The 128,188-nt window shown below is 54.5% G+C and overlaps 3 protein-coding genes and 1 long non-coding RNA gene across 6 annotated transcripts; 2 read left to right on the forward strand and 2 right to left on the reverse strand.

The window, feature by feature from the left end:
* Nucleotides 1-6,177: 6,177 nt before the first annotated feature.
* CAMK2A (calcium/calmodulin dependent protein kinase II alpha) lies at nucleotides 6,178-71,091 on the forward strand. Of its 3 annotated transcripts, XM_025434232.3 has the most exons (19): nucleotides 6,178-6,418; nucleotides 22,597-22,691; nucleotides 29,573-29,632; nucleotides 36,324-36,378; nucleotides 37,224-37,289; nucleotides 37,410-37,482; nucleotides 40,353-40,455; nucleotides 41,781-41,864; nucleotides 41,995-42,089; nucleotides 43,351-43,473; nucleotides 43,856-43,939; nucleotides 45,418-45,460; nucleotides 47,886-47,926; nucleotides 52,617-52,649; nucleotides 53,646-53,694; nucleotides 60,214-60,289; nucleotides 62,714-62,808; nucleotides 67,346-67,574; nucleotides 67,885-71,091. In XM_025434232.3, the coding sequence occupies exons 1-19, from the start codon at nucleotides 6,357-6,359 to the stop codon at nucleotides 67,886-67,888; spliced, it is 1,470 nt and encodes a 489-aa protein (XP_025290017.1). In that variant the 5' UTR covers nucleotides 6,178-6,356; the 3' UTR covers nucleotides 67,889-71,091. The 3 variants fall into 3 exon arrangements, with proteins under 3 accessions (XP_025290017.1, XP_048965208.1, XP_025290018.1); XM_025434233.3 differs by lacking the exon at nucleotides 52,617-52,649 and having other exon boundaries at nucleotides 6,179-6,418; XM_049109251.1 differs by lacking the exons at nucleotides 52,617-52,649; nucleotides 67,885-71,091 and having other exon boundaries at nucleotides 67,346-67,578.
* Nucleotides 71,092-77,931: 6,840 nt separating this feature from the next.
* SLC6A7 (solute carrier family 6 member 7) lies at nucleotides 77,932-97,557 on the reverse strand. Its single transcript, XM_025434738.3, has 14 exons — nucleotides 97,397-97,557; nucleotides 91,573-91,756; nucleotides 89,776-89,907; nucleotides 89,355-89,589; nucleotides 88,764-88,902; nucleotides 87,149-87,283; nucleotides 85,990-86,093; nucleotides 85,735-85,859; nucleotides 84,938-85,050; nucleotides 84,575-84,706; nucleotides 84,007-84,106; nucleotides 83,711-83,811; nucleotides 83,003-83,170; nucleotides 77,932-79,626 (listed from the first exon to the last, which is right to left on the reverse strand). The coding sequence occupies exons 1-14, from the start codon at nucleotides 97,427-97,429 to the stop codon at nucleotides 79,417-79,419; spliced, it is 1,911 nt and encodes a 636-aa protein (XP_025290523.1). The 5' UTR covers nucleotides 97,430-97,557; the 3' UTR covers nucleotides 77,932-79,416.
* Nucleotides 95,190-100,062, forward strand: LOC118354607 (uncharacterized). The gene is made up of 3 exons (XR_004815470.2): nucleotides 95,190-95,454; nucleotides 96,375-96,504; nucleotides 99,352-100,062. It is a non-coding gene; the product is annotated as an uncharacterized LOC118354607 (long non-coding RNA).
* A 3,086-nt stretch (nucleotides 100,063-103,148) lies between these two features.
* On the reverse strand, nucleotides 103,149-120,903 carry CDX1 (caudal type homeobox 1). The gene is made up of 3 exons (XM_025434891.3): nucleotides 120,380-120,903; nucleotides 104,726-104,871; nucleotides 103,149-104,179 (listed from the first exon to the last, which is right to left on the reverse strand). Exons 1-3 carry the CDS (start codon nucleotides 120,822-120,824, stop codon nucleotides 103,973-103,975), a joined length of 798 nt encoding a protein of 265 aa, XP_025290676.1. The 5' UTR covers nucleotides 120,825-120,903; the 3' UTR covers nucleotides 103,149-103,972.
* Nucleotides 120,904-128,188: the final 7,285 nt, after the last annotated feature.

The raw sequence follows: 128,188 nt of genomic DNA on the forward strand, positions 1-128,188 counted from the left end.
GGTCATTCTGGGGACCCCTGCGTGTGTGTGTTGGGGGCCATGGGCTGAGGGGTGGGAGGAGGGGCGTGTGGGGGGGTGCTGTTCAGGGCCTGCTCGCTGCACAGCGCGCCTCCATGCACACGCTGCACCCTGCACATCTACCTTCAGGTTCCAGTCGGTGCAGCGTGTGTAGGCGAAAGCCCTGCTGTGAATTTTGAAAATAGTTATTTTTGTCACTGGCAAAGGAGGCCTGTTAGGACTCGTCAGCTTGTGGATGAGCAGGACGGGTGGGGTGGGGTAGGTGCGGTGCAGTGGAGGGGGTTTGGGTACGGGTTCCAGAGCTGCATGCCCTCTGCAGTGGTAGCTGAGCCCAGCAGCGAGAGTCTGGCCTGGGGTGGCAGGACGGAGGTGACTGTCCGTGTCCCGGGCCCTATCCTCTGCACCACCCCCAACCCCGACCACCCCTGGAGGATGTTGAGGCCTGGGCTGTGGGGGGCAGGGGCCAGGACTGGCTGAGGTCTCTGGATTCCAGCCACCCCCCGGCATTTCTGCCTGCTTAGGAGGGAAGTCCTGAAGAGGTCGTCCATGGGGATGGTGTCCCAGGCCCAGCATATTCCACAGATGGGTTGTTCATAGTCTGCCCATTACCCAGGATACTCCAGCTCTACTGAGTGCTTCTCCCGGCTGTATGGGCTGTGCCCTTCCAGAATGGCATGGTGCCAGGGCTCCCCTGCAATTCCGGGCTTGCAACAGTTGAGTGGAAGCCTCTCATGAGACTGGTGTGTTGGGCCTGCCTTATGTGGCCTGACTTCAAGCTCTAACCCTGCTTCTCTTCCTGGGCCCCTGCCCTTTAGGGCCATACGAGCAGGACCATAAAAGGCCCTTTCTGATGTTCCCTAGATGCCAAGGCCTACCCCCTATGGCTAACCTGGCTTCAAACATAGAGAGTCCAGCTCTAGGGCTAGGGGCTGTGCCTGGGAGGACGTGCGGTCTAATCTTAAAGCCAGCCTAGAGCTTGCCTGGCTCAGAGTCCTACCTAACCCAGGACCCAGCAGACAGCCCAGGAGCCCCACTGAAGCTTCAGCCTGCAACCTGGTCCATAGTCCAGCCATCCCCAAGCCTGCCTACCCAGGGTGCGGGCAGCTGGCCCAGGGCTGAAATTGGTGGAAGGTATTGGGGTAAGGAGCCACCAGGACTAGGGTGTTATGATGAGAGGCCCAGTGTGCTTGCTGTGGTTTCTGTTCTGTCCAGCAGACTGCGTGGGTCCTGTCCACCTCCTCCTGCCTCCTGTGGTCCGAGTTCCCCCCAGTCAGGGTACCTGGGTCTGGACTCTGTATAAGACCCCTGGCTGGCATTGCTGGGCAGATGCCTGTACCACTTGCGGTGGGGTGGGGTGGGGTGGGAGAGAGGTAGTCTAGAGGAAGCTCTGGCCCCTTGGGTCACAGATCAGATGGCGTGGAACCTAAAGATGCCAGACTGACCCTCAGTTTCCCACTTGGCTGGATCAGACGGCAGCAGATTGGTCAGGCAGTCAGGTTAGAGCCAGGGATGTCCCTATCCAAGCTGGGGAGGGATGATGAGTCCCCAGGGAACCAGGAGGGAGCCCCAGACCTGACTGGAGGGGCAGGGCTCTGAGCCCCATCCTGGGCCTCACAGTGTTACTTCCTCTCACTTGGTACCTCCTGGCTACCTTGGAACTTAGGCCTGCGGTGCCAGAAAGAGGGTGGGCAGAGCAAGGGAAGGGAAGGAGCACTGTTCTTGGAGTCCAGAATTCTGGATTATATCCTGACTCTGCCCCTAACTTCTGGTACCAAGGGAGGGCAGCTTCCTCTCTCTGGGCCTTGGTCTCCATCTGTCAGGGCCCTTCCAGCCCTTATGCAGGCCAAAGAACATAGGTCGGAGGTGCAGAAGTCACACAGACTGTACATGGCTAAGTCCCGTCACACCTCTGCAAAATAGGCAGCGGCTGAACCTATTGCACAGATATGTATTGTGAGGTATAAATTGTGCAGTATGCTGAGCACAGGGCCTGTCTCTAAGGCAGAAATAACTATTTTTCATATTTTTGGAGTCAGTGAAGGAACATCTTGTCCCCATATTTCTCAGGAGGAAGTGGAGGCCCCGGGGGGAAAAGACCTGCCATGAATACCCGTAGCCAACGGCTGGATTTGAACTTGGGTCCTCTGATGCAGGCTCTGCTGTGCTGTGACATTGGTCCAGCAGCCATGGCCCTCGGTCCCTTGACTCCCTGCTTGCCTCTGCTCTGCAAGCAGTGCCTCCTACGTGGTGCTGCTCCCTGACCCCTGACTTCCCTCCCAAGTATAAACCTGGCGTTACTTACTGCCATTAATTAACCAAATCACCCTCCACCTAGACCCTCTGCAGGAGCCCTTCTCTCTTGGCCCACTTTTTCACCGATTCTGTCCCCCACACTCACTGCCCTTAGTGGGACAGGCCTCGTGGGGACCCTTCAGATGGCACGTTTTCTGCGGCACTTGCCCAGGCCCTGCAGGACCCTGAGGCACCTGAGCATGCGCGTGTGGGTATGTGTGTGGGCTCTGGAAGGTTGGTTGTGAGTGGGCTGTCCCAATGCTACCAGGGCTGTGCTTCCCCCCAGTACCCCCACTGCCGCCATGGCCCAGGAACTTGGCCCAGGTCCCAGTCTTTTCCTTCCCACCCCATATACATGGGGTATAGCTTGTGTTCACGTGCCCTATCTTAGCATGTCAGGACTGTGCTCAGCGACCTCCAGCGCTCCCACCCCTGGCCACTAGCCTGGGGCTTTGCAGGCCAGCTCCTGAGTACCTCACGCCTGTTGCAGATGGGAGCACACGTGCTGGCTCGCATGCCTGCCATGGCCCTGGGGAGTGGGGCGTTTGGCAGGAACAGCCCCCATGCAATCATCGGCTCATTCTCTCCGCGTCCCAGGGGCAGGCCTGGCTCCTCACTGCCCGCCACCACCAGGCACAGCTGCCAGCCTTGTGGGCACAGGGGAGGCAGTCAATTAGCTGGTGTGCAGGGCTGCAGCCACATTCAGGATGGGGGTGCCTGTCCGAGGCAGTGCCCACACCCCTGAGTTAAGCTCTCCAAGGTTCCAAGGGGGTGAGAGTTGCCAAGGAGACCTTTTGGTCTTATCCTTCCTCCTCTCCAGTCATCTCTGCCACTAGGTCCTGCCTGTCCTGTCCCACAGCCCCCCAGTCCCCCTTCCTGTGCACAGGGTCTAGGCCAGGGAAGGAGAGAAGAGGCAGGAGGGAGGGAGGTAGAAATAAGAAAGGAGGTGAAAAGGAACAGGAAGGATAGGGAGGCTTGAGAAGAAAATGCTCAAGGGAAGGAGGAAAGTGGGAAAGAGTAGAAGGAGAGGAGAAAGGGGAGCTGAAAGAAGAGATAGAGGAAGGGTGACAGACAGAGGGACGGGGTGGGGAGGGATGGGGGGCAGGACAGAGCGGTCTGGAGCCTGGTTGGCCTTGCCCCCGGAAGCCTCATAAACCACCTCCATGGTCCCTGTCAGAGACAGGGAGAGAGTTGGCCATTAACCTTGGTCCCTCTCATCCGCCCCACCCTCTTCCTGTGACCTAAGGGCACGACCTCCTAACCTTCCACCAGGTGCTCTGCTGGCTTCTGAGAGTGCTTCCTTTCACAGTGGGGGTTGGGAATGGGGCCAGCTGGGAATGGGGTGGTCAGGCCAGCTCCCTGCTGAGCAGGACTATCACCTCCTCCGTTCAGAACTTCAGGTTCCCATTAATACAGCCTCAGGGTACATCTGCCATTTGTTTTATGTGTTAATTTCTAAAGCATCGTTAAGTGAGCTAGAGATCTTGTGAGCCTGTCTTTCTAGCCCCAGTCTTCTGTCCCATAGGCATTGCTGTGGACCAGGCTGGGGTCAGGTGATGCTCAAACCAGGAACTCCACTCCAGTGGGGACTTAGAGAATGGTACCACAAGTGCTAGGAACAAGGATGGTGGTGTGTGCCTCCAGGATTCAGAGGAGGCAGGGCTTAATCTCTTAATAGTAATAATTTCTTATCTCTGAGCATTTACAGTGTGTCAGCTGCTGTGATCATCTGCTCATCTCATTTCATCCTGCCCGGCCCTGGGGATAGGGAATATTATCAAGTCTATTTTGCAGATGAAGAAACTGAGGCACAGAGAAATTAGGCTACTCATCCAAAGTCCCACAGCCTATAGATGGTAGAGTCCTGCTCCAGTCTCCCGGACAATGACTGAGGTGGCCTCAGTGGTCTCAAAGGGCTGTTGCAACACCTTCACAAGTGGAAACCATCTCCGGAGAAGGGCTAGAGGGTCTAGGGGGGAGGTGGCTGAGCAGTCCTTCTTCCCCCCACTTCCCACATCTGCCTCTCACCTCTGGCAGGAAGGATTTCTGTGCCCTGCCCGCTCCCACCAGCTGTGCAGCCCCCGAGCAAAGGCCTCTCTTCTCTGCCTCTGAATTGCAACGTTGGCGGCAGGAGCGGGAAGCATATTGTGCGCAGAAACAAAACTGAGTGGTTTTTCCTTTTTCTGAAGGTGGTAATGGTGCAATTAGTGGCTAAGCCATTACCCCTCCTCCTTAGCTCGCCTCTCCTCCTTCCCCTCGGCCTCCCTCCTGTTTCTCTCCAGGGAAGAAGTGGCTGCATCTTGCCTCAGGAGAGGCATTCTATCATTCTCTCTTACCCTTGATGCCCAGGAAGAGGGGCAAAATTGTGGGAGAGAGTGCCCAGAGGCTTCTGGGGGCCCCTGGACCTAACATAGTGAGCCAGGTACCTGCTAGGGTTGGGGACTACCAACACGCAGACAACATGTCCAGGAAGGGAGGTGACCACGAAGGCAATCTGGAGGTTCAGAGGGGGTGCGTTAGCAACTCAGAGGGTTGGGATCCTGAATCCTTTTATCCCACCTGGGCTCACTGGCTGGCATCAGACCTCAGCCTGGTGAGCTGTTAAATTCTCAGTCCAAGCTAGAGTGATGGGGGTGGTCATGGTCCTACTTTAGACCTTCCATTTCCTCTTCCAGAAACTAAAAAGAGGCCTCATGTTTACATACTTCCCAAAGGCTTCCACAGCCCTTAGCCCACTCCTTCTTCACAGCCTTCCTCTGCAGTGGCAGCTTTGTTCTGTTTTTGCAGAAAGGGTGCTGGAGGCTCAGAGAGGGGCAGTGACTTTCCCAGGGTCACACAGCTCATAAACATCAGAGCTGGAGTTGAACTCAGATCCTTAAACTCCAGCCATTTTCTTTCCGAACCCCCGAGGGCTTGGGTGGGATCTTGGGGCCATGGATCTGGCTGCTGTCCTGAAGAGTGGAAGTTGGCAGGGAGAATGGGAATGAGGATTTCAGGACAGGCCCATGGCCACTCCCCTCCATGCCAGGCCATGCTTCCCTCCCCACTGCCGCCTCCGCCTCTTTCACCTTGACTTGAAGCACAAGCAGAAACTGGGACATGAGCCCCAGGAGGCCAGATCTCCATGGTCCCTCTGGGGGCACGGGATGGAGGAGAGAGGTGGGGGTGAGCGGGCAGGCAGGGCACTTCCCTCCAGAATCCTGATGTCCCCTCTGCACTTGTCGCTCAAGCTAGAGTGCCAGCATGATGGACAAGGTGGCAGAGAATGAGAGCGACATAAGGAAGACAGAGGCAGAGGCAAGAACAAAATATAGAGGGGAGCAGAGACAGTTACAGACTACAGTGATCCATTGGGAGAGAGATCCCAATGAATTAGTTATCGCTTCCTGTAAACCTTAGAACCCGGCTGTTGCCAGGGCAACGGGGCAATACCTGTCTCTCCAGAGGAGATGAAGTTGCCAGGGTAACTGCATCCTGTCTTTCCTGGGGACCATCCCAGAATGTGGCACCCACTGGCCGTTACCATGGTAACTGCCTTTTTGCCCCACTTAATCCCATCCTGTCTGCTACAAGGGACCCACAGTTGGAGGTGGGGGAGGTGGGAAGAGAGAAGATCACTTGTAGATTAAGTTTCTTCTTCTCCCCCTCCTCGAGCCCCTCCTGCAGTCCATCACCTCGGGGGTGCCGGGTCGCCCCGCCCTGGGCCCACATGGGCCTGCAGTATTGTGTGTGGTTAGGGCCAGGGCGTCCGGGAGCAGGTTTCGCAGTGGAAGGCAGGCAGGTGTTGGGGAGGCAGTTACCCCGGCAACGGGAACAGGGCGTTTCGGAGGTGGTTGCCATGGGGACCTGGATGCTGACGAAGGCTCGCGAGGCTGTGAGCAGCCACAGTGCCCTGCTCAGAAGCCCCGGGCTCGTCAGTCAAGCTGGTTCTCGGTTCGCACTCAGCAGCACAGGCAGGCGAGTGGCCCCCGGTTCCGGGAGCAGAGCAGCAGAGCCCCAGTCCTGGTCCTCTGGCCACACGCCTCGCCGGCCCGCCCAGCGCCAGGATGGCCACCATCACCTGCACCCGCTTCACAGAAGAGTATCAGCTCTTCGAGGAACTGGGAAAGTGAGTTGCACCTCAGAGAGTTCTGGAGGGTGCAGGGGGTCAGCGTCACGGGCAGGGGGTGTGCACCTGCGTGCTTCCTGTGCATACACAGGGAGAAGGCTGCATGCATTTGGGGACACTGTGCAGAGTGCCCAGAGCTGGGTGTCGGCATGTTTGCGGGTGCACAGATGTGCCAAGGCCGGCTGGGTGATTGTGCATGTAGGGGTGAAGGGTTGATGGTACCTGCCAGTGTGCACGCATGTATACAAACACATACACACACTCACATCCCTGAGAGCACATGTCTGGGCACACACAGATTTTCAGAAACTCAGGGTTAGAGAAGGATCTTCCCAGTCAGCTGAGTCCAGGGCCAGAACCCCCTGCTGACTTTCTCTTGAGGTGTCCATCTGGCCTTAACTTGGACACCTCTGGTGGGAGAGAGTTCACATCTCCCAGGTAGTTCCTCTTGACTTTAGGCACCCATGGTGTGGGTGCAGAGCAGCCAACTTCTCCTGAAAGCCCATCCCCTCCCTTCTTCCCTCCGTCCCTCCGTCCCTCCCTCCCTCCCTCCCTCCATCCCCCCTTCCCTTCTTCCCTCCCCCCAGCTTCTCTTGGAGAGGGCATCAGTACAGCAGCAGGGGTGAATAAGCGAGGGACTGATGGGGCTTCCTAGGTGTTGAGAGGCAAAGAGGGGCAATCAGGCAAGCTGGGGGGAGCACTGCTATTGCAGGGGCTCATGGTACCTGGCAAAGTTGTCCAACCCCAGAGCTCATGTTATGCCCCTGATGACTGGTGTGGAGAGAAAGGTGGGAGGATGGGGGGACAGAAGAGCCCCTTTGCATAGCCCAGTAGGTTGTGGAGCATCAGGAGAACACTCTGGATGCCCCCAGCTAGGTTTGTGGAGGCTCCAGAGATGGATCAGGGTAGGGGTACAGTTGTGAGGCAGATTTTGCCCCTTGGGCAAAGCGTTTCCAGTGCCCAGGGTGGTCCTTGCTCTAGCAGCAGGGGTGCAGGGGAGAGGGGCCCTGTTAGTAGCTGCCTGTGTGAGGTACGGATATGCACATGCAGGTGTGCATTTTGATGTGTGCTGTGTAGGGACTGACTCTAGGGTACACTTGCGTGCTATGAAAGAGTATGCAAGTTCACGTGTGTGCACCAGGAGGAGGTGCCGGTGTGTGCATCATGTTTAAAGCCTGCAAGTGTGAATATGTGCAAGTGACCCAAGGGGTACCATTGGCCGGATGGCATGGGAGTGAAGGTGTGAATATGCGTCACTGTGTGTACACATGTATGGCAGTTCAGAGCTGTGTGCATGTCAGCAGAAAAATGTGTGTGAGGTCTGGGTATGTGCAAATATGTCTGCGCAAGGATGCCGGAGTGGGACTTGGGCACGATGGTGTTCCTCTAGGGTCTGGCTATGTACATTTGTATGAGGAATGGGGGGGTGCATGCACACAGGAAGGTTTATGTGCATGCGTGTTAAGGCCTGGGCCAAAGGCTCTGGTAGGAGTGTGGGTGTTGAAGGCATGTGTGAGCTCATGCTGGTGTCTGCATATGTGTGGGAGGTGGGCCTGCGGCTGTGTACAGTAGACTGCCTGCACACACACACACACACACACAATCGCATAGCAGGCTACCCTGACACTCACAGGTACACACCAGGTCCCTTGTACAGACACACACTCATGTGCAGACATGTGGTCACTCTTGTCTTCAGACTTTCTGTGTCTCTGAGTGTGTTTTTGTGCTGGGGGCCAGGGTGGGCGGTAGCTGTCTGCTGGAGCGTGCAGGGCCCCTGCTCAGTGGGGTTCCAGTGCCCACTGGAATGCAAGGATTCCCTGGTTAGCTGGGAGCTGCCTTTCAGGGGATGACCAAGGCTCGGTGCTGGGAGGGCTGCGTCACAGAGTGCAGTGAAATGGAGTTGAGATGTGACTCAGGCACTTCAAGTGAAAATAAAAGTGATGTTTTGCCCCAAGAGGAGATGGATATCATGAAGACTGGGTCCTGTGGGGGCGACTTGGTGCAGAGAGCCTTCGCGAACCTTCTCAACCCCACTGCCTGCCAGGACCAGGGCAGGGAAAGAATTCCAGGGGACAGGGGGCCCTGGTGTGACCACGACAGGAAACCGAGGGTGGCAGGCTTGGCCGGTCCATGTCTGATCGATGTCAGACCTCTTCTTTCTAGAACCGTATGGGCTCCTAACCTTTTTTAGGTCGTGTACTCCTCCAGGAATCTGATGAAAGTCGAAGTCTACATCCTCCAGAGAAACTCACAAGCCTACGAAAATGTTGCAGGCAACGTCAGGAGCTTGCAGGACGTTAGGAAGGCAATGGATGGGCCTAGGGTTAAGGATGCTTGTTCTGGAAAGAAGGAGGCCTCATGCTTCTGATGCTGTTAAAAAACACTGACTGGTTAAAAAGGCCAGGGTACTTCGCTGAGCAGCGGGGCTGCTGCTCTGCATGGCAGCTTTAGGCCAGGCGCCCAGTGGAGCAAGTAGGGGCAGCACCCAGCACATGGCCCAGGCTCTGGAGCTCGCCACCCATATCTCTGTGACGCTGGCCAGATGATGGCATCCTTACCCCTGTGGTCTGGAGATAAAATGTGGGGATGAAATAACCTGGCACGCGTGAAGATATGGTGACAAGCCCGGCACACAGTGGGCCTTCAGCAGGAACTGCTGCTGGGATCATAGCTGTCAGAGGGCTAGGCAGGCTGAAGCCTGCAGCTGGGGCCTGCCACATGTTTACCTTTTGTCTGGAGTTGGCCTGGCTTGGGGGAGGAGCCCGACCCGTCTCCTCTTCTGCAGGGAGAAGCCAGGAAGATGCTAGCAGGGCCCAGCCTTCAACTGTGAACCCATAGTCCCTGCCGGCTGGGACACTGCAGTCACCACCCAGAAGCTGAGCCCCCATTCCAAGAGCCTACCTCCAGGGCCGGGCAGTCGGTCCTGCCAAGTTGACAGCGGAGCCTTCGGCCCTCCTTCTGCAGGGCCCTGGGCTGCTCAGCTGGAGAGCAGGGCGTGTGCCTGTCAAGGGCTTCCTGGCATCCTACTCAGTGAGGCCTGGCTTGTGACTGCAGGCCTCCTAGGAACCCAGGGTAGGGCTGGTTATGGATGTAAGAGCAGATGCACTTCTCTCACCTGCTGGGCAGCCAGCTTGGTGGGGTGCGGTCCAGAGTTCGGGCCCTGGACAGGGGCTTCTGGGGGCCCTTGATGCTAAGGGACAAAGGTCCCACTGCAGCATGTGATTCAGGTAAGCCAGGGTCTTGATTCCAGGTCTCCTAGAAGGTTGAAGTGGAACTCAGAGACTAGCTCACTCATTCCTTCCTGACCCCCACCTTCCCTTCTCCCAGGAGATGAGAGAAATAAAGAGCCAGACCTTAGGAGCACAGGAGCGTGTTCGGAGGCAGGCTGCAGTAATGGCAGCTTCGTGGTCAGAGTGGGTCTGGGCAGCTGCGCCAGAGCTCCTGGCACAACCCACCTTCTCCGAAGGCCAGGATGGGAGGGGGGAAGGGGTCAGGTTCCAGGAGGCAGAGAAGGAGGAGGCCTCCTCCAGCCTTTGACATTCTCTGGGCTTTACATCCCACTTCCAGGAGAGGTTAGGGAGGCAGAGAATTGCCCTGCAGCCTGTGTAATCACCGAGTTGTACAGAAAAAGCCTTGGAAGATTTTACTTGAGAGGGGGAGGGAGGGAGGGCGACGGGAGAGAGTGCAGCCCACTCTTTCTCTAGAAACTGGGATCTGAAATGGACTCAAGGGCAGTGTTGAGCTGGGGATGGGGGTTCCAGGGGCCAGCCCAGGGGGCCGAGGGATGGACAAGAGCTGGCTCCGGGGCCTCCTGCCCGCTCTTACCCCCAAGGTGTATATCAAGATCTGGGCCTGGGCTGGGGGACCTGGGGCCCAGAGGCTGCTCCCCACACTGAGGTCCCAGGGTCCCAGGTGCTTTGGTTTTCTCATGGGATACAAGCTCTAACATCTGTCAAATGTGTTCAGCAATCCCATCCTTCTCTGGCTGAGCTGTCAGGAGACTCAGTGGGGTAATGTTGGGGAGCAAGAACACCTGGGCACCCATGTACCACCCAACGACGAGGGTGTGCTTTCATTTTGCTTCTAGTAGACTCTCACATTCACAGAGCTTTGTGGCCATTGGGGCACCTCTCCATTCATTAGCTCTGAAGGGGGCAGAGAGCTTACTTGCCATCTGATAGAGGAGCAGGCTGAGGCTTGAGAAGGTGGAAGGGTCTGGGTGCAGGTGTCCAGCACCCTGTATATGCGGGAGATAGCTCCTGAGAGGGACCCCTCTTGCTGCTGTGTCTGAGGAACGCTACTAGGGAAGAGGGGTCCATGGCCTTGTGGATAAGAGGATGCTGAGCTGAGGCTTATTTTCTAATCATGACTCTGCCTCTAATTGACTGGGCCACCCTGTGAGGATCCCAACTTTACCACCTGTGAAATGGGGATGAGAATAACTCTGCAGATGCCAAAATGCCCCACTAGAGGTGCTACCCTTTAGACTCCCAGAACATCAGAACTGGAAGGACCAATACACTGTCTATTTATAACCTGGATGGTGAAACCAACACCCAGAGAAAAATAGCCCCAGGCCAGAGGGAGAGGTTGTTAAAGTCGAGGTAGGGGACCAGATCACATGCAGGGGCCAAAGGCCAAGGATGGGAAGTCGGGGCATTGGGGGGGGGTAGGTCTTCAAGGTGGGGTGGGGGTGGGGTGGCAGGAACAGGGAAGGGGACAGACTCTCCTTCCTCCCCCTCCAAGCCATCCAAGCGAGCGGCAGGCACGCACATGTTCTGGTGCATGCCGCAGCCCTCCACCCCCGCACAGCCACCCCCACACAGGCTGAGACACACTGACACTCTGCTGAGCATCCCTCCTGCCCGCCTGCCTCCCTGCACAAGCACACAGTGACACTGCTGCCAGCAGCCCTGCAGTCCGAGGACCTGGCCTTCTCAGGAGGCAAGGGCAGAGCCTTGGGATGCAATGCCCGCATCCTGTTACACACACACACACACACACACACACACACTGGCTCCCACACACAGGGCATCCAGCACAAGTCTACCCCCCAGTACAGGGAAAGCAAAATGATGCTGACTGGGCTTCTGCATGTTCCTCAGAGTGGGAACAGCACAGGACATGCTCCCCAACCCTGCCTTTCCCTCTTTCTGTGCGGGTCCCTGTGGCACAGTCCACCCTCTCCTGCATGCATGCTGCCCTTCTGAGCTCCTCTGACACCCCAGGCCAGGCTGGCACAGCCCCCAGAGCAAGCCCCCCACCCTGCTGAGGCCCAGCCCAGGCCCTCCAGGTCCTCGCAGGGTGTGACTGCCCCCAAGGCATCTGTGCCAGAAATGGTTGAAGGCCTCTGGGTCACGTAAAAGGAGAAACATGTCTGTGACTCTGGCATCTATGCAACAAGTATTTCCTGAGCCCACTCTCTGCTTCCAGCCCTGGGCCATGCCCAGGAGGTGCCACAGGCAAGATTTATGTAGTCTCTGCCCCTTGGGGCTCATAGCCTAGTGGGAAGCGGACATTAATTAAATCACTTCAGGCGTGGAGCCCATCATGGGGCTTGAACTCACAACCCTGAGATCAAGACCTGAGCTAAGGGGCATCTGGCTGGCTCAGTGGTTGAGCATCTGCCTTTGGTTCAGGTCGTGATCCCAGGATCCTGGGATCAGGTCCAGCATCAGGCTCCCCACGAGGAGTCTGCTTCTCTCTCTGCCTATGTCTCTGCCTCTCTCTGTGTGTCTCTCCTGAATAAATAAATAAAATATTAAAAAAAAAAAGACCTGAGCTGAGATCAGGAGCTGGACGCTTGGCCCACTGAGCCACCCAGGTGCCCCCAGAAGTATGTATGTATGTATTTATTTATTTATATTTTTAAAGATTTTATTTATTTATTCATGAGAGACAAACACAGAGAGAGGCAGACACAGGCAGAGGGAGAAGCAGGTCCCATGCAGGGAGCCCGACATGGGACTCAATCCTTGGTCTCCAGGAACAGGCCCTGGGCTGAAGGCAGGTGCTAAACCACTGAGCCACCCAGGCTGCCGGAAGTTATTATTTAAATGCTAGATAAGGACTATGAGCACAATCACGGAGCTATGAGATGCAGAGACCACAACTAGGTATCAGGGAAGGCTCTCCTGAGGAGGTGACACCGGGGAGCTGGAGGTTGAATCAGAATGAACGAGAAGGGAGAGGGTGGAAGAGTGTTCCTCGGAATGGGAACAGCAAAGGCAAAGGCTCTGAGGTGTGTAGTTTGATGGAGCACATCTGCCCTGGGGAAGCTGGGGGTCCTACTCTTTTTAGGCTTCTTCAGCCTGCCCCCAACTTTTGGATGCTTAGGGCCTAGAAGGAATTCTAAAAACTGTTTCTAGATCAACTCTAAGAGGGGGCCAGGCAGGGTGGTAAAGTTCTGGGAGCCAAGTCAAGTAAAGAAAACTGAGGAGCTGAGGACTCGAGTGGGAAGAAGGGACCCCGCGGAGTGGGGTGGAGGGTGTCCTCTTCCCTCCTCTCCGCAGGCATGTCCTGAGCAGAGCCAAAAGTGTATAGAGGACCACGGAGGCGGAGTTCAGCTCTGCACAGGCAGGACTTCCGAATTATCAGAAGGGCTCCCCTTCCACCGCCGCCCCCCTTCCCAGCTGGACAGGCCTCGGGAGGTAGGAAGCGCTCTGACAGCAGGCGTGCGCCCGCTCAAGTCCTCCCTCACCCCATCTTCCTCCTGCCCTCGCCGGTGCGATGCCGTAAGCGTGAAGTGGGAGATGGTTTAGGGGCCAGAATATCCTGTCTCACGGAGAACATTGGAGTGAAGGGTGCTCTTCTGTCTTACGGATGGAGAACTCAGGCCCAAGAGGGCCAGGGCCTGCCCGAAGTCACACAAGCCAATGACACGCAAGAATAGGGCACTCTAGCCGCTTTCCAGTCTGGTGCTTGGCCCTCTTATGCCCTTGGAGCTTCTCTCTCTGGGCCTCTGAAAGCCCTCAGGGCGTGCAGGTGCATGGAGCCCGGGAAGAAAGCAGACCCTCCGTGTCCCCCCTGCTCTGTCTCCTCCGGTCCTGTGTCCAAGGTCTTTGAAGGTTTTCCAATTTCCCTTTTTGTAACCCATTCAAGAAAACCTGTGCGCAGCCAAAACAAGAAATATGTTGGGACTTCTGTTGGTTCAATGTTCCCTGCAGCAAACAGAATCTTCCGGTTCCCAGGCCTTCTGTGTCCCCCACGAGACTTCTGCTGGGTTGGCATAGGGCAGGCCTGTGGGGTGGAGGACAGCTCAAAGACACTGAGTCCCCGCAGCATCTTCTCGAGCCTGGCAGTGGGTGGCTGCAGCCGGGGATGGGAGGAGGGAGATGTATGGTTACAGTAATAAGGCCCTAGAATTTTCTGGCTGTAAAACGTTGTAGTTTGTGGAGTTCTGGGCAGTAGTGCTGTGGTGAACTGGGAAGAAAAGAGAAAAAAACAAACCAATGGGGTCTCTAGCTCCCACAGTCTCTATGTCCTCTGATTTACTTGCCATTTGGGGACCTGCATAGCTATGTTTTGTTTGTTATTTTAAAAGGGCATTGCGGGCAGCCCGGGTGGCTCAGCGGTTTAGCGCCTGCCTTCGGCCCAGGTTGTGATCCTGGAGGCTCAGGATCGAGTCCCGTGTCAGGCTTCCTGCATGGGGCCTGCTTCTCTCTCTGCTTGTGTCTCTGCCTCTCTCTCTCTGTGTCTCTCATGAATAAATAAATAAAATTTAAAAAAAAATAAAAGGGCATTGCGGCTTGAAAAGAAATACATAAGAAGAAAGAGCGGGTTTAAAAATGAGCCACAGTTGATTTCGCAGATGGGCAAACTTAGGCCAACCAGGTGAAGGGATTTGCTCAAAGCCCTGGAAGGTGGATGCTGTGGAAACAGGATATCCCTTTTGTTTCTCAGCAAATCTGACTCCAGCTTTTTAACTATTCTGGAAATCTAGGAGCCCTCAGAGAATCTCATAGGACCCACAGGCACTTTCCCCCCGAAAAACGCATACTCAACGACAACCTACATAATGTGTATCTTATTTCCCACAGACCCCTCTGGCCCTAAAGCCTATCTGTGGATCCCAGGTGAGGGCCCCCTCTGATCTGAGAGTATGGGTACTGGAGAGAGCAATGGACAATGAGTTGGGAGTCCTGGGTTCAGGGTCTTGGCCTATTTCTTCATCTGTGAAATGGGGAAAGGGTGGACCTCAATGGGAAGATCTTACTGGGCATAGGAGCTCCTCATGCAGCCACACGTAGCCCACACCCTGGCCCCTCGGTGGAGCTGCTCTGGGGGCCAGCCCAGAGCATTCTGACTCCTTCTGCTCTGGCTTCCTTACCCCTAGGCCTTGCTCTCTGCTGAGTAATCAGATCAGCTAACCTGGGCTGTGACTTTCTGACCATCAAGAGGTTCAGGATGCTAATCCTCTCACAGATAACAGGTCTGCCTGCATTCACCAGGAACTTTCTAGAATCACCCCAGCTCATCTCAGAGAGGTAGAATGCTTAGGTATCTTAATCGAGAGTGGGGAGACTTTCCTGAGGAGACTGGACTTTGATTATGAGCTGCCTGCCATGTAGCATCCAGGCAAGATGGTGAGTGGCTAGAAACTCAAGACTGGGAAAAAAAATTGAAAAAGAAACTTAGGACTGGAATTCTGGAGAGAGAAAGGGCTGTAGAGAAGCAGATTTCAATCTTACGTGATGGTCCGTGGCTTTTACCATTTGCAGGGGCAGTGGGATCACAGAAACCTTTGTGAAGCTGATGGAAAATATGCATCCTCTGCCCAAAATAATGCACAGACATAGAATCATTTCATTTAAATTTTAGGTGTGTTCGTGACCACCCAGAGCCTCCCCGGGGATTCCCAGCTGACGCCCAGGTGGTGGGGATGGAGGGAAGTGGTAAGAGGGCAGTGGAGAGAGAACGGGGAGCAGTGATTGGCGGGAGAGGAGGTAGGGAAAGCAAGGCAGGGTGCCAGGGAGAGTGCAGCCACCTAGAAATGAAAGGGAGGACAGGCTTCAAAGTCTGAGGTCCGTGGGGCCGGTTGCTGCCTGGTGTGGGGCTGGCAAAGTGGATCAGGCCCGTTGGGGCTGCAGGGGTTGGGGGGGGGCATGGGGTGGGCAGGCCTGGCACAGCTTCTTCCAGGGAGCCCGGGGGTGGGCACCAGATTGTGGTGGGTTCATGGAGCGTGGGAGGTGGAAAGAGGAGGCAGCAGATATCGGACACTTCTTCTGGAAGTTTGGCAGCAAAGAGGGAGGAGGGAAGTGGACCAAGCTGCTGGGTTGAGAGAAAGGTTCTTGGTTTTTAATTTTAAAAACTGGGGGGAGCAGGATGTTTTTTTTTGTTTGTTCAGAATAAGGGAGACCTGTGTGTGTGTGAGGAAGCGGCCAGTGAAGAGAAGACCCTAATAATCGTCAGAACCCCGGACAATCAGATCCTTAAGGAGTCCAGAGTGGAGGGGGGTGGGCTTGGTGACTGTGCTGTCTCCAGAAGGCCCCCATAAACAGTCTTCCATCTGCTGAGACCCAGGGGTCTGCCCTGGGCTCTGGGCAGCTCAGAGTAAAGGTGAGGAGGTTTACTTTAGAGGAAATTGGCCAGAGGCAGTCTTGGGTAGCAGGAAACTCTTCCCATCCCTGTGCAGGAGACACTTCTCCCAAATGGCCCAGGAGGAAGTGTGGCTGCGGGTCCTCATCCCCATCTTTCAAATGAGGGGCCAGAGAATAAGCAAGCTGGTGGCCAAGCTGGGTGAGGACCCAGGTCTTCCAACTCCCCCATCGGATGCTCCAGTGCTCACCTGGCTTCCATGTCAGCATCTTGGGCTGTTTGGGCCAGAGAGAGTGGTGAGCCCCCTTGCGGGCTGACAGCCAGCAACTCCCAGGACACCGGGACTGCCAGGCAGCCAGAAAGCAATTTCCCAGTGTGAATCTGCTTTTCACGGCCCATTAGCACGTTCCCACATCCTCAGCCGTGCTGGACCCACCCTCCCCATGCCCTCTCCATCTGTCTGCTGGAGGGCAGGGTGGGGCCTCCGTGCCTGCAAGTGCCCACACATAGGGGAGCGGCCCCTTCCCCTCCTCACCGCGGCCCCCCCACCTCCTCCCCTGGCTTTCCTCTTCCCCGAGCTTGGCAAACAAGGTCCATTTTGTTTCTGATGATGCCAGCTGTTCTCATCACTTCGTAGATAATGATGCCTATAAAAGGCGTTGTTTCTTGAGCATTTACTAGACTCCGGGGACTGTGCTAAACCCATTGCATACCTTATTATATCTCATTGAATCCCTGAAACAACTGCACAGGGTGGGTACTATGCTGATTTACATTTTACAGGCTTATGAAGGTTAAGTAGCTTGCCAGTAAGTGGCTGCACCACGATCTGAACTCTGGGGGGGCCCTGTTCTTATCCTCACAGAGCTTCACTACCCAGTATGGTGGTTACCGGCCACATACGGCTGCTCAAATGAAATAAAGTCAAAAATTCAGTTCTTCAGTCCTACTAGCCATATTTCAATTGCTCCATAACTATATGAAGCTAGTGGCTGCCACACTGAGCAACACAGATTATTTCCACCATCACAGAATGTCCTGGTATAGAATATTACAGATGGAAAAGGGGTCTGTACTATTTAGCCTCATTCCCACCCGCATCCCCATGTTGTGGAGAAAGAAAGCAAGGCCCATGCGACATCCCAGCAAGGGCTGGGGGCTGAGATTTTGGTCCTCCAGTGTCTGTCTATCTCACACACACACCCTTCCCTACCCACACTCCGTGACCTGCTTGCTGACGTGGATAGATATTTCATACCCAGGGTGATGCACCTGTGCCTTGCCACACCCAGAGCCTCATGGAATCACATACGCAGGGCACTGACTGGGCCGCTCACGCACAGCCATGGGCAGACATGCCTTCCTGACCGCTTGGAACCCAGGAACACCTTCGTAGACCCTCCCAGAACCCATCCAGGGACACTCACACTGGGTTCCCACATGCAGACCTCATCCCTTTCTCTCAGGACCACTCCTTCTCCGCACCCCGTCAGTCCCTTCCACCCTGAGCTCCCTACGTTGCTCTCCTCTCCTCTCTGCCTTGTGCTGTCTCCAAACTCCTGCCTGGTCACCTGCAGGCCACCTGGTCATCTCAGGGCTGTGGGAAGGTTAGGCTGGATTTTTTTGTTGTTGGCCAAGGCTGCTAGGCTGTGGCCACTTGCTCATGCAGGATGGTAATACAGAAATAGGCCTTTTTAAAGCAAAAGCTACAAGAGAGAGGAGGTTAGTCTCATTTCTGCTGCAGATTCTCCTCTGCCCCTGGCCCCATCCCCCTGACCCCCAGCACTATGGCAGGCAGAGATGAACCTCCCCACTTGTGGATGGAGACCTGAGGCTGCGTAGGTAGAAAGAGGGGCTCCCCGACCTGGGTCTTTTGCTCACCCCATGTTCTATGTACCTGGCACTGTGGGCAGTGTTTCGCTTGTGTTACTTCCCTTGATCTCCCCAGCAAACCCAGGAGGAAGATGCTATTATTGCCCCCATTTTGCAGAAGGAAACAGAGGTGAAGTGTCAAGTTCAGTATCACAGTTGAGGATGTCACAATCAGACTACAGAGCTTTGTGAGCCCAGAAACCCCTGATCTTGAGGGTCACACTTTCCTGCCTTTGGTGAAGTCAGAAGAACAAGTGCAGGGGACCTGGATCCTCTTCACAGACCCACTAGGAGTATTCCTGTTTGCTTGAAGCCTCAGTTTCCCCATCTGTTAAATGGGGATCCTAGTTCCAGCTCTGCAGTGCTGCAGTGGTCGAGAAGGAGCTTCTCCTTCTCCTTAATGGTGCCCATTTAAAAGGAGGATACATTCTGGGTACCTGAGAGGCTGGTGCCCTCTGGATCAGTAGCTCTGAACTGGTTTTGATAAACTCCTCCCTCTGAGCAGCTGCTAAAAGCTATGCATCCTTGCCCCAGAAAAAAATGCACATACCTACTCTCAGAGGCACAGGATGTCCTTCAGTGGGTACATGGCCCCTGGAGCTTCCCTCCCCATGATAGAACCTAGTTAGAACCTCTAGTTAGGGGTGCCTGGGGGGCTCAGTCAGTGAAGCATCTTCCTTCAGCTCAGGTCATTATCTCAGGGTCCTGGGATCGAGTTCTGCATCAGGCTCCCCGTGGGAGCCTCTGGCTATGTCTCTGCCTCTCTGTCTCTCATGAATAAATAAATAAAATCTTTTTAAAAAGGGACTCCTAGTTAGAAGCTAAGATTTATACAAAAGCTTGGCATTGTGTTCCGAGAAGGAAGTTTAGCAAATGAGCCTTCTCTTGTTTTATAGATGTGGCTCTTAGGTCCTCAGCTCCTTGGGCAGAGCCCAGGTTCATGGGGCTGTCAGGCGTCCCTGCATAGAGTGTCGTGTGACAGCACCGTCAGTGCTGATGTCAGGGCATCTAGCAGGTCTTCCCCAGAGGGCGAGCGGGAAGGAAACAATCATCTGGACCGTGTGTTAAACAAAAATACAGATCACTTGTGCCCCTGCCCAGAGGTTCTGGTTTGGTTAAGTCTGGGTAGGGCCCTGGCATGTGTGTGTGTGTGTGTGTTTTTTTTTTTTTTTTTAATATCCCCACAGGGATTCCAAAGCAGCTGGTTTGATAACCATTGGTCTAAGATCTTTGCTTGGAATGGAATTATTTTACTTCATTATTTACTTTTTACTTAGAATTTGTTTCTTTAGTGGAAAAATTATATCCATTCCTCCTTCGCTGCCTTCCTCCCACCACCCCTACATCCCTCCATCCCACGTTAATTGAACTCCAGCTCTGGACCAAACATGGGCTAGCTGCTGGGGAGTGAGGCAAGACCCAGCCTCTGCTCTCAGGAGCTTACAGCGCCTCTCCTTCCAGGCTCCTGCTCTCACAGGAGCTCTCCAACCTTTCCCAGAAGGGGCCACTTCAAATGCTCTCTCCCCTGGGCCCTTTGGGAATCATGGCCTCCAGCTGGGCAGGGACCTGAAGGCCTTCGGGTCCATCCCCCTATCTGGGTGCGGTGGGCACCTTTGAGAGATGGGTTGTAGGGCAGCCTGGGTGGCTCAGTGGTTTAGCGCCGCCTTCAGCCCAGGGCCTGATCCTAGAGGCTCAGGATCGAATCCCACATCGGGCTCTCTGCATGGAGCCTGCCTCTCCCTCTGCCTGTGTCTCTGCCCATCTCTCTCTCTGTGTGTGTATCTCATGAATGAGTAGGTGAAATATTAAAAAAAAAAGAGAGAGAGAGAGAGAGAGAGAGAGAGAGAGACCGGTTATGCCCTACCTTCTTCAGATTCCTGTTCCTATTCCCAACACCCTGTTGTAAAATCCACTCCCCTGTGTCATTATGTTTCTCACTGTGAACTCAATCTGCTTCTTGCTTCTACAAGTAACATTCATGGAGGCCCTATTGGTTGGTAGCAGACATTGGGCACCGGGGCACAGGGCTGTGGAGAAGAAAGTCAAAGTCCTGGCCCCGCAGGAACTTACCGTCAGGTGGAGGGACAAACAGGACGAGAGATCCCAAAGGATCTTGGGCTAGGTGGGGAAGGGTGGAGATGGGGAAGGGTGGAGTGCTCTGGGAGCACTGGTGAGGGAGTCCTTAACAGGGAGGCTCCTCTGGGAGGGAGACTCAGGTCTTGCTGCTTTCCTGGGGCATGTGGGGTGGGGGAAGGACAGCAAGGGTGCACACCCCAGGGAATGTCCATTGCTGTGTGAGGCTATCCACTTGCCCAGGAATTCTAGTGCCAGTGGATAGTCTAATGCTTTCTAGTGCTTTCTGACATTTCCTGGTCTCATGCACCCACCTGGCTCTTTCTTCCTCATCCCTCTCCAGTTTTCCATCTGCTCCATTCATGATGCTCAGACACGAAATGAGGGACACCATGCCAGGGTGTGTGCAGAGAGGGCATCTGTGCCAGCCTTCAGGCTTCCTGGGCTTGCACCCACCCTCGTGCTCAGGATAGGGGATCAAAGTTTGGAGGATGTGATGAGGCATGGCCGTGTCAGGAACCCAGATGTGGCAGGCTCCCCTGGTGGGGGAGTGCAAATACTGAGTTCGGCCTGGCCCTGCCCGTGGCTAGCTATGTAAGCCGTCTACACTAAGCTACAGTGGAGCTCAGAGTCTTGAGCTCCACTCCTGACTTAAGGAATCAGAATCAGTGTTTTAATAAGACACCCTGGTGACTCATATACACATTAAAATTGAGGAAACCTGCCCACACACTTGCTTCTTGCCGTTAGTCTGCGGTTAGGGTGCTAATGGCAGTGACTACAGTCAGTGTCCAACTCTGTAGGGGCCTCCTCTGTGATATGAAGTAGTTGCACCAGATGACCTTTGAGGTAGGAGGTATGGCATAGTTCTGAGATGTGAGATCTCACCCTCACACTTGGTTTTCTGACGAGACACTATGGTCAAATTGTTTTGTTTTGTTTTGTTTTAGAATAAGATGCCAGTATTTAAAAATTGGGAAATTTCACATAAGTAGCCAGACTTCAGGCTTTATTGAAAAATTGAACAATCTGGGAAGCCTGGGTGGCTCAACTGGTTAAGTGGCTGCCTCTGGTTCAGATCGTGGTCTTCGGGTCCTGGGATCCAGCCCAACATTGAGCCCCACCTCAGGCCCCCTGCTCAGCAGGGAGTCTGCTTCTCCCTTTGCCTCTCACTCCACTCACTCATGCTCTCTCTCTCTCTCTCAAATAAATAAAATCTTTTAAAAAAAGAAAAATTGAATAATCTGGGAAGTGGGCCACATTCCACATGGCAATAATCAATGTACCCATGTAAGCACTGAAACTCACAGTCCTCGCCCCAAATTTTTTTCCAACCACCAATACTTTGAGTCCCAGGAGCCTCTTAAAACATGTGAAAAGATGCTCGGCCTCAGTAGGAGAATTACGATCAAGCATACACTGAGTCACCATTTCCCACCTGTCTCTCTAGCAAAGATAAGAAAGTTTGATAACACACCTTGGACAGGGGAGAGGTGGTCCCTTCACATATTAGGGAAAGTCAGTTGGTACAATCTCTAAGATGGATAATCTCCCAACATCTATCAAAATTACCAATAACACCTACCCTTTGACCTAATAATACAGTTCTTGAAGTTTATCCACAGACACATGCACGCATGGGCAACGTAATTCTAATGCACACATGTAAGATCAGTCATTGCAGTACTTTTTGTAATATGGACTGAACTAACCTAATTGCTCATCGATAGGGGACTGGTGAGGTAAATTATAGGACATCAAATAATGAGGAGCTTTTCATATTACAGTATGGAAGGAGTACCGGCAAAATATTTCCTGAAAAAAGGAGGGTGCAGAACAGCATGCAAAGTGCCATACCTGTTGTGTGGGGGAGAGTATTTGTGGAAAGATGCTCATGGACCTGATAATGCCGTCTGTCCCTGGGGACAGGACCTTGGAGACTAGGGTACAGGGGTGAGAGGGAGACTTCTTACTATCTACATTTTTGTATCTTTTGAACTCTGAACCATGTTGATGTGTTACCTACTCAAAGAATGGAAAACTAAAATCTTTCAGAGACCTGGATTCTGTGATTCTGACACTACGTAATTCTGATGTTTTATTTTTATTTTTTTTAATATTTATGTTTTATTTTATTTTTTAAAAAAGAATAGGCACCTTTTGTTCACTAGAAAGTTTGTGAGAAGTGCCCAGTGCCCTCATTGCCCTCTGTTCAGGAATAAACAGAGGGATAACACACACTCTTTTCTAGATTTCACCACATTTTGTGCAAGGCATGGCATAACTGACTTTGAAGAGTTTTTTTTTTCTCATAAAATGCGTTCTTTTGGCAATAAGAAACTTAAATGTAAGAATAAAGACTAACTGGTCAAAGCAGAACACTGTGTACAGTGGAATATAAGTGAAAATGGGTAGAAGATTCTGATGTTTTAGAACTTGGTGAGCCCAACTTATTACAACCCTGGGAGGCTCATCTCATGAGGCCAAGGCCCTCGTAATCTGCTAGCAGGGGTTTTCCTGGGTCTCCAGCCCTGCCCTGTCCCAGAGTCAGGCCACAGCAGCCCTTGGGAGCTTAAGCAGCCCTGCAGGAGGGTTCCCTAGCTAGCATGGTACAGATGCATGAACTTTGGCATGTCCTAGCAATGCTTCCCTTGGACGCTTCCTTACTTCCTTTGCCTTCTCTGTCCTCCTAGGGGAGCCTTCTCAGTGGTACGCAGGTGTGTGAAGGTGCTGGCTGGCCAGGAGTATGCTGCTAAGATCATCAACACCAAAAAGCTCTCAGCCAGAGGTAGGTGGCAGATCCATGCCGTGCCCACCCTCTGGGGCACTTCTTCCCTCTACGCCTTGGTTTAGAACGAACCGGGACCTGGGTTTGTCCCCAGGTGATGCTGCAGTGGAGAGATCATTCTTCCTGTGGGTATTATGAGAACAGATCCCTCCATTTTCCTTCCTTGGGGGATCTAGGCAGGAGGTCACAGCCTCTCAGGCCAGGCTCGCTCTCTCTCCCACTCAGGTGAAGGGTAAGGTGCCAGGTGGGACTCCTTTCCCTGCTCTTCTGCCACTTGCTTCCTTTCTCATCTCCATACCTGTGCACCCACCATTCCCTTACCTGGCTCTTTACAAGGCTGGCCCTTTCTCAACCTCCGGGTCTCAGCTCAATGTCACATTCTTTGAGAGATTTCCTTGATCCCTAAATCTGAGGGTGTCTCCCTCATTGTATATCTGTCATTACTGTTTACCTTATCTGTGGCTTTACCCCAACCTGGACTTATCCCACTTACTGGCTTGGTCCCGTATTTAACATGCATCTTGAAGATAAGCTCCAAGATGGTGAGGATAGGTCTCATTCCCTGTTATACCCAGTACCTAGGACAGCACCTAACACATCTCAGCACTCTATCACTGTCCAGTAACTCCAGGTACGTTCTGTTTCAGCCACCCCAGTCTGCTGTCTCATCCCTAAATATTCCCTAGAACAGTGGCTCCCAAACCCATCCGCACCCTGGAACCCCTGGAGAGCTTCAAGAACTCCTGATGCCTGGGCCCCACCCCTGGAAGTGGTGACTTAGTCAGTGTGGGGTGTGACCTGGGTTTGGGAAAAATCTCCAGGTAATTCCAGTTTGGAAGTTGTAATAAGACCAGCAGTGTCAGCATCATCAGGGGATTGTTATAAATGCAAATTCTTGTTGGCAGACTTAAGGAATCAGGATCTGCATTTTAATAAGATACCCTGGTGATCTGGGCGGTTATTGGAACTTGGAAAGCCTGCCCAGGAGCCTTCTTGCCCTTGGCATGTGGTTAGAGCAGTAATGATAGTAACCACGGTCAGTGAGTTGGGGAAGGTTATCTTCAAAAATCCAATCCCGGCTCTGAAGAGTGTCTAAGCTGCCTCGGGGACCCCCTGGGGTGGAGGAAATCCTGCCGGTTTAGGGTCAGCATGGGAGACGTCACATGCAGGGATGGCATAGTGTCCAGGTGTTTACCTGGCACAGGAGGCAGCTGTGTCTGAGCTGGGGCGCAGCAGGTATGGGGTTCACAGAGGCTGGTACAGGATGTTCACACGGTCCCCCGCAGGCCTCCCAGCAGGCCCCGTGTTGGACAGCGTTGCTGCCTTTCATCTCGCTGGCTCAGTGTTTCTGGGAGCCCAGCGCTTCCTCGTAGCTACTGAACTCCCCCATAAGCAGCCAGTGTCCTACAGGGAGAAGAGGCTAGGTGTGTGGAGGGTGGTTCTCTGGGGGCCTGGGGCCGCGATGGCACCCGTTCAGCATGAAAGCTGGTGCAGAAGGACGACACCTGTGGAAAAGTCTGGAGCCTGAGCCAGAAGCAGGCAGGGAGCCAGGGTGGGTAGGGAGGCCGCAGGAGCTCTGCCTTAGGTCCAGATGCTGGGATTTGCCCTGCTTACTGTGTGACGAGTGGCAGTCTGGAGCCTTCTCTGCTTTATGTCTCTAGCGATCAAAGGAGATGTCCCAACCGCTGTGATACAGATGGGGCAAGATGAGAGCCACAACTTGGGGTGACTGGTTGAGGTTGCTTCAAAATGAGGGAGGGTCAGGAGCCAAGGTCCTCCCTGGATGCTGGAGCTCTTGGGCCAGTTCTCTGAACTCTCAGAGCAAACCCACCCCCCACCTGCCTCATATTCTCTCTGTCTCTCTCTGTCTCTGTCTCTGTCTCTGTCTCTGTCTCTCTCTCTCTCTCTCTCTCTCACACACACACACACACACACACACACACACACTGATAGAAAGAGAGATGTATAAGGGGGACAATGGAAGGGGCATTGCCTCTTTTCTGGAAGGTGATTAAGCTTTCCTCGGGCAGTATAGACTGGGCCGTGCCAGGAGGAAATCACCAAGTCCTCTGTCTTCGGCAATTTGTAGAGGCTTTGACATCCTTCAAGAGAGGTGGCTCAGGCCTAGGTGAGTGTCAAGGGTGGGAGTGGGGAGGTTCTCAGGGGAACCTTCTCAAAGAAGTCTGCCAACTGCCAACGCTTTTCCCCTCAGCGGGAGAGGAGGAGCAGAGCTGCTTTTAGCAGGTTTCTTTGTTTGCCACTCATGGTGCCTGGGGTGGGGAGCACTTTGATGCTGAATATTTGGCAACATACCCTAAGCCTCTCCTGCTGGCACTCCCGGTGACTCTGGCGGCTCCCAGTGGGGGCCTGGCCCACCCAGGGTGTCAGTCCTCCCCTCACACCAGGGAGCTGTGGCTCCCCTCCCCAACCCGGGTCAGCCTCTTCTTTGGCTGAGTGGCTCCCCAACCCAAGAGATTTTTTGGCATGTATTTTAAAACTACTCTTTTTAAATAAAAGGCTCATAGTACACACAATTCCAAGAAGTCAAAGGCATGGGATGGAAAGTAAAAATTTTGCCTGTCTCAAGCCCTGCCAAATCCCCTCAAGGAGCCTTAAAAAAAAATGCAGCTGCCTTACTTCCACCCTGGAGGGTTGGAGTCAATAGGTGAGGCCAAGCTCCTGCATTTAAAAAATCCCATCAGCGGTTATGATAGCTAGTCCAAGCTCAGGGATAACTCCCTGCCAGGGGCTCTGTAGGCTTCCTAGCCAGATCCTCACCCAGCACACAAAGATCATTAACATTTTAGGGATGGCTGGGCACGTGGATGTGAATGGTGCAGCCAGGAGCAAGTCACAGGGGGTACAGAGGCCTCCATGGTACCCACCGTCCACCCGAGTGCTGAGGGGTCACTTCCTCAGCTCCCAGGCAACCAGTCCCAGGACGTGGGCTGAGAAGCGTCGCATGAGCTCCTTCAGGCTGCCCCTGAGCTTCAGGTCCATGCTGTGAAGGGGGCAGGGAGACAGATCCTTCCCATCTTCCTCATCTTACTCCCTACCCCTGCCTGGCACTCTTGGCCCTTGGGATTATTTCTCCAACCTCCCAGGATCAGGAGCCCTGTTGAGGCCTTCTAGAGGATGGGGACATTTCCTCTTCCAAGACTTGAAGGTTTGTTTCTTCCCCTGGTTACTCTGCCTCTGGCCAGAGCCCCACTGCCCATCTGCCCGCTGGAGGGCTCCCCATGCAACCTCCCCCTGCCCCTGCCCTGCAGGCAGAGCCTTCCAGGCTGTCCAATGGCACTTCCCTCATGCTCTACTCTGTCTTGCCCTGCCCTGTTGGCACTCTCTGGCCCTAGGAGCCTCACTCCGAACCTTACTTTCACTCGCCTTTGACTGCCAAGCTCTTGGGCCCGCCCCCAAGGAGGAGGGACAAGGTTCACATGGTACCATAGTGGACATCAGGGCAATCCTCCCAGGTACCTGGGCAGGAGGCATCCGTCAGGCCTTTCACCGTTGTGGGACTATATTGAGCTGAATTGATTGCTTCATCAATTAATTATGAGAATGGAAGGCAATATAGGATAGCATTTATGAACATGGGTTGAAATCCCAGCTCTGCCATTGCTTAGTGATGGAACTTTGGACAAGCTGCTTAGAGCCTCTGGGCCCTGGGGTATGGCAGTGACTGACAGACAAGGTCCTGCTCTCATTGCACCTGTTCTGTAGGGAGGAAGACTGTAAAGAACATTAAACGTATACATAAGCTGGGTAACTTTAGGTAGCAATGAGGTACCACACAGGGTAGTGGGGAAGTGATGGGGCCAGAGAGACACTTAGATAAGACAGCCAGGGGAGCTCTCTGAGGAGGTGATGTTGTGTTGGATCTGCCTGAGGAGAAGGAGGCAGCCATGAGAAGACCCAGGAGAAGAGCATTCTAGACAAAAGGCCCAGCAAGTGCAAAGGGCCTGAGGTGGAAAGGGACTTGGTGTGCCTATGGCCAGAAAGATGGCCACTGTGGCTGAATCTCCAAGGCCAAGATGAGGCAGGTCCAGCTGGTTCTGGCTGGCTGTGGTGAGGAGTTTGGATTTCAAGTACATTGGGGAGTTTGATGCTGAGGAGTGACAGTATCTAATTCACATTTTAATAAGATGTCTTTGGCTGCAGAAGACTATTGGCTGGAGTCAGGGGAGCATCTAGGAGTAGTTCCTCAGAGCTCTGAGTTTTTATTTTTTAGAGATTTATTTATTATTTGAGAGAGACAGCTGGGAAGGGAGAGGGAGAGAGAGAGAACCTCAAGCAGGCTCCGTGCTGAGTGCAGAGCAATGCGGGGCTTGATCTCACCATCAGCCAAAACAAAGAGTTGGACACTTAACTGACTGCACCACCCAGACGCCCCAGGGATCTGGGTTCTAATGTACCCTATTGAGTGACTTTGATAATGGGGCTGTTCCTTATCACTGGGCCTCAATTTCCTTACCTACATAACAGAGCAAGGCCTCAGAGGTCAAGAGAAACACAGTCCTTACTTTCTTTGAGGCATGTCAGAAAACAAAAACATTTCAGAGTTACAAAAACTGTTGGATAACATATATGTTTACATAAATTCAACAAATTAATGCTTTTAGCACTGGAAGTTGCAATGCAGTGTGATTGGACGATGCACAAGATGATTGCCAGGTTTATAAAAACAGCTCCTGGCGTTTCCAGCAGCGAGGGCTGGCCATCAGGCCCAAGTCTGAGGCTCTGTGATCAGCGTGTCCTTTCAATGCTGTCAGCTTAACTGGGCTCCTGGGTGACTTCACACGGCAGCGAAAACATCAGAATTCTGCATTTGGATCCCTCATCCCCTGCATGTACAACCTGGGCCAGAAGGCCCCCAACCCCCTCTGATAGGCCCCGCTTGACCGGCCTGGTTTCTGGTTCTGCTGGGGATGGTGGGGTGAGGGACAGGGTGTCGGGCCAGCGGGGAATCCAGCCATCCTCAGTCCACTGAGAGCCCTCGGCAGCCCTCCTGTGTGGGAACTGGCAACCTGCTATCCTGGAGGATGTGGAAGGAGGCTGGGAGGGAGGGGGGCCAGGGGCATGTCCCCCATATCCTCCCCTTCCCCAGCCTGTAGCCCACCTTCAGCTGGGGAGTTGAGCTTCTACTCTATGGAAAGAGGATTGAACTTAATTGCTCTGCTGACAAAAAAGCCACATTTCAAGATTGCTCTTGGCTTCTGCAGCCTGTGGAGAATGGCCAGTGATTGCTCTAATAGAGGGGCGGGGAAAGGAAAACTGGCTGCCTGGGGACGAGGCCTGGGGCTCTCTACGTCCTTATTGCCCTCCTTGGTGGCTGCCCACTCTGAAGGGGCTCTTTAGAGACGGGAGTTCTTGTCCTGGTTCTGCTTCTGAATGTCTATGTGAGTTCCCTCCTAGGGCCCCCGATTTTCCCATTCAGAAATTGGGGGCAGGTGGAGGTGGTGGCGATGAGTCAGGGCATGGAGGCACAGGAAAGCTCACCCCTGGAGTCTGACTGCCTGGGTACAAAGTGTGGCTCCTCTGATCACTGCAGGTGTGACTCAGAGCCAGGTACTTAGCTTCTCTGAACCTCTCTTTCCTCCTCTGTGAAGCCAGAATGTGATAGCACCTCCCTCAAAAGGGTCGTTGTGAGACCTTGAGATGGATATAAGGGTGCTCTGCACTGTGTCTGGCACATGGTAAATTTTCTATGGGCTCCCTTTGTATTGTTTTTGTTTTTTAAATTAGGGCATTAACTATGAAACTGTGAGAAAAGCACCAGAAGGGAAATTGAGAAGTGCATAAAATGGGGGCAGTGGTGCTCACAGCATAGGGTCGTTGGGAGGACCGAAGAGGGTCACGAGTAGGATTGCTCCCAGCAGCCTCAGAGTCGGAGACCATGGGGTCAGATCCTGAACAAGGCCTCTCTCTCCGGGGGCTTGGACAAAAGTCCTGGAAAGCAGGTGTGGGAGCTCTGGGTAAGCCCCGATGCGGCCACATACAGATTGTACCCTGCAGATTCTTTGGGGCTCTCAGTGTCCCTGGTCTGGAGTACTCTGTAAGGGAGGTGGCCTCTGTGAGTTAATACAATTCCTCTCCTGTAGAGAAAATATGCACTCCGCTAGAAAGGTTCATCATTCAATGATTTGTTCTTTAATTCAATTATTTCTTGAGTACCTACTATGTGTCAGGCATTTGGGAAGATGCCAGGGGTATAGAAGAGACCAAATTCTTGCCCCTAAGGGTAAAGATACCCATGAGACAAAGTAGCATGTGTTGTCCAGGGGCCCTGAGAGCACAGAGGAGGGGCCCTTACCACCCTGGCAGTTCGGACAGGCTGCCAGGAGAGGGTATATTAGAATAGGTAGGAGTGAGTGAGTGATGGCCAGTGAAGGACAGGTGGGAGGTTGAGAGGGAAAGTTCTAAGCCGAGAGAACCACATGGGTGAAGGCCCCCAAGCCCAAGCGAGAGGGCTGAGGGGGTGGGTCTGGAGAAGTGCCATTTAGCAGTTCAGTCTGGCTGGAGTGCCCTGTGAGGGAAAGGGCTGGAGGCGGGGGCCACAGGAATCTGCCCTGAGGGGGTGTTCCAGGCTCTGTGGATGGGGCTCAGGGAGGCACCTCACTTGAGAGCCCTGGAAACCAAGGCCTGGAGAGGGGAAGGGACTTCTGAGGCACTGCAACCCTGCTCCCCATTATTCGGGGCCTCTGCTGCATCCTATTGCCTTCCTGGAGAACCCAGGGGCCTGGCCAGAAAGGCGAGCTTACCCAGATGGGGTCCGGGGCTGCCCTGGGGTGTACAGATCATAAGGGACCATGAAGAGGCAGGGTCAGAGTGGGTAAAGTTTCCTCCCTCACCTGGGACTCACCTGGGCATCTGTATTTCAGACCATCAGAAGCTGGAGCGCGAAGCTCGCATCTGCCGCCTGCTGAAACACCCCAACATAGGTGAGCTGTGGGGGACGAGTGGGGGGTGTGGGTAGAGCCTGGCCCTGTGCCCTGCCTGAGCTGGTGGGCGTTTGGGGCTAGGAGGGCAGCTGCTCTCTTCTCTGGGGATGGTGGCAGGAGTGATGGGAAAGGGGGTGCCTTTAATGGTCTCCACATTTCTCAGAGACCAGCTTGGTGTGGGGGGGTGGTGAAGAAGGGGCCCTTCCTCCTAGCCCACGCTGCCAGCAGCCTCCTTCAGAAAAGCTGTTTCAGGAAAACTCTTGAAGCTCCGAGAGAGACGAAAATAGGCCAGGCTTGGCCTTGACCATAGTGGCCTACTCCCCAAACCTACCCCAAACCGAGTCAGCCTGGCACTGTGGCCTGCCCACCTACCTAGACCAGCGGCCTGCTTGCCCCCTGCCCCCAGTGGCAGGCTCCAAGGTGGCCCCTGCCCCAGGGGTAGAGTGAGCACAGCCCACAGGGGAGAGGCCGGGCCTTGACCATGCATCACTGCCTGCCTCCCTGCCTCTCCCATGCATGACTGGGGGGTCTGCATCCCTGCCCATCAAGGTTCTGCATTGAGGCAGAGTGGCTGGAGGGGGTGGGGTGGGGACGGGAGGAAGAATAGAGTCTAGATATAGCTCTGTCGGGGAATGGCTGTGTGACCTTGGGTAGGAGCCCTGCCCTCTCTGAGCCACTTTCCCCCATCTTCACGAGGAGATGCCTTCTGCATAATCTGGGGGATCTTGTTAAAAGGTAGATCTGGTTCAGTGGGTTTGGGTGGGGCCCAAGATTTCACACGTCTGACACGCTTCAAGGTGATGCTAGCGCTGCTAGTTCACAGACCATGTTTTGAGGAGCAAGGCCTAGGTGTTCTCTAAGGAATATTCCAACTCTGACAGCCACCACGCCTTTGCCCTTGGGAAGGAGGCATCTCTGTGCCCAGAGCCCCAAGGGTTAACTCTCCTGCTGGAGAGAAGCATCTCCATCTGCTATTTATACCCAAAAGGCACCTCCCCTTCCCTGTGCCCAGGGAGGGGAACAGAACTGTGCAAACAGCAGCCAGAGGCTCCAGGGCCAGAATCAGAGGAGGGGCAGCAAGGCGGCTGCTGGGGAGCAGCCCTGGCTGGACCCCGATCCCTGACCGGCTTTGCAGACTCACTGTTTGGCCCTGGGCAGCTCCTGTCCTGCTCGGGGCCTCCACCTGCCCAGCTGTGTGATGGAAGGCGTTGTGAGGGATCTCGACTACCAAGTTCCATGGTTCTTAGAAAGGCTGTCAGCCCCAGAGGAAGGAGGCGGGGAGGGTGTGTGTGTAAGTGTGTGTGTTGCTGCACATTGCAGCTGACTCAGGTCAATGCTGCCTCCTTCTCCCTCTCACCGCCCCACCCCCGCTATACATGGGGAGCGGTCCCTTATGGGCTCTGCGGTGACACACTGCGGCTCAAATCCTAGGTTTGTGGCCTAATTGCTGTGTGACCCCGGACATGTTGCTGAGTCACTCTGAAGCTCAGTTTTCTCATCTGGAGAATGGCAATGGTACTCGCCTCATAGGGTTGTGATTAGTTAGAGCACAGCACTGTGACAGTCCCGAGGTAAATGCTCTATCGTCATGAAGCTGTTCCTCTTTTTCCTTAGTCTACACCTTTCCACAAAACAACCTTACCTGAAAATGTAATCTTCATACGATTCTCATTCTTCTGAGTCACCAGTTTGGGGTGTGGTATTTAACATGGTGGTTGAGGGAATGGGTTTGCACCTGGGGCCCATGCCAGCTCTGCTGTTCACCAGGTGTTTGAGCGTGCACAGGCTCATGAGGGTAATCATGGTAGGCAGCCACCCTCTACAGCTGTTGGGCAGGTTAAATGAGAAATTGCAAGGAAAGCACTTAGCACAAGCCTGGCCCGTGGTAAAGTCTCAGGAATGGCAGCTACCCGCCTTACCGACGTCACCATCATTGAGGCCTTCACTCCTTCCTTCACCTATGGCAAGGGCATCTGGGGCCCCACCACATGCCGAGGTCTCTGCTGGGGGCTGAGGATGAGCAGGGGCGGGGTGGGGGTGGCTGTGGGGTGGCTGATGCACAGAGAAGTATAGAGCAGAGCTGAGCCCCAGACCAGGAAGATCTGGGGATGAACCCCAAAGCTATCACAGGGCTGAAAGGGCCCAGGAGGGTGCTGCTTCCCAAGGCTCTAAGCATCCCACTTCTAAGTAGATTATAATCTGCCCGAAGAAGGGCAAAGAGGTACAGCTGTGGACACAGAATCCAAGAGGCAAGTCTGTGCCAGGAGGAGCCAGACTGAGTCCTAGTCAGCCTGCTTGGTGACCCTAGCCAGGCTTCCTGGCCGCTGCCCAGCCCCAAGTGGACCAGGTCAGGGAGGCCCTGGCTCAGCACAGGAGGGTCCACCTGTACTGTGCACATGGGACAGGGGCAGTGTCCCACACTCCATACCATCACCACCTGCTGATAGGACCGATTCTGAAGACCACCCCAGGGAACAGGGGATAACCTGAGAGTTTAGCAGGTGATGTGGGGTGGGCACGTGAAGTGAGGCTGGTCGGTGATGAAGATGACAGTGTCGCCATTTGTCAAGTTCTTCCTGGTGCCAGGCACTGTGTTGAGGGCTTTACGAGCATCATCCATTAACCCTCCCCCCACCCCCACCCCCCACACACGAAGCAGGCCAGTGGTGTTACCACCCTAGGTAGGAAAGGAGGCTCAGAGAGGCTATCTAATTTGCCCAAAGTTACACAGCTTATAAGAGGCAGAGCTGGAGGTGAGTCCTGCAGGAGTGACTCCAGAGCCCAGGTTCCCAGCCACTCCATTTAGCTTCCCAAGTGGACATCAGGAATGTGCTGTCAGGAGGCAGTGGATACAATAACAAGCATTACCCTTCAATTTCCAAGAAAAAACTCATCACTGTTGGAAATATGAAAGGAATGTCAGAAATTCGTGAGCCCAGCTATACACATGAAAACTAGGTTACAGATTTGTTGGATCTATGGCAATATTTTTAAAAAGTCAAAAACGGGCAGCATAGCTCAATGACCACAGGCATGTCAATCTCTGCGAGGTGGTGAGACCCTTTCATACCCTGTGGTGGCTCTTGAATCTTTCTTTTCCTCTTCGGCTTTGGACTGAGTTCTTTCTCAGGGTAGCCTTCACTGATGGGAGGGGAGGTTTTATGTGTCTTGTCTCTTGGGTTCTGGGCTGTGATGGTGTCACCTCTCAGCGACTAAAGCTCACCCCAGTGCCCTTATGCAGGTGGGGCTGGAATCCAGCCTGTGTTCCCCTTGCTTGGATGCTTAGAGGGGCAGCCTTTTTTTTTTTTTTTTTTTTAAGATTTATGTATTTATTTGAGGGGAGGAAGGGCAGAGGGAGAGAGAGGAAATCCTGAAGCAGACTCCCCATTGTGTGTGGAGCCTGACACTGGGCTTGATCTCAGGACCCAGAGATCATGACCTGAGCTAAAATCAAGAGTCAGATGCTTAATTGACTGAGCCACCAGGCAGAGGGGCAGCCTTTTGAATCAGCATAAAAATACCATCTGAGTGAGAGCACCAAAGGACCCTCTCCCCAGTTTTGTCCATTTCCACGAACCCTGAGAACCTTCTCTAAAGGAGCTGAGGCTTCTGGCCAGAGGGTGGATCAAGGACCCTAGTCTTGTTGGAGCTCTTCTCAAATGGCTCTTGACCCGGTTCTAAAAGCCCATTCTGAGATGATTCTGGTCACAGCTTGGCTTCTTGGAGCTTCTCACACTCAGGAAAGAGATGTTAAAAACATACATGCCTGCCTACAACAGAGTAGACAGTAAGGAGTCCACTCCCCAAGGAAAGGGTCTTTTTTATTTTTTTATTTTTTTGAAGTTTGGGCAGTAGCCACAGAACTTTTTTTTTTTTTTTAAGATTTTATGTATTTATTCATGAGAGACATAGAGAGAGAGGTAGAGACATAGGCAGAGGGAGAAGCAGGCTCCCTGCGGGGAACCTGACGTGGGACTTGATCTCAGGACCCCGGGATCACAACCTGAGCCTAAGGCAGACAGTCAAGTACCGAGCTGCCCAGGTACCTCAAGGAAAGGGTCTTTTTAAAAACTTCATCTTGATAGACTAATAATGCAAGTTTATTGTAGATAAGTGAGAAGACAATTTTTTTTGAGAAGACAATTTTTAAAGTATCTTCTATAACCTTGCCGCTTAGAGCTAATATTGTATGATACATATTTCCATAGGATATATGATATCTGTGCTTTCTCAAGTGTTTCTATACATGTTGTCTCAGGTCAGGTTTTTTAGAAGCAGAGCCTAAGGCAGGGATTCAGGTGCTTTTGATCTAGTGAGGCTGTGCTTCCAGGGGAGACCTGCAAGGGATGGAGTAAAGCAGGATAGAAAAAGGGAAGGAATTGACCAAGGATGTGGCCTGAGGTCAAGTCTAACTTTGACCTGATTTCAGGTGTGTATACAGGGTGCAGTGGGGAAGCCTCTGGAACATATCCGGTTAAGGGGTTGTCCCTCCTTAAGGCAAGGAGATTGGCCCTTTGCACTGACCCTGCCTCCCCATGTCAGTCAGTCATTGGCCGAAGGCTGCAGATAACCTTGTACACTAGGTGGCTCCAGCCACAAGGGGCAATTCTCCAGCGAAGGGGGGTAATTGTGAGCGGTTAGCAGCCAGCTCTCCCAGCAGCTGCAGGATGGCTGTACCCTCTTACAGGAGGGAACCTGGCCAGGGTACCAATACAGGGTTGCCAGATTCGGCACACAGAATATACAGGATGCTCATTTCAAAACACACACATATACAGGTCAAAAACCAAGCCTACTTTTGCTCTGAAATGCATTAAAAAATTGAAATAGATTAATAGATAGAGGAAATGGTTACAAATGTAGTAAAACAAGTATAAGAGAAGATTAATGATAGAAGCTAAGTAGTGGGTACATGGGTGTTCACTTGAGTGGAAGCTTGAAATTTTTTATATTAAAGTGTTGATTAAAAAATTAAAGAAGATTATATATTATGTTCTCTTATGGAACCTGCTTTTTAGTTTTGCTTTACAATATATTTCAGAAAAACAAACAAACAAACAAACAAATAAACCCATACATATAATATATTTCAAATAGGGGCACCTGGCTGGCTCAGTTGGTAGAGCACGTGACTCTTGATCTCGGGGTCATAAGTTCCAGCCCCACATTGAGTGTAGAGCTTACTTAAGAATAAAATAAAATATATTTAAAACATCTTTTGGGGGCAGCCCTTAAATATATAAATCTTAAAGAAAATTGTGGGGCACCTGAGCATCTGCCTTTGGCTCAGGGCGTGATCCCAGGGCCCTGGAATTGAGTCCTGCGTCAGGTTCCCTGCAGGGAGCCTGTTTCTCCCTCTGCCTATGTCTCTGCTTCTCTCTCTGGGTCTCATGAATAAATAAATAAAATCTTTAAAATGTAAAAAATTTAAAAATTTGTCTTGCCATCCTTCTCCATCTCTGGCCACATTCTCTCCTCTCCGGTAGTAGATATCTACTCTGGCGTGTTTGATACCTGCTTGTCCAAACTTTATGTGCAGATAGGAGAGCCATGAGCCATTGAGGGCACTCAATACTGAGTCAGAAATGCATGCACATGGCAAGATTTCAGATGGCACCAGGGCTCACAGTGAAAACATAGTCTCACCAACCCCCCACCTCTACTCTCCCGATTCCCCTCCCCAAGGTACCTCAATGCCCACTTTTTTGTATCCTTCCAGAGAAGCTTATGACATAAACAAGCTTAAACACAACTTTTTTTTTTAAAGTACTACGCATGCTGTTTTGTACTTTGCTTTTTTTTTTTTTTTTTTTTTTTTTTTTTTTACCAAACAACATAATTCAGAGATGATTTTGAACCGGGAGATACGTAACTGCTGTGTTGTTTTAACAGCTGCATAATCTTCTGCTGTGCAACGTATCCTAATTCTCTGAGCACGCACCCCGCTCTGTGGACATTTTTAGGCTGTGGCTCAGGAAAGGATGTGAAGCAGTCCCAGGAGAAAATGCAGTTGGCTGGCAGGGTCCAGCCCCCCAGAATCAGCCCCCCGGCCTTGGGCCCTTCCTTCCAGAATCTCAGGGGGTAATTTTGGGAGCTCTGTTCTTGGTAAATGAGGTATGAAGAGGTGACAGCTTCTCAGCACGCCTAACTCAGGGACCGCTGTCCCCTCACCTCCACGGGCTAGCTTATCTCACACCTGGATGCACAGCAGGGTTCTTCCCTCAGGCCGGCACTGGGTGGACACCGACTGTGTGCCTCATGGAATTCTCACAATGAGTCTGCAGGTCCGGGAGTTTCATTCTCATTGTCCAGGGAAGAAATGAGAGGCTCAGAAAGGTACAGCAACTTGCCTGAAGTCACCCAGCTAGCAAGTGGCAGAGACCCCAGCCACAGGTTATTGCCATGATGCCAGCCTGCCCAGCAAGGAGGCTGAGGGTTGGAGGAAGGAAGAGGCCAGACTTTGACCAAAGCAGGGAGGGGTCTTTCATCTTAAAACCTGGGCCTCCTCTGATGATGCCCAAGGTCAGTGAGCCATCGTTCACCTGGCGTTTGTCAAAGTGCCTGTCCTCTAGCCTGTGCTCAGTGACTGGGAAATTGGAATGTTGGCCGTTGGAGGGGTGAGGTGAGAGGGCAGGAGCGGGCGGGAAGCCAGCTTCTGGAGGTTAACTGGCTGCCTGGGCCCCTCCCACAGTCCGGCTTCACGACAGCATCTCTGAGGAGGGACATCATTACCTGATCTTCGACCTGTGAGTTTGGGCCCACCCTGGGACGTATGAGGGCACTAGGGGCAGCCTGAGCAGGGATGACCTAGCTGGGTCCCTTGGCCTGATTCCCAAATGCCGCCCCCGGCTGGGCTGAATTCCCTCCTCTGAGACAGAAGGTTCCCGAATGTGGTAGGCCTGCCACCCAAACAGTGCAGGTGGGTCTCCCTGAAACGCCAACACACACTTGTTACTTCCTTGTCACATCATTTTGTTTCTATTTGTGGCCAGTGGTACTGGCTTTCCATGTCTAGTGGCAAGATACAGTTTCCTTTTGGAGTAAATTTAAAGTTTTGAAAGCCAGTCAACTGAATGAAAAACAATGAAATGATAGGTTCTTGGGTTGGCAGAGAAACTCAGTGAAGACACTGGTCCCATCTGCAAAAAAAAAAAAACAAAAAACAGTTAATAGTGGGGAAGGCTCTGCATGTGTGGGTATATGGGAAATCTCCATGCCTTCTGCTCAGTTTTGCTGTGTGCCTAAAGATACTCTAAAAAATAAATTTTATTAAACACAGCAACAAAAATCCCAGTGCCTGGGCTTCCAGGAGCCTAAGGAACCTAAGCGTCCCAGCCCCTGTCCTAACTCCAGCCTGGACCCAGTGGGAGAGCAGAGCAAGTGGTGGGAGGGAAGTCAGTGGAAGGGTCAGCTTGGAGTCAGGAAGAGGTTTGTAGCAGGAGGCCCCTGCCAGGGTCCCTGGGGTTCCTCCCTTTGGTCTGAGGTTCCGAGGTCCCTGGGTACCCCCACCCCTTAGCGTCCTGGAGACTCTTCCAGAAGAGGCAATACGTGGAGCCTCTGTGGGAAGGTGACTCTGTGCCTATCTCCCCAGGGTTACTGGTGGGGAGCTGTTTGAGGACATCGTGGCCCGGGAGTATTACAGTGAGGCTGATGCCAGGTGAGTGCCAGGTGCGGCCTGGCAATGGTGGCGGGGGGGCGGGGTGTCTCCCTTACTGGCTTCCCAGGTTCCCGGGATATGCCTGCCTTCACGCGGGGACCCTTCCCTCTCTGTCCCCAGCCACTGTATCCAGCAGATCCTGGAGGCCGTGTTGCACTGCCATCAGATGGGTGTGGTGCACCGGGACCTGAAGGTGAGTGACCCATCCTGGGGTGCGGCTCACCCAGGAGCCAGCCCCTCTGCCTCCTGCCCTGCCCTCCACCTGTGAAGCCAGGGGTCTTTAAGTCCCCTGAGTCGGGTGGGCAGGAAATATCTACCCCACTGTTTAGATGAGGGTGCAGGGAGGAGTATCTAGGCATGGGATCCAGTCTCCTGACTCCCAGGCCCATGTGCTTTGGCCAGACCAGGGAAGATGTAGTTCGGCTGCCAGGGCCAGCTACGGCAGGGTCCAGGGCCCAGCTAGGCCACTCTCTGGTGGCAGGGCCTCAGCATCCTTACAGTGGGGTTGCCATAGCAACGTCTGCTTGGGGTTGCCAGGATGTCAAAGGAGACAGCACAGCCTGGTGCACAGAGGCACTGTGATTCTTGTTTCTGGGTCTCTGGCAGGTGGGGGGAGAAGAAAAACAGGCCTTGGGGCCCTCAGGGTTCTTCTTCTTCCCACCCGAAGGAGAAGAAGGACAGGCCTAAGCAGATGTGTGACCGAGGGTTAGCCTTGCCTGGAGTCAGCACGGACTCCTAGCTCTTCTTGGCTGAGCCTCAAGGCATTGAGGCTGGTAGCTCACAAATTACCCCCAATTTTCAGAGCAGGAAACAGAGGCCTAAAGAGCCTAAGGGACTTGCCTAAGAATATGCAGTTCAATTGTGCCTAAGCTAGGAATGGAGCCCCGGCCTTCTGAGCCCAGATCCTGTTCCTTGGGTGGCCACACAGATCAAGCCTCCAGCCCAGAGCAGCCCCAGAGCCACTTGGGCAGCTTTGTTGGACCTCCTAAGTCTTCTGCAGGCTGTACCTCCATCCCCACCCTGGACGGGACCTCCAGGCCCTCCTCAGCCTGGACACCCTCTCTGGACACTCCCCCTGGGCATCCTTCAGAAGGTCCAGGTCTATCTCTGGGAAGCAGTGCTCTGCCCAGAACCCCTACCCACCTCTGACTGTCACAGGGGAGCTCCCTAGGGCTCAGTCTAGACCTGGAGGCAAGTGTGCCCTCCAAGAGGGTCCTGGCCAGATGGCAGGGCAGTTCTCCCAGAGGGCCTGTTCCCATTATAGCTACAGCCCCTGCACGGGAGGAGGAAGGAGGAGAGGCAGCACAAATTTAGGCCACTCTGGATAGATTAATTAGTGGCATATTCATCAAATCAGGACAGGGCGGCTACCAAGACCCAGCACACTTTGGGAACGCAGTCCCCAGAGGATAAAAGAGGCCTTCATGACAGGCAGATGGAGCTATATTTGTTTGGGTCCTGCCTAGCTTTGGGCAGTGAGAGGTCAGATGTGGGGCCCCCCTCAGAAGTCCCAGTGGGAAGGGGGGGTCAGAGGAAATCAGCTGTCTCCAGGGACTCAGAACCCATGCTCCCACCCCACCCCAAGCCGTGCTAATGCTCATGGAGCATGTGGTGTGGGCCACTGCCAAGTGCCCTACGTGGATTATCATGACTAATCCATGTGCCACCCCATGAGGTGGGCTTTATGCACTTTTCTGAGAGGAATCTAAAGCTCGGAGAAGTGAAATGGTTTTCCCAAGTTCCATAGCATGGAAGTGGCGGAGCCAGGTCATAGGCTAGGACTACCCAGCTGCAGAATTCACCTCGACTCCCCTCTGGCCTGTGCAGGGGGATTTCCTGTTCTCCACACCCAGCAGAAGACAGCTGTCTTCCAGTCCCCAGAGGCCAGGTGGCACATATGGGGCCCCCATCTCTCAGCCCGGAATGGTTAAGAACATGGCTCCAGAGCCAGACTTGGCCTTGATTCTGGCTCCGTGCCTTATCAGCTGTGTGATCTTGGTCAAGTCACTTAACTTTTGGGGGCCTTAGTTTCCTCATTTTTTTTTAAGATTTTATTTATTTATTCATGAGAGACACAGAGAGAGGGAGGCAGAGACATAGGCAAGAGGGAGAAGCAGGCTCCATGCAGGGAGCCCGACGTGGGACTCGATCCCGGGTCTCCAGGATCACACCCTGGGCTGAAGGCGGCGCTAAACCGCTGAGCCACCCAGGCTGCCCTAGTTTCCTCATCTTTAAACGTATGACAAATACTTATTAAGTGCCTGCTATGAGCTGCCCCCCGCCTTAGGTGCTGGTGATAGTGGCTGACAGACAGATAAGGAGCTCACTGTCTATAGAGGTGACAGTCAATAAACAAGCACATAGACACATGGGGAAAAACTTACAAATTGTGATATCTGTGACCATAACCACCAGTCACTAAGACAGAGGATACCTGGGGGCTCCTCCTTTAGTCATGGAAGGATTCTTTGAGGGGGTGACATGAAGGTAGGAGCAGATGAAGAGAATGGGCCAGCTTTGTGAAACTCAGAGAAGGAGCAGATCAAACAGGAGAAACAGGAAGTACAAAGGCCCTGAGATGGGAGCAAGCATGACAGTTTCAGGGAATGCAGGAGGCCACTGTGGAAAACGGGAATAATAATGCCTATCCCAGATGTTGTTGAGGTGATAAGTGAGGTGATATATGCAAACTACTCAACCTCGTGGCTGGCACACAGTAGCGGCACAATAAATGTCACTCCTTTTTCCTTATTGCGGTGTGGCTCCCCCCACCCCAGTTCCCTGCCGTTGCATCAGCCTCAGCCCCAAACCCTGAGTAGAGGCGAAGGAGGGGATGGGTGGTAGAGAAAGGGTTGTCCTGTTGCAGGTTGTCCTGCATGCCCTAGGGTGTTCCCCTCTCTGGGGGCCGAAGCTCAGGGTCCTGTGGCTGGGACAGGAGGTGGGGTCAGGGCCCACTGCTCCTCCTCCTGTAGGCTCAGGGCCCCAGAGGTGAGGCTCTGAATCTGCTCACTGTCCTCTGGCTCTTTCTTCCCTGATTTCCCTCTTTTCTCTGGTCCTGGGAAGCCGGAGAATCTATTGTTGGCCTCCAAACTCAAGGGCGCAGCGGTGAAGCTGGCGGACTTTGGCCTGGCCATAGAGGTAGAAGGGGAGCAGCAGGCATGGTTCGGTGAGTGGGGGCAGGGGACGGCAGGGGTGTCAGGGACCAGCCTTGTGTTGACGCTTTGAGCTCTAGGAGCCCCCCTGCCCCAGCAGGGACAGGCAGGAGATGACTGTTGCATGAGCCAGGGCTCAGGGAGCAGAGGTCTCACCGCACTTAGCCTCTGGTCGGTGGGTGTTGCCCATCCTATCTCCATGGGGGTCAGGGGCAGGGATGCGGTTACCATCAAAACAGTACACGGCTTCTCCGCATGCGCACACGCCACCAGTGTTGGCTGGGGGCTTCCATGGGTTCCCCTAACGGCCTGGGTGCCGTGCCAGAGCCAATGGTCTTGACTTTGCAAACAAGGAACACGAGGCTAAGAAACTTGGAAGAGTTCATGGGAAGTTAAAAGCGGCAGAGCCAGCCTTTAAGCTCAGAAGAGCCAGCGTACTCTGAGATTTTGACATAATTGAGTTCTTTTCAAAAAGGAAAACTTTTTGGGGGGTGCTACTGATCAGTGGTTTAGAGCCAGAGCTCTGGGTTCAAGTTCTGACTCTGCCACTCAGGAGGTGTGTGACTTGGGGGCGAGTCATTTCACCTTGCTGAGGCTTCGTGGCTCATCTGTAAAATGGGGGTGATAACCGTGGGTCCTCAGGGCTGTGTGAGGAGTAAATGAGACCAGGTGTGGAATGCTCAGTCCGATGCTGAGCACACACACAATAAAGAGTGCCTGTTCTTATGATTACTTGTTAAAGTACTTTGGGTGCCCGTTTATTTCAAGTGATCCTCGAAACACTGCTGGGAGGTAGTAAAAGGAGGAATCCTTAATCTCTCATTTGACAGATGAGGGAACTGAAGCCTTGAGGGAAAAGAGGCCTCCCCAGGGGACATAGGGCAAAACCAGAGTTAGGGGCAGGCCTCCTGCTAGCCCAGGCCCAGCTCCTAGAAGGGTAGGGCGCGGGCAAGGGTTCTGCTCAGTCTTTCCGGGCATGGCAAGGACATTTTGTCTAGAGTGGCACCAGCACTCGGTAGTGGCTGCGGGAGAGCTGCTAGAAGTGTATGATGCTGAGTCAGGACACCACGGGAAGAATTCTGGGATTAATCCATGACTTCTGCCATAGGCTCTGGAGTGGGGGTGGTGACAGGTGCACTGTGTATTTGTCCACCCTGGTCTAGAGGCTTTGCTGCCTTGCCAGGCCAGAGCTTCCTGCCTCTGACCCACTCTGGGGGGCGGGGAGTGTTTTCCCCATCTCCAGGGTAACCCCATCCCTCTTCCAGCAGGATCTTGCTCTAGGTTGCTTACATGCCAACCTCTGTGTGTGTGTCTGCCTGTCTGTGTGTCTGGGGAGCAGGGTTCGCAGGGACGCCGGGATACCTCTCCCCAGAAGTGCTGCGGAAGGACCCATATGGGAAACCCGTGGACCTGTGGGCCTGTGGTGAGTCCATCCCAAAGCCCTCTCACCACCCTGGGTGCTTGCCCCTCGGGTGCCCTCTCCTTTCCCATTCTTCCTCTCTTCGTCGCTCCTCCTCACAGAAGGGTGAGGCTTCTCCTGGTCCTTTCCCCAGGGGTCATCCTCTACATTCTGCTGGTTGGGTATCCCCCATTCTGGGATGAAGACCAGCACCGCCTGTACCAGCAGATCAAAGCTGGCGCCTATGATGTGAGTGTCCCTCCTCTCTCTGGCCTCCCTGTGGTCCCTTGTGTCCCTTCTGGTGAAAGCCAATACCAGGGAGGTCAGAGACCTAAGCTGTCTCCCTCCTGCCCTCCCAACCCACTTAGGCCCCCTGCCACCCTTTAGTTGTAGGGTGGGTGGAGTTTGAGGGGTGACGGCACACGACCCCACCTCATGGTTGGGCCTTGGTGTGATGGCATTTAGCCTGGGGCCCCAAAGGGCAGAAGCATCACCAAAGTGGGGTGAGTGGTAGAAGGTAGGCCCCAGAAACCAGACCCCCTCCCTCCTTCTCTCCCTCCCTCTCTCTCTCACACACACAAATAATAATGCACATACAAATAATAATAGCTAACACAGCACTCTTCTAAATGCTTTCTACATTATCAGCGCTAATCCTCATACCCAGCTATGACATAAATAAGATTATTATCCCCCATTTTACAGAAAGGGAAGCCGAGGCACAGACAGGTTAAATAACTGCCTGCACCGAATAGCTAAGAAATGGTAGAGCTGGGATTTGAACCCAGGCAGTTCGGCTCTAGTGTCTGTGTTTCTAATGACTGAGCTATGCTGATTTTCAATAAGGCTGATTCTATCAAGCCATGTGCTATGTGTTTTATATCATATTGAACCCTCATATCTTTAGGGACAGCTTGAGGGTCACATGTCTTGTCCAAAATCACACAGCCCAGGAGGCGGAGCCAGGACTTGGACCAAGCCTTATTTTGTTTTTAAGATTTTATTTATTTATTCATGAGACACACACACACACACACACACACACAGAGAGAGAGAGAGAGAGGCAGAGACCCAGGCAGAGGGAGAAGCAGGCTCCATGCAGGGAGCCGACGTGGGACTCGATCCCAGGTCTCTAGGATCATGCCCTGGGTCGAAGGCAACGCTAAACCACTGAGCCACCAGGCTGCTCATGGGACAAGCTTTCTGACTCTGAAGTCTGGCCTATAACCACTGGCCTACTGCTCCCCAGATAAGGCACAGCCTCAGGAAAACAGAGGAAGGCCTCCTTCCCCTCTGGCCGCTGCTCTGATTTGTCCTGGGGGCAAAGGACCCTGACCCTCCTCTGGTTCCAGAGGGGCCCCTGCATTAAGGATCCCAACTCCTCCTGGTTGTGGATGCCCAGTGGATGGGCAGTAGGACCCCTGCCTGCTCCCCTGCCAGTCAGGGGCTGGGGGATCGCAGGGGTGGCCTGGGGTAGGCTGGGCAAACCTGGCCCCTCTGCCCCTTCCAGTTCCCATCACCAGAATGGGACACCGTCACCCCGGAAGCCAAGGATCTGATCAATAAGATGCTGACCATCAACCCATCCAAACGCATCACGGCCGCTGAGGCCCTCAAGCACCCCTGGATCTCGGTGAGCCTTCCTCAGCAGGGCCCTACCAGGAGCGCCTCCAGATTCCAGGGTCCAGACCTCCATGGAATCCTGGCCTTGCCCCTGGCCCCTCAGGCCCAGCATAGGGTCAAGGTGGCTTAATCCAGAGATGCTACCTTGCTCTGGTTCTCAAGGGGAAGTGGGAGGACATTGGAGGCCTTCTGTGTTGGCATCCTGACTGGGGGTGCTCCTGGCATGGAATGTCTGGTGCCAGGGATGCCAAGCACCTGCCGTATTTACAATGTCCCCTAGAACAAAGATTTGTCCCCCCTAAGATGCCAACCACAGCTCCGTAAGACGCCCTGCCGAAGGGCCTTTGGGAGGGCCTGCCTCCCACTCACGCACCTCTCCCCACTTCCTCCAGCACCGGTCCACCGTGGCCTCCTGCATGCACAGACAGGAGACCGTGGACTGCCTGAAGAAGTTCAACGCCAGGAGAAAACTGAAGGTAACAGGTGCTCGCCCTCCGTGGCCCCCGGACATGGCGTAGCTTGGTTGGGTCTCCACAGAGGCCGAGAGACTCACTCACAAGTTCTCTCCTTCCCTGAGTCAACGAGCACTTACTGAGCACCGACTCTCTGGGCTGGGGAGTGAGCAGGTGGAAAGGACAGACAAGGAACCAGGACATTAAGGGGGCAGTGGTGAGTGCTGTGATGGGGCACGCCCTGAGGCTGGAGGTGACCACAGCAGGGCCGCGAGCCGGGTCTGGAAGGACCAGGGCAAGCATCCCAGGAAGCCTTGCTGGGCAAGGTGCACTTAGGCGGACGCCCAGAAGGATAAGCAGGCATTAGCCACGTAGAGTCAGAGTGGGCAGATGTTCCACAGAGAGAAAAGCTCATGCAGAAGTCTGGGAGCATGAGCTTGACCCCATAGGGGGCCTCTAAGTGTTTCAGTGTGGCTGGCGAGAGGTTCTAGGGGGTGAGATGGGACTGGGCAGGAGACTGGGAGGTGGGGGGTGGGTAAGAGGTCCTGCTGTCAAGCACTAGAGAGGACAAGCCAAGAGACAGGGACAGGGGTCACCACCCAGAGGAAGCCACAAGGGGACCCAGGTGGGCCAGGAGCTGCCTCTCAAGCAGACTGTATGTGCTCCCAGGGCTGTGGTACCCCCTGGCCTAGACCTCGCCAGGGACCCCATGAGCAGGTAGGAAGAGCAACTGAGGGGGTTCCAGCCTGCTGGAACAGAGAAGCTGTCAGAATGCTGAGTGACAGATCCTGAGGCCCCAGCTCATTGGGAACCTTCTCACCAACTGCTCCCAGGCCTGACATGGTGGCTCCGGAAGCGACATGGGCCAAGGGGGTGGTGGGCAGCATGATGCCAGGAGAACTAAGTCCCACTCCACCTCCCCACGGGGAATGGTCACAGAGCATATTTCAAAATGTCCTAAAATCATGGGCTGTCAGACTCAGAGACTCTCTAAATCAGACAGCACCAGGACCAGGAAGGCCATCCTTGGGCCCCTTGTTGAGACAAGAGGCTTTCTCATGTCAACCGTCCATGGCTGTGAGCCCAGGAGCCCTGGGGAAGATGAACTAGTGGTGAAGTAAGGTACTGAGTGCCTGGGTGGAGGGGGAAGAGGGTGGCCCCAGGAGGGCAGGGTCTATCGTCCTTGGCCTTTAGAAGTCCCCACCAACAGGTGTCTCCGAGCCCTTCTACTACCTCTGGCCAGGTCACTGGAACCTATTAATATCTGCTGCTAGGATGGCCCTGTCCCAGGAGCTGTGCCAGCTCAGGCCTGGCTCACCCCGATTTCCCCAGGGAGGCAGGGATGGTCTCTGGGCCTTGGGTTGAGGGCAACTGGATGAGCAGGGCAGAGGGCTTTGGCTTTGTGTCTCAATGCAGCACCTGCCTCCTTCCCCCCTCCCCATTTCTGTCTCTCCTCTTCCCTCCAACTTCCTGTCCCCCACCCTCCCTCCTTATCTTTGCAGGGAGCCATCCTCACCACTATGCTGGCTACCAGGAACTTCTCTGGTAGGTGGTGGGACCTCAGAGTCCCAAATATATCCTGCACAGTTCTGTTGGGAGCATCGCCCTGTCGGATATCTATGGGGCCTCAGGCCAGGAGCCTGGGAAGAGTGAGGGCTACAGAGGACTTTAAGACTGGGGGCTTGGGTCACCTGCACCCAGAGGCGGCGGGAGCTGAAAGGTCAGCAAGCCAAAGGCCCACGAGGAAGGGTTAGAGGTTGAGTCTGGCTCCCCAGCCTCCCACCAGTGCTGGGATTCTCAGGTTGGGCCAGCCCGAAGGGAAACCTCCCGAATATTGGGGTATAGGTCCAGGGAGGACTGAACCAGGGCCAGGGAGTAGCAATATTCCTGTTTGCTGCTGGTACTGAGCCCTGTACTCAGCAGTCTCCATGCTTTCACCCAGGTGGCCTTTGTGACAGGGCAGTGGGGGCCTGAGAGAGAGGCAGAGCCTGCTTTCAGTACAGCTTTGCACCACCCCAGAGCAAGTGCTCTTAACCAAGATGGGTCATCAGAGAGCCCGGGGTAGCAGCCTTTGGCCTTGGCCAGAGCCGACTGGTTAAGACAGGGAGTACCCAACGACCTGCAGCGTGTAGCCCCAAAGAGAAAAAGGAAGGGATTAGTGTCATGGCTTAGCAAGAAGCTCCCCTTGGCACATTGGAGAGCACCCAGGCCAGCCCCTGCCAGAGGCTTCTCTCTGGGGAGACCGGACAGCTGACAGGGCAGCTGAGCAGATATAGCAAAGCTCACCCGAGGGGCCCTCTGACTGGGGCTGCTGGGCCAGCCAGCTAGGGCTGCTGTGGACATGTGGCCGGTTCCACAGCAAGGGGTCGGTCTGGGAAGCTATGGCTCTGACTTTGCAGGGAGTCTACCTGCCAGATTAACCAGCTGGAAGAATGAGACCCAGAGGCATGAGAACTCTGCAGCTTCAGATTTGGGCTCGCCCCACCGCATTCTCCCCAGACAAGGATCCTACAGTTCCTTCAACTGAAACATGAGCCACCCAGACAGTCAGAATCTTTTTTTAACATCTGAAGTGCCCCTGGAAACTCAGAGCTCCCAAAATGGTGCCCGTGGGTCAGTTTCCATCTCTTGATGGGCTCATGGGGACCAGGGGTGTTTTTAAAACAGCGGCGCTTTTGACAAGAGTCCCCAGCAATTACAAATGAGGAGATTTCACAGAAAAACCCAGTTTTCTGTCTTTTCTTGAAATTCAGAACATGTGACCTCACAGAACCTGCAGTCCTGCAGTCGTGGGCTGGAGCTGAGAGGGCCCCCTTGAAGCTGAGGGGTGACCACTCCCCCTGTTCCACTGCACGCCCCAGCCCGGCCCACGAAGCTCACAGAGGATGGACAGCCATCCCTCTCGGCTTCGGGATCCAGAGGCACCCACCCCCGCATTTACTCTGCAAGAGGGAAACTTGCCTGGAAGGGTCACAGGTGGACTCGTGAGGGGGACTGGGAGGCTGGGCCAGCATGAGCCTGTCCCTCAGAGCCTCTGGGGCATCCAGGTCCCGTGCCTCCCCTCTTCCCAGGCTCACCATCCCCAGGCCACCGGGAGGAGGACTTACAGTGGCTACACATTTACTGAGCGTCTACTGCATACACGTCAAGTGCTGTGCTAAGCGCTTTAGAGATACCCTGTCTCCTTTAACGTAAGGCAATTGTTTGTGGTCTGAAGCAGCCAGAGGCCAGACGCGAGGCAGGGCTGGGCATCCATGCCAATTCCTGGCCGTGGGCGGCCCTCTCCAAGGGCTCTGGCCAGGAGGTAAGGAGGGAGAGAGGAATGACAGAGGCGGGGCCTCCCCAGGGCTGCTCTGCCTTTCCCAGCCACCACGGAGCTGCCAGCCCAGCCGTGGGGCTCTGAAGTCTGAGGGGAGGGAGGCCTCTGGAGGGGATGGGTGCTCTGGCAGGGTGGGCCCCTGAGCGGGGCATCTGCTTCTCCTCACCGGCAAAACAAGGCCCGCAGCTGTCCAGAGTGAGTAGGCAGGGCTGACACATGACCTCGGCAGCAGCGTGGGGCTAAAATTAGAGCGGGGCTGGGGCGGGGAGGGAGAAGCCAGCCCCGGGCCAGGCAGCCAGGCCTCCGGGTTGGCCGCCACCAGCCCGGGCGGTGACCGGGATCCAGAGGGAATCCCCAGGCTGAGACACTGACCCCACGGGGCTGGGACGCACCGGTCACCTCCCGCAACCCATGGGGCCCGAGGGGCACGCTGGGGCTTGCTGAGGAGCGGGGAGCCCAGGCCCACCTAGCGGGCACCCCCAGGCCTCGGCGCCAGGGAGGAAGGAGGAGCAGGAGCAGGAGCAGGAGCAGGAGGAGGAGGAGGAGGAGGCGGCCCGCGGCTCGCTGAGGCGCCCATGCTGCTGCTCCTCACCCTGTGGGCCTCGGTGCCCTGCCTGCTGTTGGTAACCCTCTACTTTTTCTCCTTCGCAGGAGGGAAGAGTGGAGGAAACAAAAAGAATGATGGTGTGAAGGTAAGCCCCCCGGGGGGCCTGGCAGGGCCGGCATCGGCATCGGCATCGGCATCGGCATCGCGTCGGGCGGCAGCGTTTCCGCCCACAGGGCCTGGCTTGCGGGGCTGGGGCGAGGCCCAGGCCTTGCCCACGGTGTTCCGGGCAGATGGGGCAGATGTCGTCCCTCGTGCGGCCCGGGCCGTCCCCAGGATTGGCGGGGGCAGGAGGGGGAGGGGGGCGTTAGAGCAGATGGGCGAGGCAGGTGGCCTGGGGATAGGGCGGGCGCCCAGGCAAGGGGCAGGTCTGAAGGAGATCTCTGGTTCTCCGGGATGGGAGGACCGGAAAGTGAGGGTACAATGAAGAGACAGAGCTGATCGTGACCCCTGACCCCGTGCGCACCCCAGTCCAACCCACAAAGCCCACGGAGGAAGGATAGCCACTCCTCTTGGCTTTGGGATTCAGAGACACCCACCCTCCCCTGTCGAGGCCTGCCGGTTCAGTGCCAAGAGTCCCCTCCTCCCCTGACCCAGGCCTGTCCTCCATCCCCACCTCTGATGCCCGAGCTACTTCTTTCCACACCCTGCTGACCCCTCCTTCCCACCTCTCTCTTCTCCTCCCTCTGCTCTCTGGGGCCTGCCCCCCCTCTCTGCACCTCCCTTCTCCCCTGCCACTGGCTTGCCTTGTGGGTTCTCCTCTCTTGAGACCCTGCCTTTTTCTGGGCTCAGAGCCCTGACTGGCCAGGGACTCAGGGCTGGGCTGTGCCCAGGATGCTGGAAGGTGTGGGATGCTGTCCAAACACAGCCACCCAGGTGGGCTGGTGGCTTCATGGCTTCATTGTAGTGCTATTTATGGTCTCAGGCCACTGGCTTTGGTTTAGGGGTTGCATGGAAGGGGGTCTGGGCTGGATGACTGGCTGAGGGCAGGATTTGGGCCTCCCCACTGCTTTGAGCCTTCCAGGGTCTTGAGTTTCCTCATAGGTACAATGGATGCGGTGGGAGGGGGGTAGACTTCATGATTTCTAAGATTTAAGCTTTAAAAACAGAAAAGAAAGAAAAGAAAAGAAAAGAAAAGAAAAGAAAAGAAAAGAAAAGAAAAAGAAAAAGGCAATAAAACTCTCTCTAATCCCTTTTCCTTCTCATCGTGGGTACTTGAAGAATACATAATTATTTGTTTATCAGCCAAAGTCAGTGGTTTTCAAACTGAACTTCTTGGAGTCTGAACGTTTTGGGGAGGCACCCTTGGCAGTGGATGGGGTAGAGTAGGATAGTAAGGAGGCCGAGCAGAGAAGGTTCTGGGCTTCGCTCGCCCACTACAGCCAGAGCAGCTCCGTGTTACAGACCTCGCAGTGGTTAAGGGAGCCAGGGCGGACTTAGCGGAGCTGGAAACCTCAGCCGGTTATTTGAATCCCTTGAGCCTGTGTTTCCTCATTCCATCGAATGGGGGTAAAAGGGATTCCCACCTCCCAGGGCTATTTGTGAGGATGAAGGAAGATAATAGGCTTTGAGGAGCTAGCAGGGGTACTGGCGTGGGATACATGCTCATGAGATGCTAGTCAGCATTGTCTTTTCTGTTTTCTAGATTGCACTTTCAAGTAAGATTCCTCTTGAAAACAAAGTTTGATCAAGGAAGTATTTGGCAACACAGATCTAAAGCCAACCCAGTTTATAAAGTTAACCCACGCTTATCCCAAATCCTATGATGGAGTCCAGAACTGAGCTCTGGTTTACTTGCTGTTTTGGATTACCCATGAGTCAAATTCTCTCCCCTGTCTAATTGGAAAGGGTATTGGGGGAATGTGCAATTTGAGGTTGGCCCAGTTTGGAGCAACTGGGGCCCCCTTGGCCATAGTGTATAGACACTGGGGGTGCTGGGTTCCCCAGGAAAAAAAAATATTGGGAGTATAGGACAGAGGCCACAGGTGCCAGTGGGCTGTGGCCCAGGTCAGTGGAGGAGGAGGGGGCAGAGGGTGGGCTACGCCATCTGCTTGGCTCTTAGGTGTGGCCCTGGCAAGGGCTGACATGCAGCCATTGGGTGTGAGGTCAGGGCCTCCCTCAGGCTGGGTCTTGGGGTGAAGCTCTCTTCTGGCTCCTCTCCAGGCAAGGCCAGGAGGCAGAGACGGCCTGAAGGCAAGGGCATCACCGAGCATGGTGGAACTCTGGCCAGTCATTGCAGGGCTTACCAGTGGGCACAACAGAAGAGAAAGCCACTCTTTCCTGCAGCAGCAGGACAGACCCCAAGTGACTTCTCAGGGTGGCGCAGGTGTGGATGAAGAATAGTCTCCCCAAAGGCTATTCCTGGCCAGACCGTCTCTTTGCCCTTTATGGGGGTGGAGAAGGAGGGAAGTCCAGCTGGAAGACGACAGTAACCAGGATTTGGGGAGCCCGGCCTGTAATATGTCCCTTTGGGCAGGGGGTTCCGTCGTGTATTTCACTATGAATGACGCTGGACCTCAAGCCAAGAAGCCGTGGGTTTGCAGGGTCCCATCTTCCCCTCCTTTGGAGACCTGGGTCATCGATTTTGTGCACCTGGGTCATCTGTACAAGGGGAGAATGGCAGGTGTTCGCTGGGGCCAGTAAGAGGCTCGCACCAGAGTGGGCCTTGGGGAGTCCCACCAGGCCCTCCGTTAGCCTATCCGTGTTCAGCCCCCATGGGGAAGTGCGTATTCTTACAGCTTGGTCCCTAGAGACACCACCAACCTCGTCGGAGGCTTAGCTGGAGGCCCAGTGATTGCTGGAGGGAAGATGGGCTGGTTGGAGAGCAGAGCTGCAGAGTACTGTACTTTATACTGTACTTTATGGGCTTTTCGAGGCTAATTTTGCCTCTATTTCTACCGGCTTCGCTGACCCTAGAACCATGCTTCTCCACATGGTTCTGAGAGATGTGACTCTACTTTTGGTGAAAGACCCCGGTCAGTATGGGGTTATGATTAGTATCGTCATCATCCGTGATCCAGGGAAATGGAGTCTTTCTGTTACTGAGGAGTGACGGCCCCCTCCCAGCCACCACTAAGCCCCTACTTCTCTGAGGAGCGGCCGACTGCTCCCACCCCTCAACCCCACTCACTGCCCCCTGTTGGTGTCCCATCCGTGCCATCGTGACCCCTCTCCCCCATGTCCCATCCTGTCACTGTATGTTCGAATCTGATGCAGTCTCTGCTCTGTGTTCCCTCCTCGTGTCCCGCCTGGAACCCTGGCCCCTGTGTTCCTCAGGTTTTTGCTGACGGCGAGCTGGGAGGGCCTATCCCCTCCCACATACGCTGTGCCCGGCCGGAAGTGAGGCCGACCTAGGGCTGCTGCAGGCTGCTGGCGGTGGGACTCACACTGTCTATCCAGATGTAGGGACCCGGAGCCTTGACTCCAGGCAACGCCCAGTGAGCCCCTTCTGCTATGTTTGTGGGAGGCTCCTGGCCCTCAGAGGCTCTGGATCTTAGAGTCAGAAGGCCCAGAATTAGACCTAAGGATCCTCGGAGAATAGCCAGGGCCTCCCCCGGGGCAAAGGCCCACCCTGAGGGCATCTCAGGTCCTTTCCCTGCTCCTCCCCCCACAGCACAGCAAAGAGAACAGCCTCCAGGCCTCTCAGAGGTGAGCGCGTCCGGGAAGGACGAGCCTGTGCAGAGCACTCAGGCCTGGAGCCTGGAGGCCTGGATGGAGGAGAAAGCCTGCCCTCGGGGGTTCCAGCCTCTGCTCCGCTACCGGCTAGCTGGGAGACCTCGGGCGGTCACTGCCTGGCTCTGGGCCCCAGCCTCCCATGCGTGCAAAGCAAGGGCCAGTCCTAGACCCGCAGCCTTCCCTGAGGGCTGGTCTTTACGACTCCCAGCTTAGAGTGAGAGAACGAGAAGACAGTCTGCATGTGTCCTCTCTCTTTCTCTCCTTCCCTTGGTTCCACAGCCAATAATACAAACGAAGCTGCAAATCCTCCAAAAGCTGGACTAGGAGGGATGGCAGGGCCCAGCTGTGCATCTGGCCATACCTCAGTTTCTCGATCAGTATAAAGGAGCTGAACGGGCCTGTCGCCGGGAAGCTGGGGCCGCAGGCAGGGTTTCGAAGGCCACTTAGAGGACTGGTTTCCACACCCAGGCCTGCTTTGAAGTTACCTGGGGATACTGTTTAAAATGCAGATGCCCAGGCCCCACCCCAGACCTAGCTATGGAACCCCTTGAGGGGGCCTTGTTATGTTTCTTTTCGACAAGTTTCCCAAGTGATTATGACAGTCAACCAAACCAGGAGAGGGGCTCTTTCAGTAGAGACACATGGGGAGGCTAGGAGGAGGCACTGGGCCTCATCTCAAGACCTGAGCAGCCTTTTGTCCTGTCAGAGCTTTGGCTTCCAGAGGCCTTAGGCAACTGGCATCCAAATCCTAGGATCTGTTTCCGCCATCAGGGCTTGGTGTAGAGGAGCCCTGGTCCAGGGGAGGCTCGGCCTGGAGCTGCTGGTCAGATGGTGAGCCCCAGGTGGCTGTGCATGAGGCCCCCCCACAAGAGCTTTGGGCTGAGAGAGGACCAGCCCTGCGAGGGCAGCTCTTGCTCACGGCCCTGACTTTTTGCCCCAGTGCCACGCTGGCAAGGGAGGGACTGTCGAGGATGACCCTGAGGCCCATCATCCTTCCAAACCTCCCCCTGTCGTCCGTTTCTCTGCTCCCTGCCGTTTCTCTGCTCCCTGCCGTTTTCACTCTGTGTCTTTTCCTGTCCCATCTCTTCTCCTTGTTTTTCCAGAAAAGAAAGTCCAGTTCCAGCGTTCAGTTAATGGTGAGTGTCCGCCGTCTCCCAAACGCCGGTAAAATGCTGGGCCTCGAACCCTCGCTCCTGCCTCCCTCCTGCAGGCTGCATTGGGAACCCGGGGCGGGGGAGAGGGTGCTCAGGGCATGCTTGGTACGTGTGCCTTGTGTGACAACATGTGTGTTGCGTGTGCGTGTTGTTTGCGTGTTTCTGTTGACACCTCCCACTCCATGGCCCAGACCAGCAGCCTGGCAGGTAGACCAGAGAACGCCCTCAGGTACGCAGGTTGATTCGAAGCCCATCCCACGTCCAGCCCTTGGCTTCTTGCTTCTCCCCGCCCTCTGCTCTGGAACTCATCTCAGGGCTTGATTTGTGCCAGTTGCGGCGAGTGGGGAGGGGGGGCTTGGTTTGGCCAAAGGAGTGGGCGCCAGAGAGGCCCATCTTGAGCTTCTCGACGCTACCCAGGGCCCGCCGGTGGCAGAGGAGGCACCAGCCCCTGCCTCTGTCTAGGGGTTCCGGCGGTGGCATGGTGGCCCACATCCCTCTTCTTCTGATCCCATGGCTGTCTCCCCCAGGTGTGTGGTTTTTCTCCCACTGAAAGGCCCAGCCTCTCTCACACTGGGTCTCCCCACCTCTCTCTCTTCCTCTCTGCCAGTGTGTGTATTCCTTCCCTGTCCTGTGGCCACCATATGCCTCTCTGCTCTTCCACACCCCCTCTTTGCTCCCTCAAGCAGACAGGGCCGGGGAGCCCTCCCAGCCCTTCCAGAAAGGCCAGGGTTCTCCTTGCATCCATCCCTTCATCCACGCCCCCTGCCACCAGCCACCTGCTTAGCTGGGCCCTTCCCCTCCTTAGGCTCGGAAGTCTGGCAGGGTTTTCAGTGCAGCATCTGGATGGCAGAGCCGGTGAGGCTTACAGAAACCGGGCCGCAGCATCAGGCAACTGGGGCAGGGGCAGCCCCCCCAACTGGCCGTGCCTCGTCCCGCTTGCCAGCTGGGCCTCACCGGCTCCTGTGTTCTCTTTGGCAGGAATCTTCAGAGAGTACCAACACCACCATTGAGGATGAAGACACCAAAGGTAGGGGGGGCCTTGCCTTCAGCGTCTGGGCCCCCCGGGCCTCCTGGCAGGCCCCCTTCACTGACAGCTCCAGCTTGAAAGGGCCCCAGTGCCAACCGTGTGTCCTGCTCCTCCGCAGAGACCCAGCTGTAGCCCCTTGCAGACTGGGCACACTGCAGGGCACTGGTTCCCCGCGTGAGGTACTCAGTCCACCAGTGGTGTGCACATGGACTTTTCTTATTGTGGGGTGATGTAGGTAGTTTAGTACACTTTTTTGGGGGAAAATGAACATATTCAAGTCACAGATGTGTCATAGGGGTATGTACATTTTCTTTTTGAATTTTCCAAAAAACGAGTTGATTTTAGGGGCACCTGGCTGTCTCAGTTGGTGGAGCATGAGACTCTTGATCTTGGGACTGTGAGTTCAAGCCCCAGGTTGGGCATAGAGCTTACTTTAAAAATTAATTAATTAATTAATTAATTAATTTAAAAAATGAGTTGATTCTAGAAACATGAAGTGATGATAGGAAAGGAAGAGAAAGCAAAAATTCAGAAAATCCAGTTGACTGGGGTACAAGGAGCATTGCCCAAGACCAACCCAGACATGCAGGGGTTACTGTGGCCAGTGGCTGACAGTCCCCAAAGGGTTTCTGATGGATGAGGGAGCAAAACCCCAGATAACTATGACCAGCTAAGAGCAGAACGAATGAGGACGGTGACAGGGAGAGTGCTGCCTTTTGCGGGACACCTGGTGTACGCTTTACATTTACCTGAGCTGGGAGGTAGGTTCTGTGATCAAGCCTGTTTTATAGCCTGGGAAACAGAGGTTGTATAAATAGGCCCAAGGTCCCCTACCTCACAGGGTGGAATCAGGATTTGAATCCTGGAGCAGTGTGGCTCCGGGGCCCACCTGGTAATGGTGGCTCAAAGGCTTCAGTGAGTGGCAAGCATGCTTGGAGTTGGAGGAGGAAGGGTGAGTGTCACCGTCTGCTCAGGGGACACCAAATCCTTGGGTGAGTTAGTGATGTCCTGCGGTTCTGCCCACACCCGCCGTCCTTGTCCCACGGGATAGGGACACTAGCCTGGGCGAGGCTGGGTGGGGGGTGTCTCACACTCAGCACATGTGGGAGACACCTGGGGAGTCTCTCCAACCTAGAAAGGCACCACTGACCTGGAGGGATTGCAGCTGTACCAGGGTAGACATTTCTCTGTTTAGATGTTGGCCCCTAAAAGAGTACAATGGAGGGGCAAAGAGCAATTTATTATTACGTAACAGCTATTTTTGCACACAGTTGCAGTTCCACCTTTAAAGGCAGTTTGACACACTGAATACCGTGACTACCTCCTGACTCTGCCCAGATGCCTTGGAAGTTCGGCCTCACCCTGTGTGTCCCTCTGTGGTCATTCTGAGCAGGGCGTGGGGGCGGTCACTCTAACACCACAGCCTGGTGTTAGATCAAATCGGTCTTGGACGATGGCACCAGAGACGACCTTTATTAATTTTTTAAAAAGATTTTATTTATTTATTCATGAGAGATGCAGAGAGAGAGGCAGAGACATAGGCTGAGGAAGAAGCAGGCTCCCTGCAGGGACCCTGATGCAGGACTTGATCCTGGACCCCAGGATCACACCCTGAGTAGAAGGGAGATGCTCAACCACTGAGCCACCCAAGTGTCCCTAGGGACAACCTTTAAAAACTGATTATCTTGAAGAAAAACTCCCTGTTGGGGTCAAGTGTGCATTCTAAGTCCCTCAGGTACAGTTTTCCAACCACATTCCCAGCCCTGGGCCTGTGGACTCTGATTCCATAGATTTGTGGTGGCTCAAGACACGGCATATCCAAGACTTTCCCCATATTTGACGCTCTCTGTCCTTGTGACAAGAGGCACTGGGAATTTGAAAAGACTCGTTGTGGCCTCATAATGCTGGTCTCAGAGCAGACAGGGATCATAGAGGTGATCTGGCTCTGTGCTTCTTCACTGCGGTCCCTTTGCTGGGTGACCTTAGACAACTTACTCTACCTCTCTGAGCCACAGTTTTCCTTTAGTAAAGAGATGACAACAGTATCAGTCTCAGAGGATTGCTGTGTGGATGAAATGAGAGGCTGCGTATAAAGTGGTCTCACAGTATTTGGCGCTGGTAATGGTTTAACACATTTTAATTTCTTTTTTTCAAACTGGAGCTTATAGCTGAATGACAGGAAGCCACATGAGATTTTTATGGAGCATCCATGTTACTCAAAGGTTATTTTAAGACAGATGGTTATATGTTAGAGAAATATTTGGAAAGGTATGCAAAATTTGTCTGTGTTGTAAATGTAAATGTGACCCATCGAAGACACTTTCCACCTGGAGTATTGACTCTGGGTGGCATCCCTGAGGCCCCACATTTGCTGTCACCATCCTCTGCTCTAGAGAGATCAGGATGGGGAAATTTGTGAAGTCCCTTTCCAGAAAGGGGAAATCAGGCCCAGGCGCATCCAGGTTAGTAATGGCAGAACCAGGATCCCCATTCCCTGCCTCAGTCTCCCACATGTAAAAGGCCATGTCTGATGGAAGGGGCTCCGCCAGGAGCTCATCCCTGTGTTTGGCAGGAGAGAGGAGCTCTGTGCCTCAGCTTCTTAGCTTCTTCAGGCCTCAAAGTAAGTTTCAAAAAAACCATTTTCTGGTGTTAATTTGTTAAGTCTGCTCACTAAGTGAGAATAGCAGCTGGTGGGGTGGATTCTGACCTAACATTCAAGTTAATTAGAAATGTCACCCTCTAGGGAACATTTGCCCCTGAGCACAGAGAGAGACATTAATATTTCAGAGCACCTCAGGCTTACTGCACAGGACTCTGGCCCTCTGAGCTGCGCAGGGCTCTGCTAGGCTTCCTTCCCACTTCCTGCCTCCTACTGGTCAGCTCCATAAAAAATTAATTTCCTCCCCAACCCAAAGAGCTGCCTCAGAATCTAGGCAGAGACATTCTGGGAAAATACCGGTCAGGAATGTCGATCCCATCTTAACCCTAGCATCATGCTGTGTGACCTTCAGACAGTACCTTAACCTCTCTGGGGCCTCCGCTTTCCCATCTGTCTGGGAGCACTCCTGGACTGAAAGGGTGAACACCTGGCAGATGAGAAATGCCAGAAGTGGCTACCGAGAAGTTGTTGAATGAATCTCTCACACAGCAACAGGACTGCTGAGGGCAAGGGAGGGACCCAAAACCAGAGTGATTTTCTCCAGATCTAAGGAGCACCAGATTCCCAGATCTTCTGTCCCAGAGATGAAGCTAATAGGGAGATTTCTGCCCATTAGATTTCCACTGCTGGCAGACTTGATGTCCTGAGTGGCTAGGCACAGCCAAGTGAGGCCTTGTTTCTGGATGCATTGATAGAGGCATAGTGTCCAGAATTGGGGAGGGAATAGAGTGCTCCTCCAGACCTGATATTCTGCAGTATTCAAGCCACATTGAGACATTTAAATAGCTTGAGGACCCTCAAAGAGTGGATGGCCAGCTTAAGTCAGATCCTGCAAACCCAATCCTGGAGGCTTTCAGCCCTAGAAAGAGAAACCTAGTAGAGGGGGAGGGCATAGGTTCTGGGGAAGCAGGTGCACACCTTGGGGCCCCAGAAGGCAGAACAGGGAAGAGAATTATAACAATGGGCTTTCAGAGGGGAGAGTCTGACTTAGAGGAAGAAGGAGGTGGGCAAAAAGGGAGAGAGATGCCAGACAGCATGTCAGGCTGCATATCAGGCTGCTGGGAAGCATCCCTGCCCTGGCTAGAGACCAGAGGCTGTCCTGAGAGAGAACTTCTAATTCAGAGATTTCCAGATGATAATGATCATGGCTCTTATTCACGGAGTGCCAGGCACAGCCCTAAATGCTTTATACGATGCATCATTATTGACATAAATGAGTTGATAGAAAGGGCTTGGAACAATAGACATTTCTTATGAGAACCATGTATGTGTTCGTTTTTTCTACTGATGCATCCTTAACAGTCCTCAGAACCACCCTGCGAAGTAAGTACTGTTAGAAGCTCCGTTATGCATAGAGGAAAACTGAGGCATGAGCAAGTACCTTGCCCAAGGTCACAGTTTTTTGGTAGCAGAGTCAGGATCCAAACTCAAGGAGTCCGGCTCCAGAATCCATGCTGCTTTCCTAGCCTCTGAGGCGTCAACGAGCTGCAGCCCGTAAGAGTTAGGGCATTAATTAAGCACAGGTGCATGGGATGTCAGGCTGGAAGGAATCTTGAAGTCTGTGCTGGGAAAGCAAGGAGGTGGCGCAGGTCCCATGACCTGCCAGGAGCATGTGGACCCGCTCTGGATCATCGCCTCGAGTCTGCGTGGGCGTGGAATGAGGCGTCTCCTGTCGGCCAACAGGCCAGGCTCTTGGGCTCCTAGGGACAGAGACCACCTGGCAACTGGGTAGATTCCAGCACACAGTGTGAAGACAGCAGCCCCAGGCCCTGGTTCAGTCCACCCAGTGATTCATTCATTCCTGCCTCCTCTGCCCCCGCCCCAGGCAAGGCCCGGGAGTTAGCCAGCCGAGCTCGTAGTCCAAGACAGGCTCATTCCCAGCCCCGGCAAATCTTAGCAAAGCCAGGAGATAAAGACTCAGCCCCTCACTGTGCTACAGACATTGAAGATGGTGACCTGTGTGTCTAAGGAGCGCCCACGTGTGCCAAGAGCCATGCTGGGCACAGGGCCCCTGCCCTGAGGAGTGTGTGATGGACTTTGGAGCCACAAACACTGGCTGGGGGGGTCAGATCACAACAGCAGACCAGTCAACCGCTCTCCCCTCCAGTTTGCTCATCTCTGACATGGAAGTGACAGCCACATGAAGTTGTGCCGTGAGGCTTCAAGATTCTGCAGGCCGAGCGCATGGCACAATGCCTGGTGTACTTGCTGGTTCAGTGATGAACACCTGTGGGGGCCAGGCCTGGTCCAGGTATCCAGTGGGACGAGGGCAGCCATGGCCCAGCTTCCATGGAGCATGTATCTGAGTTGGGAAACAGACAAGTGTATGGGCCTAACCTGTCAGGGAGCATGCGGGGTGTGGGGGGTCCTGTGGAAGGGCCCTGGGGTGGGAGCCAGACTCTGCACCAAGACGGTCTATGTCCTTGGGCAAGTCAACCCCTTGCTAGGCCTCCATTACCCCCATAGTTTGAAAAGGAGGCTAAGTCCCTGGTCCCCAAAGGTTCCTTCAGCCTGGATGGCACAGGATTTTGTGTGCATCTGGGCCTGTGGTGAGCTCCCTGGCATCAGGCAGGGTGGGGTGGTCCTGGGAGTGGTGAGGAAAGGGTCAAGCACAGGGCCTCAGCCAGGCGTGCTCCCTCCCTCCCTCCCAGACTGAGACATGGCAGCGTGCCCGTGGACCTCACCAGAGCTGCTCCGGAGGCCAGCCAGCTGCCTGGGTTTGAAGTGAAGCTTGGGGCTATGGTGGGGAGAGCCTGTTCCAGGGAACCACATGAGGCTTCTGGTGGGACAGTTCTGCTGGGAGCCAGGACACCCGGCTCCATCTCCTAGTGCATCAGATTGGAGGGGCACTGGCCCCGCGAACCTCCTGGGGTGTCTGTGAGGAGCAGGTGTAGCAACTTGTATAGGAGGAGGCAGGAAATGGCAGCACTTAAAATGTGTACCTACTAGGTGCCAGGCGCTGTGTGCACATTGCCTCATCCCACATTACCCCATTAGTGGGAGGGGGGGTGCCGTTGTCACCACCTGATGGTCCGGGAAACAGCCCTGAGGCCTTGTTGCACAGCTTGAGGGGACCTGTGCGGGGATAGACGTGAAGTCCGGTGCTCAAGTCTGGGTGTGGCACTGAAGGGATGAGAGGTGGTGCTGTTTCCACTTCACAGATGGGAAAACTGGGGTCAGAGCAACACACATTGAATACAAAAGCTGACGCCTAAACCTCTACCAGAAAGACCGGCTATTCGTCGTGTTTCAGGGGTGGATGGGGGAGGCCAGGTCTCAGCAACTGGGATTCGTTATGCCTAGAAAGTGCTGAACCGCTCAGTCAGTGCCCAAGTCCTACAGGCACCCAAATGGAGCAAAAAGCTTGCCCAGACCTAAGGGATGAGTCAGCCCTAAGACCTTCCTTAGGGGCCCCAGTGTGGGCCCAGAGGGAGCCCCTGCTTTGTGGCTGCTAGTGACAACCACCACTGTTGACCTGGTTTTGATTCGGGTGGCAAAGCAAAGGGACAGAGAAGCGTATTTTGGAGTCAGCCTGGCTTCAAATCAGGCCTAATGTCAGAACGTCGGCCATGCCTGCTTCACTGAGGCGAAAGCTGCCAATGGGGACGCTGGCTCTGCCCTTTGCAGCTGAGGGGGATTTCCCTGTCTTTTCCCACCTATGCTGGGCCTCAGTTTCTGCTTCTGTGAAATGGGAGCAATGCTACCTACCTCCCAAGGATGACGTGAGGCTGACTGAGACCGTCCCTACGAGGCCCTCAGGTCCCAGCTCAGGGTCCAGCACATGACAGGGACTCAGAAAATGGTAGCTGGTGCTTCGTTACTATTACTATCATTTCTCTGTGTCTCCTCCTGCCTTTCAGTGCGGAAACAGGAGATTATAAAAGTGACAGAGCAGCTGATTGAAGCCATAAGCAATGGAGATTTTGAGTCCTACACGTGAGTCGGCTGGGTCCATTCTGCATGTCCTGCCTGGATTGTTGTGCAGGGGGCACTGACGGCTAACTTTGGGGGTCCTCATCTCTGACCCTCATTCACTCCCTCTGCATGTGCAGTGAATCAGACTGAACTCATTATTTCTGTGTTGCATTCAGACTGTATGCTTTAATGAAGCTTTCTGTTCACAATACTTCTCTGTATCTCGGTCCTCCCTCTCCTCGTCCTCCTCCTCATGTCTTGTTCCCCAGGAGGAACTCCAACAAAACTCCTTTGCTTCCCTACCGCAGCATGGGCCTCCGCAGGAGATGAGCGGGGAAGGAGGGGAGGGAGGCGGGCCTCTCCTCAGACCTGCTGCATGGGCCTGCTCCTCACCTTGGACCTCCTCGGGCCTCTGACCTCAGGTGGGCAGGAGCAGGCAGGAATCCGTAGGGTGTGTCCTCCAGTGAGCAGGGGTGAGCCAAAGAACCTCAAAACAGAACCTTAAATCCTCTGGGGGAATAAGGGCGGGTGTCCAAAAATAACATGAAATGAAACATGGTATGAGATGTCCCCTGCCCACCGGGACCAGCCTTTCAAGGGGCGGCTGTGTGCAAAGGCTGGGCCGGAGCGCCCTCTAGTGACCACCCACACACTGCCTGGTCTGGCGCAGAAGCAGGTCCCAGAGAGCCGAGGATTCCGGAAGCCTTTGGTCTCCCAAAGGCTTTGCAGGCCAGGTGCATTTTAATTGTGGGAGGGTTTCAGCAGCAGCAGGTGGCAAAGCCCTAGCAATCCACTGCTTCTGTCAGAGGAACAAGGACTCTGGAAGGTACAGGTGTGAGACTGAGACCGCATGTACGCGTGTGTGCATGCACTTGTCCACACATGCACGTCTGTGACTGTGTGCATAAGAGGTGTGCACAGGTGTGTGTGCACGTGTGCACCTGGGTAAAGCAGAAGAGCACAGAAGCATGCCGTGAAACGGGTCTTGCAGCCAGCCCTCAAAAGAGCTAAATCAGTCGCGGAAAGAGCCAGAGAGTATCTCTGGAAGGATACAGCTGGGAGGGAGGGAAAGAGAGGTGGCCTCTGTGGACCCCCAAACCTCCCACCCCTCGCCGTGCCATTTCTGGGGCCCCCCCTCCCACCTCTGTGATGTCCCTTTCTCCGGCATGTGCAGCCTACCCTAGGTTCTGACCCCGTGCCATGACCTCTGGAGCCAAAGGTACCCTGAGTCTGGCCCTGTAAAACTTCACTCACGGGGCCTCAGTATCCCTAGAAGTTTAATGGATTTGGAGCAGGGGACCTCTGAGTCCCTTCAGAGTCAGGGGGCCCAGAGACCTCCTGGGGAGGGGCTTCTCCAGGGAAGGGCACCCAGTCTCCCGGACACCTGGAGCTCAGACCCCCAACCTTGAAGGATTCTGGAACTGAAGGGTCCTGAGCATCTCATATGGTCTGAGCAGAGCTCCCAGCCCCCAGCTAATCCATTCAGAGAGTCTGAGGTGCTGAGTTGTCTGGGGTCACGTGGACAGGACAGTCAGAGAAGAGCAGGGGTAGAGCGCCCTGCATTCACCACAATGTCCAGCTCAGACAACGCGGGGCCCCGATGCCTGTCCTCCCTCCTCCCCCCAGGGTGGGATCTTTGCTCGTCCCGAGGTCCTTCCTGTCCTCGACCTCATTGTCATTTTACCAGGGTCTGTGTTTTGCCACAGATCCCAGAGGCCTGGGGATGATGGAGGCAGATTTTCCTCCCTCGGCCTGGCTGCCAAGGTTTCCTAAGAGGCTGACACCTGGGAGGGAGCTCTGTGCTGGAAATATACGGCTTCCTCCCAAGCATGACTTCCTGGAAGGCTATTTTCCTCATGTGACAGAACAGGAAACTGAGGCTCCCATAGAAGGGGAAGCTTTAAAGAAGCAAAACGCACCCGTCCAGGGACGTGCCTGCTCTGAGAGCAGAAGTCACTTTCATGTGAAGGAAAGGTCCTCTCTACCCCCACTTGTCCCCCACCCCACCCCAGGAAAGCAAACTGGGAAAAGCCCCTCTGGCCCTTCTGTCCTGGGCCAGGAGATGCGGTTTGGAGCGGAGCATAGGGGCCGAGTTAGCCCAGCCAGTGCCTGAGGGCTACGCACGCACAAAGCTTCAGGACCCTCGTGGCACTCTTGCTGGGTGATGTGAAGCCACCTGCTGGGGGCCTCGTAGCCAGTGAGTGGCAGGACCAGGACTGGAAGCCAGGCTTCCTAGTTCTAAATGGGCACCCACAAGTGGGCGGTGGGTGCCTCAAGGTACAGTCTGGAAGCCCTTCTCCAACCCAGTGGCTCCACTGATTCTGTGAGGTGGGCACAATGCCTCCGATGTGGCAGGCCCACCCTCCTCCAGTCTAGGCCCCTGGAGTTAGAGGGTGGCCCCAAGAGGCCACCCCGACCCCTCTTTCTTCTGACTTCCTCCCCCAGGAAGATGTGTGACCCCGGGATGACAGCCTTCGAACCTGAGGCCCTGGGGAACCTGGTCGAGGGCCTGGACTTCCATCGATTCTATTTTGAAAACCGTGAGCAATCCCTTCTCTCTGGGGTGCCTGTTGTCTGCTCGCGTTCCATGTCCTGCCGGATGGCACAGCAGGGTGACGGGCAGGGCCCCCGGGGCAGCTCAGGAGCCAGCGAAGAGGAAGATCCCGTGTGGACAGGGGTTGGTACCATCTCGGTTCCCTCTCATAACCCGGGCCCGTCCGACTGCCAGCTGTCCCTCCTGGGGCTGAGGATGGGGACCTGGGACAAGCGTGACAAGCCCTCCCAGCCCTCTCCTGCCCCTGCCCCTGCCCCTGCCCCTGGGAGGGCGAGGGGAGGGCCTTTATTCCCCGTTTACAGATGAGAGAGCCTTCCTGCTGGGCATGCACCCCATCACAGCCATCTAGATGCCTGGGGCCACCCTGACTGTCCAACTGGTCACAAGCTGGCTGGTGGGCTGTTAGGCCTGTGGGTGGTCAGTCCTGGGAAGAGGAGGAGAGCCGAGCTCACACTGCTGTGCCCCTGCCTGTTTGTCTAGGTCTCTGTCCGCATGTCTGTCCTTCCTAGGCCTCTCCTCTGTGGGAGAGACCCCGGCAGCTTTGCAAGCAGGGGCTGTCAGGGGGCTGAGGCTGGGCCTGACCCAGAGCGCTTTCTGCCTGTGTCCACGTCTCACCTTGGCCAGGGGTCAGACAGGGACGAAGCAGAGCACGTGCAGGTTAGACTTATCAGCTCAGGACCGAGAGGAAGGCCCTGAGAGGTGGCATTCCCAGGGGTACCCCGAAGGGAAGGCATGTGCCGCTGAGCCGACACAAAGATGATCTCTGGCACATGTGGAAACGGCACTGGTTCGCACAGTGAGAAAGTTGGTCCCTTTCTAAATTCTCTTTCAATACGTCTGGCTTCGTCAGGAGCAGAGGCTCAGCTGGGCGTTCGTTAAACACCTCTTCCCACACTTCCTAATTTCTGTCTTCATCAAAGAGAGAGCAGTCTCAGGCTCAGATCCCTTGCAGGCAAGAGCATGGAGCTAGAATTACATAACTTTATTTCATTTATGCTGGACTCGTGATTAAATTTGTGTTCTGTGATACTGGCTGTTCATTCTTGATTGCACTAGACAGTTTTCTTTTAAAATCAATTTACATAAATTAATGAGGTGTATTGATTTAGGGAAATATCCTTTTAAACATTTTATTTATTTATTCATGAGAGACAGAGAGAGAGAGAGAGAGAGAGAGAGAGGCAGAGATACAGGCAGAGGGAGATGCAGGCTCCATGCAGGGAGCTTGACATGGGACTTGATCCCGGGTCTCCAGGATCAGGCCCTGGGCTGAAGGCGGCGCTAAACCACTGAGCCACCCGGGCTGCCCCAATTTAGGGAAATATTTTAATGAAGGAAGTGCAGGTAGATGGCAAAACCAAAAGTGGCATTTAAGTGACTGAAAAAGGATCTAGTTCAACTCTACCTCACCCAGAAGGGGAAACTGAGGCCCAGAGAGAGAAAGTGACTCATCCAAAGGAACCTGGAAAGTCAGTGGCAGAACCCAGTCCTGACTCACCCCTCCCCATCCCTGCCCTGGGCTGCCTCTTCTCACCTGCATGTTAGCAGCCGCCAGCTGGACACTTCTCTCCTACCTGCACCCAATCTGACTGTACCTTATAGACAACCAGAGCCCAAGAGCACCCCAAAAAAGCTCCGAAGAAGGAAGTTGCCTTTCCCCTTGATTAATCAAACTCTGATGCTCCAAGGCTAGCAATGGAGGTTAAATTCTCATGTAAAGAGAGGTGGCTGGACCCCAAGGGTTCTCGTGACCCTGGAGCTCCTTGACTGATCACCATGGCTGCCTCTATATGGGTCTGTCCCCTGCAGGTGCTGATTTCGCAGAGTGAGCTCCCCAGTCCCCACTGAGCTGGCTCTAAAGGCTCAGAGATGGCAACAGGAAAATAAACACAAAGAGAAGGCTGAACTAGCTCTTGGCCTGCGTCCAGGCAATGGTCCCCATCACAACACTGGCCCCCTGAACTCGAGGTTTGAATGCCAAAGGACCCACGAGTGTAAGACCCAGAGCAACTGCCTGCCCCGGGGCCAAGTCCCACCACCCTGCCTGTTTTTCCCTGCTGGAGGACTTGGCCCTGCCTCCCACGCTCCCCACAAGGGTGGCTGTTAGAAGGCTACAGTCTATTCAGAGACACACATTAGGATGGTCATTTCTTTATAAATGTCCCCCAGAACCCCAGCCCTTGCCAAGAACAGCAAGGCCCAGTGCCCTCAACAATGCTGAGCTTGTTTGTCTCTTCTGAGATTGTTCTAGATTGTCCTAATTTAGTCCCATCTGGACACTGACTTCTTTTAGGTTCTACTGCATTTCTTTCAGAAAAGTAGCCCAGCCTGGGACAAGTCAGATTGCTTCTCCGGACCTCAGTTTCCAGATGTGTTTAGTGGATGCATTGAACTGGATGGTCTTGAGTGCCTCCAGCCCTGGGTGCAGTCGAGGATGCTTACAGGGACCTCCTTGCATTTTGTAGGAGGGCCACTGGGTGACCTCTGAGGTCACTCCCAAGCCTATAATGCAAAAGCTCTACATTCTCTTCGAGAGAGCCCCAAATTGTAAGTCTGTTAGTCTACATTTGTAAGATTCAGTGATTTGGTGTTTGTAGCCAAAGCCTAGGTCAGGCGTGATTATAATATGAGGGATGCTTTCAGCAGTCCTGGGGAAAACAAAAAGACATTTTACATTTTCTAGGAAACCCATGTCTCACAAACCTGGCTGGGCATCAGCATTGGAGGGTGGGACAGGAGAAAGAGGCTTTTTAATAGTATAGATTTTTGAATTGTCACCTTTAAGAGCGGAGGTGGGAAGTGTATATTTTAAGTCAGTTCTCTGGGGGATGTGGATCTACATTTGAGCTACACTAGAAGAAGCCTTGAGGGTTCCTCTGAATCCCAGGACCCTGGTGACCCCTGTCCAGCCACTCCCTGGGTCATTGTCTTTCTGTGCTTTTGTTTTCCATCTTGCTAAAAAAATCGAGGGTTCCTAGAACCAAAATAATTAATAATAATTAATAATAATAATAATAATAGTGGTTCATATTTTTCATAGAGAAAGCTAGTTTCAGGTATTTTTCTCAGTTCTGTCATGATTACAAGAGCTATGCATTTCCACCTGACTCTGGCAAACTCCATGACCTCCGATTCCATCCTTAAAATTCCAAGATCCTAAGATTCTACAATTTTAATATCAGTCAGATTTCCATAATTCCATATGTCAGGAGTAGGGGCGATGCATCGGGGTCCCCAGGCCATATCTGGACTGCACCTATGGTTCATGCGGCCTGCATGTTGTTTTAAATTTGAATTAGACGCCAATAATAAAAATGAGGTATTATCACATAAGAATCCAGACTTCTAGACTCTCCTGAAATATCAGGTGTGGCAATGTGCGTTCCCCTTACAGCTGACCCTTGAACAAAATAGGTTTGAACTGTGTGGGCCCACTTATACACACATTTCCCCCAATAAATACAGCGCAGTACTATAAATGTACTTTCTCTTCCTTATGATTTTTTTTTTTTAAAGATTTTATTATTCTTGAGAGAGAGAGAGAGGCAGAGACACAAGCAGAGGGAGAAGCAGGCTCTATGCAGGGAGCCTGACATGGGCCTCCATCCCAGGTCTCCAGGATCAAGCCCTGGATCCCGGGTCTCCAGGATCAAGCCCTGGACTGGTGCTAAACAGCTGAGCCACCTGGGCTGCCCTTTTTTTTTTTTTTTTTTTTTTTAAGATTTTACCTTGTGATTTTCTTAATACCATTTTCTCACCTCCAGCTTACTCTATTGTAAGAATATAGCACGTAATACAAATAACATCCAAAATTGTGAATTAATCAACTGTTGCTCTTATTGGGAAGGCTTCCAGTCAACAGAAGGTTACAAGCAGTTAAATCTTGGGGGGAGTCAAAGGCTCTACGTGGATTTTCAAGTGTGTGTGTGTGGTGGGGGGGTGGCCACTAACTCTCCTCCTCCTCGTTGTTCAAGGGTCAGCTACTCACAGAGCAACCAGCAGGGAGGTGTGTGCAGGGAGCCCTCTGTAGGTGGGCTAGAGTGTGCTACTCACCACGGGGGGGGGGGGGGGCCCTCACCCCCCCCCATCACTCCCTGACCCACAGGCAAACGGTCTGCCACGATTGAGCATCTTAGCCCTCACTCACCTGCCTCGTTTATGTACTTGCCTGGCCTCCGTGGGGAATCTGGGTTTGAGACTCTGGTCTAAGTTCATCTGATTCTGCAATCATAGGCCTATACTTCTGTGTGTCTGAGATACCGTGATTCTAAACTCCCATTCCCCTGTATTTTAAAGAATTGGCATGTTGGAGATCCCTGGTCTCTAAGCTGAGATCTTCTCTAGCCATCTAGAAGTTCTGCCTTGACTCCTAGCTGGGCCCTGTCACAGAGACCTCTTCTGTGGAAATGAGGAAGGCGGGGGTGCCTCTGCTGAGAGGATCGCTGGGAGATGGGGAAGTGAAGGAAGGGACGCAGGAGGCCCCCAGTTGCATCTCCTTTGCCCCCTCCCATCCCCACCTCCAGTGTGGTCTCGGAACAGCAAGCCTGTGCACACCACCATCCTGAACCCCCATATCCATCTGATGGGCGACGAGTCGGCCTGCATCGCCTACATCCGCATCACGCAGTACCTGGATGCGGGTGGCATCCCCCGCACGGCCCAGTCAGAGGAGACCCGCGTCTGGCACCGCCGGGACGGCAAATGGCAGATTGTCCACTTCCACAGATCTGGGGCGCCCTCCGTCCTGCCCCAGTAAGAGCCCCTCCTTCCCGCCATCTGGCATCTAGGACAGTCTGAAGGAATGGGGTGGTGTCGGTCTGCAGGGGGACATGACGGGGAAGTTGGCTGCCGGAAGGCCACGGGGTGGGGGCCGGAGGGCCACAGGGAGGAGACCAGACCTGCAGGTTGGGGAGGGGGTGGAGAGTGGAGGTGGGGGGTGGGATCCACCGGAAGCAGCTTCAACCCCATCTAAGGACTGGAGGGGGGTGGTTGCACAGGGAAAACCTGCCGCCCTCAGAACCACCCCCAACACCTTCCCCACCACACCTACCCTTTCTTACAGTTGAAGGACAAGCCTGGGGACCCTGTACCACAGAGATTTACTCTTCGTTCATGGAATGTGGCTGCTGGTTCTCCCACTTGGATTTTGCTGGAATTCCCCCAATCACGTCACCCCACCACCACCACCACCATCGTCACCATCACCGCCACACCTGCGTCAAGAAAACCGGCCTGCTCCCAAAAGCTGTCACGACTTCCGAGCAAATGGCCACATCTCCCTGCCACCAACCATCTGCCTCTCTAGCTCTCTGTCCCCTGCCAGGGCGGGGCTTCCTCAGGCCTGGGTGCCCTGGGTGCTGGCTCCGAGGACTGCCCCCCTTACTACTGGCTGTTGTCGGCCTGGTCCGGCCTTGGCTGTAGGCCAGAATGCCCAACTGTGTGTCCCCCATGGGCGAAGGAGAAAGAGAGTCGGAATCAGGAGGAATGTGGCATCTGCCCCCCATCTCCCTGTCTCTCCCTTCCAGGGCCCCCCACACCCCTGAGCCAGCCTCCCCGGTGGGAGAAGGTGAGAGAGGAGCAGACACCAGGAGCCCCCACCTGCACAGCCTCCTGGCTCTTCTCCTTCTCCCACCCTGGCCTGTCCTCTCGTCCCCGCGGACCCCTCCCCCTCAGTGTGTGGAGCACGATCCTCTCAGGGTGCCCCCACCCTCTCCTTCTGCCTTCGGCTGACGTTTACCTCCAGAAGTAATGCCCATTCCACCCTTCTATCAGTCCTGGAGAATTCCAGCTCCATCCCATCCGAGGGAGAGAATCCAATTGTTTTTTTGGGGGGGGTCAAAGAAGGCAACGTTTAGGTACCACTTCTACTTGGACCGCATGCCTTTTTATAGCCAAACCTCTGTGTGTTTCGTAAATCGATTTTGCGTTAATGGATATTTATGTAATAACTAAGCCTCTCAAATTATGGTGAGGAGGGTCGGGATGGGTTGGCAAAGGAGGCGGGAAGAGGGGTGAGGGGCAGTTTCTTTCTGTTCTAGGTCTTTTTTTTTTTTTAACGTCATCTCGGAGATGCCCTCTGTCACCTGTGGTTATTATCTGGGGCCGAGGTGGACTCAGTCCTGGGGGGAAGGGCATCGCTGACATTTTGGTCTCAAGGTTCCTCCCAGGACTGTAGAAACACCAGATGTTAGTGCTAAGAAACAGCAAATCAGGGCAGAGAGAGTGGGGGAGGTTGTCAGGACGGAAATATCTTTTTTTTTTTTTTTTTGCTTGCCTCCCAAACTGAGGTTCCTACTAGGATGCTTCCCAGCTTCCCAGGATTTCATCCCACCGCATCTGTGTGCCCCCCCAAGCCCTCCCCCCAGCTTTCGGGGGTTTCACGAGCATGTGTCTTCATTTCCTCTCCCCTCTGCATCTGCTGGTCCAAGCAGAGCACTAGAATTTCTCCTCTTCACGCCTCGTCCTGCAGCCGTGGGTTCAAATCTCTCTTTCTTTTCCTTTCTCTTTCCCTCTTCCTCGGGATTGACTCTGACGTGGAATGCGTTGGCACATCCACTAGGATCTACTGTCTGCACTGTTTTCTTTGCATGACTTTATATGCAGTAAGTATGTTCAAAAAAAAAGAAAAGAAGAAAAAATACTCAGCAAAACCAATCTACATGTTTTGGACAAAAAAAAAAAAAAATAGAGGTTGTATTCTCAGTGTCCGACTCGGAATTATGTTGCCGCCTCTCTGTGCTTTTGGCCTCTGTGTGGCCGTGTTTTGCCAGCATGAGATACTGTCCCCTCTGGAGGATTTTAGGGGAGGAAGAGCCACATCCCCAGGGATTTGGAGGAGGCGCTGGATCCCCCGAACCTCTGGGGAGTCCTGGGTGTTGGCTGGAGGACTGGTGGGGATGTTCAATCCGGGGCTGAGTTTTCCCTGGTCCTGAGATGTCTGCTGCTGCCCTGGGGACAGGTGAGGCAGGCTGTGCTGGGGCTGCAGGCCAGGAAAGAGGCTGCCTGGGCTTCCAGCTCTCCAGACTGGTTGATCACCGGCCTCTATCCTTGGCACACACCCTGCTGCCGAGGCCCAGGGGCAGGAACTTGGCCCTGGCCCCGGTCCAGAGGGCTTCCCAGCGAAGCCCAGCGATCCCAGCGTCCCAGCAGCAAAACTGCCCTCCTCCCTTGCGAGCTGCCAGGGGCCCCCACAGCAGTCCCCAAGCCAAAGGTGAGGGTGCGGCCTTCACAGGGGATGCTGCAATTCCACACCAAGTCTGGTCCCATTCTCAGCCTCCTTTTCCCCATCAGTTAAAGGGTTAAATATTCCTGCCCAATCTATGTTGCAGGGCTGATGGGGGATCAAGCGGGAAAGTCAAGTGAAGCCCAATATACCTGTGAGAACTGACAGGGTTAGTCACCGGCTGGATTCCTGCTTCGTTCTGGGCCTGGCCAGCCCGCCTCCACTCTGCCACCTGCCCCTCATTCCCCTCTTTGGTGCCTGTCAACTGCTTGTTAGCAGTGGACCGTGGGGAAAGAGCCATGCTTTGGGGTTTAGTAGGATTCCATTCCCAGTTCTGATCAGACCTGCTGTGTGACCTTGGGCCCATCCTTTTCCTGTCTGGCCCTGGGTTTTTCCACCAGGGGGAACTGAGTGGAGGACCCCAATGTCCTGATTTTTAATTGCTGACATGCCTCCTATCCACTGTGTCCCACTCCAAGTGCCAGAGAAATGGAGGCAGGTTCCTACCCCAGGAGGAAACAGCCCCATGAAGAAGGACACTCCTGTGGGTGGGTGGGTAGTCAGCCAGTGTGGACCACAGGGCACCAGCATGATCCTGAGGCAGCACGCAGGGGAGGCTGGCAGACAAAGTGGTCCAGGGCCCACCCCCACCAGTCAGTGAAACTCTGCTCCTCTAAAAACATCCTGTAGATGCAAAAAATCCAGACCTAAGACCAGACCCAGGCTCCAGCATGCGAACACCTCTATAGGAACATGTTCTCCCAGGATTGTGCACACTGTAGCGCTAATCCTGACCCACGGCCTCCTGTCTCCCAAGGGGAGACCCTTTGGGGGATGTGTTTGCCAGACTCCCCGTGCTGGTTTCTTTGTTACTATTTGTTTGGGGATTTGTTTCAGTTCTTTTCTTTTCTTTTCTTTTTTAAATATGTGGCTGTGAACTTGAATGACCACTGCTCAAAACTTCTGCTACTGGGAGGGAGGGGGGAAGAAGGGGTGTCTGTTTTACTGGTGTTTTCAGTGCAATAAATAGCTACCAACTTCTGTGCACTTGCTGTCTCTCTGTCTTGGTCAAGCACCAGCACTGGGTGGGTTTTATTTATTTGTTTGTTTCCTGTTCCAGATCTTGCATTTGCAAAACAAAAGCCAAGGTATCCTTTCTGATTGGGCCAACTTGGTCTCGTGCTCAAGGCTGAGCCGATTCCAGTGGGATTTTGCTTGGACCCTGGGTCCCAGCCTTAGAAGTGGGATGAGGCTGGCTTCCTCCCAGGCATGGAGCAAGGAGGGCAGGGGCGGTGGACGCGGGTGGCCACTAACAACCAGCAGCAAACTCTCCCTCAGGGGCCTGGGGCAGGTTTCTTCTCCTGTAGGCCTCCGTTCCTTGTAAAATGAGAAGTTGTTTCAAAAGAAGTCCCTCCAAACCTATTCTCCACCCTCATCCCAACCTCACACACCAGCCCCCAGGCCTCAGAAGTCCTGGAGACTGGTTCACAGAATGGGGAAAGATGGGAAATCCCTCAACACTCACACACTATCTGTGGACTGAGTGCCTGGGACTGGGGCCTTGGGGCCAGAGAAAGCGATGGTATGAGAAGCTCCATCGGCCAAGGAGAGGCCCCCACCCCATTAGAGGCCAGTTCGGTTCTCTGAGTCCAGACTGTCCAAGGGGAGCCAACATGGTGATGCAGAGGCTTTGGTCCTCCAGGCCACCACAGGGTGACCACCTGTCCTGGTTTGCTGCAGGATTTTCAGTGCTAAACCTGGGACCGTCCCAGGCCAACCAGGTGATTTGGTCCCTCAGCCACACTGCCACCTAAGATACCTGGATTCCACACCTTGGCGGGGGGTGGGGGTGGGGGTGGGTGGGGGTGGGTGGGGTGGAGTTGCCTTCTGGAGCTCACAGGCACCCCTAGACCATGCTTGAAGTGTCTGGGACTCCAGAAGTCCTGCACCAGCCACTTCCAGGGTCTATCTGCACTGCTGGTGTGCAGAGTGGCTGCGAGGAGGCGTGTGCTCCTTGCACACACGAGGACCTTCACAGTGAGAGCAGAGGCCAAGGCTGTGAAGGGCCAAGGTGTGGGTTGCAAAGGGATGAAGGGCCTTCCATTTGCACTCTTGCACTGGAGTCTGCTCGGGCTAGCGCGGGGACTCCTCCCAGCCCCGCCTTCCTGCACCCTTGGGGATCTGCGGCCACAGCGGCCCCGCCGGCTGGCGGGAGGAAGGGCCTGCGGTCGGGCGGGAGGGCTCCTGCTGTCATTGCAGATACTCGCCAGCAGGTGGCAGCGCGGGAGCAGGTAAGAGGCCGCCGGGCCCCGGGCTTCCAGCTCCCAGTTGGCTTCAACAGGTATAGCCTTTAACGCTCAGAAAGTGCAGACTCCACCGAAAACATTGCTGTTGTCTGACGGGAGCACGGCCCTTTAGGGTTCACAGAGCGCCTTCACAATACCTCTTGTGTCCGTTAGAACAGCCCTGTCCTGAAGAGGAAGAGACTCAGGCAGAGGCTTCCTGCGGGATGTAACCAGCGGTCGCTCCAGGGCCTCCAGGGCCCGGTCCATGTTTTCCTGTCTCTGAACTCCCGGCAAACTGTGACTCGTGTTCTTAGGAATCTCCTCTCTTTGACCCTCTGTCCCTTCCAGCTTCCAACCACAGGCTCCTTCTCCCCGCTGCCCACTTACTATGACACCCACGGACTCCCTCTTCTCGCTCAGAACACAGCAATGCCCCCTCACCCTTCCAGACACGGCTCCAGCTCTGAGTAGGGCCCAGGGACGAGCTGGACCTGTCTCCTGTCCCCAGGGAGCGAGAGCCACGTGGAGAAGCAAAGTGCAGGGTGGGCCGGGGTAGAGGCTGGACCTGGAGGTGCAAAGTGCATGGGAACCAGAAGGAGGAGCAGAAACATGGGGGTGACCGGGGATCTGGGAGGCTCTGTGCACCTGCTCAGCAGGGTGAAATAGGGGGAGGGGGGAGGGGAGGCAAGGCAAAGGCTGAGAGCCCAGAACGGTGGATCAGGTAGGGGTAGGGAGAGGTGAGGCTAGGGAGGAGGCTGTGGGAGGCCACAGTGTCAGAGGGCCAAGTGTGTCCCAAATCTCCTTTGTTGTGGACCAGTTTTCCAGCGCACAGGTAGGTCCTCAGGAATGGAAATGGCCTTCCTCAGACTGGGCTATAGTAAACTTTCTAGGAAACATTCCCCAGCAGGTGCCGGGAGTGTTTGCACAGGGCAGGGTGGGGCAGGTCCAGTCCTGTGGGAATGGCCCCTGCTCCTTGTCCTTCCTCCTGGGACAAGCCCCACCCTCCCTTCTCTACCTGGACCTCCCAGGGTCTCAGAAGCCACTTCCCTCTGGGCATCCTGGCCCCACCATCCTTTCCTGGGCTTTGGGCCACAACTGGGGGATGGATGGAGTGATCTAGAAGCATACTTCCTTTCACCCAAGAAAAAGGGGAGAGTTATCATCATTCTCTCCCAGTGTGACCCTAACTGAGTTACTCTCCCTCTCTGGACCTCAGATTTCTCATTTAACAATGAGGGGGTTGAACCTATGGTTCCCAAATATGGGAACTGTGCTGGCTGCTGCAGGATCACCCAGGGAATAGGCTAAAAATACAGATGTTTAAACCCTACCCTCAGAGGACAGGATGCATTAAGCCTGGGCAGTCCTCCAGGCAGCTGGAGTTACAGTAAGTGCTCAGTTTGGGAATTCTGCACCAAGCACCCCATTTCTCCGGTTCCCACAGCTACACTGGGAGCTGGAAGACCAATTACCAGTAAGCCCCACCCCAGCCTTCCTGCTTCCCCATCCACTCCCTTGATTCGGCTAGATCAATATTGACTATTGGTCCCTCTCCTGCCCCTGTCTCCCACCACCCCAATTCCTATAACTCTGTAGGACCCTGACCCTGGGTCAGCAGAGTCAAGGTCAAAGCTAGTCTCTGGGCTTGGAGGATTTTAGTGCTGCCCCTGATCCTACACCGCATCCCCACCTCCTGCTGGTTTGGACCTCACAGCCCATTCTTGAAACCATCAGAATTCTTAATCATTAACTCCATCCAGCAAAAGGGGCCAGTCCCAGAACCCAGCTCTGAAGAATGGGCACTGTTCCCCTCTGTGGTTCTCCAACCCATTCATTTGAAAGATGGGGACACCGAGGCCCAGCCTCCAAGGCATCTTGCCATGGAACTGGAAGATGCCAACTCGTCTGTGGGCTTCCATCATTGCCTGACCCTGGCTCCAAGCACACAGATCCCCACCTTCCTTCTCCCTTTGCTGGTTGGAGGCAGGAGCTGGGCCTCAGTTTCTTTATCTGTACTAGAGACAGCAGGCTCCTAAGAACCATTCCACCTGCAGGGCTTCAACCAGCCACAGCTGCCACTAAGCACTGATTGTTTTTTTTTAAACAATGCACCGAGCACCTATATTACCTCATTTAATTCCCTGCAGGTGGAAAGCCACTGTCTCCATCTTACATGAGGACACTGGGGCTCAGAGATCAAGCAGCAGACCCAGCCCGGCTGCCCAGTCAGTGGACAGAAGAGCCAAGACTGGGCTCTTATTGGCAGAGTCCAAGCCTGCCTTGCCTCCTGTTGGCTATGGTTCTCAAAGGGATGCTGCTCACAGATGCTGTGGACATCAGGGGAAGAGGCTTTCCTTCCCTCAAATAGAAAGCGATTCTGGATGGGGCGCTGGGAGGAGGCCTCAGCTGGCCAAGGGGGGCGGGCTGCTACCCTGTCCTGCGGGAGAGGGTCAGGCAGCAGGAAGTCAGGCGGAGACAGAGGTGGGGGCGGTGGGAGGGAGGGGGTGGAGTGCTGGCCAAGGATCCAGGGGCGGGCGGGCAGCCCTGGACGCCCTTCCAGGGCAGGACCAGCGTCAGCAAGGCCTCAGGCCCCAGAGGGAGTGGCCTGGAGCTCAAGGAGCCAAACTTTCCATGAGCCACCAGCAAAAAATGAGTCTGGAGCAGAGTGTCCACCACAAAACCGTAGGCTCAGCAGCCCAGGGTCACGTGAAACTTAGGGGCTGGGGCTGTTTTAACTCTTTGCTCACCGTCCCAAGGGCTGGCAACACACCGCTTTCAGTTGTTGCTGCTGGTGCAAAATTGTGAGCTGGCACTGTGCATTCCCAAGGCCACACAGCCAGGGAGGGGCAGAGCTGGGAATGAACCCAGGTCTGTGTGGCTGAGCAGCACAAGCCCCCCATCACAATGCCCTGCTGTGGGCTCAGCTGCTCTGGGGTCCAGGGAGAGTGCTAGAAGTGTCTTAACTGCACAGAAATAAAATAAGTTGTCTCTGGAGGCCATGAGCATCCTATGCAGGCTGAGCTGAGCTGTCTCAGGTCACCAGGTGTAGGACTGAGCCAAGATCCCTGAAGACTCCAGGAGCCCACAGCTGGTGGGGAAGGGAGGGTATATGGAGGACAGACCTAAAAGGATGGATTGGAGTCCCATGGGTGAATGGGGAAGACACTGGAGCAGAAGCCTGGGCCTGCTCAGGGCACCATACAAGGTGAACTTAGCTGGGGTGGTGGAGGGGAACACAGAGGGTGGGGCCTACTGAGAGCCAAACACAAGGTAACTGGTGGAACTGTCTGTTCACCCTCACTTAACTTTGGGACTATGGCTGACTCTAGTGGTATGGAGTCCTCCCCCCTGTCTTTCCCCCTCAGCCTCCCAGATATTTGCTCCCACGGATCATAGGCTGGAAGTGACTGCAGGTGATCAGTGCCCCACTCAGTGCTTCCCAATGCCCCCCAAGAGAACACCATCTCTGATGAGTCCTAGAATGTTCCTGGAACAGGAATGAAGAGCCTCAGGGCGCCCTGTCCACACCTGAGCCAGGCACATATGCTGCATCCTCAGGCCAGGAGTCCATGGACATAGAGATCAGCTATGAGAAGGGGAGCAGAGCACTGAGTGAGGCCAGGCCCAGGCCCACTCTGGGCCTGGCCTCAGCTTCCAGGACCTTCTCATCGTGGGACACAGCCCTGCTAACCTCCTGCCTCTTGCAGAGCAGTGGGCCTCCGAGTCACCCTAAGGGAGCCATGCTATTTCACTTCTTTTCAATCAGTTGCTCATCATTTTAAAAATGGGAAATTTGGGCATCGCAGGTGGCTCAGCAGTTTAGTGCCTGCCTTCAGCCCAGATTGTGATCCTGGAGACCCAGGATCGAGTCCCACGTTGTGCTCCTTGCATGCAGCCTGCTTCTCCCTCTGCTAGTGTCCCTGCCTCTCTCTCTGCATCTCTCTGTGTCTCTCATGGATAAGTAAATAAAATATATTTTTAAAAAATAAAGATAAATAAAATGGGAAATCTCTTACAAAAGTCCAAACTTCCAACTTCTCTTAAAAAGCTGCAGTATCTGGCAACCTGGGCCCCTGAAGAGAGGCATGTTGTTCCCACTCCTGACTCGTCTCTGCCACATTCACTAAGGGTCAGTTACTGCTTACTCTGCTGTTCATACCTACAGCTTCGCTCGCCTGGTTGCTCTGCAGGCACTGGGTTTGTCACCTGCTATGGCATGCTGGGGTTCCACTCCAAACAGGGTCTTCCTTGAGCGGCCCACTATACTGCCATGGATTCCTGCAGCGGGGGGGGGGGGGGGGGGGGGTCCCTGGTCTCCAGTAAGTTTCCACTGCCATGGGGCCTGGTTGGGGTCTGTTCTGAGCCAGGGAGACCTGGAGTCAATAAAGGGATGGGGATGGGGGCCGTGGGGAGATGGCGCTGGTGGCAGAGGCAGGGGTGGGAGGGGAGGTGATGGGACAGGACAGGCCATCTGGGAGAAGCAGAAAGGGGAGAAGCAGGACACTGGAAGACTGGGGCCAGGGAGGACAGACCAGGAACCTCAGGCCCAAGCGTTGGGGCGGTGAACTAGTGGAGGAGAGGCAAGAGGAAGCAAGGCAGGGGAAGTGAGGCAGGGGGAGGTGAAGCTGGTGGGCTCCATAGACTCCTAGAATCCTCCAACTACAGACTGGGAACCCAGGAGAAGAGAGGCCCAGGCTTCCGGGATCGCCCATTCCAACCCCTAGGACCCCAGGCTGCAGCCAAGAGGCTGAGTGCGGGATCCTCACAGGACCATGGCCTGGGGTCTGTCCCAGAGAGAGCCAGGAGGGCCTGAAGAGTGCTTCCTCCTGGGATGGGGCCCCTGAGCCAGCAGCCCGGTAGCCCTAGCCTGGTTGGAGCCTGTCCCCAGGGTGTGGGAAGAGGCATCTTGAATTGGGAAGTCCATTCTTGCATCCTCAGCACATTAGCAAACCCATGCTTCCCTCCATCTAGAGCCCCAAAGCCCCAAACAAAGAGGGGCAGGAGGGGGCCCGGCCCTTTGTTAGGGGAAATTTATTAATATCCAAAATATGCAGCAGCCCTTCCTCTTCACCCCCAATCAAAGCCTTTCTTGAAACACCTGGGCCTTGCATTTGAAAGGCCCTGGGGCTCTTTTATGTGGCAAGGTCCTGCCAGGAGGGGGTGGGGAGCACCAGGAAATTCTTCCAGCCTGGGAGGTTTGGGGCTCCTCCCTACCCTGGTCTCCCAGCCCCGGCTACACCTGGGGTAAGGCTGGGAGCAGCTGCAGCTGGGAAGGGGAATGTCAGCTGCCCGGGCTTGCCTTCCGCTCTGCCTGCCTCGCTGGGTACCTGTGAGCAAGGCCTCCCTGCCTTGGAGGGCCTCAGTTTGTCTGTATGTATAATGGGGGGCTAAGTTGTCTTGGAGGGCTTCCTCGTCTTCACCCCCCTTTCCCCAACCCCACTCCCCTGACCGACCATGGCCACAGAGAAATGGGACAGCAAGTGTCAGAAGCCAGGAGAGCCAGGAAAGCGAACAGCAGAGCCTCAGTTCCCTCATCCGTCCCACAGAAGCTGGAAACCCCAGTGCTGCCCACATCACGGTTCTCGGCAGTCAGGAGAAGGGGTAGGAAGGATGACCTCATTGGTGTTTATTAACAGTAAACCAACAGAACACGGACAGGCTGGGGAGACGGCTGGAGGGAGGGGGTGCGCAGGCGGCCCATGAGGGTGCCCTGCCCCGCCCGGGCACATTGGCAAGCTCCACATCTCAGGGAAGGGGGGACCCCAGGACGGCCCCTCCTGTGCCCGGGGCTGAAGATGCCAAGGCCTCTGGCCACAGGCTTGAGGTGCTGGCTGCCCTTGGCTCTTGGCCTCCACCCTCATGCCTGGGCCCAGGGACCCCCGCCCCCGAGCAGAGTGTGCAGCATCAGGACAGATGTCGTGTGTGCAGACCACCTCCAAGCCTTCTGGTCGCCCTGGCTGACCCCGGCCAAGGCCAATTTCCCAGCAGTGCCTGGAGCCAGAGGAGACGGCGAGGTCCACCGGAACAGGGAGAATGGAGTGGAGGGGCTTTGGGGCCTGACTAGGACCCCTCACGCCCACCTCTCCACTTGGTCCTCTGTCCTGATCACGCCCGCGCTCCCTACACCCGAGGGCATGGGGTCCAGTGAGGGAAGCCGAGGGCCCTTCTTAGAAGTGTGGGGTCAAAATAAAATAACTGTTTCTCTGGAGGGGAAAAAAGTGTGGGGACCTCCTCCTTTCCCTACCCCCACCCCCTCAGGCCACCAGCCCCTCTCTCCCGCCCCCCCACGGGCCTCCCACCGCCACCCTGTCCCCTCTAATCCACCCTGCACACTGACCCTGAAAGATATTCTATCTAAAGCGCGACAAGATCATGCAAACCCCTGCCCCCCCTTGTCCCCTGCTCCCCTCCCCCTCATTCGACATTGCCCCCTGGACCCTGCTGTAACCTAGTAATACCCAGGTCTCTGCCCTGGGCTCCAAGTGGTGGTGGGGAGCCCAGGGGCTACACTGGGGCCTCCACACCCTGCCCTCCTCCCAATTTCCCATCGTCCAGGGCCCTCAGACCTCACCACCTTCAGGAAGCCTGGCCCTGGCATGGGAGCCCATAGGCTCTTTCTCTCACTTCACTGCGAACCCTCGGTGCCCGGGGGGCCTCGTGGGCCTCGCCATACCCCGAGCATCCCTGCCCAGCTCGGGATTCTGGCTGTTTGAAGTGTGTGGGGCAGGCTCCCCTAGAAAAGAGAGGAGTCTGGGCCCTGAACAGAGAGGCGAGAACGATGCCAGCTTCCAGGTAAGAAAGGGAGCTGGTTGGCCAGGAGGCCTGGGGTCCAGTCCCCTCTGCCATGCGACCTTGGGCAAGTCCCTCCTCCCTGGCCACAGTTCATCCACCTGCAGAATGAGGACTGAGCTTCAAGTGGGTTTGTGTGCGTGTGTGGAGAAGGTAGACACAGGAGAGGCAGAGGCCACAAGGAAGGACTTGCACTGGGGACCCACCGTGGCAACCTCTGCCGCGGGCCTCTCAGCACCCCGCAGGGCACGGCCACCCTTTGCAGCCGGCGGGGCCTCCTGTCCGCCTGCCTCCCGGCTCACATCATAGACTCCTCCTCCTCGGCGATCTCGCGGTCCACCTCGATGGCAGTGTTCTCAAAGCTGGTGATGCCTCCGTACTTGCGCATGTGCACCATCAGTGGCTTGGGCGACTGGCTCCCCGCCAGCGTGGCCACGTACATGCCAGTCCGGTTCTCCTCCAGCGACGGGCCCCAGTCCATGGCCGGCCGGCTGGCCTGCTGGAGCCGCTGCGGCAGAGCAATGACAGCGGTGAGAAGGGCCGGCGCTCACGGAGTGCTTCCGGGGGGCCAGGCACCCGCAGAGACCTAACCACATCACCTGGTCAGCCCTTGCCACGATCCCGGGGGGGCGAGGGCAGTGGCACCTCCCCAGGCGAATGAGTCACCTGCCCAGATGAGAGTCCTGCTCTGTCACTTGCAAGCTGGGTGGCCTCTGGCCATGGGATTTAAGCTTTCCGTGCTCTACTTCCTCCTCTGTAACTTGGGGATCATGATGCCCTCACAGGGTTGTCAGGAGGCACCGAGACGGAGCAGTTAGCAGGGCGCTGGGAACAGGCTAGGGCCCGGTAAGTGGTGCTGCTATGATTGCATGCCAGCCAATCCAGGAGCCCGCTCTGGGTCCCTTCCCCTAAATGCTGAGTCCTAAGCAGCTGGGAGCTTAGGGGAAGAGCCAGGAGCTGGGAGCCTGAGGCAGGGATTGTCGCTGACCCTCCAAGCGTCTCACATTTGGCCTCGCTCTGACTCTGATGGCTGATCTTTCCCCCTCGAGCCCCAGTTTCCATGGAAGGAGCGATGTGACTAAGATAATGACTAAGTCTGAACGTTCTAGGGTTCCTCCCTTCCCAGACCATTCCCAAAGCCCTCTGCCTGCCCTGAGGGGAGAAGAGCCCCAGACCCTTCAAGGAGGACAGACGACCAACATTAAGTGGAGCCTACTGTGTGCAGATTCAAGGAGGAATATGTGTGCGGTGTCCTTAGCCCAGGGTCTATCATGGCTCCATACTCCAAGCATAGTGACACTTACTGAACTGCTACTGTTGTAGAGCACGTGACCCCCCTGCTCAGAAACCTGCCACTGGCTTGTCATTTCACTTGGACTAAGGCCCAAAGTGCCTACCACAGCCTCCATGTCCTGGCCTCTGTCTACCTCCCTGATCTCATCGCCTGCCACTCTTCCACCGGCACCCACTGATCCAGTCTTGTCAACCTCCTTGCCACCTTCAAACATGCCAGCCTCTCCTGCCTCAGGGCCTTTGCACTGATTGTCCTTCTGCCTAAAATGCTCTCCCCTTAGACATCCACATAGATCATCTTGTTGGTTTCGCCAAGTGTCTGTCACCCCCTCACAGAAGTCTCCTCAGCCACCCTGGCCAAAATACCTTCCCCCATTCTCTATTCCTAAACTTTGCTTTTGTTTCAGTTTTTTATTTATTATCATTAAAGTATAGCACTTACCACTATCTTTATGTACTTGTTTATTGTCTGTCTCCCACACTAAAACACAAGCTCCCTGAGATCAAGGACTTAGATTTGTTTCCAATTGAATGCTAGAGCCTAGACCAACACTTCTTGACCTGAGTGCTCTGGATATTTTGGGCCGGAGAGTCCCTGTGTAAGAGCTCTCTGCGCACTGGGGGATGTTTAATGGCATCCCTGCTCTCTTGCCCCTGGGGGCCAGTAGCATCCCCTGTGCACATTATCCTCTTACGACAAGCAAAATGCCTCCAGACATTACCAAATGGCTTCTGAGAGCAAAATCACACCCGTGAGAATCCCTGGTGGGGAACAACACGTTCACCGTGTCCCAGCCCTGTGCTAAGTGTGGGCTGCTTCATCCTTACAGTGTCCCTGGGACAGGGGCATTATGACCTTCACGCTCCACCCCCACAGATCGCATCCGCAAGTACAGTTCAGCGAGGTCAGTGAACTTGGCTAAGGTCACACGGCTGAGAAGTGGTGATGCTGGGGTTTGAACCTGGGCGGTCTGACTCCATCCTAAACTTTTAAAATGCTCTGCTTTCCTGCCCCTCCCATTCCTCACTACATTGATGAGCTTCTTTTCTTCTCACAGCAACCCTTACTTTAAGGACAGAGAAAAGCAAGTTTCAGAGAGGTGCATTAACTTGCTTAAGGCCACGCGGCTGGCAAACGGCAGATCCAGGATTCCTCCTAATGTGTCAGTGCTGGAAGCCCTGGTCTCTGGAGCTGGTACTTGGAGCCGGCCAAGGACTCCTCTGCAGTGCTCACCACCCAACAGCATGGCCCTCCACCTGGCTGTTGGTGGCTGCGGCAGCAGGGCAGGAGGGAAGCTTAGCGAGGCTGGGGCACTGTGAGTCCAGGGGGTTGGGGACCTCCACCCTGGGCAACACCCCTCTCCTCCTTCCCTTTGCAGACACCTTGCTTCTCTGGCAAGGAGACAAGTTTCCCTTAGTAGCACAGGTGGGGCTCCCAAGGTTGGGAGAAGGCAAGGGGTTAGCTCCCAGTGACACAGCAGCTCTGTGTCCACAGAGCAGGGCTGGACCCCAGGACTGCCCTGTGGTCTGGGTGGTGCCGCCACAGCCCACTTCTGCCCTGAGCCTCTTTCCAGGCGGAGATATGAAGGTGGGGTGAGGGCCAGCGGAGGTGCAGTGCAGCAGCCTGGGGAGTGGGCGCACTAGGGTGCTGGCAGGCAGGCTGGGGGCAGTGGGTGGAGGGGCACAGGAGGCTTGCCTTGTAGCCAATTCCAGTGGTGTAAATATCCCTGCCAAGGTCATTTCCAAGTAACCAATGGTTTAACAACTGGCTCACAACATCCCTGAATATTTAGCTCTTAGCTCTCATGAACCAGTACCAGCTGGCTCCAGCATACCCCTGATGGGATATATGGGGTGTGTGGGGGGGGGTCCCTAGGCTCTCTCTGGACCCTAGGAGGCTCACTCAGCTCTGCTCACAGTGACGGCCTCTCCCCAGCGGAGGGACGCCACACCCATGGCCTCAGAAGTACAGAGCGTGGTGAGGCTCAGAGAGGTGCAGAGCATTGCAGTGGTCACACAGCATCATGGCACATCGACTGGCCCACTCCCCTGTGATGAGACCTGCAGATCCCCATGCCCAGACAACTTGCATCCTCTGCTTTCTGGATTTCTTCACAAAGCCTGGTGTGGGCAGGGCTCCCACCACCAGCCCATTCCCAGGTCACCCATGCACTGAAGCAGAGAGAAGGGTGACAACTCACCTTCTGGGGTCCCCATGTTGCCTTCTGACCCTGAGTTCCATAGGGTAGCTTTGGGCTGGTGACTAGAGTTCAAGACCTGACCGCTGCCCCACTCACAGTGGCACCCTGGGCCATTCCCTTGTCCTCTCCCCAAGACATGCAGGCATTGGCTGACATCTGTGGTCTTTGGATTGGGCTCCCCCCACCTCAGATGCCCCATGGGTGCCAGGGGAAGGACCCTAAGCCCCCTGAGCCTACCTCTTTCTAAGCAGGTCTGAGAAGATTCATAGCTCAGGCTACTGGTTGGAAAAGCCCGTGAGGCTTGGGTAAGGTGCTGGGGCAGATGTTTTCTGTTCTAGCAGGTGGGCCCAGGGCAGGAGGGCCGGGCAGACAAGGGCGGGGCAGACTTACCTCCCAGAGCGAGCCCTCCTCCCGAAGCACAGCCACCAGCATGCCGGCCGGGATCATGAGGCAGGACAACAGGCCCATCAGGATTCCCAGCAGCTCCGCCCAGGCTGGGAAGCGGTAGCTGCCATACTCTGAGGGCTGGTACTTGACGATGCTATACACCAGCAGGGCCTGTGGGTGGGGGCCCCAACATCACGGTGGGCTTCTGAAAGGCCCCGGAGCTTAGGATAACCCAGGTCTAAGCTACCTGAAGGCTGGAGAGAGCTCAGCCCAGAGCCACCCAGTGTCAGAGACAAGCCTGTCCTAAGCTGTATAGAACCTGAGACCATCTATCCTTGGAGCCTTTGTGAGGCCTGAGACGGCCCAGCTCTGAAACACCCCGTTCCTGAGAGAGCCTGTGCCTGAACTCCCATTCCAAGGCTGAGAAGCACAGATAGGCACCAACACACCAGCCTAAAGCCCCAGCCCTAAGGCCCTGCGGCCTGAGAAAGCCCCACTCGTTTTGCTAACGGAACGTGGGGCTAGGCCCAGCCCAAAAGCTGGGAGCATCAAGGGGGAGGGCAGTAGACCAAGATCCCCATGCCCACCCACCCCTCAGCCCCGACAGAGGTCCACTCTGGGCCAGGGCAGTCCTACCAGCCTGAATACCCAGGAGGGGACCCTACTCTCAGCCCTGGGTCCCAGCCGGCAGCCCTCCTTCCCACCCGTTACCAGGAGTGTGGCCGGGGACAGGAACAGCCAGCAGGCCCTGAAGTAGAGGCCCGGCTTGAAGCCCAGCATCATGTGGATGTCTCGGCAGAACCTCTGGATGCCTGCACAGGGGAGGACAGGAGCATGGCCCCACTGGCACCCCCCACGAGCACCAGCAGCCCCTCCTCCACCCCACTGCACCCACTGGAGACGCTGGCCCTTGGGAGCAGGGACCCAGTGCAGGGGGGCGCTCCACAGTAGACTCCCATCCTCCCACTGTGGGGAGCCTCAACTCCCTAGCCCATGGCCCCTCTCACCATACACCCGGGTGACGGCGAGGCACGTGGTGATCACTACCACCATTAGCCCGAAGCTGGCACTGTAGTCATCCAGAAGCACCAGCCAGTACATGCCTCCCTAGAACACAAGTCACAGCTCTGGGGTTCCCTCACCCCAGTCTTGCTCCGTCATGCAACCCCTTCTCCAGGCAGGGAGTGGGCAGGAAGCAGCCAGGTGATGGCAAGATGATGACAGCATGACCACTGTCCACCCACTGAGCCTTTATACACATCATCTTATCGGAGCCTCACAATGATCCTAGATGTAGGCTCCCACTTTATTGGTGGGAAAACAGGCTGAGGAAGGTGAAGCCACTTGTCCTGAGGTCCTTCAGTAAGTGTAGGAGCCAGGCTTGAAGCCAGGTCTTTTATTTCAAAGCCAGGACTCTGGGCCACAGGGCCAAGCTGCCTCGGGGGGAGAGAGCCTGGGGTGGGCTAGCCTCCTCCCAAAGAGGAAGAAGCAGGTGGCCCCGCGAGTAGTCACAGACATTGCTGCAGGCACCTGGCCTTGCCTCCCCCACCAGCTGCCCACTCTCCCTGCACTCACATCGGTGGTGAGGACCAGCCCCATCAGGTACATGGCCACGCAGATGAGCCCCGAGAACACAGCCTTCTTGGGCCGCAGGTAGTATGGGAACTCGTCCGTCACAGCTGTCACGATGGTCTCCAGGAAGGCAAACTGGGGAGGAGAGAAGGAGGTGTCAGAATTCTTGCCCCACCACACATACACACACACGTGCACAGACACACAAACTCACACAGACACACACACACTCAGATATACACACATCACACAGACACACACATACACATAACACATCACGTGTGGACACACAGACACACATCACACAGGGACACACCCAGATGCACATCACCCCGCAAGGTGCACGCCGGCACAGACAAGGCTCACCTGGCTATCCAAGCCAAGAGTCAGGAGCATAAAGAAGAAAAGGAAGGACCAGAAGGGCGACAGAGGCAGCATGGTCATGGCCTGTGGGTAGACGACAAAGGCCAGGCCGGGGCCTGGGCCAAGGGCAGAAAGGGTCAGCAGCCCGGGGCATGCACGAGGTAGGCCCCCGTAGGCACACTCAAACATACAGGGTCGCTTACACCCGCTTGGGTACACTAGGGTCACAAACCCAGAGATGCACGCTGACTGCACACTTGAAACGCTTAACTCCTAGGACACAGGCCAGTACACTGCCGGTGTGCAATGAACACAGAGTGATAAAATAAATGAATTAATAATGAGCACAAACACAAGACTCACTAGGAAACCTCATTTGAATACACTTATGTACACCATCATTTACACAAACAATCCCACTCCACACATACTTAGACACATCCACTGGCACAGGACACTGATTCACATCCTCACTTGAACCCTCCATTCACTGGCACAAGACATCTTGACACAGGAAATGACTCATTTGGACAAGCAAGGCGAGTTGCTGAGATGTAACAAAACAGAAGACAATCTCGCACAGAAATTCATTTCTCTGCAGACACAGGTTGCCCACCCACACCCTTTGCACTTGCACACCCAGAGACCAGGTAAGACACGTTCCTTTGCATGTGCGCACATCCACACACACACTGGCCACAGCCATCCACAACCTTGCAGGTCCACACGTGTGCCCCCTGCCCAGCCCCAGCTGTGCCCAACACACACCCTCACCCACCAGGGCTGGGCAGCCGGCCCACCTGCTTTGGCCACTTGGTCCACAGGCACACCCAGCTCCTGAGACATGTAGCCCAGCACAGAGAAGATGGCGAAGCCAGCCAGGATGCTGGTGACGGCATTGCCCAGAGTGACGATGAAGGTGTCTCTGCCAGGGGAAGTCCAGGCACACAAGCCCAGGCCGGAGTGAGCGGGCCCTGCCTTCACCCCGCAAGGCCTGCCCTGGCCAGCCTCTCTCCTCCCTGCTCCGGCCCCAGGGTCTGTCAGGCTGCACTAACCTGTAGATGTTCTGGTGAAATGTGTTATAGGAGGCAAAGGTGAGCAGACCCCCGAAGCCCACACCCAGGGAGTAGAAGATCTGAAGAGCAGCTTCGATCCACACCTGTGGCAGGGAAGAATGCAGAGGGAGAGCAAAGCGAAGGGGCTGGCACACCACAGCCACATCCAGGGGGCCAAGGAAAGAGGAGGGAGGAGGTGGGGCGGGAGCTAGCCAACAGGTCCAGGGAACGGCGTGGTGAAGAGCCTGGCCCAGAGTAGGTCAGGAGGAAAAAAAAAAAAACCTCTCCTGGCCTCAGTTTCCCCATCCAGAATCTAGATGATCGCTAAGGTGGGTCCAATTCTGAAGGAAGTCGTGTCTTATGTAAATTCTCAGTAGATCCATGTTGACAACGAGCCCATGGAACCCCTTTACTTCCTCCTTGCATTTGGAGGGCCCTCAATGTGATTCCCTCCTTTGTGGCTGTATGGTCTCTCCTCTCTGAGCCTCGGGACCTCCCTCTGTAATGCAGGGATAGGAAGAGGAGTTCCCTTATAGGGTGGCAGTAAGGATTCATGACTACCTACGTGCCAAGTGCTAGGGCAGGGTCAGGCACTCATCCCTTAACAAATAAGAAATGTTAGCCGTCAGCAGTACTGTTTCTGTCATTACTAATGCCCTCCTTGGGGTTTGGAGTCAGACACATCTGGGTTGGAACTCCAGCTCTGCCACTCCCTAGCCATGGGACCTTAAGCTTATCACTCTTTTGGGCCTCAGTTTCTTTGCCTGTAAAATGGGAGAATAACGTCTACGTTTTTGTTTTTTATGTCTACTTTTTTTTTAAGGTTTATTTTTTTAGTAATCTTTACATCCAATGTGGGGTTCAAACTCATGACCCTGAGATCAAGAGTCACTTGTTCCTCTGACTGGGCCGGTCAGGCGCCCCAGAATAAGGTCTACTTTTTTTTTTTTTTTTTTTTTTTTGTAATAATGTCTACTTCTGAAGTAGAAGAATAAGAAATGAAAGAGACACAGTGTTGAGCACAGAGTGTGGTACCAAGGGCCCACCACACGGAGGACTCCTACCCGCTGCCCTCTTTTTCTCCAGGGGGCCCTCCTCCTTTTGCCCCCTGGCTTAAGGCCTGATCCCTCCCTCTGCGCCCCAGCCCCGAGAGCCTCACCTTGGAAGACAACAGATGGTGGAACTGGGGGGTGAGATAGAACTGGATGCCCTTCCAGGCCCCTGGGAGCGTGACTCCTCGGACCAGCAGCATGAGCAGGATGAGGTAGGGGAACGTGGCCGTGAAATACACCACCTGAGATGTGATAAGTGGCGATGGCAGGCAGGGAGGACCCTGCTTCTACCCTGTTCCTCTTCCAGAAATCCCCGTCTTACCTAACTCGCCTCCTCAACCTTTGGGTAGGCCAAGCTGAGAACAGCCATCATCTATGATGCTTCTCTTTCCCTCCCCGCCTCCCACCCTCCACACACAGATCCTTCATTAAAACCCTGTCACTGCTTCCTGAGGTGTCCCCAACCCATCCTGTTTCCAGCTCTGCTGCGCCCCACTCCAGGCCACCCTCAGCCCTTGCCTAGAGGCCTTGTCTAGGGTTTATGAGACTCTCCTCCTGCCATATGCTCATTCCCTCCCCGCCCCAGCCCATGCAACCCATCCTGTGTGGTCATCTGCCACTGCACATTCCCAAAGTTCCCCCTACCCTGTCTCCATCTGTTCCCAAACCTCCAGGTACTTCCTCGGTAAACACCACCAGGTCTCAAGCTCCCCACTGCCCGGATTTGCACCTTGATCACTTCTCTCTTTCTCATTGGTTTCTACCCTACCTTTCTAAGTCTTTCTTTTGGTGCCACTCCTCGTGGGTGACACTTCTCAGCACTTTGCACAGGGACAAGTTCTAATTTATAAATGATTGAGTAAACCATTCAGAAGGCTTCCAAGTCTTTCTAAGCCAGCTTCATGGTCCTTTCCACCCTTCATAACATCAGGTGGGCATCTGTGGTTTTGTCTTCCTAGCATCCAGCTGGTCTCCTTCAGATACCAATCCTCTGACTTTCCCTAGCTGGGGCTGACTCCATTCCCAGCTCCGGGGATGGGCATATGACGAGGCCCAGGCAAGTACAGCACCCCACCCTCCTGAACACAGTGACTGGTTCAGGGATGGGTACATGACCCTGCTTACACAGTGAGACTCAGTTCTAGGGGTTTTGAAAACTGGGGCAAGAGAGAGAACTCTTGGGTAGGCAGGTAAGATGGAAGCCTGAAGCTGCTAAGGGGACCCTCATGGAGAATGAAGCCTGAGAAGGAAGCCAACTGGAGGAAGGCACTCCTGAGAGACCCAGAAAACCATATTCCTGATGACACCCATTGAATCCTTAGACCAGCTGTACCTGAAGCACACCCTTTGGACTTTCCAACAGACCAAATGGGCTCTAGTCACTTGTACCGACACCTAGACCCACCTTCCAAGCATCCAATAAGCCAACTTGCAGAGCCTCTTCAAAGTGCCAAGCACTGGGTTAGGATACAAACTTGAGTAACAGAGAGGGCCATCCTTGACAAGTTTCCAGTCTAGTGAACCAGTGAACCAGCCTAGCCACCATCCATCCTTACCTCCAAATCTTTCTTCCAGCAGTGCTTCCCACCCCCCACACCCGCACCCCCACTCCCAACCTCTTCCCAATTCATCCTCTCAGGCTCAGTCCATGCCCTGCTGCCTCCTCCAGGAAGCCCTCACCCCTCCCAGCCCCGCAGGCCTCTAGGACCCCCCAGGGCTCACCTTGCCCGAGGACTTCACACCCTTGAGGATACAGAGGAACACGATGACCCAGGCAAGCAGCAGGCAGAGGCAGAGGTTCCAGCGGATCTCCCCGGGACTGCCAATGCCCTGGCTGCCTTGGATGTGGAGAACGTAGCGGCTGTGGGGGATGAAGATTTGAGTGTCCTCTGGTCACCCTGCCACACTCCACGGGCATGGGGTAAAGCTGTGGCCAGCAAGGTTACTATTACTGGTGTCATCAGCATCATGATTATCAGCCAGTGTTTACTGAGCATGATTATCCAATAGGCTGGTGGCACAATTTATACTTCCTTCCTTTAAGCCTCACAACGACCCTCAGAAATACTATTATCATACCCACTTCAAAGATAAAGTATCAGAAGCCAAATACTTTGCGCAAGGTCACACGGCTGGTCGGCGAAGAGCTGGGATTAGAAGCCAGAGTCCACCTAACACCAGTACCGGGATTCGGCCTTCCAGGTACAAGCTGAGCCCCCCGGGGATGCCGGCCCATTCCTGCCCCTGTCATCACCCCCCACCCCGGCAGCTTGGGGCCCTCCCAGACAGCTGCTGGGCCGGCAGTGGCCTGACCTCCAGTACTCCTCGCTGGGGCTGACAGTGCTGGTGAGGTTGAGGGGCAGGGCCCCATTGCCACCCTTGGAGCCTCTATGCTCAAGACAGAGGTCCGTGTTCCACCAGTTGCCACAGTGCTCCCAGGGCAGGTTGCTGGTGAGGGAGGCAAAGAGGTAGAAGAGGACGTAGGCGATGATCATGTTGTAGTAGATGGCCACCAGGCCTACGATGAGCAGCATGGCCGCGCCGGCACCTGGGCGTGCGGGAGAGGGGGCTGCCCTCAGGTCAGGCCTTCCTGTGGGCCAGGCTGTGGGGCCTCAGAAGCCATCCTCCCTCTGTGGACTTCGCTTCCCTCTCTGCCTAGAGAGGCTGAGGCATGGGGGGCAACCTCCCTGCCTCCCCCAGGCCAGGACCCCTGCCATGACTTATGAGGCCTCACCTTTGAAGAGGGGACTGATTTTCCAGACGGCCAGGGGTCCCAGGCTGGAGAACTGGCCCAGAGAGAGCTCAAGGAAGAAGAGAGGAATGCCACAGATGGCCAGCATAAGGAAGTAGGGCACGAGGAAGGCGCCTGGAGGAGGAAGAGGAGGAGGAGGAGGAGGAGGAGGAGGAGGAGGAGGAGGAGGAGGGTGGTCGGCAAGGTCTCAGGTGGGTCAGCTCCTCTGAGGCCCAGCCCCGCCCCCGTCCTGATGGCAGACACCTGCGACCCCACGGAGTCCTTCTCCTGTGGACTGGGACTGATATATATCAGATCACTGAGGGCTAAGGGGGCTGGCGGGGCTTTACTCACCTCTGCAGCCCCAGTGCCCAGGGCAGGGCTGGGCTCAGAGCAAACACTGAGTGAGTGAAGGAACACTTGAGGGAATGCCCTGCCGGAGAAAGTGCAAACTCCTCAGTAGGAAACGAACGCCCTCGGGATCTGGCCCCAATCTACCTTCCTGTGTCCTCTCTGCCATGCCACCTTAGGTGCTGGCGGCTGCCACCAGTCGTCCCCTGTGTCCCACACCCCTCCCCATTGGCTTCTCCAATTGGCAGCCAGCTCCTTTAGAAAACTGCCCACCAGGCTCTGGGAGGGCTGTCGGTCATGCTAGCCCCTTACTAGCCACCCCTTCTGGGAGCCAGGCCAGTTAAGACACCTTCCCTGAGATCCTATATGGACGCGCTCAGAGAGAACAGCTCTGAGGATGAAGTCATTGTAGAGTTGTCTGTGGCCACCCCCTCCCCCACCTGCAAGGAGGGAGCTGGCCCCAGGAAAAAATGAGGTCAGCACTGAGAGAGAAACAGAATTGGGAGCCAGGGAAAGGGAGAGAGAGCAGACAGGACTGTGGCCATTATGGAGTTCCTAGAGCATCAGAGGCCAGCTCCAGTCTCACACTTTCCGGTCACAGCAATTCATCTTTTCCTTGCCTCATCTCCTATTTGGACTATTTCTGTCGCTCTGCCAATAGGTGCTTCTTCCAGGAGTTTGGCAGAGACGGAAGGAGGCTTCGAGGGTGGGTGGTGGGAGCACACTGGCTCTGGACAAAGTAGTCCTGGAGGTGGAATGTTGGGTAGGCCACCGTGTGACCTTGGACAAGGAACCTGGCTTCTCCAAGCCCTGGCTGTCACATCAAGGCAACCGTACCCGCCCAGGAGGGTTGTCATCAGGGTTAAGTGAGAGCACCAAGCCTGGGGCTGGCAGATGGTGAGTGCTCAACCCCAGCTATTGTTAACAAGACTCAGATCAGTCACTTGATGGCAAAGCAGGGACAACAGAGGATTGGTTTAAGGTGGGACGGACTTGGTGTTTGCAGTCGGAGTGGAAGGAACCAGAAGAGGAGGACAGATCGAAGATTCACAAGTGGGAATGACGGATGGAGTGAGGTCCTGAAGGGGGTAGGGGAGGAGGAAGGATGGGAGAACTTTGAGAGCACAGTGATCACTGCCAGGCAGGTAGGTACAGCCTGCTGTCATGAAGCAGAGGCAGCTTCTCTGCCCATCACTCAGGGCCCAGGCTTTGTGGGGGGAGGTGAGTAGGAATCCACTCTGGGCATGGGAGAGAGAGCGGAGGGGTTGGGGTGATGAAAAAAGACAAGGCAGAGAGAGCTCGGTTCTCCCAGCCCCATTTCACTGCTTTCAGTGAATTCCGCTCAAGGCCATCTAGGAGGTGGTGGCTAATGCCACTGAAAAACTCACTCCACCCCAAGCCTTGGCCTACTAGCCTAGATGCCCCACAAGCAGCCCTTTGGGCCCCTACCTCCTCCGTTGGTGTAGGCTCGGTAGGGGAACCGCCAGACGTTCCCCAGGCCCACACAGTAGCCAATGCAGGACAGCAGGAAGTCCAGCTTGCCCGTCCAGTTGCCCCGGTCTGCGGCAAAGTCCACATCCAGATCTACATCGCCCTGGTCACTGGGGGTCATCAGCAGGTCTGGGGTAATGGGCTGCCAGTAAAAGAGACCAAAGGGGTGAGGGAGAAAGAAGAGGCCAGGTTGTGACACATCCCGCCCCACATCCAAAATAAGAATATGAAATCAAACAGAGCTGAATATGGAGATACTCTCCTGGGTGAGGAAATCAAGTGCTCTGACCTGGGCTTTCACGTTATACATAGGAGCTCCTGGGGGTTGCAGGTCACTACAGACTTATGAGGCCAGCAGGGTGGCTCAGGCACAAAGAAAGCCAGCTTGATCTTAGTTCAGTTGACACAGAGGTCAAATCAAGGGAGGTCCTATGTTGATGACGATGACGATGATCTTAATAATGGTTACCATGTACTGAGCTCTTATTATATGCTGATTTCATTCTCAGAACAACACTGAGCTAAGTACTTGTTTAAGCGCTGTTTTATTTTTTAAAGATTTTATTTATTTATTTATTTATTTATTTATTTATTTATTTATTTATTTATTTAAAAGATTTTACCTATTTATTCCTGAGAGACACACAGAAAGAGGCAGAGACATAGGCAGAGGGAGAAGCAGGCTCCCCACAAGGAGCCCAATGTGGGACTCGATCCCAGACCACGGGATCATGCCCAGAGCCAAAGGCAGGTGCTCAACCACTGAGCCACCCAGGCATTCCTTCATTTGTTTATTTGAGAGAGAGAGAGAGAGAGAGCATGAGAGAGAGAGAGAGAGAGAATGAGCAGGAAGGACGGGTAGAGGGAGGAGGAGCAGTAGAGGGAGAAGGAGAAGCAGACTCCCTGCTGAGCAGAGAGCCCAATGTAGGGGCACCATCCCAGGACCCTGTGATCATGACCTGAGCCTAAAGCAGATGCTTAACCAGCTGAGCCACCCAGGCACCTCTTGGTCCTGGTTTGCTTGTTTTTTAAGATTTTATTTATGTATTCATGAGAAACACAGAGAGAAGAGAGAGGCAGAGACACAGGCAGAGGGAGAAGCAGGCTCCATGCAGGGACCCTGATGTGGGACTCGATCCCGGGTCTCCAGGATCAGGCCTTGGGCTGAAGGCAGCGCTAAACCTGTGAGCCAACCAGGCTGCTGGGTCCTATTTTAATCATGAGGACCACTGGGGCTCCAAGAGGTGTCAGGACATACCCGAGATTTTACAAGGCTGGCTGGTGGAGAGCTAGTTCTCAAGCCCAGAGCTTCTCAGCGGTGAAGCTCGAGTGTCCAACCTCCAGGGCTGCCTTTTGCTATTCCATTCCAGGCATGGTATTTTAAGAAAGACACAGATAGCTCGGAGCATGTCTACAGGGCAAATGGCCAGACAGGAGGGTGCTCAGAAGAAGCAGTCACAGGAGGACAGGGGAAGAAGTAGGGGCCCTTAGCACAGATAGAAGAGGACTTGGAGGGAACACAAGCTACCCCAAGGGAGGAATTCGATTTATGCTCTGGTGGCTCAAGGAGATCTATGGAGGACTGTGAATTTTAGTTCACCATCAGGAAGAGGCTACTGAGTTCCAATCTATCTCACAAAAGTCCTAATCTTCTTGTCACTGCAGGAGAGATGCATGCACAGAGGGGACCGGAAGCCAGCTGTCCCTAACATCCCTGCCTGCGATTCAAGGAGGGTGGAGAAGTCCACTGGGCATTCTCCCTCCAGACTGGGGCTGGGAAATGGAGGCTCTCCTCCAGCTGCTCAGAATGCTGGCCCGGCAGATGAGTTAGGACGTCTGTGAGCCGCTCAAGCTGAGGGCCAGCAAGGAAGCCCAAGGACACCAGGCCAACTACCTAAAATTCAGAGAGCAGTTCCCCAAAGTGTCTCCTGGAATGGGTCAGAAGAAAGGGTCAGCCATGCCCTTCCCACTTGCCTCTGAAATTCAAACCCATGGCAGAGAAGGACGGAACTGCAAAGAAAGCCAACTGTCAGGAACCTGGGAGGCTCAGTGGTTGAATGTCTGCCTTGGGCTCAGGGAGTGATCCTGGGGTTCTGGGATGGAATCCTACATGGGGCTCCCTGCAGGGAGTCTGCTTCTCCCTCTGCTGTGTCTCTGCCTTTCTCTGTGTCTCTCATGAATAAATAAATAAAATCTTAAAAAAAGAAGAAAGAAAGAAAGAAAGAAAGAAAGAAAGAAAGAAAGAAAGAAAGAAAGAAAGAAAGAAAGAAAGGAAGCCCATTGTCTAATTACATCACGGTTCTGAGAAAGGAGAAAGGACCCTCCTGCTTCTACTGAGAAATAGTGGTGAGAAAACAGTGATACCTCTGGACTGGGAGTCAGGAGACTACAATTCTAGTCCCAAGTCTGTGCCACTTCATGGTGTGACTTGAGGGAAGAGTTTTCTGGGCCTCAGTTTCCCCATCTCGAAACTGAGGGAATTTAATAGATCAGTGTTTCCAAAAACTCATCCCTTGGGATGTTCATAGACGCTCAAGACTTCTTCTTGAGTCAAAGAAATTGGGGGAACACTGGATTAACACAAAGCAAAACAGTTTTCTTTGTTGCAGGACTTGTCAGATCCTTTAATGCATCAATACCCACTGGGACTATCTAAATGGGGATTAGAATAGACAGTGTTCTGCAATTCTATTGAAGGAAAGGGTTTTAAGAAGCTTGCATGCTGAGATTTACTCTGAGAAATGTAGGTCCATCTATTAGTCTTCTGGCTCTAATGGCCTGTGAGGCAAGCTTCACCAGACCCTCAGCTAGAGACACTCACAGCCGTTGAAGACCAGATTGGCTCCTAGCACAGGGATTCGGGAATCAGCTACTGACCAGGTATTTTTTTCCCCTAAAATTGCTCTTCCTGGCACCAGCCAAGTGGGTGTCCACACACAAATTGGGTGGTGACAGAGGGGGTTTTGCCGGGCATTTGTCCTGTGAGCATTGCCGGGATAAAGAGGTGGAAGGAGAGTGCAGGTGTCATAGGACTGGAGGCATCCAGCTGCGGTGACAGGGTGAGGCGATGGGTTTGGGGGTAACAGTCTTGGTTGGCTCTCGGTGACAGTGGCGACCATGGTAACAATCCTGCCTGAGGCTGGCTATTGGCCAGAAGGGCAGTAATAACAGGGACAGCCTGGCATAACTATGTGTCTTGGAGATGATGATAACGAACGTGAACAAGCTGCTTTTCCAGTAATTGGGCTTGTGGTGATCTCAGACATGCTGGGCTGAGGGTAGCAGCAACCCCCAGACCTATCTGAAACCTGCCCCAGCCCTCTTAGCACTGTGCTTCCACAGTTTTCCTCCCCGGCTGGGTGAGTACGGGCCCCCTGGAATCACTCCCTGCCAGGTGAGCTCCGGGAGGGATGGAGGAGCAGCCAGTTGACACCGGCCCCTGAGACGGGGTAGTGTGGCAGGCCGGTCACCCTGTGAGCCCCCCAGCCCCGTCAGGCCAGCTGGCAGGAGGGCCCAGTAATGAGGTTCCTCTGATCCCTCCTGAGAAGCTGCTGCCCTTTCTCTGCTCACAGAGCAGTCCCGGCTCTCTGTTTCCATGGTGACAAGAGTTCCAAGAGCAGGATGCTGCCAGCTTTTCTGTCCCCCTCCTCCCCCAATCAGAGGGAAGCCTGCTCCTGCTCCAGGGACAGGGGACTGGGTCCTCCAAAGATAAGCCAATCCCAAGACCACCTGGAACCCCCAAGCCCACCATGGGCCGAATCCCAGGAGGCTGGCACATGGAGAGGATGGGACTGCCTGGGAGACAAGTAACCAAATCGATGGGGCAGCGTTGGAAGCTTGGTGAGTCGCTTCACACTTCCGCCTGGGCGTGAAGATCCCACCTCCGACTCCCCACTGCCTATCCCGAGTCACGCAGGAACGTAATCCTGAGTTTGTCAGGCCTGCACCCCCTCTGTTTAGGGACCAACAGATGTAGGTCACCAGCAGTGGCAGGCTCTGGGAGAGGTTAGCCTGCCCCAAGCCAAGGCTCTCAGACCTTCTGCAGGATGAGAGAGACAATAGAAATTTGGAGTCCAACTTCATCATTGTGCAGATGAGGAAACTGAGTCTCAGGGAGGGGAAGGGATGAGTCCAAGGTCAAATAGCAAGATAAGGGCAGAGCAAAACCAGATTCCACACCCCTGACTTTGAGCCCAGGGCTCATCTCTGAACAATGCTATTCCCTGGCTGATACCTGGCATTTCCTCCCTCCCTGCCCCCTTCACCTTGAGACCAAGGGAGAGGACACTGAAGCCAGGTGGCCCCACCCTGCCCTGATGGTCCTAGGTTGCTCAGCCCCTCTTTGGGAAAGCAGCAAGCTGCATCCCCCATGTCTGTTTTCTCCTTGTCTATAAAGTGGGGATAACAAGACACAGCTCCCAGGTAAGGCTTCACAGAACGTGGCTATACACAAGGTGTGGCCCTGTGGCAGTGAGGAACAGCAGCTCTTGTGGGGAGAGAAAGGGGAGAGAGTAGGAGAATGGAAAAGAGTGGGGAGCAGGACCCAAGAAGACCCAAGAGACCACAAACAGCCCCAAGAAGTCACTCATGTCAACGAATAAAAAAGACCCACTTATCACAGTGGTTCTCCGCCCAGCTGCAGGGTGGGGCGGGGTGGGGGAGAAGGCTCCAATGAGGGGCAGGAGGGAGGGGGATGGGGGTGGAAGTGGTCAATATAACACCAGCCCCTCAGAGTCCTTTCTCCCATCTGCCTCTACCAGCCCCTGCGGGGTCACCACATCCCCCAGGCCCCACTCAGGAACAGCGGGGCCTGCTTTGGTGCCTTGATACTGGAGCTGGATCATCAAATGATAGTCCAGGTTAGAGAATGGACTTGCCCAAAGTCTCAGGGTAAGTGGTATCTGCAGAAATAGTGCCCAGGAGTTCTGACTCCTTGGCTAGGACTGGTACTTTTAAGCCAAAAGCGAGAAAACTTGACCCAATACTCTTCCTCCCTGCCCACGCCCCGCCCCCACAGGCGACTTGGCTGGGGGGTCTAGCCCCACAGGAGAGGTGGGGAGGGGCTGTGGGCTCCACCAGGGCTCCAGAAGCACAGAGCTGGCCCTTCTCTCATGCCAGCTTCCACCCCACCCCCAGATCCCTTGGGTCTCCCTCTCTTCCCACCCTGCCCTTGCCTCCGGCCAGCCCCGCTGATGGGCAGCCTGGGGTCTTAGCGGGGGAGCTAAAGCGGATGGGCAGGAAGCAGGTGGCGGCCCCCCCGCAGGGCAAAAGCCTGGGCAGGAAAGACAGCGACCCCCTGCTGGCTCTGCGAGGCTGCTTCAGGGTAGAGCGCACGCAGGAGCACCAGGGCGGCTCCCCGCCCCCCGCCCCCCACCCCCGAAATTAGTCCAGCTAGAGGCTGGCGCTCAGCTCTGCTCACAGCCCGGACCCCAATCAGCCCCTGGGGGGAACGGCTGGGGTACTGGAGAGGGTGGGTGCTCGGCCCCAGACACCCCTACCCCGTGCCTCCTGGGGGTGCAGACACCTGTTCAAGGGCCTGGCCCACTGAGCCCCAGCCCCATCACACCACACCCCGACCCCCAGATGGGGACGGCCGCGTCGCCACCCCCACCCCCACCCCCCGGCAGGCCGTGACCCCGCCCCTCCTTGCGACTTAGCTCAGCCCGGCCTCCCCCAGCCCCGAGCCGGGACCGGCCGGCGCCCTCTCAGACCCTCCCGGGGCCTGGATGGGGGCGGGCCTCTGCTCCCCTCCCTCAGGTGCGCCCCCGTCCTCGTGCCCTACCTTGCGTTGGGGAGCTCCCTGGAGCTTCTTCATCTTGGAGGGCGGGCTGCCGGGGCTCCCCGGCTTGGCTTCCCCCCGGAGCCGAGAGCGAGCGAGCGAGCCGGAGACCGCGCCGCCGGCCGGCCGCCCACTTTGCCCCGGCGGCTCCCGCGCACCGGCTGGGGGGGCGCGGGCGCAGGCGCTGCCGTCTGGCGGCTGCGGGCGCGGGGCGCGGGGCGCGGGGCGCGGGCCGGGCGCTGCGGACGCCCTGCCTCTCCCTGCGCAGCGCCGAGCCTGGGGAGGGGTGCACGGCTGCGCCCGCGTAGACACCCAGACAGACGGGCTGACGGACCGACAGCCGGGGGATGCGCGCGCCCCCGCACGCAGAGCTGCGGATTGGAGGGGCCCGAGCGCAGGAGGAGGGGGGTCCGCGACGGGAACCCTCGGAGGTCTGGAGGCCTCGGCCACCGTCTCCTGCGTGACCTTGGGCAAGTAACCTGCCCTCTCTGGGCCCCCCTTTCTCCCATTGGGCAATGAGAAGGGCAGGCCACGTGCATGGACACTGACAGCCCGCTCCTGGTTCCGCCAAGCCAGTGCCTCCTCCTCTTTGCTGTGTGACCTTGCCCACGTTAAATAAGATCGCCCCCCCCCCCCCTGCCTTTTCATCTGGAAAATGGGGATAAGAATCTTACCACCCTTTCAATAAGGTGAGGAATCCAGGGAGATTGTGCCTAGAAAACATGTAGTGCAGGGCAAGGCACATAGTAGGGGCTCAGTTGACATTCACTGACTATGAGTTGCCCACTCTTGCCAACAAAAGGAACAGCAGCCATGAATCAGGTATTTATTCAATCGTCCTAATCTACCAATATTGATTGTACCAGATCCTGGGCCAGTTCATATTGTCTCAACACAGTGACCTGGAGGGACAGATGGTATCATCCTTATTTTACAGATGGGCAAACTGAAGCAAAGAGGTTAAGTTACTCACTCAAGGTCACAGAGCTAGTGAGTGACACCAGTGACAGAGTCAGGCCTCATGGACCTTCTGGGTGGTCTGGAACATTTCTCCTTTCCCTGGGATGAAAGAGATACAGGGAGGTTTGGGCAAGAACAGATAGGGCAAGTGTCACCGTGTTGCGATGGCTTGTGACTTACATGATCACCCGGGTTCTTAGCCACCAGCAGTATGACCCCAGGAATGTTATAATTTCACATCTCTAAAATGAGCCATCAGGGACGCTGTGCCTGACTGACCTATCAGGGCCTTGTGAGGGTCTGTGTGAGCCTGTGACTAGGATGGGAAATTATTAGCTAGAGCGTTCATGCCCATTGGTCTCATACATGCTAGTGGATCTGGCATATGCATTACAAATCATGCCCCTTTCACTCCAGTGTCCCGGTTCAGGCACTAAGCCATAGTGCCTGAACATAGTGGGTTGCCCTACCATCCGCCACAACCCATTGGGGAGAGTGAGTATAAGGGCCTGTTGTCTCTCGTACCCCTGGAGCCTAGAAGGAAGCAAGAGGGGTTTATATGGGAGTACAGGCTTGGGTAAAGGGCCTGGCTGGGTCCTGGGCCCACCTTTCCTCCCCAGGTCCCACCCAGCTGCTCCTTCCTTTAAGCATGTCCTTAGAACACCTGGGTGGCTCAGTAGTTGAGCATCTGCTTTTGGCTCACGGCATGATCCCAGGGTCCAGGATCAAGTCCCACATCGGGCTCCCCATAGGGAGCCTGCTTTTCCCTCTGCCTATGTCTCTGCCTCTCTCTGTGTGTCTCTCAATAAATAAATAAAATCTTAAAAAAAAAAAAAAAAAAAAACCTGGCCTCAAAGGGCTGGCCAGGGGGTCTCCAGATGCAGGAGGAAAGAGCCCTTTAGGCATGAATGTGAATGGAAGAAGCCTTCTTGGAACCCTACTGTGTTCATTGGATGAAGGATTATATCCAATATCTAACTTATGATTCTTTCCAACAGCTTGGGAAGACTGGTTTGTGCATCCCTGTTTTGCACCTGAGGAAACTGTCTCAGAGGAGTGAAGTCATATACCCAAGGTCACACAGAGCACGGAATCTCTGGGCTTTGGAGAGGGGAGAAGCCCATGGCTCCTGAATCCAAGAAGACCCAGGCACGACTCACCCCTGCCCCTCCCTTAGGGCCTGTCAGTTCTCTTACAGCACAGGCTGTAGCTGTGCTCAACAACCCCATCATTAGACCCTATGGAAGGTCCAGAGAACTACAGGAAGAGGGACTAGAGGTGAGGCATTGGCTCAAGAGCCCTGGAAGACTGGCCTCTTTATGGCCCCTTCCCCATTGTGCCTGCTTCCCCCGGATTCAGCCCTGGGGGGAGCCGCCAGCCTTGCAGAAGTGGGAGGGAAGAGGACTGGATCTTTAGCCTTCCTCAAGCAAACGTGTCATGGGGTGACCACTGAACATCCCTGGCAGTCCCTGGGGCTGTGAGTGCAAATGGATCCAGGCTCACACTTTTCAGATGGGTACACTGAGGCCCAGAATAGGCAGGCAGGACCCGCACAACTACTGTGTAAAGCAGAGGCGGGGTTACTCCTGGCATCTAGGAGTCTGACCCTGCACAGGCTCTGCCCTCTAGATCCTCTGCCCTATCACTACAACCCTTGGTGGGAAAGTCTGGTCTTCATCAAACAAACAAAACCCCAATATTTTCTAGAAGATATTTTTTTTTTTTTTTTTTTTTTTTTTTTTTTTTTTATTTTCTAGAAGATATTGTCCACGTAAGCCAACCTGCCCATGTAGGCCCCAGTCTTATCATACAACTGGCTATGAGATCAGCCACCAAGCACATTTGACAGTTGCTACAACCACCGACTCTGCTCCCTGATCCCAGAGGAAGTTTGTGTAGTTTTGGGCAGAATGACCACTTAGGAATCCTAACCAGTAAATAATCTATCTCCCTTCCCCCTCTTCCCACCTCTCCCTCGTTCTCTCTCTGTTTCTCCTGGTCTCACATCAAACCAGAATGGAGATGTGTGCTGATTTAAGGAAAGTGTTAGATGAAAATGTACTTCCTTTTATTATATAGGGAGATATTTTTAAGTGCATATAAATAAACATTTTTAATTTGCTAAAACGTTCAGACTTTATCACTGCAGAGCATGTGTTTTGTTACACCAGCGAGTGGCGACTGTGAAAAATGAGGAATCAGACTGCTAGTCCATCTGGTATGATTCAGAGAAAGTGGCTCCGGAACAGCCACGCTGGGAGAGGATTGCCCTCCAAAGCGGCCCTGTCCTAGGCCTGCTGTCCTCCCAGGTTCTGCGTCCCATTGGTGGGCACCTCATCCACCTGGAGCCGGGCTGGTTTCCTTGGAGCTCCGCAGTCCTCCTGCCCCCCATCATAACCCGTTACACACACATGCACACACATGTACCCTGGGCGGCAGAAGACCTCCTCTGTTCCTCATGCTGGCTGAGTCCTCCCCTAGAGTAGAGCTGTGGCCGTCTCTGCTCTGCCCACACCCATCTCTCGGCAATCGATGGGATTGGCTCCCCCACACACTGAGGCTCTGGGCATGGCATTAGGGAGCTACAGGGGAAATTGCATGAAAAACAGTGCTGATGTGCATACTTCCGATTTGCTAGAGGCCATGACCAGACCATGGGCCTTTGAGGACCAGGTCAAGCCATATCTGACGTTTGTCTGGACCCCCAGTCTCCAGCACCAGGTCAGGGCCTGCCACCTGGGGGAGGACGGCATAAAATCACTACACACACAACAGAAGCGGCAGCAGCTATTCCTGACGGGAAGGCTGGAACACCTTTTAGCCCTGGGTTGGCTGCAGAGTCTGATAGGACATGAGGGGTCCCTTTCCTGAGCCACAATGCCCCAGGCCCTGGTGGAAATCTCTGAGTGATAGAGAGCTCACTACTCAGCCCAAGGCATTGCTTAGAAGTTGTTGGAGTTAAAAGTTTCCTTTTTACTGAAATTCAGAGACCAATTGACAGGTGATCACCAACCTAACTTGTGGGGCCCCCCAACCCCCCCCCACCTCACAAGTGGGCAGCAGCTACAGCCTATCCAGCCTGCCAGGCCTGGCCACTGACTTCCAGCCAGACAGAGGTTTTCCTATGGCCGGGGACAGGCTTGTCCTGCCTCAGATGGGCCACGCTCTACCCTCAGCATTGGGGAGGCCAGGGTGGGGAGTGGAGGAAAATAGAACATTAGGGAAGCCTGCCAACATCTCACACTAGGGATGCAACAGCCCCATGAGCAGGTGGCTAAAACACAGCACCTACCCTGTGCTAAACATAATTCTGAGATAGGTTCAAGGATCTTATTTCCATTTGACAAATGAGGAGGCTAAAGCTCAGAGAAGCTAAGTAACTTGCCTGAAGTCTCAGAGCCAAGAGGCAGTAAACTGGAGGCCAAGCCATCTGACGCTGAAACTTAACTGCCCAAAGTTGAGTCACGGCTGAAGTAGGGCCCCCCAGCCCACGGCATCCCCACACTCCCGAGTTGTGAGTTGTTCACTGGGGTGCTGGCCGGTAGGGGGGTCCTGGGTAGCAAAGCATGGAGAATGCTGGATTAAAGAAAATTTAAGGTTTTTTTTTTTTTTTTTTTTACTGTGGGACTTGTCAGAGCCTTTGATGTGTTAATGCACCACTGTGAGTCTCCCAGAAGGGTTGAGTCTGCAGGACTTCCCAAACTCTCTGGAGCTGAGTCATATTTCTTTTTGGTAAACAAACTCCTCAGTGTTACAGATGAGGAAATGAGCCCCAGAGAGGGGAAGAAGTTAACCCAGGGTCACACAGCAAATATTTTTGAAGTTCAGAAAACTATATCCATTCACTGCCAACCACTCTCCCACCAACTCTCTTCCTCTGCTCTTGGAACCATAGTCCTTTCCCTGGCACCACCTTGCTCCCATGCCTTAGATGCCCACCATCTTCAGGGAAGCTTCAAGGTCTCCCAGGCCACCAGCAGGAGGAGAGAGAGAAGGTGCCTGCTGCCCTTCAAGAGCTCGTGAGGGGACTTGATCCACCTATGTGTTGCTGTCATGTGTCCCAGGAGCAAAGGGCAGGCAGGCAGGCAGCCTACGCACTTTTTTATGGCTGGGCCACATCCCAGAACAGTAAACAGAGGGGCAGGCAGCTGGCACCAGAGGCTTCTAGGGAGCAAAGGCCCCAGGTGGCAGATTCCTGCCCACCTCTGGGAGGGAGTTGAGAACAGTAGCTTTTCTTAGGAGTTTTTAAAAATTATACTCTAAGTTCATATTGTTCATATTCTTTACCGTTCCTGACAGGACCTTTAGGCCTCAATCCAAACATCACGTCCTCCGGGAAGCCTTCCAGACCTTCTGGCATAAGCTGGGAGCCCACTCTGGGCTCACCAGATGCTCTGTTCCTTTGATGCCCAGAGCATCACTCCGACCGAGAACTCTTGTGGGGCAAGGACTGTGCATTCCCTTGGCTTGGCCATGCCTAGCACATGGGGGTGTCCAATGAATATCAGCTGTTGAGTGAAAACTGTGAGCTGAAAGTGCTTGGAAATTTTTTAAAAACCTGATATATTGGGTCTGATGATTCTGCTTACAAAATGGATTTTCAATTTTGCATAGTCTCATAGACTTTCTCTAACCATGTCCTGTTTTGATCTTCCAAACAGATTTTAAAGGTGACCTTGCTGGAGACCTACAGAGACTAGAGGGGACTATGCAATTATTAGAGCAGGGTGAGGACGGTTTATACCTCTTTAGCATCTTCCTTTAATGCTGTGTATAATGAATTTTATACTTGTTTTTTCAAGAGAAAAAAAATTTATTCTTGAAGCTGATCCAAGAGATTCCACTCTATGTACATACAACATGTGCCCAGCTGTGAGCTCTGCTTGGTCCAGAGAAAGTCCCCCGGGGACTCCCTGAGGCCTGGGCCCTAAGTGACAGCCTTGTGGGGCAGCAGAAACTAGGCAGGCGGCCCCCGCCCTCTGGCCCCCTCTGCCTCTCCGCATCTGGAAGCCCCACTGAGAATGCCAGCGGGGGGATATGGCTCCGCAAGCCAGAGCGGATGGTCACCAGAGCTGCTTGCTCTGGCCCAGTCTTGTGGGCTTTGTGCTTTGCATCCAGCCTGGAGAGGGGTCAGGCCAATTTGTGATGGGGCGGGCGGGCGGGGGGTGGGCAGCTGGAGGTGAGGCCCAGGAAGAGGCAGGTGGGAGCTGACCATGTCCCTTCCCCTCGGGTCATGGACTGCAAGCATTCCGTCTTCTCTCAGCTCTGGCTCCTTTCTCCTGAATCAGTCCAGGCCCTCCAGCAGCCTCCCACCCTTGAACCCATGGAGAACGCGGTGGGGCATGGGGACTTAGGGCCCCTCACCTAGCCCTCTAGGGACTGAGACCTCCCACCCTGGGCTTCCTTATCCCCTAGGAGCTGGAGAGGTCCTTATCCCGCAGGCTCAAGACACAGATGGGCCACAGGGATGCAGGGACTGGGTAGGGCAGCTGGTCCAAGGTCATTCCGAAAGTCAGTGGCAGGGCTGGGACTCAGACCAGGCCTCCTAGGCCTTAACAGGATCCACATGGCCAGCATCTGAGTCCCCAGGCCCCCCAGCCCACGAGGCTGGGCAGGAGGCTATGGCAGATACTCCTCCTTGACCGGCATTGGGGAGGAGGCCCCCAGGAGGCTAGCAGAGCTGGGGCACAGGCCCCCCAGGGGTGGCCCAGCTGTGGCGGCGGTGACTTCATGGGCTGGAGGGGGGGGCGGCGGGTGCTGCTGCTGCTGCTTCTTCTTGTTCACTTTGCGCTCCTTTGCCCGCCGATTTTGGAACCAGATCTTCACCTATGGTGGGGAGAGCAGAGATGGGCCAGCTGGTGGGGGACCAAACGGCAGAGCAAGAGGAAGAGAGGAAGGGCAGCTGGGCTCTTCTCTCTCCAGGTGGGGTCTATGGGCTCCCTGCTGCGCCACCACCCAGACTCTTCATGGCCGCTGAACCTTCAGGTCCTCCCTTCTAGAACCTGTCCCCGACCCTAGAGACAACTCTCGCCGTAACCTTCTCTGTCCCCGTTTGTAAGTCCATGCTCTAACACCCCTCCACCAGGAAGACTGCAACCTCCTCCCTCCTTGGGATTTAAACAGTAGTCATCATCACTGCTGCAGCCCATAGCTAATCAGATCCCCTGTCCCCCTCCTGGGGGTCAGGGATATTGGGTTTCATTGCAAGTGGTGAGGATTGGGCAGCAGCTCAGTTTCTGCTGTGCTGTGTGACATGGTCGGCAGATCCAACCTCTCTGTGCTCCTCCCTTGACTGAGTCTCTAATCTGCAAACACCCTGAAGGCCAGACTTCTGGTACTGCTTCTGTGGTTAAGGTGGGGGGACCCACGCACCTGCCGTTCAGTGAGCCCCAGATTGGCAGCAAGCTCTGACTTCCGCCGGATGGTGATATAACGGCTATAGTGGAACTCCTTTTCCAGCTCCAGGCGCTGGTGGTCAGTGTAGACCACGCGGTACTTGTCCTTGGTCCGGGTCTTACCTGAGAAGCAGAGGGGCCAGGAGGAGAGGGGAGTGGGTGAGGGTGGGGGCCTGCAAAACTCAAACAGGGCTCCAGGGAGGAAGCAATCCAGGCCCCCGAAGGAGGACCCTGAGGTGGGGAGGGATGCACATCCAGCCCTGGGGTAACAATCACTCCCCAGGGTCAGGCTTGGAGGCCATCAACCTGACAGGCAAGCACTGCTCTCATGCCCACTTGGGGAGGCACAAGGCTCAGGGATGAGAAGCAATTTGCCCGGAGTTCCACAGCAAGCTGCTGGAAGAGGCAGGGATTAACTCCAGCTCCCCTGACCCACCGCTCTACTCTGATGGCCAGTTCCACCAGCTTTCTCCCAGCAGCTTCCAACACAACAGACACTTGGGAAGCTCATGAAAAACACAGCGTCTAGGGCATTCCCTGATTCTGTGAATTAGAAAGCCTGGGGGGTAGAATTGGTATTTTATTTTCTTTTTGAGATTTTTTACATTAATTAATTAATTAATTAATATTTTTTTAAAGATTTTTATTTTATTTATTCATGAGAGACACAGCAAGAGAGAGAGGCAGAGACATAGGCTGAGGGAGAAGCAGACTCCCTGCAAGGAGCCTGATGTGGGGCTTGATCCTGGACTGCGCGCGGGATCACGCCTTGGGCCAAGGGCAGATGCTCAACTGCTGAGCCACCCAGGCTTCCCTATTTATTTATTTTTTAAACAACCTTTACACCCAAGGTTAGGGCTAGAATTCACAACCCGGAGATCAACAGTTGCATGCTCAACCGACTGGGCCAGCCAGGCCCCTAGAATTTGCATTTTTTAAAAAAGATTTTCTTTATTAGAGAGAGAGAGAGAGAGAGAACGTAGGGACAGAGGGAGAAGGGAAAGCAGGCTCACCACTGAACACGGAGCCTGATGTGGGGCGCAGTCAATCCCAGGAACCTGAGAACATGACCAACTGAGCCACCCAGGTGCCCCTAGCATCTGCATTTTTCACAAGTTCCCAAGGTGGTTCTGATTCAGGATCCTGAGACCACCAGTACTAACACCAGAGATATAGGGGGACACCTGACGGACCTGGGCAGATTGAGACTAATGACAAGCCAGCAGCTCCTCCCTCCAGTGCAGAGGAGAGTGGGGAAGAGCCACCACAGACAGAGGTGGAAGTTTACTGCACCATCCTGGGGTGGGTGCTCTTTACTTCCCGTCAAATGCCTGGCAGCTGCTGGCCCCAAAACCAAACAGAAAGAACGGAGACTTCTTTTGGCCTCAAGGAGCTGGCAGGTACCTCAAAAGGCCTCAGCCCTGGACACCAAGCCCCAAACTGGAGTTGCAGCCGTCTGCCCAGAGCCATCCACATCACTGCCTCTCTGAGAGTACAGAGCAGTGAGTCAGGATCAGGCTTCAAATATTTACTGAGCTCCTGCTGCGGGCCAGTGACTGGGGTGTACTGGAGTACACCAGTGAGCAAAACTAAAAAAAAAAAAAAAAGAAAAAGAAAAAAAAAATCCCTACTCGCAGTGAAATTACCTTCTAGGGGAGGAGATAGATCAAAATAATTTGATATGTTAATGCTGAGTATTTGATGTTAATTGATAAGTATTCCTGAGAAGAAGTAGCCAAGAAGAGAGGACTAGGAATTTGGGGAGGAGACAGCATATGAATTTAAATAGAGTAGTCTGAAAAAAAAAAAAAATAAAAAAAAATAAAAAATAAATAGAGTAGTCTGAGAAGGTCTCACTGAGAAGGAGAATTTAAGCAAAGATCTAAAGGAGGTGAGAGAAGGAGTCATGCAGGTATCTGGGGAAGAGGGCTCTGGGTGCAGGGAACAGTAAGTTCAAATGCCCTGTGGTTGGGAGCATGCCTGACATCTGACATGTGTGGGGGACAGTAAGGGGGCTGGTGTAGCAAGGTGTAGCTCACAGTGCAGTGAGCAAGGACAGAGGGGCAGGTCATCCAGAGCCTTGTCAGCCACTGAAAGGACTCTGGGTTTTACTCTGTCTGGGAGGGGAGCCATTGCAGGCTTCTGAGCCCAGGAGACAGCAGATCTGATGTAGGTTTTAATATGACTCTGGCTGTTGCATGGAGGATAGACTGGCAAGAAGGAGGAAGCACAGATAGGCCTGCAATAACCCAGGAGAGTGAAGGCGGTGGCTTGGCTTCTCTACAGGGCTCAGCCTGAGGCCAGGAGTGGGATTTGAGGACCAGCTGGGGTGAATGTCAGGGCTCTCTGTGGGGCTGCGATCAGAGGTCTGCCTGGAGAGAATATTAAAGTCATGCTTGGCCCGGGCTGGTGCGGGGGCCTGACTAAACACCAGTTTCCTTCGTAAGAAGCTGAGCGCTTGGCTATAAATAGGAAGTACACGCAAGCACTTGCAGACCTACACATGTCCCACCAGGGCATGGTGGGTCTCGAAGTAACCATGGACCTGTTCCACCTCAGCCACTTGCCCCCACACAGCCTGGCCTTGACCTCCCAGGGCCACAGCTCTGGCTTTGCTCGTCCCTCAGCACCCCTGTGCTAACCACCCACCCCTCTTCCAGCTCCCGCCCTATTACCAAGCCCACGCAGCTTGGCAGGACAGTCACTGGGCTCCCCAAGAGCCAAATGGTTTTGCAGAAAATGGGAGACAACAGATGTTTCTGGGCTTTTTTCCTTGGGTTTCCTGCCAGAGCAGCAGAACTGCAGTGGACGCTTCGATATCCACTGACCTCAGCCCACCACCCGATGTAGCACGGGACAACCTCGGCCCTCGGCCAGGCCTGGCCCAGGAAAGGGACAAGGGAGTGGCTGCTGAGGCCTTGGCTCCAGATGGGCTCTTCCTTGGCCTAGAAAATTCAACGCCGACTCAAAAACAGTTCTGCCTAATGCGCCACCCCCAGAGCCCAGCAGAGCTCTGAATCTTCACTGGGCTAAAGCGGGAAGGGCTCAGTTTAGTCTCCTCCTATGTCATAGATGAAGAGACCAAGGTTCAGGCAGGTAATACAGCTGCTGGAGGTCCAGGTTAGGACTTGTAAGTCCTTTCAATCTGCCCTCCTTGTGTAACCAGGGTCACTGAAGCCCTGGGCAAACATGGACTTGCCCGAGGCCATGCCACCTGGTCTAGAGTTCCTACTCTCCACTCTTGGCACAACTCTTTATTGACCCTGTCAGGCTTAGGGTCCAGAGAACTCCCTCAAGAAGCCCCGTAAGCCTTTGCAACAGAAGCTCAAACAGTAAGCAACCTGTCTTCTTGTACTTCTTGGAAGTGAGGGACCAGATCATGGTGAGGGCAGACCCGCACCCACCCCCTGCCATGCCCCCCGAGAGCTCCAGGCTGGGGCTAGATGGTCCACAGGCAGGGTGGACCCTTGAAAATGTCCAGAATATTACAGCCTGAAGTGGGGGGGGGGGGGTTGAGGCTCCCTCCCCACCCAAACAGCCTGAGAGGTCACAAGTAGCACTTACAAGATACCTTTTTCCTCCGGCATGCAGTGCTCACTCCCATCCCTTCTGATGAGTAAGTGGGGATCCATCACACCTGTCTCCACAGATGGGGAATCTGGGGCTCAGAAAGGGGCCATCCTGGGGTATCTGGGTGGCTCAGTGGTTGAGCGTCTGCCTTCAGCTCAGGGAGTGATCCAAGGGTTCGGGGATTGAGTCCCACATCAGGCTCCCCACAGGGAGCCTGCTTCTCCCTTTGCCTGTGTCTGTCTCTGCCTCTCTCTCTGTGTCTCTCATGAATAGATCAATAAAATCTTGAAGAAAGAAAGAAGAAAGAATGAAAAAAAAGGAAAAAGAAGAAAGAAAGAAAGAAAGAAAGAAAGAAAGAAAGAAAGAAAGAAAGAAAGAAAGAAAGAAAGAAAGAAAGAAAAAAAAAAAAAAAGGCATCCTTGCTGAGGGCCATCCTGCCTGGTAGTGTCATAAACCCTGGGCTCAGGTGACCCAAACTATAGCCTGACTCCTCCCGGATTTGAGGAGCGAGGGACTAGACAGGAGATAGGGCTCTAGCTGCAGTTATTTCTCTGTTCTAGTGAAGCTGCCAGGGAAGACCCAGCCCTCAGGCCCTGTCACCTCCTCTCTGGGCCCAGGAGATGGGCTGGTGGGCTCCGGTGCAGCTCTCAAATCACACCATTTTATTGCAGAGAAAACGGCTCTGCCAAAGAACAAAACATTTGGTATCACGCTGTGGCCCAGGAACCAAGGAATCCCACATGCTGTCCAGGGAGGAATAATTGCCAACATCCTCCTTGGAGCCCAGCTTGGTAACATCTAGCCTCATTTAATATGCACATACCGGGCAATATGCACATACCGGGCAGCCCCGGTGGCTCAGCAGTTTAGCTCCTGCCTTCAGCCCCGGGGTGTGATCCTGGAGTCCCAGGATCGAGTCCCAGGATCGAGTCCCAGGATCGAGTCCCACATCGGGCTCCCTGCATGGAGCCTGCTTCTCCCTCTGCCTGTGTCTCTGCCTCTTTCTCTTTCTGTGTCTCTCATGAATAAATAAAATCTTTAAATAAAATAATATGCACGTACCCTTTGACCCAATAACCCCACTTCGAGGAATTGATCTCATGGAAAAATGTCCAAAGCCATAGGAGTTTCAAAAGGCACAAGACTAAAAGCAATGTACATGTCTACAAGTAGGATACTTGTTAAATAAGAGATGGGACATCCATGGAGAGCAACATTATGTAGCCACTAAATATGGAGCAATTTCTAGATACATTGAGTTAAAGAAAAAAAAAAGGAAGACCTAGAATGCTGTGAATTGTATGTTACTGTTTTTGTATAACAGTGGGGGATACACACACACACACACACACACACACACACACACAAGCTCATACGTCTGTGTACCTGTAGAGTTCTTTCTGAAAGAATATACAAACCAATAAGCCTCTGGGGAGGATGGAGGCCATAGGTAAGTGAGAGTCTTTGGGATGGTCCTTCCTTCCTTCCTTCCTTCCTTCCTTCCTTCCTTCCTTCCTTCCTTCCTTCCTTCCTTCCTTCTTTCCTTCCTTCCTCTTTCTCTCTCTCTTTTTTCTTACCATGTATGATATGAATTTGCATTTTTTATAATTACTTCTTTTAAAAGAGAGAGTGAGAGAGCAGGCTCCATGCTCAGCACAGAACCCCAAGGGGGGCTCGATCTCACAACCCTGGTCCTGAGCCCAAATCAAGAGTTGGATGCTTATCCGACTGAGCCACAAATAACAAATTTCTATTTGTAATGACAGTCAGGAGCCCTGGGCTCCAGTGCCGGCTTTGAGCCAGAGTCCCAACTGCCCCAAGCCGCCCTCCCTTCCCCCTCCTGTGAGCACCTGTGCCACCCCAGGAGCCTAGGAGGGAAAGGTCAGAGAGGTGCGTGAGAGCAGCAGGTAAGGGAGAGGGCCCCAGGATGAATGATTTACAGGCGCCTGGGACGCTGGGGCAGACGGGGAAGTCTGGGCTCCTACAACAGGTGTCTGATGGGGGCCAGCCGCTCCCAGCCACCTAATGAATAACCCTCTGGGCCAGATGCCAGTACAAGTGGGGAGGAGAGTGGGTGGGGGGCCCCCTCCAGCTCTTCGGTGGTGAGGGCAGTAGGGAAGACCCTTGGGTAACTCACCCAAATGAGAGGCTTTCTCTTCACTCTGGCTTTGGGATACGAGGAATGGCCCATCCGTATGCATTAGGCTGCTGTGAAGGTAGCACATTCCCCATCTCCTAAAGCATACACAGTGGAGGTCCTGGGAAGCTTTTTAAAAACACAAATTCTAGACCAGAAATTCAGATTCGGTGGGGCTAAAATGAGACTCAGGGATTTGCTACTTGAATAGCTCTCAGGTGACCCTGACATGTGGTTGTTTGGGCAAACCGACCTCGGGGATTGTGCAGTACGGCTTCTCACTGGCTGGCTCATCAGGACTAGTCACCTCACCTTTCTAAGCTTCAGTCTCTGTATCTATAAAATGGGGATAACTATTATTCTAATAATGGCCAACATGTCCATGTGGCAGGCACTTGTATACATCTCTCAATACCTACGAAGCTGTGCAACTGTAATCACCATTTACAGATAAACAGGCTGATGCTCAGACAGGTCCACACACCTTGTAGCTGGGATTTAAACTCAGGTCTGCCCAGCCTCAGGAACAACACTAGAACCTATCACACAGTGTGAGGTCTCCCATAATTACCTCCAACCACCAGGTGGATCATTTTAGAAAAATAGATGACACCTAGCACAGCACCTGGCACTTAGTAGGTGTGCAAGGATGGGGAGTCTCATTCATCTCCAACAGTGGTGGGGCAGCCATGTGGTAGAAAGGCTGGGAAATGGATCTGCGCAATGGGTGATGTGTTGGATGAGACTGTTTATTTATAAGGTCTCTTCCAATTTGGAAACACGAAGCTCCCAATGTTTGTTGATTCTCTGGTTGTGTTTGTTATTCTTGCTGAAAGAATTCTGAGACTGATTTCCCTGTCTGAAAGCCTAGATACCGGGCCTGCCCAGCTGGAGGATAGGGAGCAGGAGCCGTGCAATGGCCTGCGGTAGGGCCTCCCCAGACAGCCTGGGCCAGGCGAGGACAGGGTTCAGCCTCTGCCCCCAGGGCGGGGTGGGTGGCTCCAGGAAAATCACATGGCCTCTGGGTCAGCACTTCCTTTGCCCTCTTCCTACTGCTGGGTTTGTGGCCCTGGGGGATGACACTGCCAGTTCTGGCCCTCAGGGCCTGGAACACCAATCCCCACCACCACCACCACAACCCACCATGCCCCCTCTCTGTGTGGTCCAGCCCCACCCTGGCTGTGCATCACGATCCTCCCCAACACACAAACACACACACAGTATGCACACATGAGTGTGTGTTAAGTTTAACAAGTAAAGCTTGTTAAGGTAAAAATACTCCACCTCCGATCCACCGCACCTGGCTCTCCTGCCATCTTTCTTTCTTTTCTTTTTTTTTTTTTAAGATTTTATTTACTTATTCATGAGAGAGACACAGAGAGAGAGAGAGAGAGAGGCAGAGACACAGGCAGAGAGAGAAGCAGGTTCCATGCAAGGAGCCCGATGCGGGACTCGATCCTGGGTCTCCAGGATCACACCCCCGGCTGCAGGCGGCGCCAAACCGCTGCGCCACCGGGGCTGCCCTCCTGCCTTCTTTCATAGCACGTGGGGGGGGGGGGGGGTGAGGGGGGTGGGGAGGAATCCTGAACCACTAGCTTGGTCTTGGTTCCAGTTCTGTGCCATCTGTGTGGTCCTGAATAAGCCCCTTCTCCTCTCTGGGCCTCAGTTTTTCCTGTGCATCAGAAGAGGGTCAGCTCCGAGGGCCTGCAGATCCTAAAATTCTGTGTAGCTCCAAGCCCTCCTCTTAGGGGCTGGGCCCAGGCCTGACCATCCTTAGCTAAAGGACTTGCCAGGAGACTGAACTTCTTCAGGCTCTGGACGTGAAAGCAGTTCGTAAAGGGCAAAGAGCTAAGGGGATGTCAAGGAGAGCTGAGCTATTTGCAGCAGGGGATGTTGGAGGAGTCCCTGGGGAGAGGGAGGAATGCCGCCCGATAGGGAGCGCAGGGCAAGGAACACACTGGCCTGGGAGCGGCCACTGGCTGGACTTGAGATGTTCAGTTTGGGCCTGATTCCTCATCGCACTGGCAGGGGTGGGACCTCTGCTGCAGCAGGCCTGACCCGCCTGTCAGATGATGAATGGATTTCCCTTCCTGGGCCATGAGGCTGTCTGCTGGGCCCTGATGGGGTCCTAGTTCCTGCTGAGCTACCGGTCGCAGGCTGCTCCATCCCGGTTCCTCAATCAAGCCCTGGAGCAGGGGGGAGAGGCTGGCTTTGGTGCAGAGGTCCTGCAGCTTTAGGCAGGCTTCTCCTTCCACTGCAGCCCTCCTTTCCAGTCACAGCACCAGCAGGCACTGTCCCTCTCCTCCCAGGCCACCTTGGCCTTGTCCCCTGCCATGGCTTCTCCATGGAGGCCCATGGTCTGGGTCTGGCTTGGCTGGGGGAGGCAGCAAAGAGGACAGAAACTTCAAGATTGGGTAGACCTGTCTGTTCTCCCCCAGTCTGGCCACATGCCAGTGGTGTGAACCCAGGCAAATCACTGCCCCTCTCTGGATCCCAGTGTATTAATCTGCAAACTGAGAACAGGAACTCCTCCTCAATACACTGTAATCGCAGAGATGAGGGGTGAGAACCTACTGAACAAGGTAATTATGAATAAAAACTAGTCAATGATGGAGATGGAGATGACCATAGAGACAGAAGAGGCCAGAGAGGCTCCTTGGTGGAAAATAAGGAACCCAAAGGGAACAGATTACCTACCATTCTAGGAACTCTCCAGAGGGATTGTCCTGCACCATCCCATGTGACAGCTACTTGCCACACGTGGCTGCTTAAACTTAAATTAACTAAACAGAATTAAGAATTCAGCTCTTCAGTAACATGAACCATCTTTCAAATGTTAGAGAGACCCATGCCACTAGTGGTTAGCATACTGAACAGAACAGATAGTGAGCATTTCCACCATCACAGAAAGTTCTACTGGACAACCCTTCTAGACCAAACTCCTACCCCGGGCCAGATGCCCACAGCTGCACAGCAAGCATCCTAACCCACCTGGGCTTGTACCCTCTGTAAAGGGCCTTGCATCTACTACCCACTTGGATTTTGTCATAGGAGCACCAAAAAAATAAGGCTCTTGGCCCAGAACAGCCCCTCTAAGACTAGCAAACAGCAACTGCATTCCTTTAAGTGTCCCCCACTCCCCTGGCCTGAACAGCTTGAGGCCCCTCTGAGCTTTTCGTAGGGGGCAGGTTCTAGCCTTTCCCTACCTAGGTCATCCCCCTGCAGGCTGGAAGTCAAGTCCCTGCCCAATCGTCTTCAGGCCGTGCTCCCGAGGTCTCATGTTCTGGGTGTGGTGCAGGGAGGGTCTCTGGACCCCAGCCCTCTCCTAGTTCACTGGGTGACCTTTGCAAATCCCCTTCCCTCAGTGCCTTGCTCCTGGTCAGCTCTGTGAGGGTAGGTCCTGGTAGGGACCATGCCATCTTGCTCACCCCATCCCACAACAGTGCCTGACACACAGCGAGTGCTCGACAAATCCTTTGGAACATCTAACACAAGCTTACTGCTTCCTGGTGGGGCTTTACTTAAGTAAATGGCCACCACCCTCCCAATGCTTGGGCCAAAAGCCCAGATGGCATTTCCCGCTCCCACAGCCAATTCATCAGCTGGTCAGCTCAACCTCCAGAGGGCCATCCTCCCAGAGCCTTAGTCAAAGCCACAAATCTAATGTAGAGATGTACAATTCTGGGGGGCAGAAATACCTGCATTTGAGAAAATGCTGAACAGGAGCTGAGTATTCAGTAGATCTGGTTCGTGCTCATAATTTATTTGTTAAATAGTTCATTCCCCTCTCTCCTGGAGAGGGTCAGATTAAAAACAAACTAACAAAATAATTACAAGCTGGGATTAGTATGAAGGAAAGTAAACCTAGAGTTGAGAGCTATATTAAATGGCAGGGGTGGAGGATGGGGAGGGATCTACTCCAATTAGCTTGATAGAGGTCTCCTGCAGGAGGCAACATTTAAGTCGAGACCTGAAGGTCCAGGAGGTTTCTGCGCCAACAATGAGAGGGATGTTCCAGGAAAAGAGAACAGCATGTGTAAAGGCCCTGTGGCAGAGAGTAGCAGAGTAAGGGGCAGCTCCCTGAGAGGACCCTGCCTTGTTCTGGCCAGAATCCTCTGCCCGCCTGAATGAATGAATGAATGAATGAGAGAGGCATGCGGTGAGCCCGGAGAGACCAGCAGAGCTCTGAGCTCTGGGGTCAAGGGTTTGCATTTGATTTCAAGAGCAATGGGAAGTCACTGGAAGATGTTGAGCTTGGAGCATCAATCTTGCTCTCTGTGTTGATGCAGAGGGACCTATGCACCCCTACAAGCTTGAGGGTCGAGTGTGGCATGGGGAGGGTTCAGCAGGTTAGCCCATGTGGACTCCAGATGCAAACATTATTTCCAAATCTCAGGAGCTCCAGGACGGACACTGGAGGGCCAGCCCAGTAAGATAACGTCCTACTGACAAGTCAGACCCTGCTACTAACAAAGCTGTTTTGAACCTTCACAATGATTCCCTAAGCTCTCAGCAGCAGTATCTGCCAAAGCTGGGGGAAAAAAAAAAAACACCCAACCAAAAAAAGCCTTCTGCCACCTTCTAACTGGGTCATTCCCCTTCCCAGCTACATCTGAGAGACGAGGTGTCAAACACAGCTTCGCCTGGAGAACCAGTTTTGAACAGCCTGGCCCCTGCTGTGCCCACCATCCCCCATCAGCTTCTCCCAGCTTTCCAACCGGCCTCCTTTCCCCACCTGGGCTGGGACGCACAGAGGGAGGGGTCTGGGGCTGCTTCGTGTGTTACTTTATTTGATAGATTCCACTTAGGCTGTAGAGTCTGGGTTTGAACCCTGTGGGGCCCATCCTAGCTGTGTGAGCTTGGGCAGTCACCTTACCCTCTCTAAGCCTCATTAACTTTATCTGTAAAATGAGACTAATAATAGATCCTCACACCTCTTAGCGTTGTTCTGAAGCTTGAGTGAGAAAACCCATGCAAAGTTCTTGGCACACCGCCTGGTACGCGGTAAGGACTCAAACCAATGCCACGGTTACCAGCTTTATCACTTGGCGCAAGGCCTGGTGAGAAGGATGGGGCTGACCACTAGTCCTTGAGGTAGATGGAAGTGATAAACAAGAGTGGTGAAGGTTGTCAAAATAAGGGACGCCTGGGTGGCTCAGCGGTTGGGCGTCTGCCTTCGGCTAGGGGTGTGGTCCTAGAGACCCAGGATTGAGTCCCACATCGGGCTCCCTGCATGGAGCCTGCTTCTCCCTCTGCCTCTCTGTGTCTCTCATGAATTAAAAAAAAAAAAAAAAAAAAAAAAAGAGTTGCTAAAATAAGTTGCTTGGAGGGGAGGGAATCCAGGAGGGTTTTCTAGAGGTGGTGGCCTTGGCGCAGTATTTGAACTGGTGAATAGGGCAGGAAGGGTAGTTTAGGTTGGGGGACCCAGACTGGAGAGGCAGGGAGTGTGAGGTGTATGTTTCTGTGCACCTGCTAAGGACGGGCAGAGACGATCATGGGCACTTGATGCACTGCATACCTACTGTGTACCAAGCACAGGGGCTGGGCTTGATGGGCACCATCGCTTCAAGGTGCAATCCTATTGTTATCCTAACATTATAGTGGAAGAAACTGAGGCTCAGAGAAATGATCCAAGTTAACTTGCCTGAGGCTGTGCAGTTTCTCACAGATATGCAGCCCCAGGCCCGAGGCTCCCAGGCAGTGGCCCTTAGCCTCCCCAGTAAGTACTTCTGTATCTAGAACTAGATACTGGCTTCAATAGTGGGTTGGAGCCAGTTCTCAAGAGGGCTCTGAATGCCAAAGAAATGTGGCTGGATTTGATGGCAGTGAAATGGCATATAACAAAACGGGGATTCCACAGCCTTGGGGAGCCATGGAATGCTCTCGAGCAGGAGATGTGCCTTGAAAATCTGGTAATGGTTGTGAAGACAGTTGGGACATCAGAGAGAGGCTGAAGGTGAGAGGCCAAGCTGATGGCTATGGCAAGGGGCCAAGGGAGAGGGTCTGGAATGTGAGGGTGGGGAAGGAGGAGGGTTCCTCCTCCCTGGGCCTCAGTTTCTCCATCTGAAAGTTGAAGGGGCAGGGGGCACCTGGGTGGCTCAGTGGTTGTACGTCTGCCTTTGGCTTAGGTTGTGATCCCAGGGTCCTGGAATGGAATCCCGCATCAGGCTCCCTGTGGAGAGCCTGCTTCTCCCTCTGCCTATGTCTCTGCCTCTCTCTCTCTCTCTCTCTCTCTCTGTGTGTCTCTCATGAATAAATAAATAAAATCTTAAAAAAAAAAAAAAAGAAAGAAAGCTGAAGGGGCTGGACTTACTGAAAACACTGCTATTTATAGGTGCAAACAGGTACGACCACAAAATAGAACCCCTTAAAGTCCTCTCCTATCCAGGCCTGAGCCGGGTGGCAGTAATCAATCACTCGGGTGGTGAGTATTTTGATGATGGAGTGAAGCCCAACAGCCTCTCCCTCATCTTTCTGGTTCTCACTGTCCCTCCTTAGGATAAAACCGGGGTCATAGTCCCCATCCCAGCCTCAGCTATGCCAGCTCCTCAGCTGAGTATTGAGCGTACCATCCCAGGAGGGACAGGCTTCCAACCTTGGCATGAGCTTGCTCAGCTCAGCAGTCGTGGGTCCTATCCCTAGGGCTGGGACCTCAGAAACATGTCAAAGCCAAGATCTCATCTCTCCCTCTTCTCCCAGTTGTCTTACTGTTCCTCACATTGTCCTGTTCATTTATTCAGCAAAATGTAGAAGCCCCTACTAAATGTCATGTACTATGATGGTGCCTGGAATGTAGTGATGGGTCAAATGGATGTGGCTCTGGACCTCATGGGTGTTACTTTGGTGGACTTTGGTAGATGGGTGGGTGGGGAAATAGCAAACACACAGATAAGTGAGTAAATTGAAATCAGTGTTGGTGCTCTGAAGGAAACATGGTGAGGATTATCGATGTGTATAGGGGGAGCCTTCCTTGGGAAATCATGGAGGACCTCTCAGAGGAGATGACCATTAAGCTAAGACCTGAAGGGTGAGAAGAAGATAGGCCTGCAAAGAGTTAGGACACAGGAGTTTCCAGGAAGAGGGAACAGGGTATGCTATGCACAAGACCTGCAGCAGGATGTGGCACATCTGAGAAACTAAAAGAAGGCTGGAGTGTCTAGAGCTTGGTGACCAAGGAGAGATTAGGGAGACTGGGGCGAGGCTGGGGAGGCAGGCAGGGGCCAGGTGCTGATGCTCTACTGTCTTGCAGACTTCAGGGAGGATAGATCTCACCCTAAATATAATGGGAAACCATTGGAAAAATTTTAACTGACTCATCCAATATTTATCCCAGCTCAGCCTCCACTTGTGTGAAATTAGAACACTTCTTACAGTCTCTGGGCTTTAGTTCTCAATGGTACGTTTGGTCTCTAAATGTCCAGTTCAAGTATTCTAGAGTGCTAGAGGCTCAGATGCAGGAGAGAAGGGGCTGGCAAGAAAACCTGGTACCACAAGACCAGGTGGCCAGCAACATTTGCTGTGGGGGAAGGGGGTGCGGGGGTGGGTGTTGGCATGTACCCACCTTCCCTTTGCCATCCCAGACAACAGCATTACACAGGCAATATCCTAGACACCCTGGATCTTCACTGCCCAGGAGAAACTGAGGCCAAGGTGTGTGTGTTGGTGGGGGCGGGGGGGGGGCAGGCGGCACGGCCTGGCCGACTCTCTCAGGGAGGGTCTGTAACTCCATCCTGATTCTGCCAATTATGCTTCATCTCAGGAACACTGGTTGGAGTCAGATGTCCCCGGGCAGACAGGCAGCAGCTTCCAGTTTCTAGAAAGCTGACAATCCTGAGTCCTCAGCAGAATGGGTCTCTGGGGCAGCCACTTTGCTTAGGAGTCTGCAAACTTCCCTTGGCTCTCCCTCTTTTTACTTTCTGGGGGTAAAGGAGGAAAAATTTTTTGCCTTTGGGCAGACTTATTGCTAGGCCCCTACCTGCCCAGGAACAACAGTTTCCAAATGACTTTTGAGACCAGAGGCTGAGCGGAATTCAACACAACTCCTGTCCCCAACATCACACAGCCTGAAAGCTCCCCCGAGGCCTCCCACCAGTCCTCTGATCCCCACTGGCACACCGTCTCCACGTCCTTGCTCCTGAGGAACTCCTCCTCCATCTGGAACCCACCCTGCCATCTCCAAAGTTGCCTGATGAGCAGGAACCAGCAAGTGGAATAGAGGAGTAGGAAAAGCAGGCTTCCTTCTCCAGGGAACAGACACAAAACCCAGGGGAATCTGTGGCCCCAGACACCTCCTCTCATTTAATCTAATGCAGGGTTCTCAACCGGGGTTAATGGAGAAGTCCTTAGGGAGCTTCTAGAACCCCTAAAATTGTCTGCTGAATTAGGCAACACTTTTTTTCTAGAGAGATTTGTATTTTCCACCAGATTTTCCAAAGGGGTCCTTTTATAACTTAAAGAAAAGTACAAGACCCTTCCTTATCATGTCACAGGTGGTAAAACTGAGATGCAGAAAAGATGACTAATTTAAGAGAAGCTGCTGTTGAGAGGATGAGAACACAGGCTTGGTGGTCAATCTGCCAGGGTTCAAGTCCCAGCCTCCACCTCCACCTCCATTCCATTTACTCGTCATATGGCCTCGTGCAAGGATTTAAGCTCTCTAGGCCACAGATTTTTCAAGTTAAAAATGAGGATGATAATAGTACCTACAATAATGTTGTGAGAATTAATGCAAGATCTTAGGTCAGTGCCTGGTCCATTCATTAGTAAGTGGTCCTTAAAGATTAGCTGTTACTGTTTAGCCAAGGTCACACAAATGAGAGGCCTCCAGAGGCAGATAGGAGCTTCTGTGTCCCTGGGACTTCCAAGAAGGTGCTCAGATTATAGCCAGATCTCCCCAGCATCTGTCCCAGGAGTGAGGAGTGTGTGCAGGGGACATGGGGGTGAAGAGAGAGAGAGGAGGTGGGGGAAGTCCCAGGCTCCCTCCCAGCTGGGGGAAGGGGGGAGGGGACAGACATCAAAGGGTGGGCAGGCCGACTTCCCGCCCCTAAGGCCAGGTGGCCTTTGTCAGGACAGGCCGGACACAGTCGGGACAATGGGGTATCGTGTTCACTTTCCGGCCAACAGGAGTCACTACCGAGCTAAGGCGCAGCCTGTTACATGACAAAGGGGGGACCTATAAAGGAGGTCAGTCCGCCCCTCATTAAAGCTGGCCCTTTGTCCTGCCCCCTCCTCTGCCTTTGAAGAGGGTGGATCAGAGAGGCCTGCCTGGGGGCAGGAGGTTCACAGTCTCAGGAGCCAAACAGTAGCCACCTTCCCAACTGCTCCTGCTTTCCCCTCCCCCAGGGTCAAGAGTTCAGGGAGGGCCCTGGGATGGCAAGGTATGGACCCCCCACCCCAATCTAACCACAGAGGGCTCTTTTCTGGTCCAAAGGATAGGAGCCACCAGTCGATTCACTGTACCCATGGGGATACTGAGCCTTGGAAAGGCAGGGGGCCCGCCTGTGCACGCCATCAGGGCATCGCCCGTCCTGGGGAGGGTTCACAGCTTACTCCGGGGTTGGGATGGGCTGGGAGCAACGGATGACGACCGGGGCCAGTGTTGCTAACGAGCCCTGGGGTAAGTCTGGGGACCTGCGTCCTAGTTCAGGCCGTGCCAGGCCACCACGGGCACGTTTCTTCACGTCTCCGGGCCTCCGATCCCTCTCTGTAGGGGACGGGCTGTGCTTTACCAAGGCTGGCAGCCTGGGATTCCGAAGGGGGGAGCTGGGCGAGCAGCACTCCAGGGCCACGGTGGTCAGGGAGGCCCAGCGGGCGCCCTCGCGGGCCGGGGCAGGGGTCAGCCAGGGGCGGCTGGGCCTCGCCCTGGCACCTGCCGGTGCCGGGGAAGCGTCCGGAGGCGCAGGGCGAGGGAGGAGGGGTCCTTACCGCTGCCACCGCCGCCTCCGGCCGCCACGCTGCGCCGCATCCACTCGTAGGGCGTCCGCCTTTGCGCTCCGGGCGAGGACGGGGCGCCCGGGCCGCCGAGGGGCTGCGCCAGGAGGCTGGGGCCGGGCCCAGGGGGCGCGGGCACCGGGCTGAAGTCCGGAGGGGGCCCGAATGCCAGCGGGGCCGGGCTGGCGGCGGGGGCCGCGGGGCCTGGGCCGTAGGCGGCGGCCCAGTCGTCCTTGGGCGCCGAGAAGGGCGCGCTCCAGGCCGCGGAGGGTGCGGGGGCCGGCTCCGCGTGGGAGTAGCCGGCGAAGTCGGGGTACTGCGGGGGTCCCGGGGGCGCAGGCGGGGGGCCGTAGGCCTGCGGGCCCAGGCCGAGGCCCGCGGGCCTGGCGGGCCCGGGGTAGGCCGGGGAGTCCTTGTCCAGCACATAGCCCACGTACATGGTGGCCGCGGGGGCCCGCGCGCATGCTGCGCCCCCAGCCGCCGCCCGGCCGCCCCGACGAGCAGACTGCTCACCTGGCCTCGCGGGCCCGGCCGCCGCGCCCGCCCCACCCAGGCCTTTTATAGCTCCGGGCGCCCGCGGCCCCAGCCCGGGCGGGTTTGCATTTCAAAGCGGGGGGAGCCTCAGGGCCGCGAATCAAAGGGGGAAACCCGTCGGGGGCGGGGGGTTCAAAAGGAGACAAATTGCCGCCCCAAGCGGGAGGTGGACGGGCCGGGGCCTGGAGGGGTGGGGGCGCGGGGTGGGGGCGCGGGGCGCGGGGCGCGGGGGCGCGTCCTGGGCGAGCGTCCGAGGCGGCGCCAGGTGTGGGATCGTCCTCGCCGGCCGCCGCGTGGACCGCCCGTGACCCCATCTCTCAGGGGGAGAAAAGGGATCCGAGGGGCGGCGGGGGTGGGGGGGTGGGGGGCCCCGGGCCAGTGTCGCACAGCCACATCGGGCCGGCGGCGCCCTCCGCAGTGACCAGCTTGAGGTGAGGGGGCAACCTGACTTCAAACAGTTCCCTCGTAAGGTAGAATCTTGGGGGTGGGGGGGGTGGGGCGGGAGGGGTCACGACCCCTCTGAGCCTCCTATGAAAGCTCTGGATGTTTTTCCCGGGAAAATGCACATATATGCACATACACGAGTCTGCATACAACTGGGGAGTTTCCCTGAGTTGACCCTCCAGAGAAAGTTCTTAAAGAGGTAGGGAAGTGGCGTCTTTGCAAGACATTCTAGGCAGTTTCTCACAATTCTCTTGACAAACCCTTTCAACCTCCCCCAACCCGCCTTTTATTTTAATGAGAAGTTTCAAGCATACACAAAAATGGAACTTGCAGTGAACCACTATATGCTCATCACCCAGCTCCAACCATTATCAAGATTTTGTAAGTTATTTCATCCACTCCCCTCCTTTTTTTGCTAGAGTATTTTAGAACAAATCTCCAACATTGTGTCATTTTACCCCTACATACTTCAGCATGCATCCCTAAAACACGCGGACGCTTTCTTACATAATATGCCATTAACACATCTAACAGAATTAACACAAATTCTTGAGTATTATCTAACACTCAGTTCGTATGCAAAATACTCCAGTTGATTCAAACGTGTCTTTTTAACAGTTGGTTTGTGTGAATCAGGATCTAAAAGCCCTGATTCATTTATTATAGCTGGGGCCCAGTGGTATTTTTAAATGCATCTTGCACCCCCTTCCTCTGTTAAAGACTGGTACTTATTTCATAGCTACCCCAGAGGGCGTGCACAAAACAGGTGAGGAGCTGGGAGCGAGCGAGTAGCAAGGTTGGAAGATGTGAGGAAGGATTCGTGAAGGACAAGGCTCTGGGTCAGGAAGTCTTGGGACAATGGGTTCCCTTTCCACAGTGGGGGTTCAGTGCCAACAAGCTGCACAGAAGCCCCCCCCCCCCGCCCCCGATGATGACTGATCCTCCAACATTTCCTGGGGATACCCTTAATGTGCAGAGTCATGTGGCCCCCAAAAGGTGAACAGAATCTATTATCTATTCAACCTGTCCCTCGCTTGGATCACGACATCAGCCAGGGCAGGTCAGCATCATTTCAAGGCTGGACAGATGTGTCGGGATCTGGATACAATTTATAGGGTCCAGTGCAAAATGACAGGGTGAGAAGATCTCTTGTTCAAAAATTATTAAGAACTTCAAGATGGTGGCAGGAGAAAATTCAACTATGAAAGGGGCCCTTCTAATGCTGGGCCCTGTGTGACTGTACTGGGGGCCCACCCAAAGGAATTGGCCCTAGTCAGAATCTTGCATTCTGGGGTTCTGAAGGGTACTATAACAGAATGGGGGCAATTAAGACAGGGTTCCCCTTAAAAATTGGCAAGTATACAGGGAAGAGAGAAGAGGCTCAGGAGGACTGGGTTTTTTCTCTGAATTGATGAAACTGGGATTGCTTGGACAAGGAAGAGAAAATCCGAAGTGGGGCTTGAAAATCTGGACTGAGTTTAGGGAGGGGTGCAGGGCAGACCCGACACCTGAGAGAGAAAGCTGTAGGCACAGAAATAGGTTCAAACCCCTCCATCATGAAGTGCTCTCTATAGGGCCATCCATTTATGAAGTGAGCTGCCAGGAAATAGAAAGTGAGCTCATTATCACAGGAGGTATGCAAGTGACTGCTGGAGGGCTCTGGTCAGGGATGCTGCAGAAAGCATGCCAATCCCCGGGAGGTGGGAAGGTTGGGGCTTTCTAGGTACCCTCCAAGAGTATGGAGGTTGGGAATAGGTATAGGAGTTCATTTGTTCGTGTTTTCATTCATTTGACGTGTGTACTAATACTCCTCCTTTGTGTTGACATCATATTTGGTAGTGGATAAGGCCCTGCCCTTGGGATTTTCATAGTGTGGTGGGGGGAAGAAGCATGCATGAATCAAATAATCACAAATAAAGATGAAATGACATCTTGGTAAGGACCAGGAATTGGGATATTCAACCCAAAGGGAGGAGACATGGAAGTCTTGCAAGAGGAAGTGACATAGGCGTCAAGATGCAGAGGGACAGCATAAACACGGGTATTGAGGCCCAAGGGGACACATGGTCCTGTAGAACGGGAGGACCAATCTGGAGCTCAGTGATGGGGGACAGGAGATAAGTCTGATGAGGGCAGAGCAAGGGCAGGTGGGACAGGCCTCTTGGGAGCTTTGACTGATGGGGATGACAGTGGGAAGATGGCTATGGCTGGTGTGTGGCAAATGAGCTAGAGGATAGGCGGGGAGCTTGAGAGTGACAGGGAAGCTGGGCAGGGGTCCAGAAATGATAGAAGACGGTGCCCAGGATTGGGTGGTAGCTGGGAGGTGGGGGGCCTTTCAGGCAAAGTAGGGACTATTTCTCTGATCAGGGAGAGAGCAGAACCAGGGAGCCCTGAGGCCCAGGGGAGCCATGCCAGTTGCTCCATGGTCCCCTCAGTGCTGTCCTCTCCCAGGGCAGAGGGTGGGCTGGGGTAGGCCCCCTACTCCACAGACACACGCTGGGGTAAACCTCTATTCCCACCCTGCCCCGGGCCTGCTTTTCCTTGAGCCCTGATATTGGGAAGGGTGGGGCAAACTGGCCCCATTTGCTGGATGAGGAAAGCACAAACAGGTCCAGGTATCCAGGCAAAGTCACACAAAGCACAGGGCTGGGCACAGGAGCTGGGTCTCTGACCCCACTGGCCTTTCTCGCTGCCTAACTGGGATACCCAAGGGGTCCATAACCCAGACCTGCCAATCCTCCAAACCTAACCCTTGTTCACCTAGGAAAACGGAGAGACACTAGACTTCATAGCATCCTGGTCATGAAAGACCTTGGAGAGCCAACCTACTCATTTTACAGGTGGGGTAATTGAGCCTAGAAGCATAAAGAGGGAAGGGATTTTTGCCAAGTTCCTGCAGCAGGACTGTGCTGCCCTGGAAACAGACCCAGGTCTCTGATTGCCAGCCCAGAGAATGGGCTAAGAATGCAGGGTTTGGCCCTCGGCATCGTTCCAGAGCAATAATGATGACAATAGTACCACTATCTCGTGAGCACTCACTCAGTGCCAAGTCATTTGCACGTATTATTTCATGTAGGATGAGGTAGGGTCTTGTTATCCCCACCTTGCAGATGAAGCAGCTGGAGCTCAGAGAAGTGAAGTCACCCACCTGAGGGCCACATAGAACATAAGCAGCCTACCTGGAAGTTTCTCGTTGCTCTGCAAGCCAAGCCAGCCTGGGAAGATAGTTCGCCTGTGTGTCTCTCTCCTAAACCCGGGGTTTTGCTTATACAAATATCTGCTTCCTCTTCCTCCTCTAGCCCATGCAAAAGAGCCTCAGCCCACCCCTTATCCTCACCTGTAGGTCGACCTCCCCCCAACCAGAGCCCCGAGACAGCCCTGATATGACACCCCAGCTTCTCCCTCTCAAGGACACTGTAACTTTGTTCAAAAGTCCCAGGCTGGGCATCTGCAATGGCAGGTCTCACCCCACCTTACCCTTTGACTCGCCATGTGACCTTGGACACCTGCCTCCCTGGGTTTCAGTGTCCCCATATGCCCGCTGGGGACTGGGTGCCTCAGACGGTGGTCCAGCTTGGTACCGAGTGTGTGGAGAAGCCCCTGTCCACGTCACAACCTCTTCCTCTGACAACCCCTTATCTCTGGGAGTGGCTGTTTATTGGACCCCTCCTTCCCTCTGGCTTCCCTGGTGGCCCCTCTTCCCTCTGGGCTGCTCTTGCATACTGGGGACCACAGCCTCTGGGGTGGGGCACAGAGACTTGGCCTCATAAAGATCTTGGTGATAACCTGGCTTTTTTTTTTTTTTAATTCATTTATTCATGACACACACACACACAGAGAGAGAGAGAGAGAGAGAGAGAGAGGCAGAGAGACACAGGCAGAAGGAGAGGCAGGCTCCATGCAAGGAGCCAGACATGGGACTCGATCCCGGGACTCCAGGACCACACCCTGGGCCAAAGGCAGGCGCCAAACCGCTGAGCCACCCAGGGATCCTGATAACTTGTTTTTAAAACAGGTTTATGGCCCTGGACGAAGAAAAGTTCTGCGCTGAGCTTTCCATTGGAAATGGTTTGCTTAAGCGAAGCCGGTGGGCTCACTCTCGGCCCACCCAAGGTTGCCGCCCAAGGGCTTCAACTCACTCACTCAGTGACCTCAGGCCACCAACTCTCCCTGGCTGAGTGGCTTCCGAGGTGGAAGCGAGGATGGTAATTCCTGCTCTGCGTACCTCCAGGGGGCAGAGGTGAGGCTCAAAGAGGGGGGTGTCTGTTGGAACTCCTGTGAGGTGTCTTTTTCTTTCTGCACCCCTTTCCCCTCCTCCCCTCCAGCACCCCTCATCTCCTCCTCTAGAGGCTGGGGCGTCACCTGCTGGCACTGGGGGGTACTACTGGAAGGCTCATTGGCGCCTGGTGTCCATCGTGGATCATGACCCCCGGAAAGACTCTCTGGTTCTCCTCCCCCTCCCTGTGGGGGATGGAGGCAGTCCCCCAGCATTCAGCCACTTAGGGAATAGAAGGGATGCTAGAACCAAAGCCCTGGGGGCAGAGTGGCCTCCTCATGTGAAGCAGCACAGCATCTGACCCATTGTTTAGAAGAGGTACAGCAGAGCCAGGGGAGGAAAAACAGGTCACTCTGGGATTCAGTGGTCCAGCATGGACTGGGGCCCATTAGCCCCAACTCCGTGTCAGGTGCATTCCTGCAGCTCTCCCAGAAGGACATAGTGCTGGAGGGAGGGTGGCAGTCAGCCTACGGTTGACTACAGTAGTCTCCATAGTAGCCCCCTGCCTTACCTGTTAACCCATCCTCCCCCATGCACCTGATCTTACCAGTCACTGGCCCTCCTGACCTTCAGGATAAAACCAGGCTTCTCCTGGGCCCACAAGGCCCTGAGGCCTGGCCCCCCACCCATTATGTCCCCTCCCTGCACCTCAACCATTCTTTTCTTTCTGCTTGAACACACCAAGTTCTTTTTGGCCTTCAAGTTTTTGCCTATGCTGTTCCCTCTGCCTAGAACACTGTTCCCACCTTCATGTTGTGTGTGGCCTCAACCTCAGGTCTCAGTTGAAATATTTCTTCCCCAGAGAAGCCTTAATCTGCCCTGTCATTATTCTTCGTCTCTTCACACTAATCACAATTCGATATTATTCCTTTGTGGTTTCCTTGGTGTTTGTGTGTGAGCTCTATAAGGGTGGGGCACAGAGTGGGTGCTCAACGAATTTCCACTGCATGGATAAATGGTATGGGAGACAGCATGGCCTGCGAGCCCGAGTCAGAGGCCCCATTCCAGACTTGCTGTGCACCCTCATGCAGGTTTGGGCCTTCTCTGGGGCCCACTATGTCCAGTGAGGGGAAGATATGTAGCCTCTGAGGGCCCTGCTCTTCTGATGATCCTTGAGCCATCAATGTGCACCAGGGAACACCCTTGATTTCTGGGACACTGAGACTGAGGTCTGCTGGAGGCTGGGAAAGGCCAAGGCAGTCAGGGTCTAGAAGCCCCATCTCCTGGGACTCTGTCAGGCTTTGGTGGCTATAGTCTGGCCCAGTAAGAGCAGTCCCAGGAATGCAGAGCGAGAATGTAGCCCAGAGTCCCCCCCAACACCTTGGTTCTTCTGCCCAACCTGACAGCCACCATGCTGAGCATCCAGGGATGGAAGGGGCAGTTCCTGCTGTGCCGATTCTGGTTCCCTAGCTGCGGGTACAAGGGTCTGCCTGCTTAGGGTACTCAGGGTAGAAGGACACTGCACAAGAGGTCAGGAGCCTCGCATTTCAGGACCTTTCTCTCTCTGCTAACTTTGGGCAAGTCTTCTCCACTCTCTGGGCCTCAGTTTCCATGCCTGTCTTAGGGACGCACTCTTAGGACTCTTCGGGCCCTGACATCCAAGATGACTGTGCTGATGCCGGGGACATGTGTGCTGCTTCCTTGCCCCAGGCCTGGGGAGCCTGCGAGGGGGGCAGCGCTGGGAGCGTGGGAGAGCCAGATGTGGTGGCTGCTGGCCCCGCCTGCGCGAGTGCTGAGCTGGCCTACTGGGATTCTCCCACTCAGGCGCCCTTTCCGGGCCCCCCTCCCCCTGCCCCACTGAGAGCTGCGGCTTCCGGCTCTGACAAGCGTGGGTGGGGGGGTCTGGGGGGGTTCAGTTTAGCCTGGTTCCCTCCTTCAGGGAAGAGCTTGGGCCTGATTCTAGACAAAAGTCTCTATTCCCGTCCTGGCCTTACATGTTACAGAGCCTTGTTCAGTCCTTTCCAGCACCAGCCTCAGTCATCTGGGCTGTAAAATGAGCATTTGGATGGGCTTCCCTGCAGCCCTGATGGTGGACCTCTGTGACAGCAGCTCCCGGAGGTGCCTGAGGATCCTTAGCTTTACTGGGGCTTTCTCGATCTGCTCTTGTCCTTGCATAAAATGCCCGGTGCATCGCTCATGTGGGCCTCGCAACAACTCTGTGAGGTAGGCACATGCGTCCCCATTTTACAGCTGAAAACACTGCGGCTCCAAGAGCTCAGGTAATATAATTTGCCCAGGGTCACACAGCTAGAAAGTGGTGAAGCTGGGCTGGAACTTCCAATATAAGACCGACCTCAGCCTCTTTATCCTTGAGTGTGCCCCCATGCAGTGGGAGAAATGTGCTGAACCCTACAGCCCAGAGCTCCCTTCTCCCTCTATACCCCACTCACTCCACCTGAGGCAGGATGCTCTGTTGCCCACTGTCAGCCCAGCTTTTCCAAGTCAGCGTTGTCCCAGGCTGGACTGGGCCAGCAGCTCCCAGCATCTGGGCAGCTGGGAGACTATTCATGGTCCGCCCTGTTCGTGGTGGGACTGGGGACTGTGTGGGC

The sequence above is a fragment of the Canis lupus genome, chromosome 4 (assembly GCF_003254725.2).
Source record: "Canis lupus dingo isolate Sandy chromosome 4, ASM325472v2, whole genome shotgun sequence".
Taxonomy (NCBI): domain Eukaryota; kingdom Metazoa; phylum Chordata; class Mammalia; order Carnivora; family Canidae; genus Canis; species Canis lupus.

Coding starts and splice junctions, on each gene's coding strand:
- CAMK2A (XM_025434232.3), top strand. CDS start 6,357: ATGGCCACCATCACCTGCACCCGCTTCACAGAAGAGTATCAGCTCTTC. Junction 29,633..36,323: donor GCTGAAACACCCCAACATAG/GTGAGCTGTGGG, acceptor CCCCTCCCACAG/TCCGGCTTCACGACAGCATC. Junction 52,650..53,645: donor GTTCCAGCGTTCAGTTAATG/GTGAGTGTCCGC, acceptor TCTCTTTGGCAG/GAATCTTCAGAGAGTACCAA.
- SLC6A7 (XM_025434738.3), bottom strand. CDS start 97,429: ATGAAGAAGCTCCAGGGAGCTCCCCAACGCAAG. Junction 89,590..89,775: donor AATCAGTCCCCTCTTCAAAG/GTGAGGCCTCAT, acceptor CCGCACGCCCAG/GTGCCGGCGCGGCCATGCTG. Junction 84,707..84,937: donor CTCTTGGCTTGGATAGCCAG/GTGAGCCTTGTC, acceptor TCTCCTCCCCAG/TTTGCCTTCCTGGAGACCAT.
- CDX1 (XM_025434891.3), bottom strand. CDS start 120,824: ATGTACGTGGGCTATGTGCTGGACAAGGACTCCCCGGCCTACCCCGGG. Junction 104,872..120,379: donor CGGAGGCGGCGGTGGCAGCG/GTAAGGACCCCT, acceptor TCTGCTTCTCAG/GTAAGACCCGGACCAAGGAC. Junction 104,180..104,725: donor TGGGGCTCACTGAACGGCAG/GTGCGTGGGTCC, acceptor TCCCCACCATAG/GTGAAGATCTGGTTCCAAAA.